Source organism: Coffea arabica, chromosome 2c (assembly GCF_036785885.1).
Source record: "Coffea arabica cultivar ET-39 chromosome 2c, Coffea Arabica ET-39 HiFi, whole genome shotgun sequence".
Taxonomy (NCBI): domain Eukaryota; kingdom Viridiplantae; phylum Streptophyta; class Magnoliopsida; order Gentianales; family Rubiaceae; genus Coffea; species Coffea arabica.
Genome location: NC_092312.1, coordinates 13,138,319 through 13,282,497, shown reverse-complemented (window position 1 = coordinate 13,282,497; position 144,179 = coordinate 13,138,319). Strand labels below are relative to the sequence as shown.

At 35.2% G+C, this 144,179-nt stretch overlaps 11 protein-coding genes and 2 pseudogenes across 13 annotated transcripts in view; 7 read left to right on the top strand and 6 right to left on the bottom strand.

Annotated features, from left to right (window-relative positions):
* Window positions 1–1,192, top strand: part of LOC140035052 (phospholipase A1-IIgamma-like) — a 1,895-nt gene extending 703 nt beyond the window's left edge. Inside the window, exons 1-2 of the mRNA XM_072074462.1 lie at window positions 1–63; window positions 304–1,192. The exon at window positions 1–63 is cut by the window's left edge and continues 703 nt beyond it. Coding sequence (XP_071930563.1) covers window positions 1–63; window positions 304–909 — 669 coding nt within the window. The 3' untranslated portion in view covers window positions 910–1,192. The remainder of the gene's footprint in view (window positions 64–303) is intronic.
* Window positions 1,193–14,473: 13,281 nt separating this feature from the next.
* On the top strand, window positions 14,474–16,372 carry LOC140035834 (adenylate-forming reductase 03009-like). The gene has a single exon (XM_072077220.1). It carries the CDS (start codon window positions 14,516–14,518, stop codon window positions 16,178–16,180), a length of 1,665 nt encoding a protein of 554 aa, XP_071933321.1. The 5' UTR covers window positions 14,474–14,515; the 3' UTR covers window positions 16,181–16,372.
* Window positions 16,373–28,766: 12,394 nt separating this feature from the next.
* LOC113731047 (uncharacterized) lies at window positions 28,767–32,304 on the top strand. Of its 3 annotated transcripts, none has more exons than XM_072074461.1 (4): window positions 28,769–29,003; window positions 30,731–30,803; window positions 31,157–31,474; window positions 31,589–32,304. In XM_072074461.1, exons 3-4 carry the CDS (start codon window positions 31,157–31,159, stop codon window positions 32,108–32,110), a joined length of 840 nt encoding a protein of 279 aa, XP_071930562.1. In that variant the 5' UTR covers window positions 28,769–29,003; window positions 30,731–30,803; the 3' UTR covers window positions 32,111–32,304. The 3 variants fall into 3 exon arrangements, with proteins under 3 accessions (XP_027111884.2, XP_071930562.1, XP_071930561.1); XM_072074460.1 differs by having other exon boundaries at window positions 30,712–30,803; XM_027256083.2 differs by lacking the exon at window positions 30,731–30,803 and having other exon boundaries at window positions 28,767–29,003.
* A 15,948-nt stretch (window positions 32,305–48,252) lies between these two features.
* Window positions 48,253–49,145, top strand: LOC140035503 (uncharacterized). The gene is made up of 2 exons (XM_072076761.1): window positions 48,253–48,308; window positions 48,551–49,145. Exons 1-2 carry the CDS (start codon window positions 48,253–48,255, stop codon window positions 49,143–49,145), a joined length of 651 nt encoding a protein of 216 aa, XP_071932862.1.
* A 2,472-nt stretch (window positions 49,146–51,617) lies between these two features.
* LOC113731046 (cytochrome P450 710A11-like) lies at window positions 51,618–53,138 on the top strand (annotated as a pseudogene).
* Window positions 53,139–63,609: 10,471 nt separating this feature from the next.
* Window positions 63,610–65,130, top strand: LOC113729136 (cytochrome P450 710A11-like; annotated as a pseudogene).
* A 3,899-nt stretch (window positions 65,131–69,029) lies between these two features.
* LOC113726135 (GDSL esterase/lipase At5g45910-like) lies at window positions 69,030–71,541 on the bottom strand. Its single transcript, XM_027249678.2, has 5 exons — window positions 71,238–71,541; window positions 70,808–71,029; window positions 70,565–70,713; window positions 70,131–70,404; window positions 69,030–69,421 (listed from the first exon to the last, which is right to left on the bottom strand). The coding sequence occupies exons 1-5, from the start codon at window positions 71,488–71,490 to the stop codon at window positions 69,189–69,191; spliced, it is 1,131 nt and encodes a 376-aa protein (XP_027105479.1). The 5' UTR covers window positions 71,491–71,541; the 3' UTR covers window positions 69,030–69,188.
* A 3,618-nt stretch (window positions 71,542–75,159) lies between these two features.
* Window positions 75,160–80,831, bottom strand: LOC113726134 (GDSL esterase/lipase At1g28580-like). The gene is made up of 5 exons (XM_027249677.2): window positions 80,489–80,831; window positions 80,028–80,252; window positions 76,748–76,896; window positions 76,240–76,516; window positions 75,160–75,655 (listed from the first exon to the last, which is right to left on the bottom strand). The coding sequence occupies exons 1-5, from the start codon at window positions 80,766–80,768 to the stop codon at window positions 75,393–75,395; spliced, it is 1,194 nt and encodes a 397-aa protein (XP_027105478.1). The 5' UTR covers window positions 80,769–80,831; the 3' UTR covers window positions 75,160–75,392.
* Window positions 80,832–85,282: 4,451 nt separating this feature from the next.
* Window positions 85,283–93,736, bottom strand: LOC113726133 (GDSL esterase/lipase At1g28580-like). The gene is made up of 5 exons (XM_027249676.2): window positions 93,340–93,736; window positions 92,895–93,122; window positions 86,929–87,077; window positions 86,516–86,792; window positions 85,283–85,882 (listed from the first exon to the last, which is right to left on the bottom strand). The coding sequence occupies exons 1-5, from the start codon at window positions 93,641–93,643 to the stop codon at window positions 85,629–85,631; spliced, it is 1,212 nt and encodes a 403-aa protein (XP_027105477.1). The 5' UTR covers window positions 93,644–93,736; the 3' UTR covers window positions 85,283–85,628.
* Window positions 93,737–105,458: 11,722 nt separating this feature from the next.
* Window positions 105,459–109,276, top strand: LOC113723927 (BTB/POZ domain-containing protein At3g05675-like). The gene is made up of 2 exons (XM_072076760.1): window positions 105,459–105,612; window positions 108,825–109,276. Exons 1-2 carry the CDS (start codon window positions 105,459–105,461, stop codon window positions 109,274–109,276), a joined length of 606 nt encoding a protein of 201 aa, XP_071932861.1.
* A 1,656-nt stretch (window positions 109,277–110,932) lies between these two features.
* On the bottom strand, window positions 110,933–117,023 carry LOC113726132 (GDSL esterase/lipase At1g28580-like). The gene is made up of 5 exons (XM_027249675.2): window positions 116,609–117,023; window positions 116,198–116,422; window positions 112,977–113,125; window positions 111,820–112,096; window positions 110,933–111,338 (listed from the first exon to the last, which is right to left on the bottom strand). The coding sequence occupies exons 1-5, from the start codon at window positions 116,880–116,882 to the stop codon at window positions 111,079–111,081; spliced, it is 1,185 nt and encodes a 394-aa protein (XP_027105476.1). The 5' UTR covers window positions 116,883–117,023; the 3' UTR covers window positions 110,933–111,078.
* Window positions 117,024–123,875: 6,852 nt separating this feature from the next.
* On the bottom strand, window positions 123,876–130,395 carry LOC113723926 (GDSL esterase/lipase At1g28570-like). The gene is made up of 5 exons (XM_072074459.1): window positions 130,051–130,395; window positions 129,702–129,926; window positions 125,146–125,294; window positions 124,666–124,942; window positions 123,876–124,476 (listed from the first exon to the last, which is right to left on the bottom strand). Exons 1-5 carry the CDS (start codon window positions 130,283–130,285, stop codon window positions 124,220–124,222), a joined length of 1,143 nt encoding a protein of 380 aa, XP_071930560.1. The 5' UTR covers window positions 130,286–130,395; the 3' UTR covers window positions 123,876–124,219.
* A 1,444-nt stretch (window positions 130,396–131,839) lies between these two features.
* On the bottom strand, window positions 131,840–133,916 carry LOC113726131 (GDSL esterase/lipase At1g28590). Its single transcript, XM_027249674.2, has 5 exons — window positions 133,607–133,916; window positions 133,274–133,501; window positions 132,770–132,918; window positions 132,374–132,659; window positions 131,840–132,209 (listed from the first exon to the last, which is right to left on the bottom strand). The coding sequence occupies exons 1-5, from the start codon at window positions 133,839–133,841 to the stop codon at window positions 131,950–131,952; spliced, it is 1,158 nt and encodes a 385-aa protein (XP_027105475.1). The 5' UTR covers window positions 133,842–133,916; the 3' UTR covers window positions 131,840–131,949.
* Window positions 133,917–144,179: the final 10,263 nt, after the last annotated feature.

Genomic DNA, 144,179 nt, shown 5'->3' with positions numbered 1-144,179 from the left:
TACTCCATCTACACAACAGATGATTCAAGATCACCTTTCAACAAGACCAGTGCTAGAGACCAGGTAAAAGATCACATTTTCCTTTTGGGGAAATATTATTTGCACTATTATTTTTGTTAATCACACTTCTGTTATTATTTTAATCATATAATTTTCATTTATTTGACTATATGATAAAACAGTTGATGGGAGGGCAAATAACATTTTCCTTTTCTAAATTAGGGCTGTTTTTGGCAACACTATTCAGTTTTTATTTTTGGGTACGAAGTTTAATTTTTTGCTCCTGTGGTATGTATGTTTAAGGTTCTGGACGAGGTCAGGAGGCTGGTGGAGGAATTCAAAGATGAGGAAATTAGTATAACTGTAACAGGTCACAGCTTGGGTGCCGCGGTGGCAACCCTTAATGCGGTGGACATAGTTGCTAATGGATTCAACAAATCTCTAGAGAATCCAGGCAAGGCTTGTCCTGTCACAGCCTTTGTGTACGCGAGCCCTCGAGTTGGGGGGCAGGGCTTCAAAAAGGTGTTCTCTCAGCAACAAAACCTTCGAGTCCTACGCATTCATAATTCCCTAGATGTTGTTCCAAATTATCCATTGCTAGGTTATGCCGATGTCGGCGAAGAGTTGCGAATTGATACAACTAAATCAAAGTACCTGAAAAATCCTGGAAATTTGTCATCTTGGCATAGCCTGGAATGCTACATGCATGGAGTCGCGGGAAAACAAGGGCTTCAAGAAGGATTCAAGCTGGTGGTGAATCGTGATGTTGCACTTCTTAACAAATATATGGATGTATTAAAGGATGAACATTGTGTACCGGTTTCTTGGTGGTGTATTCAGAATAAAGGCATGGTTCAACAGGCAGATGGATCATGGGAGCTGGAGGATCATGAAGATGATGATTTCTGATCCAAAAAGGAAAAAGAAAAAAGAAAAAAGAAAAACCATCTTCAGACTTATAGTGAGACTGTGAGAGGTCGGCAAGGACTAAATCCATGTGTTATATGTTGGCAAAATAAACCAAAAACTAGAAGTTTCTATTATTTATTTGCTAGTTTTATTGGAGTCAGGTTTTTTGTAATTGTGTTAATTAAAAATATGTGTTTTATTGGATAATTGTTGATGTAAGTGGTTGCTTACCGAACAAGTCTGATTAGTTATAAATAAAGCATCGGTTATGATATTTTCTTTAGAGAGTCTGGAAGAGTTAGTAAGCTTTTATTGTAGTGTGACTTTCTTCTACTGTTTTGAGATATAATAATAGTGTCTATTATTTATTTTCTTATCTTTCACATAAATATTTTGAATGATTATTTTATCCATTCAAATTTGTAGCCCTGCACATATTAATTATTATTAGAAGACTAAAATTTGGATTCTACATTATGCCTACGTTAACATTCCTCACTGATTCTTAGCTCCTTTTAAAAAAAAGATATTACTAAGAGCTTTGGTAGAGATGAAAAAATGATTTGCTTTCTTGCTTGATTTGTAGGAGGGCTGTCATTTTTCTCTTTTCGTGTGAGAGAAGTAACATGGTGGGGGTTCAAATAAAAAGCTTAAACAAGAAGTATATTTGGTGAATTCCTTAAATCAGCTGAGGAGATTCTGCCTTTGATTATTGGTATCTTAGCTATTGCTACTATAAGCAATTACATCATGTTTCAAGAATATATCTAGTTTGAGCTTATAGAAGTTATAATTAGTAGTTGAGCTCTGGTTGTTGCAACAATCATTCAATGCCATGTAGTAATAACTTAAGATCATCTTTATATGGTATCTTAGCTATTGCTACCATAAGCAATTAGAAGTTATAATTAGTAGTTGAGCTCTGGTTGTTGCAACAATCATTCAATACCTTGTAGTAATAACTTAAGTCTAAATATCATCTTTATAGTAAATTACACTATCATTTTCTTTAAAGAAGAGAACTATGCACATTCTAGCACAGAACAACCAATACTTTTTTTTTTGGCTGACAAGGGATTGTAGTAATAAGCACAGGAACGGAGGGTAAGACGCACTAGGCAACTCCCGTGCGGTGGGCAGATGTTCTAAAAGAGGTTTGAACCCGAATTGGTAGGAAGGTATAACATTAACTCTTCCATTTTGGCCAACTCAAGGGATAACAAATACTTTGTTTGATCAAAAGAAATAAATTACACATGGAAGATACATGTTAAAAAAAAAAGCCCTTATTCAATTACAAAACTAGATCGGTACAGATAGAAAAACATTACCATACTGCTCTCAAAGTGGAAACAATGCTTGCAAAATATTCTGTAGAAAGGAACTAATGTTCTTATTCGAAGGCCTTCATGATGTTTTTGCGCAACATAATAATTTGTTGATTCAATTTTTTTTAATAAATAGAAGACGTGAAGAATGCTCTGGTTCAGGGACAACATTAGTACAAGAAGAAAAAGAAAATGCGAAATAAAAGGAAACTTAAAATTAATTTCTAAAAACTTGTTTAACATATTATTATGACCTTGTCTTTGGAACAGTAAAGAAGACAGATGAAGGTTTTGTGAAGAAATTCAAACGGAAATATCTTCCGTGTAAGTAAATTCCATGTACAGCATGTAACTTGAAGCCAATCATCAGAAGCTTTTTATTTCCATTTATGAGAGGCTACTCTTATAAACTTAAAGGACAAAAAAAAAAAAAAAAGGAGTCAAAGTTGCAGGTATCTTTTTAAGTTTATTTTGGGCAAAATGGCCCAATAATCCTTAAACTATTACCAAGTTCAACTTTTAACTCTTCAATTATTAAATGGACACTTTTAACCCTCTAAGTAATTAAAACATATACTCAGAGCTCTTATGTCAACATGAATCGTTATGTTCGACAGAATAATAAAGGTGGATCTTGAAATTTTTGGTGCTATTTCTGTTAGACGTAACGACTTAAGTTGACAGAAAGGTTACGAGTATACGTTTTAAGTAGTTGGAGTCTAAAATTGCTTATTTAATAGTTGAAAAGTAAAAAAGTTAAAATTTGTAATAGTTTAAGGATCACTGAGATATTTTGCCCTTCTATTTTTTTTTTAACAAAGGGAACTGCTGAAGTATAGAGCACAAGAACTCTCCACAGAGACCTTTTCTTCTTGGCGTGGGTGGGATCGATTGGGCCTTAAGGTTTGCTGTGCTTAACCAATGTTCAGAGAAACACAGATCTAGTGGACTTGAGTTGTTGAGGTCCAGTAACTAATTAAGGCCCGAACAGTATTGTGCGGCGTCCCAGTTAGTGTTGGGTTTCGAATCCAACTTGTCTTTTGAAGTTTTCATGTCAATTCATCGGTTATCAAAACTACTTTAAATTAAAAAAAAAAAATTAATGTAATTGTGCAAGATTATTGACTATTACTATAGTAAATTAAAACACTTGTTACTTTAAATTTAAAAAATTAACGTAATTGTTCAACAATTAATTTGTATGAACAAATTATTGAGTAATGTAGGGGTGCTGATACTTACGGCTACCATCAATTGATCCTGCTTACATTTTTTTGAACTATCAGTGATAATGTTTATATCAATAGCCGGGTTCAAGTTAAGTGATGAACAAAAAAAAAAATTTTTTTTTTGGTAGGATCTTTGAATGTCAAATATTGGATACTGAAAACCTTGCATCTTTTTACATTTTTGGAAAATGTAAAAAACTCATCCACACAGAGTTAACGTTTTCTATAGTTAATGACTTTGTGTGACTTCAATAGCACCTAGACGGCTACACAAAATGCATGTTTAAAAGGCTAAGGCACGTTAGTTTCTGATTAACTCAAGGTCTCAAATTAGAACTTCCATAGCCCTAGCAGCATTAGAATCCTTTCACACGCATAGTTTGGTAGTGTTTGGCTGCAAGGTTAAAATGTAGGAAAGTGAACAAAAGTTCGCTATTCTTTCTTTGTGTGTATTCATTTAGCACTAAAGTTTAGAAAATTTCTCTGCACTTTCCTGTATTTTGTGTCCTGCAAATTTTGTTGTAGGATTGTGGAGGAAAATAAACAGTTCGTCAGATATACTTATCAAAATAACTGCGACTAACTTTCAATAACTTGCCAATTTCTCTCAAATCTTCTCTTGCTAAATAATAGTGACTATTTTTTTTTCCATGTAAAATCAAATGGCGCCTTCAAACCGTTTCAATCTCTTATAAATCTCACATATTGTCCAGAAAATATTTGCCAAACTTAATATTTTGTCCCATCATAAACTTTTAACACTTCCATATTGCATTCTGAAACATTGAATCAATTTTGGTGCGAAGACAGAGATGCGTGAATTGTTGAAACGCGTAGTGTTTGTTTGCAAGACTCGTACGTGATAATCGTTTGTTGTTTGTCTGTGTTTATACTTTACTGGTTAGTCACAGTCAAAAGGAAGTATGGATACAAGTACTTAGATTCGAGCAAGTTCTTGTTGGATTGATCGAAAGCGAAGAAACTGCCCGTGACTTGTGCCAAGTCAATGCAAAGGTGAGGCTGCATAGTTGTGCCACTATAGGGTCCCAATGCGACGATGCATCGCAGTTTAGTTGACAAAACGTTTCATCTGTAATTGATTGGTTGCGGTTTAAAATCAGTATTATCCTCTTAAAAAAAAGGATCCCAATTCTTCTTCATGCAAAATATTTCTTGTCACCTCAAAATTAAAAAAAGCCCACTTTAGAAATTTGATGGAACAAATGGAGCTTTTGAATTTACCTGCATTGTTTTGAACTTATTTTTGTGACTCGGAATAATAAAAAAACTTGTGATTAGGACTTGAAATTTTAGAAAGAATTATAGAGAATTCCGAAAAGGAGCAAAAACAAAAAAAAAACTCGTACTGGTCATGTTGTAGAATCAAGTTCAATGTACATAAGGGACTTAAATAGAGATACCTAACTATGAAAAGTTCTTATAATAGAGTTAAAGGGAACTTTCTTGGATTTAAGGCAGTCCTTGTATTATTTCAAAACTCTACTAATTCTGTTGAATCAATTGATATTAATACCGTGTCAGGTGATAATTCAAGTGCCCATTTCTGTGGCTTTGAAAATCTTTTCTTTCTGCAGCAGAAAAATTATTTATCCTCTCAGATTCGTTTGTTTATCAAATTAAAGAAGTATATATAACAGGACCAGCAAAGTTACACTCCTCAACATTCACTCTAGTTATTACTCCTACTACAATGCAGATGGAAAGATTAAACAAGATATCTTGTCTTCTCATTTCAACCGAAAAACGGGGAAAAAGAAAGGACGAAATAAGAGAGCTAGGGTGGCAGTATGCAAAAACAGCAATCTAACCAATAATACTTTTCTGCTGTTTTTCTTGTGGAAATACAAACATTCTACACTTTATATTTACTTTGATAATAATCATGCTAATTAGAGTTTTAGAATTCCTTAGATATCAGAATGTCACCAAGGTTGAATATATACCCTACGATGCTCAAATTGAGCTTCTGCCGTTACTGGTCTCCACTTGCTTGGCATGTAAATTTATTTGACCCAAAAATTCAGATCCAGTTTGGGCAGATTAACACTCAGCAATGACTACGTACGAAAGTAGTCGAAAAGGTAGAGCATTATTATTATTTTTTTTTTAATTTTTTCAGCAAGGGAAGGATGAAACTTAAATAGTAGGGAGGACATAGGAGATTTAAATTTAAAATCTCTAATTTCCGGAGTTTCAATTTTATCCACGAAATCAAAATCTGCTCGGCAAATAATGTATCGACAAATTAGAGTATTATTTGATGAATTTTAGCAGGCGTAAACTAGAATCGCATGTAAAATTAATTAGTTGGATCTGGTGGAGAGAAGACCAAGTAAGCATTTCTTTTAATGAATTCTTGATTACGTTACCCCTAGCGTGGAATTACTAATTACGACAAATCACTAGATTCAGAGCCTATGGAATGCCACCCCACAACTATCATCAGTTGCATGCACGATAGTAAAACTGCAAACCAATATTACTATGGAATTGACTTCTAAATGCCGAACTTGTCTCTACCTCTTTGATTTGTTGGCTGTAAATACAATTCACTTGTACCTGCTACGATTTCCCTATCAATATTTTGTCGAATGGATCGCATTCAGTATATTTTTTTTTTCTACAATTGGATATCTACAGATGCAGACAGTAGACATCATGCGCACCACAGAATTCACCTTCAGAGATTAATTACTACAGTCCAATTAACCAGAATCTGATTGGACTCGGTTACTGACCAGCTCTCACCGACCAGAGGAAAAATGACACACAACTATAGAAAGATTTCAGTCAAAAAAATATATTGAGTTTGCGCGATCCTGACCAATTCTCCCCAGGAAACAATTTTCTCCGTGAAACGGTAAAAGCTTTTGGTTATGGAGTCATATGAATTGTTTTACGTAGCCCAACTACTTCCAGCTCAAAAGTTGCTACAATATCACCTAAGTGTATATATAGAAACTAGGGGACGAATATGTTCAAATTAACTTACGTTCTTGTGCTATCTTTCTGAAAAGATCAACGTTGACAACAATCCAAATCCACAATTTGGAGTCATTTTAATTTCCTTAACTAACCACTCATCTTGGTCCTCTTGGCTAAGGAGTGATTACTGATTCTCCTCTCAAGTACTTTCTTTTTTACCCTTTAGTATGGTAATCTTTTACTTACTATAAACACATCATTAAAAGTTGTTCGTAATTCTCATCAACTAACTCTATCCACTATGTTCCCCATCCAATTATCGAAAAAATTTCATATGCATGAATGCCATAAGAAACTTCAAATCTTAATTTAATCCCATATTATGATATGATTTTGGAGTTTCTGCTACGAGTTACTTTCCCAAGTAAGTAGTATTATTAAGTCATGCAGAAGATAGAATTACAAAAAAGTCAATAACAAGACCAAATTCCCTTTGACAACTTTATAATTTGTTCTAACGAGCTTAGTGAGGTCGTGCCAAATTGGCATTGGCAAAACTAAAAATCGAGTCAGACTATATATATAATATATATATGATTAATTTTTTTTTATACTGACGGTGTATTGAATGAATAATAACTATACAAAATTTGAATTTAAACTCTAACTTTTGTATATGTGTCATGAATTCAACGGTGATAGTATATATAAAATTTACTTATATATATATAGTTGTTAGCATTAACTATTCAGGGCCATAGACTTCTTTAAGGGTGAAAAATGTACATGTTGAATTTGCACTAAAGTTTTACCGCGGTTGCTTTTCCGTTTCCAAACAAGTAATTAGCAAGTAATTTACACCTTAATTTTGTTCTAAAGTAGTAATTGAGTTGGTAATAAGCTTAAAGCTTGATAAGTAAGTGGTTAGGTCATAACCAAAGAAGGTTGTTCCCAGCACTTTCGAGGCCTTCGTTGTAATTGCTTACAAGGAATTGTAAATAATTGAAGATTTTGACAATTACTAAATTCTGTCACTTACTAACATAAATTGACCTAATTACATATTCATTAAATTGAGCGGTGATGCAAAACTAGTTCCATGTCATTCTACTCCGCTGAAAACGATGTCAATTAATGAGGAGTCCAGTTCATTACTTGTGCAAGTAAATCTTCTTTCTTTAATTTTAATTAATTATGTCTTTCAGTGTTAGAAAAATGTCAACCACGCAGTCCAGTCGTAGGAATCATGCTAGGATCGAGGTTAGATGTGTTATGGAAGAGATTAAAAAAAAATCACTGGTTAATTTTACAAAAAATATCATTTAGTCAACGAATTTTTAGATAACCAGATTGACAAGGTCAGAACATTTTGGGGTCATTTGTGCTGTTTATAACCCTTTTGATTGCCTCTTGTTTCTTTTCCTAGATATGATCGAGTAGCACATAGACTTGAGGAAATTTTGAAGCATAGTTTGGAGGAAAAAGTTCATGATTCAAGTTTATTGGCCTGTTTGCTAAGGATATAATTCTAATGTATTGTTGCTTAATCTCATTCCTCTTAACCAAAGGTTATCCTCATGATTTTCTTAAAAGAATCTTACACTTGATGCATGCAGAGATGCGATCCAGGTTGAATTTTTTAAAGTTGAGATGTCTAAAGTTCAATGGAGGAAGGGTCCCCAGACCAGGAAAACTTTTCTGCTAGCATATCGAAGACCTCGAGCAACTGCAATAAATTAAACTTTTCCCGGTGACCTGGTCTACTTAATTTCCTTTGTCAAACCCTGAATTGAAGGGGCTTCTGTAGGTAGTTGAGTCCTTTAAGAATTAAACAAACGCCAAACACAATTAGAATCGAATGAAAGCACCTTGTCAAGCAAGTTTAACTAGGGTTTCAAGGGTCTAGCCTAACTATGAAAGCAAGTTCAACTATTATTTCGAGGGTCAGGGTCTACCCTAGGAGATTCTTATGAGCAATGAACAATAAAGCAAATTATAGAGAAGATTTTTTTCCAGAAAGACCAGAAATTGTCACCAGCAAGGTCCTCTGGTGTTAATCGAGCGAGCTTATTGCACTCAATCACAACTTTATTGCCCTTTAGTTTTTTCTCATTTTATGGTTTGACCATTAATTAATAAGTTGTAAATTACTATGCAGATATTCAGATTAAGTCACTTAGTGCTCTTCTGCTGCCAAGTCAAGATTATAAGAGTTAAAACTCTCCAAACTTTTATCATTGACTCTTCTCATTGGATTATGGTAGCTAGGGTTAATTGGGATTTTCTATAATTCTAAGTTGTGATTTTATCATAAAATACAACACTATATATATATACGCACACACTAAATAGCAAATGTAGACACTAAAATATTATTACGTAAAAATTATATTCGAATCTGCATTAAAAATTTTACTTTGACACTTTATTGTATTCATTAGTATCTATAGTTTTGAGGTTAAAACACTCATTGTGTGGAACAATTGTCACTGATAATTGTAGAGGTCTTAAACCCGTCTTCACTACACAAGAATATTATGAACATATATACACTTTTGTCTTTTAGAAGGAAGCAATATCATCGTGTTTGATTGACTCTAAATTAAGACATCATGTACTCAATAGTTTTGATATGAATTTTCCAACTGTATTAGTGTTAGGTGGCTATCTCGCTCAACAATTAATTGCCTGCATTATGATGTTAAATAAATAATGTGTGTTGCATTATGCTGAAAGCGCAAAATAATTAATTATATATTGAGGCTGATTTAACTCCTCTATTTATATATACCAAGACTAATTCTTAAAAATTGTCAGGCTTTAACCTGCACCATGGCACTTTGATCATCTCAAAATCAGATTCTTTTGATAATGATGCACTACAGAAAAGGCACCACGTACATTAATGCACAGGTTCTTACACGAACAAAAAAGAAAGATTAATATGCAAGCACGTATTATCCATTCTATTTTGTTGTAGATTATATTTCTAATTTAATGAGAATGTATTTCAAACAGTTATTTCAAAAATTAAAAGGACATTTTTGCCGCAAATTATTAAGCTAATACCTGTTAATTATTAAAATTATCACTTCTAATGGTGGTTTTGAAATCTTTAGCATCTCAAAATGACAATTTATCCTAAAGACTTCCAATTAAATCCACAATCCTTTTCACTGAAAAGTATTTTTTGAAGACTTTTACTGACATGACAATATAATAAATCCAACCCAACTACCAGAACATGCAAAATTTACTTACGTACTTAGATTTGAAAAAAAAAAAATGCTCAAAAAGTTAGAGATTGGAAGATGCTTCAATCTGCGCTGGGCAACTTGGCAAGGATGGCATAATCATATCTATCAATGATAAAGCAACTAACACGAATCATTCCACTTAAAGACTTCTGGCATCTAATTACGCGTACAAAACTCATTCAGATTTGATTTCTTCCAACGGGTAAAATGATAAAGCGAAATTTCCTCATTGATGTATGAAGAAGATATATATATTCTAAACCCAAATTCAACCTTCTCTAATCGGAATTGGCAAAATGTTTCAACTTTATCATCTGAGAGACTAGAATTATGGGTCGATTACGACTGGAAAATATTTGACAAATCTAATTAAGAAATTCAAATTGCATTAATTTTTTTCCTTAAACCTGATTGATTATTTGTGTAATGAATGCGTCGTGATGAAATAAGGACAATGTCTCACATCTAACACTAGTTAAAAAAAAAAAAAAACACAATACGCTATTAATGTGGTATCAACTGCATTGTCAAACAAATATTGAATCGAAATCTTCAAGTCTCTACTCCCGTGAAGCCGGAAAAAGAAAGCTCAACTGATGAATACAACATGTCTATCATTCAACTTGAAATGTCTGAATTTGCATGTCAAGTTGCAAAAGTCTATTCTTTTCTTTTTTGATAAGATTGCAAAAATCTTACCAGAAACTAACATTTAATTAAGATTCAGGTTGATAAAGCGAGGTCTAATGACCTTCCCCCTCCACATCTGATAGATGCCCTATATTTTTCAAAGAAATGAAGATAATATTTAAAATTCCAAGTCAACCACATTGACCTTTCAAAATCTGTTTCTTGAGCTAAAATTTTGAGCATGCATTATTGTGGTGTGAAATGTAAAGTGATAGACGCCCTAGATCGATTCAAGGAAATGGAGATGTATGTTACACTGACCTTCCTAAACTTGTTTCTCATGCTAATTAAGAGAGGAAGTATTAGTTGTGATGTGATAGGTCGAGTGATAGATTGATGCCCTGGATTTTTCAAGGAAACGAAGGTAATTGTTATTTAAATTCTATGTCAATTACATTGACCTTCCGCGAATTGAAGTACTATTGGTGGTGTGAAATCTGAGGTGACAGATGGCCAAGATCATTCAAGGAAATGAGGATAATTGTTATTTAACTTGTAAGTCATCAATTAGATGGACCTTGCTACTATATATTGGTTCTTGAGGTAGGAATTGAAGTTTGAAGTGTAGGCTGCACCAATTAGTTATACAGGCCAGCTACGAGTCAAGGCTGAAGTCTGTGGTTATACTAAAAATATTATCACTAGACTAGATTCCCATGCCGTACATAGGTCAGCAATCTCCGTTGTTTTCCGTTTCCCCCCTTTTGGCCACTGCTCCTTATTGTGCAGTAGAAACTCATAATTCCACTGATAATTAGATGAAAAATTCCCGCTTGAGGTTGACATAATTATTCTGAATAATATTTCAAATAATCTCCTGTTCAAATAAAAAAAATCTTGTAGTTTCTGAAACTATGCTGGCTTCTCTTATTTTGTACCCTTATCTTTGCCTAAAAGTCTCCATATAATATTTTCTCAGGTTCATTCTTTTGGATTGAAATTTTTTTCTCAAGTTTTACATAGAAATGTGTTGAAAAAACTGCCAAATAATCAACATATATAGCACTTCTCGAAGAATGCTATTCAGAAAAGTGCCACAGTTTTTGTCAAAAATTAATGTAAGCCATTTGGCAATTGTGCATTCTGAGGTATGAACTGTCCATTTGGCTATGATGGCAGACTTTGTGGGGAGATCATGCATGCAACCCGTTACACTACCAAAAGAAAAAGAGATTCTCAACTCTGAGGAAAAGAATGAAGCAATTTCGTAAGAAGTCAGAGAAGCGTAAATCGTTGAAACGCGTTTTTTTTGTAAGACTCGCCGGTGAAAACCCTTTGTTGTGTCGTGTTTATGGTTTAGGTGTTTAGTCACATGAATGCAGATGGATAGATTCGCTCAAATTGTTTTGTTGTTGGATTGATCGAAGACTTGCCATGGACTTGCGGACAAATAGAGTTTGTCTTGTGCCAAGTCAATGCAAAGTAGTGCTTGACCTTGGCCTACTGGTGCCACTACCCCTACTGCTAAAATTATTGCATGGCTCCAATTCTTGTCTCTTTAATTTTAGGCAGCCAAAAAAAAAAAAAAAAAAAACTTCCCGTCAACTCAAAAATAATTGGCCATTTTCAGATATATATATATTTGACGGACAAAATAGGGAATTAAGCAAGAAATACCTAACAATGAAAACGACTTACTGGGTCTAAGGGGATTTTTTTTCTTTTTTCTTTTTGTTTTTAACTTTTTAGATTGATAAGTTTAGATTGCCCACTAAAATTATTCTAGGGCCAATCCACCTATTTTACTTCTGAATATATATTTTTTGGTTATTTGATTAATTTGTATTTGTTAATGTTGCACGTATCCGCTCACCCCAAGAAAAAAAAAATGTTGCATGTGTCTCACCACACGGTGGCAAGAAATCCCGGGTGCATTTAAAAGTTCATGGGTATTTTTCTGCAAAATGGAGAAATTGCTCTAGAGACATGATATACATATCATGTGCATGACTTATCTTAGAGAGTCACCGTAGCAAATTGACGAAATGACCAAAATGGCAAAAATTGAAAAATTAATTAATGGATAAATTGACACCAGCCATATAAAAAAAAAAAAATGAACAATGGGATTTTGTTATAGTTCGGTAACCGGTGATGAATGTTTCCCTCTTTTTTTCCTTGATTTTGAGTGCTTACAAAGATCTTATTGTTCTAGCTTTCTTTTAAACAGTGACGTTTAATGCAGTTCATATTGCCTTCTTTGGCGGTAGGCCATGAATTCCCCACCCGCTCCGGTTTCTGTTGTTGAATCATTAAAGAAATTACAATCGAATATCCGATAAAGATGCAGGTGCTCATTTCTCATGCCTTGAGTTTTTTTTTTTTCCTTTATTTTTTGTAAGGAAAGTATGTATACGTATTTGCTCTAGCAAATGGAAAGGAGAACATAAATGGCAGGTTTGGAAAATTTTTTGTTAGTGAATTTTTTGACTTGTTATGTGAATACAAATACATTTAGTACTCCGCATTTAAATATTTTTCTAAAGTGATTTCCCCATTTTTGGCTGTTTTAACCGTTGTTCGCTCAACATCCAAACCCGTCATTAATTAGTGTAACTTAATTAATGTATTGGCAGTAATTGTTCAAAATTTGGAACTTACAAAGTGCAACTATATGTTCTACAAACTGCACTGTATTGTCAAACTAGGGGAACAGACACCCTCAAAGTCTGTATTTCAACAAGCTTCTTTTTTACATGCTTTTTTTGTTAAAAAAAAAAAAATGCTACTTTGCACGTTTCAGAAAGCAAAATAATAGACATTAAAATGTACAAAATTTTTTTTTTACTTTTTCCGGTGATTGACCAATTTTAAACACTTTGTCAATTTTAATATTCCACGACGATCAATCCAAGTTTGGCCAGTAATTTGTTTTGGCGACTTGGAATTTTTCCTACTTTATGAAGTGAATATAAGTCCAAAGAAAAAAAAAAAAGGACAAATGTGAATAGAAGTCAAGAGATATTATTGAGTTGTTGTTTATTGCTGGCCCTTTTTGCCTTCCCAGTTTGCCACGAACTAAACTAAGTTGCATAAATTCTGCCTCAAAATAAATGATACCCAACCATTATTAATGACAAAAAGCTCATCGACTTGGAAATTTTCAATTCTCCCTTCCTAGCCTTCCAATAAATGATATAGTAGAAGATTCTTCATTTCTACAATTGAATCAGCCAAATCAACCAAACCATTTATTTTGAACTTTTTTCTCTGTATTTCTGGAAAGACTGTCAAAATGTGGTATCCAAATTCAGATTCAAAATACATTAAATGATCAATAGTTTTTTTTTTTTTTTTATGGCATAGTTTCTTCATTCTTACCGGTTGTACAATTGAGGTTTTTCAACTCATGGACTGGAGATTGACTTTGATCAGAAAAGAACAAGGCAAGGAATTTTGCTGAAATTCGTGAGGGATGGCATGGGATATTACAAGAAGAAAAGCTGTTGAATCTATAGGAAGTAACTGCACCAGAATAGAACCAAAAGGAATGAAAGTCAGGATTGATGTAATGTACCCAAAAATGAATTTTTATAGAATAGATAGCACATGTATCAAGTAGCTAGTAATATCTAAACTAACTATAAACAACTAAAATTTTAAGTAACCCCTATATTGTAACACAATTACATATCAATTCATGACTTAAAGTTAACATCAAGATTGCTATAAGTTCGAAAGAAATTGAGTGTCCAATGAAGTTGAAGACCCTTCAGATTTAATTTGCATAAATTGAGTACCATTAGAGATACATAATCAGGTATCAAATGCCACAAATTGCAGAACGTTGTTTTAACTTGAAAGAATGAAAAACTAGTATTACAATTGCTCCAACTTTTCTTCGATTACTTGAACCAAGATTATTGGATGTTAGTGAAAGAGAAATTGATTTTTAATTAAATGCAATAAATAACAAGTCAACTTTTCATTACAACGCAAACGCGTGTATCCTTGACTAAGTCATATTCATGTGTTACTTCTAAACATAATAAAAAATCCTTATATCCAAGAAAGTCAGCTCTGGAGCTCAAGAGGGCTATAAATAGGCAAACATCCCCCAGTCAGAGCACAAGCTTTAACGCAAATATCCTAGCTTAACAACTGCGTTAAACGCTTAAAAAAACTAGCATTGTTTTTAGGCAGCGAAAACTTCAACATGCAGAGTGAAAAGATTGGGAGGTTTTCAAGCTGCCGAGGCGTAGCTTTTGAGATCAAACCTCATGCAGATCCATTTGCTATCCCAACAAATTCTTCAAGCAAAAGAATTTGGTTTCCATGGGGAACCGATTCAAAGATTGTACCTGATGCTGGAGACCTTATACAGAGGTCTATGAGCAAAACCAGCAGCCATTTCTGTGACCTGGACCTTGATGACGATGAAGATAGAGATACTTTGGCTGATATTGAAGAAGGCCTTGAAGCTCATCATGACAATGAGAAATTCAAGCCCTCAATGTCACCAGCGCCTCTTCTTCCACCAGCCGCCAGTAAACGTGAAGAAAAGCCGAAGCCGGCAGCAAAACCAAACCCCAACAGGTTATCTGTTATACTGCTTGATCAAGGGTTGTTCACAGTTTACAAGCGGCTTTTTGTTGTTTGCTTGACACTCAACATCACCGGTTTGGTTCTTGCTGCCACCGGACACTTCCCATATGCCAGGAACAAGGCTGCATTATTCGCTATCGCAAACATATTTGCTTTGACTCTCTGTCGAAGTGAGGCCTTCTTGAGGATCGTATTCTGGCTCGTAGTGAAAGTTTTTGGCCATTCTTGGGTGCCTATTCGAATCAAAACTATGATTACTTCCCTCCTTCAATCCCTTGGAGGGATTCATAGCAGTTGTGGCATCTCCTCAATTGCATGGCTCATTTATGCTTTGGTTCTCACTCTCAAAGACAGAGAAAGCACTTCATCTGAGATAATTGGCGTGGCATCCACCATTCTTGCACTTATTTGCCTGTCTGCTTTGGCAGCATTTCCTCTCATTCGCCACCTCCATCACAACGTATTCGAGAGAACTCATCGTTTTGCAGGGTGGTCAGCTCTGGCTCTCCTTTGGGCCTTTGTGATCCTCACTATCTCTTATGACCCCAAGACTAAATCCTACAGGAGCGATATCGGCTCCGAACTGGTTAAACATCAGGAGTTCTGGTTTACAGTGGCCATTACCGTACTAATTATCATCCCATGGATAACAGTGAGACGTGTCCCAGTCAAAATCTCGTCCCCTTCAGGCCATGCATCCATTATCAAGTTCCAGGGTGGTATCAAAGCCGGAATACTTGGAAGAATTAGCCCATCTCCATTCTCAGAGTGGCATGCCTTCGGCATAATCTCTGATGGGAAGAATGAGCACATGATGTTGGCAGGTGCAGTTGGTGACTTCACAAAGTCCTTAGTCTCTGACCCGCCAAGCCACTTATGGGTGCGACAGGTGCACTTTGCAGGCCTTCCTTATCTGGTGAACATGTACGATAGGGTCTTGGTGGTGGCAACTGGCTCGGGCATCTGTGTGTTTTTGTCATTCCTTCTGCAGCCATGTAGAGCCAACGTTTGCTTTCTTTGGGTGACCAAAGGTGTTGAGCAAAATTTTGGCAAGGAAATTAAGACCTGGATGAGTGGACACCCGAGGGATAAGGTGATAGTTCATGATACAGCTCTCCTTGGACGTCCAAATGTTTCCCAAATGAGTGTTGATACTGCCAAGAAATGGGGTGCTGAAGTTGTCATCGTTACTAGCAATCCAGAGGGAAGTAGGGATGTCGTCAATGCATGCAAAGGTGCTGGAATTCCTGCCTTCGGCCCAATCTGGGATTCTTGAAATAATTGACTGTGCATACTGCAACCTTTATTTTAATAATTTTTTTTTCTACTTTGTATTTCTGGTACAGAAAACTAATGTCTGAATTTCAACTAGAGTTGAATTTGTTGATGTTCCTGGAAAGAGAATTTCAACCCTACCTGTACCTATGTTCCTGTCGATTGTGTCAATGCAAATCGGTCATTTAAGAGCTGTCTTATTCTTCTAGCTACTTGGTTCCACTTTAGACGGAGTATTAATTGTTAATTTCGACATTTCTGGACCAATTCCTGTTTGATCTTGCACGCATCCCACTTGAGTTCCTTCTATTTCAACTTTAATAAAAGACATTTAATTCTTGTGTTAATATGGTTGATATCACCATTCAAGCACGAGTAACAAAATAGGTTAACTGTACCAAGATATAATCATTCATACATTTGTCAAGAACTTCAAGTTATTTTCATTTTGTTTTATGAATTATCAGAATAACTAACTGTTAGACTCTGCATTAAACGGTATTCTAATTAAGATATAAATTTTATGCCGATGTTATCACTTCAAAAAAAAAATTGTGTTACACGTTTTACAACTTTTTTCTTCTTTTTTGTTGGTAACAACACGTTTTACAACTTATTCCAAGGCAACGGTGACTTTCAGAAAAGTGGCTTAAATGCTTTACTTTCTTTATTCTGTACAAAGGGAGAAAAGCTTTCTTCCCGGAATTTACCAATTGGCTCAAATTTTTTCTACTCATTTCTATGGAAAAATTTAAAATTCACATCCAAGTCCTTATTTAAATTGTAGAAAATGTATGGACCTACCTCCTAAATATACATATATTCAAGTCTTGCTTCCAAGTCTTGACTCTTGCGCAGAACTCTTTCCAATCAAAGATGATACATTGGCTTTGGCTATATCCTTTCCTGATGATCGGTTTATGTTTTACAGACGTTGTTATTAAAATTAATAAATAAATAATCTCATAACTATTACAAGACCTTTGGATGATTAGGTCAATTGACATGCAAAAAAGTCATATTCTTTTGGCAAACCTTGTCACGCAATTAGACTAAAAGGGAAAGCAATTATGACCAAACTTCACATATCTAAACAAACAGAAACGTCGTAAAAATTAATTTTCAATCGTCTCAAATGACTTAAATGAACTATGAAACGAATCAAATACATTAGAGTGCAACTAAAGAAGTAACCATCCTTTCAAATGGAGAAAATTCTCATCCTGAATCATTTCCTGATCATGCAACTTTATTCTTGCACATCCACTTGAACCATGCAAACAATCCAACAGCCTTTTCAATACACCCTGTGTTCTATCCCTGATCAGGAAAGCATATGTGGTTATAATTATTCTCTCTTTCATACTTGACCAAGACTCTATAGATGTGACATCAACGTCTGAAAACACAAAAGGTTATCGACTTTCCAGCTTTCACACGTTCATTTCTCTTCACTTTGCAATTCACTTTGCAAGCACCAGTGAGCTTGGCTAGATGCATTCAATGCATCGTACATTTACTTGAATGAGCTTGTCTTCAGATCCTAATCAAGCAATTTCATGCCTGCACTTCCACTTGAATGGGAACAAGACCATGTCAACAAGGCGACCATTTTTTTGATCAATTCCTGCATCCTCACCTAAACATTCATCATATGTTCCAATCCTCTCAAGTAAGTGCATTCCAGGAAGGCATCTTGGACGGGGGCAGAGCCTAGGGTTGTTGAAGGTGAGCAATTGCACATTTGCATCCCCTAAAACTTTGGAAAAATTTAAAGAATATGCTTGAAACTTTTGAAGAATTTTAATTTTTGTCTCATAATTGTTATGCTTAATTTTGAAAATTACGTTTTTCTGTTAATGTTAATTTTTGAAGTATTTTAATTTTTTCTCATAATTGTTATGCTTAATTTTGAAAATTACGTTTTTCTGCTAATGTTAACCCGTTATATTGTAAGAACTCCTCATTTTGCCTTACATTACCTCCCTGAACAACAATTTTTTTTAGATTTCTCTCCTATGCTACAATTGTCTTAGAGTTATTAAAACACAAAATTGAAGACTCCTTGAATAAGAAACTATAACTTTAAACATTATACAGCAAAAGCGAAACTCATTTAAAAAAAAAAAGAGACATAGTTTAAGTCAAATATATCTTTGCCTAAAAACGATGTATTTTATGTGTGCAATACTGACTTCATTGATTATAGATCCTGGTTGCACCACTATTTTTAGATATCTTGTATATTATGATTTTAAATTTAGACTTGGCCAGATTCTATAGTATGACATTGATGGCCATTATTTAAGCTACAAAATCGTTCTTTTTCTTTGTAGCACTAAATTTATTTTGCATTCGTGGACTTATACACCATTCTCACCTTGCACTCTAAATTTTAATTTTGAACACTTTTCACAGTAATAATTTGTATTCATCCCACTTAAGTCTAATAGATAATATCATTAAAGAATTGTGCCAATAATGATAATGCATCATTTTATTCTAACTATGATTATTTTGCTCTTTTTGACCACTTTCGCATATTATTATTGATTCACACGATCCTCTATTCCATTAATTTTGCTAAAGACATTATCAATCTGACTTACGTAGGACAAATCTGAAAGATTAAGGGTCCGTTTGTTTTGGGTGAAAATGTTTTCCAGGAAAATATGTTCCTAATTTCCCGTGTTTGGTTGCACAAAAGTTACTGAAAATATTTTCCTATGTAAAATATTTTCACTCATCTTATGGAAATCAACTTCCCTTCCAAACTTACTGAAGTTGTTTTCCGAAATGCATGCATCCCTCCTGTAGTATATTCCAAACTTACTGAAAACATTTTGTAGTATGTTCTTTTTTTTTTAGTGTAAATAGGAGAACTCGAACCCAAAACCTCTTCCTTACACTCCCTCCCCCGTACCACCCAACCCAACCCTCCCCCTAGTATATTCAAAATAAAAAAGAAACCTCATCATGCTCATCCTATGCTAGTAATTAATTATGTATAATAGGGACATTCTTTTCTAGAGAAACTTTCAGCAGTGAGAGTGCAAGATATATGTCACAATAAGCATTGTATGTGATTGATATTTGACACTAAATGGCCAGCAATTTGTTTGTTACTTAAGGAGATATTTTTTATTCATATATACATTTCTCCAAGATTTTTTAAAATTAAATAATGAGATAAATTTTCTTATTTTGCATGGGAAGAAGTATGTAGTTATAATGTATAGAGAATAAAAATAGAGATAAAAGTGAAAATATTTCAAAAGTTAAACAAACACCAAAAAAATGAAGTAAGAAAATATTTTCAATAACCTAACCAAACACCTGAAAATGATGAAAGGGAAATGATTTTCATGGAAAATTACTTCCACGGAAAATATTTTCCCAAGGAAAATATTTTACTTCCAACCAAACTGACCCTAAGGTGTAATGTGTCTAAAAATACATTTTTCCCTTTTGGTTGCTTTGAAGTAAATTTATGCAGTTAACGCAACCATGCCGTTTGATATTAGTAGATGAAGGGAGGCAGTCAACTTTTATTGAGACAACTGAACTAGATTTTCTTTATTTCTTTTTTTGAGGGCACAACTGAACTAGATTCATTCTTCTTTTCGGAAGAACTCAACTTTACCCATTATTACGTCTAAGGACTGAAAATACTCTTCTGGAATCTGGCCAAACAAAATATTGTAACTAAGTGCCCTTTTTTATTCCAAACAATAATTGAACTGTGATCCTAAGCTTCCACCATATCATGGCCACAGTTCCATATACGACGTGAAGTACGTTGTACTAATAATTAAAGATTGAGAAACCCATTGAAATACATGTGTGATATTTTTCTATTAAGTAGTCAAAAAATTCATAGCTATAATAATTTTTTTTTTCAATTTTTTCAAGCAAAAGAAAAGTGAGACATAAGAAGCAAGGAGGGGATAGTGGGATTTGAATCTAGTATTTCTAATTTACGGAATTTCAACTTATAATAAACTTGATATATTATAAGGGTATACAAATAGTTCGAGACTGGATCTATCAAGACTGCATTATTTGTACTTCAATTGAGACAGATCCAATCTTAGAAATTTAAACGTGTCAAAATCAAAATTTAATTGTGAGACGAATTCACTATTATGGCGCAACACAATGCAGACAGAAATCTTGAATTTCCCGACAATTTGCTTAGTGGTTGGTACATGCATGCAGCCTCCAGAGTAGCTGACATAGATTGAAAGGGTCATATTCAGATTTCATGTGCCGCAATGGGAAAGTGGGATTTATTTTCCATTGCTAGACCGTCGGTCATCATTAATTAGCTGCAGGACATAATTTACCAAAAATTTATAATACAAATATTCATAAATAGATCTAGGATTTTTTGTCACTCCTTAGTACTTGGCAGTTATTACGCATACTTTAAATAAAGAAAAAGAAAATAAAGAACTTTAACTCACTTCACTAACATTTATGACTCCCTTATTTTCTTTTAATCACTTTTCATATTTCTTACGAATAATCAAAACTGATATTAATGCAGCATATGTAATATCCGAATATTATAGTAAAATTGTCATTGTTTTTAATTTCATAACTTTTAGATAGATTTATATTATTTACATACAATTTTCATATGAATAGTTTAGCATACTCATATTTCTTAGCTTAATTTTTATAATAATTTTGAAAAAAAAAATTGTAATCCATATTGCATTATACTCATTCAATAATTTACTATCAGTGATTTGGTCAAGACTGCATCGTGTTTAGCCTCTAGAACATCGCCCAAGTTATTCTTGTCAACCAAATCTTTTTTTTTTTTTTTTATTCATAAAAACGTAACATCACAACCTTTTACGTCGCTTACAGGGCAATGCCCATGTTTTTCACACCAAATCCCTAGTTCCCTTTATTCTTCTAATGGAAGGTACTCCTAATCTGTTAAGCCTAATTTCCCCCCTGGCCAGCAACGGAATAATGTACCAACTGTCATAAATCCTAACCTCTTCTAGCGGGTGAAAAACCCCCTCATTGGACAAGATGTCAGCAACCTTGTTCGATTCCCTATAACAGTGCATGAAAATAGGACGTTCCCCCGCCAGGCTCAATATTTGCTCCACCTCTCTCTTAATGTGCCAGGGGCAATGTAGCCGCCCTTGTAATATCCCAATCAACAGTAATGAATCAGCTTGTATAGCCAGACGTTCAACTCCCTTCGCACGACATAACCGGATGCCAACCAAGGCAGCCAATGCCTCTGCTCGTAGACTCGTGCCCTCTCCAAGGAACGCCGAGAACGCAAACACCGCATGCCCATTCGAATCCCTGACCACCCCCCCTCCTCCACACACACCCGGATTCCCCTTAGAGCATCCATCGGTATTGAGTGTCAGCACCCCTTGGCCTCCCCCCTTCCATCGGACAACGCTGATATTGTAAACATAGGATGGGTAAGAGATCTTGCATACAATAACGTTGCAAATTAAAATGGTGCATGCAAGTTGCGCTATCAATTTTTCATTCAATGGTACATATCATAGCTTCTAGACTTCGGATATCACACAAGTTGACGAACCAATTATTACTAAATTCTTTTTTTTTTTTTCGAGTTAGTGTCGCGAGAAATTGGTAAAATGATAGTACGTACTTCACTATATAATGCACTTTGCATACATATTTGTACGGTTAACTTATGGATATAGATGGGTTAATATTTTTATGCTCTATTAGTGGGCGCGCGTTAATATAAAATATAAAATTTTATATTTTATAAAATACAGTTATGTAGTTAAGCTACATAAATGCAAGATAAACTGATAATTGTCATATGTACTTTTACGTGATAGGTTGGTTGTGATTAACGTATACTATCCATTTGTTTGTTCTTCGGTAGGGCAAATTGCAGACCTGGCCATCTATGTTTCAAGAAATAGGAGATTACACCATTAGGTTTTGTGTTTAACACATTTAGTATCTAATGCCAATTCAGGAATTGCATGTGACTTTTAGGAACTTTGTATCTCCATTCATATAAGTGCTAAAAATTAATGCATTAAGTGTTATATTTATTTAGACTATTTCATAATTGTTATGTCAGAATACGTTAAAAATAACTTAATTACTGTAGCACTTTTTGTGATGTGATGTATATGAGATAAAAAGATAGTTGGGAATATAAAAAAATGAATTGAAAAATATGTTTATGATGCAAGCGAAAATTTTTAAAAAAAAATTTACTATCCAATTGTGCTAGAATACGCTAAACATAACTTAATTTGTACACACCACTGTAAGTGAGAATTTGTCACTTAATTTGGTGAACTTTTGGACTAAAATAGAAATGCTTACTTAATTTCCTAATATTATTCCACACGCACAAGCAAACACACACTTTCACATGTATAGACATTTTTCAAATTGAAAAACAAAAATAGATATCAATACAAATAGAGGTTAAGTTTTTTTTTTTTTTAATTTAATCTGGTTGAAAATGTGTTTCCTGCATCCAAAGTTGACAATATAGAAAAGGTTACTCTGAACTGAAACACATCAACCAAATAGGTAACTCTGAACGTTTTTGTTAATGTTAACAACTAAAGTTAACCTATATTAATCATAACGGACCAAAAATTTGTCCTTTTTACACTGTCAAGAATCTATTGAGATAGGCCAAATACATGACGAATATTAACTATGTAAATAATGAAATGCAAAAGACTAAATTATAGTTGTTTCAAAATAAAGATGAAAATTCTATTTTGTCTCCTACTATAGCCAATAATTTCAGGAAGCTTCTTCGAACAAGTCCACTACATTGGGAATTCAAGGACTAGCCTTATGAAGATTGAGGCATGGTCCTTTGGATTGAATCCATCAAACAGAAAATTGGAAAAATGGAGTAGTTGAAGTTCTCATTCCAGTAGGCCAATATTCCATGGTAAAGGAATATCAACCAATTCAACACCAATTGAATAATGCAAAAATTAATAGAACATCTACATGATGAATTATTGAGTAAAGAGTCCCTACTCAAGGGCTACTTCCTACTGGACTACTTGTGAAAATGACTACTGCGGCATTCTTTGCCGCAATTAGGCACATTCCTGGACACGTTTTGGACGGCCATGCATGCAAAGCTGTATCATGGAAAATCATCCAGGCCTTAATTGTCCTTAACAACCTTCAGACATTGGCTGAAAATGCATGCTGCAAAGGTCAATAGAATAATAATTACGACCCAAAAGTTCTATGGACGTAGTTATAATTAATTACGGATTTCTTACTAAAGCTTTGTTTGATAATCCAATTCGGCATTTAAAATTAATGGATTCAGATCTTAATATATTTAGAAGTGTTTGATAATCAAAAATTGAACATCTGAATTAATTAAGTGGTACTAAATTTTCCAAGCAAAACTAGCTTCAAAAAATAAGTGTTAAACTATTCACTTATTACTTAACATGTACACACTCAAAAGTATCAGATTTAGTATTTAATAATCCAATAACTTAATGAATTTAAACTTCAAACTTCATATATCATATTTCAATTTTCAATTTTCAAATTTTAATTTTATCAAACGTATCCTAAGTTCTTTTATATTCTCTGCCTATTATGATAGACAATAATAAATTGATCAAACTATCAATAAGGAGGGCTTTAAAGGTTTTCTTCACTATTAGGTTCAAAGTTCAAATCCTATACTTGACGGTTAGGTGAACAGGGGTGGGAGGGTAAAAATAAATAAATAATAAACTCTCAGCATAACTTGCCCTAACAATAACTATGCTAGGCTTGTTTTTTATTGTTTAGTGTTAATAACAATGATGATGATGATGATCATATTATATAATAACAATTATTATTATTATTATTGCAGTGATGTAGATAAGACTAGTCTTGTATAGCTGATAGCTATTGTAGTTTCTGGCAGGGGACTGCTACCTTGACCGCCGCTCTAGTAAACGGAAATAGATCCCTCCTACCAACTTACTGCTACCTGGACCGCCGCTCTAGTAAACGGAAATAGATCCCTCCTACCAACTTTTCTTTAGCGCCATATGAGATCTGAAATTATATGACATTTCAATGGAATTTCAGTCCTTCAGAATTTGAATTTTGACGTGCATGGGGTATATATCTAACATTAAACTCATTCTAATTAAATTTTACATTTATAAACTTTTAAATACCTCACACGCGATTTATCGCAAGTATATGAATCGTGAGCGAGTATAGGATATTAAGGGTCGATCCCACAGGGAAGATTGCAATTACCGGCACTACTAAAACTTCTCTATTATTTAGACTATCAATGAATTATAAGAAATGAAACCTACTGAACTTAAGAAAATAACAATTGAAAGCTCCTTAGGTTGTGGTATCCCTAATTACTCATGCAAGTGCTATATTTGGATCATTGAGTACTACTATCTAAGCTAATTTTGGTGTAATTTCCTTAAACATGTGAAACCTACTTTCGTAGTGAATCAACTATACTTATAACTAATCCATACCTATTCTCATGGTTATAAAATTAGTTACAAGTTCATTTCTTCAATGAAATTACATGAAATAAATCACTTAAAACCACATAGGTGCACCTCTACTTTCGTGAGTGTACTCCCTATGTTTAGCACTTCTTGAACTAGTGTTAAATCTCAATTTTCATTGCAGAAACAACACCTTAGATAATCACAATTAATGGTACCAGATTAATCATGATTTAAATGGCCAAAGTGCTAAATAACTTGCCCAAATAATAGCAATTAAATAACCAAATAATAACACTAATAATCATAGAAAGTTCAACCAAACCCAAGGCATAAACTTTAAAGACACATATTGAACACAAAATCCAGAACTTGCATATTAACTATACTTAAGAATCTGATACAAAAGATAAAGAGTTGGAGGAAAGATAACCCATGTCACTTGAGATTCAACTCCTCCTTCTTCATCTACATCTTCATCCTAATCTAGCCAATATGCAAGAATGGATGAACTACACTTACTCTATACTAAACTAACCTAACACTCAGAAAATGCAAGAGCTACATTTCTGCACTTCAAGTTTTCTCTCGTATCTCTCTCTATTCTCCCTTCAATTTTGCAAGTTTTGGCTATATAAAGATGAAAGGTGATCAAGAAATGAGGCTTACACCTCCCTTTTATAGCTGGTAATGTTTCTCACATGTCTAACATTGCATGTGACTTAGTGGAGGTGAAATTAAGTTTCCGTGTAAAGAGCAGCCTTCTCTGACCACAATCCAGCCATAAATCCGGCCAAGTTCCGGCCGGATTGCTACAGTGATATTTTGGTGCACTTTTGTTCAATTTCCAGCTCTGCTCCGATTTTGCGTCAACTTCTACTGAATTTTTCTTGATGATAAAGCTGATTTAGCTCTTGACCAAAACATAAACTTGTAGCCCTCTGAGTTATCTTTCCAATGCATCAAGAATCACCTCATTTGGATCTGTGTATGCTGAGAAATGACCAAAATACTGTTCACTGCTCACTGCCCTGTTTCAGCTTCGACCAATAGAAATTAGCTACTGTAATTTGGTTTTTTGACCTAGAAAACCTTTAAATTGGATTCAAATGTCTTCATCAAAGTTGTAGATCTATCTCTTATCTTCAAATTGGTTTAAGAATCATCTCAATCCGATCATTTTAGCTCAAGTTATAGCCAAAATACGAAAATGTGTCAAAACTGTCAAAATGAACAAAATCCAAGTAAAAAGTGATAAAAATCTCATTTAATTACTTAAAAGCATTTTTCACCAATTATAGCCAAAATGATTCATTTTCTTCCAGTACTATAACCAAAGTAACTAAAAATAATAGAAAATGTCATACAATTAAAACGTAAATTAGTCACTTATCACATTTACTCCACAAAATTTTCAGCAAATTCTACATTTGGGTCTGCATGGACCGTATTGACGAAAATGAGTTTAGTCAGGACAACTAAAATCTTGATATTGACGCATTATGGTTTTTTAAGCTAGGATTCTTCTAAGTTCATGTAGAAGTTATTCAACCTTAACACGTAACACATCAAGGTTAAACTACGATATAACTTTTTCTTTATTCTATACAGTTATATCTTTGTAAGGTTGCAGTTTTAGGTACTTTGATTATTTGACTCTTTGAACACTAACAAAAGAACCTGATAAGGTATTTAATTTTAGTATTTCAGTCTTTTGCACTATAGCTTCAGCTAAGATAATACTTTATGGCAAAGATATGAAGGACGTGTCTTTTTTTTTTTTTTTGGTGATTCACAGGTTCTTTGCTCCTTTTTCAGTGGATTCTCTCTTCATTTTTCATATTGTATATTTTGATGCATGACACGTGTCTTCATTTATTAACAAGAATTAGGATTAGTTAAAGTTAAAATAATCATATCCCTTTTCTAATAAATGAAGTTACATGTTATGCATCCAAATGTACATTGTGAAAAATGAAGAAAGAATCCATTGGAAAGGAGCCAAATTCCATAGTGAATTCCCACTCAGTACCTAATTATAACAAGAATGAAGAAGGTACAATAAATAGGTGATGTGCTTTATAGTTTGGTTTGAAGATCATTGGAAAAAATTTTCCTATTATTTATCGTAACAATTTTTTGTAATGGAATGTACATGAGATAAAAAGTAATTAAAACAAAAGAGAGATAAAAAGTAGTTAAATAAATAACAGTGTTGTTGAAAAACACATTTAGAGAGTCATACAAAAAAAAAAAAAACTCCAAATAATATGCTTTCCAAACAGAGCGTTCTTTCAAAGAAAGAACTTCATAATCTCTATGTGTAAGTAACGATCTAGTTTAATTATCAACACCGAGTCGATTCATCCAATAATGCTATTGTAAAACAAGCAAGTAATAAATCCACTATCGTCCTAACATAACCAAGGACATTTTGTGCGATCTAGTAATGACCTCTTCATGCCCAAGTGAAGTCACGAAAAGAATTAAATAAATTGAGCTATTCCTAAAAGTAAGAAAATGAAAAACAAAGTTCACAGGTGATTTTTTCTTTTTTGTAAGCCGTATTACTTTTTCCTTTTCTTGTAAGTCAGTACATGCTGTGAATTGTCCATCATTTTAATCAAAATCAAGTTTGCTGGAGGGTGAGAAAACTGGCTCTAGCTGGTTGTATATATCATTGTTGGGGGCTGAGGAACCAGGCAGCATATGCTTCTGGCAGGTTTCAAATAATTCAGATGGTGAGCTGTACTGTTTGTGATAAGAAATCCATTGTAGCTGCATGAAGGGGATTGTAAAAACTTCTGCAAATATGGAGCTGGCGATTGAGTGGTTTTGATCTTATATGTTTTCAATAGAAAGGCTTAACGTTGTTTAGCTAGCTGATATACGTATTGATTCTTTTTACTCTCTGTGTAACCATTGCATTGCTTCAAAAAGTTCCATCTCTTCCTTAGAAAAGAAAGAAAAGATGGCAAGAATGGCAACTGATATTAATTTGATTTGATCTTCATACGATTATGAATGACACACGTATGGAAAGGGAATTTAAAATTGAAGAAATTTGGGAGTTAAGTTTTGCATGGAATATTGGCCAATTTATTTTTGTATAAGGCGATTTTATTCTTTTCTCTATTTTTTTGTGTAGTTGTTCTTTGATAAAATGATCTTTTTCATTTGGTAAAATTGTTCAAAATGTTTGCATATTTTAAAATGCCGACTTTACATCTCTTACAAAATCAAGTTAGTGAAATTTGATCCCAACTTAAATTTTCAACTATTTTTTAATCTGAATCTACGATGTGATCCATACATGGCCATTTTTTTAGATACAAAAAAGGTCACATTTGATTGTGATTTGACCTTGAATAAACAAAATGTTTGTGCACCCTTTATGGCTAAACGAATTTTACAGTGGACACAATAGGATTTCAAGCCAAATTTTGAGTTAGGCTATTCTTATTTAGCTAATAATTTTAATGGATCTGTTTTACGTGCATTCAATTTTTGATTTATGGATATATCTATCTATTTATTTTATTCTATAGAAGAAATTCTGGATTTTTTTTTTGTTTCTTTCCTAGTTTGGTGCTTTAAACTTGAAGGAAAAGAGAAAAGTTACAAAACAATTTTAGGATTCACCCCTATTTGTTGAACACTACTCCCGTGAATCTTTAAAATCTCAGTGATAAAAAAATTAAAAATTAAACCTATTTTTTAAGATATTTAGATAAGTTTGTGACACTGATTAAAACCATTATTAAAAATTTTTTAAAATAATTTTGTGATACTAATTAAAACTATTTTGCATTAATTATGTGTTTGGATAGGAGATTATTTGGGATAATTTTTTTAAAAAATACTGTAGCGCTTTTTTGATGTGATATATGTGAGATAAAAAAAATTAAAAAATATATTGATAATAGAAGTAAATCAGTATGTACAAATAATGTGCAATCCAAATACAAACATTGGTCTCTAATTAAAATCTTATAGTTTTAGGGTCTGTTTGTTTGGAAGGAAAAGGTTTTCCGGAAAATATTTTCCATATTTTCTTTGTTTGGTTGTCAATTATTTTGGGAAAATAATTTCCGATAGAAAATCAATTACACCCAGCGGATGAAAACAACTTCCTCATCTGTCTTTGTGAAGTTATTTTCCTTCCTGAAAAGCAGTCTTCTTTTTCGCAGCGACATCTCCTCATCTCCGGCAAATAAAAGCTTTCAGTCCAACCAAAAGCCTCCGGCGACATCTCATCAGCAAACAAATCCCTCCTTCTTCGCAGGCGGCATCTTCAACTCCGACAAAGACCCAATTTCGGAGGTAACAGATCATCTCTCTCTCTCTCTCTCTCTCTCTCTCTCTCTCTCTCTCTCTCTCTCTCTCTCTCTCTCTCTCTCATTTTTAAAAGCTGCCAATATCAACGGTCATGTGTGGATGCGTTTGTGTGAGTGCGAGTTTGTGTGGTCCATTTCTCTAGTCATCGGAACTAGACTTTGCCATTGCGGCCGGTAACCATCTCTCTCTCTCTCTCTCTCTTCAGTCAGCTTTTTGTTGGTGATTACTGGTGTAGATTCTTGAAGTTCCATTTGAATGAATTTTTAGATTCCCGTTCCTACAATAGCTTTTGTTTTAGTTTGTTCTTACCTGATTAGGGTTAAATCTGATTTGATTGATGCTAATGAATTAATTTGGCTGCTGAGTTTTGGGGGTTTTAGACCATTTGTAAAAGTTTTAGTGAATTCATTGAGTTTGTGAAGCCACGGGCTGATTCTTGCCGCAGCTGCTTGATTGAAAAGGGAATATAACCGTGGAAATACTTCTGTCTTAATATACTGAAATCTTTCCTCAAACGAAATGAAACACAAGCAGGGCATCTTCCCAAGTCAGTGACTCTTGAGTAAGGTCTGATATTCCAGTTAGTTGTAGCTTTTCTACCAATGTCCTTAGGACGGTTGGATCTGCAGAAGAGTCATTACTCCTGCTGTAAAGAGACAATAGATCTTCATACAGCTCAATATCGGGGGAGTCAATCCTTCCTTTTGCTCTTCTGAAACTTCTTTAAACACCTGCAGGGCACTTTTGTTTATGTGCTACTTTTTTCATGTATATCGGAAAGATATAATAACGTCGTTGATATAGCAAGGAATGAGCCCAGGAAGATGGTTGCTAATTGCCATGCACCTCTGAAGTTTCGTTGCATTATCTTTCTCTGCATTTTACCGTCTGTTAGTGATAGCACTAGTACCTCACTTGGCATTTCAGTGTTTAGTAATTAAGACTGGATTGTCTCTTTTGTAGTTTTAATTGTCTCTAGCTTCTTTCGTTTGATCCTCCGACATGAATTTTGATTTTGTAGATGTCATTTTTTTCGCTTTATTATCTGGTGCCACATTTGATAGATGCCCAAAATGTTCTAGGATATAATATGTTTCTAAATTAAAAGGTCAATCCCAAGATATCCCATGATTGATCAATCAGTTTCTTTTGAGGAGCATTTGAGACCCCTGCATCACTCTGCAATTGAGACCCCTGCATTACTCTAGCTTTTTCTGGTACAGCTCTTGTAATGTGCAATTTTAACCTGTGTCCTCTAGACAGAGCAGGTTCGAAATCCCCTCCACAATTTCCCTGTGTCCTCTAGTTTATCTTTTATGAGAAAAAGAAAAAAAAAATTCTGAAGTAAGATTTGAAAAATTGGAAGACGAAATAAATCTGGCTGTTGAGCAGAAAAAGAAAAAGTTAAGAGCAGAAATCCTTTATCAAAGTAGAGCTGACTTGAAGAGACATGATTACCACATCTGAAAATGATTAGTCACTTATTTAAAGAACGTGTACATCCCTCAATTTGCCTAACATCACTAATACCAGTACAAACTACAAAGCTTAACATCTTTTTGCTTTCTGGATGCTCTCGGCGTTCTGCCTGCATATATATGAATAAATCTGCCTGATCATTGAAAGATTGCAGAATTTTTACACCCCTGATTGTGATTATTTTCATTTTTCGCTTTGGATGAATGACTTGAAGCTCTTAGAAACTCTTACAGTGTTGACAAGAAGCTCTTAGAAACACAGGATCATCAAACCGCAGCAGACATAACAGTTTCAATTCAGTTTGAGGTTGGTGATTTTTGGCATATATGTTTTTCTAAGTTTTTGAGTAGTAAGGGTCATTTAGGTCTGCAAAGATTAGAACATGCATTTTGGCCAGCAATGTTGTCACTGTCAAATGGTGGTACAATTGTTTAACTACTCTTGAACATGAAGTAGAAAAATCTCTTGATCCGCAAAAACTTCTGCCTATATGATTAACCTTGCATCTCTTGATTGTCCATTGAGAATTAATTTATGCTCTCCAGGGTCATGATTTTCATTCTTGTTGCAATTGTTAATGTTTCTGCAAATAGTTGGCTGTAATTGTTATAAGTTTGTTTTATTGGTGATGACTATTGAAATTGATTAATTTTTTGAAGATGGGCAAGAAGGGAGAGAAACAGTTTAGGTGGTCAAGACCTATGGAGCGTTTGATGCTTGAGATTCTTGCCGATGAGGTGAAACTTGGGAATAGGCCTAACAATAGCTTTAAATCAAGTTCATTTACACGTGTGGTAGATGCCATGAAAGATAAGTTTGGGGTTACGTGCTCGGTAGACCATGTGGAAAATCATCTAAGAACAGTGCGATCATCTTGGTCCACCATAGTAAAAATTCGTGAAAAAAGTGGATTTGGCTGGGATGATACTTTGAAGATGATAACGACCAGTCCTAGTGTGTATCATGCCTATATCCAGGTAATTTAATGGAGTTAGGAATGTCAAATGAGGACTTCTTGTTCTTTTGAATTTTTGCACTAAACCTGGATTTGTTATATTGTTGATTGAAATTTCTGGTTTATGATTACGCAGAAAAATCCAGGTCATGACAAGTATATCCAGAATAAAATCGAGTTGTATGATGAAATGGCTGTTGTGGTTGGGAAAGATCTGGCCACCGGGTCTTTTGCAAAATCATTTGTCGATGTGAATTTGGAAACTCCATTTGTTCCTAAGACAAGTGTGGAGACAAGTGAAGAGACAAGTGTAGAACAAAAGGATGTGACTAGTGCAAGATCCTCAGAAGTGAGAGCAACATCATCGGGAACCAAACAACATCGTAAAAGAAATCGCAGCAATGAAGACATTGCAAAGATGTCTCAACAACTTGGAGAAGTGGCAGCTGCTTTGAACAAAATTAGTGCAAACAAGCTTGATGTCAACCAACTACATGAAGAGATTATGAATATAGAAGGCTATAGCGAAGAATTTCTGGACTTGGTATTCGAGCATTTGGTGCAAAATGAGAAGCTAGGAAAAGCATTTATGGCGAAGAGTCAAAGACTTCGTTTGATTTCTCTCGAGAGGTTCAAGAAAGATTGGGGCGTCGAATAAAGTACTTTGAAGTTGCAAATTCTACTTCGATGGCATGAGAGGAGTTTTGGTTGTCTTTAGCGAAGTTTTGTATATTCTGTAGCAAGCATGCTTATTCCATGGTACATGGGTTTAGTATGCAATCTGAAGTGCATGTAACTGAATTTTGTTTTCTTTAGGAAGGAGGACAATTTTTGCTTATGGCCTTTAACAGATATGGTGTGGCATTATGAGGTCCAATCTAAAATCTGCAATAGTCGCATGCATTGCTGTTTTGGGAGGGGGTTGCATCTTAACAGGCTCTGGCACAGGTTTTCATATCTCTTTGGCAATATGGATGAGGGCGAAAGTGCTATTCTGCTAGAACTCCTCTTTGTAGATTGACATTTGCACAAGGCTGCATGATGCTAAATTTTTGGCCTAGCACCAGCAGTCTCTGTCTCTGTACTGAGCTGCTGTACATATTAAGGTGGTTTATTGGTAATTGGCCTTGGACTTTGCTAATCGAAAGCTCCATTGGTCGGCAGCAAGAATTAACAAATTATGAATAAATCCAAGATTCCATTAATAATTCCATTTAAGAATTCATGGTATAATATGAATAGATATTTTATAGAAATGATAATTTGATTATAATGGATAGAAACTAAAATTAACTTGTAATGAAATAAATGTTTTGAGAGTAAAAAATATATTTGCAACATATCAACAAATATATCAGAAAATATTTTCAGTGACAAACCAAACACCGGAAAATTATGAAAAAAGGAATTTGGAAAATATTTTCACTTAATAACCAAACACTGTGATAGGGTATAATTTGTTAGTAATTTTATTATTAATTTCCCCTTCTATCCCGGACAAATATTGTGTTAATTGCTGGTATTTACTCATATTTGGTATCTGGACCCAATTCCAGGAGTGGAGCAGATAACTACAAAAAGAGGGACTTTTGGATGCAAATTTGGGAGACTTTGGCAGAGAGAACTTGAAGGCTTCGGCCTTTGACTTCGGTGGGGACCACGGAGGAAAGAGAAAAGGGCTTTGGTCCTTTGGTTCTTGAAGGAAAAGCAACGTACAAAGCCTAAGGAAACTAAGAAGGAATGGGGCAGCTTGTGGCCAATTGGTGGGGACCACTGGATAGCTTTTCTTTGGCTTTAAATAGGTAGCTAACGTACAGAAGACGGACGGCCAGCCTTTAGCTTTCTTGCTTTAGTTCAGTTTTTAGTTTTTTTCTCTTCCTTTTTCCTGGGACTGGCCTCTGACACACGCCAGGTGTTTGACAATATTCCCCAACGGGGAAAACATCCTTCATTCCTTACTTTTTAGTCAAAAACAATGCCTTCGCAATTTATTAATTCGTGTGGTGATTTAATTATGCGGCGTGGCTAAATCTTCCATCTAGTCAAGGGTCAATTCGACGGCGCAGTCCCGAAAATCTGTGAGATCTAATTAGTTTTCACGCGTTCCTTAATTTATTCATATTTGCACGTTGCCTGCTTGTATTTTCATGGGATTCTTTTATTAATTGGATGTCAAGGGCCCGATGTTCAATGTGATTTATTAATCTCGTGCCAATTTAGTCAATTAAATCCGTAATTGTTTGATTGATTAATATTAGTGGCAACTGGTGTGTTTACACATTAGGGGAACGTGCAATCTAATTTAAATAACCCTCGTAGCGTGTTATTGGTTAGGGTTAGGTTTTTCTAATATTAATGCAATTGGGAAATTAATTCCTATGGTCGTACCTAGGAGTATTTGCTGATTAGGGGTAATCAACGGTCGTACCTTGGTTATCAATAATTTAAGGAAAAATTGGTCATCAGACTATAACTAGCCTATTAATGAATTAAGTGAACCTCTCCTGCATCAATGATCAGGTAAATGGACTGTGCCTGAGTAGTTGCATCCTTGGCTAGAATTTATTTATTCCTGACTAAATTCCTGCTATATTTGTGCAAGTGATTTGTTCATTTTTCATTAAATTGTCTAATTATTTTCAGTTTCATTCCGGTAAAATCCCCCCCTTATCAATTGGACTTTAAAAAGAGACAAATATCTCCAGTCCCTGAGGAGACGACCCTACTTGCCACTGTCTACTATTCAGTAATTTTTGTCAACTAATTAATACTGGTATATCGGATTAAGCAAACTCTTCGGGAACAGGGTGAATCAAGTAACCCATTGCACACCTAGAGTCCCTGCTCCAGTACCTAGGATTAATTCTTGACTGCTTTTAGTGGTAGCTAGGTTCTATATTTATTACTATTATTGCACAGGCTGACGACCTGTCAATTTTTGGCGCCGTTGCCGGGGATTGGCGTTATTGTTTGTTTCTTTTTAAATTCATTTTGTGTCCTAATTTTCTGGTTTTCTTCTAGTGTATGCCTCGATCTTCTCGCACAGGTGATTTGGTTTTTGATCCTGAGGTAGAGAAGACCGCGCGTAGAACGAGAAAGGAGATCAGACAGCTCAGAGAGGAGCACTACAGTGCTGCATCTGAGAGTTCTGAACCAGGAGTTGACCCAACAGATTCGTTTGGCGACACTTCAAGTGACTCTGACCAGGAGGAAGGAACAATGGCTAATGCACAGACATTAAGGGAGTTGGCTGCTCCTGATTTAACTCAGCAACCTTTATGCATTACTTTCCCTGCTTTAAATGACAATATTCCATTTGAACTAAAATCTGGTCTGATCCAGCTTTTACCCTCTTTTCATGGTTTACCAGGTGAAGAGCCGTATAAGCATCTGCAGGAGTTTGATGTCGTGTGCAATAGTATGAAACCCCCGGAAATCACAGAGGAGCAGATAAAAATGAGGGCATTCCCCTTCTCCTTGAAAGATTCTGCGAAGGATTGGCTTTACTACCTGTCACCAGGTAGCATCACCACGTGAGGCCAATTGATGAAAAAATTTCTGGATAAATATTTTCCTGCGTCTAGGGCTGCAAGTCTAAGGAAGGAAATTTGTGGGATCAAGCAGCATCCAGGGGAGTCACTTTACGAATATTGGGAACGGTATAATAACTTGTTGCGCAGGTGCCCCCAACACCAAATAAGTGAGCAGTTGATCATACAATATTTTTATGAGGGGCTCATTTTTAGAGACAGGAGCATCATTGATGCTGCAAGTGGAGGGGCACTGGTGAACAAAACCCCTCAGGAAGCACGGGAACTGATAGAGGGGATGGCAGAGAATTCACAGCAATTCAGTACAAGAGAGTATGTCCCAATGCGTAGGGTGAATGAGGTAGAGACACCCTCCATACAGCAGCAGTTAAATGAGTTGACTGCGTTTGTTAGGCAACAGGCGGTGAGAAATGCATCACAAGCCAGGGTATGCGGGATTTGCACTGGTATAGGCCACTCTGCAGACATGTGCCCAATGATTCAGGAAGAAACTGCAGAACAGGTGAACATGGCTGACCACGCGCCCGCGCCAAGGAAGCAGTACGACCCTTATTCAAGCACCTACAACCCCGGATGGAGAGATCATCCCAACCTCAGTTATGGAGGGAATAGGCAACCCAACTTTGCACAAAACAGACAGTCTAACTTTGGGCCAAATAAGCCACCAGGGTACCAGCAGCAATACCAACCCCGACTGCCTCCGGCCCCAAGCGCTGGTCCATCTTTGGAGGAGATGATGAAACAAGTGATGACAGACATGGCGAAAAATCAGCAAAGGACGGAGGCAACCATTATGCAACATCAGCAAAAGACGGAGGCAACCATTATGCAATATCAGCAAAGGACAGACTCCGAAATACAGGATATAAGGAATCAGATAAGTCAAATGGCCACAACAATCAACCGTTTAGACTCCCAGAACCAAGGTAAATTGCCATTTCAGCCTGAATTAAACCCGAAGAATGTGAGTGCCATGACCCTGAGGAGTGGCAAGGAGGTTCAAGGGCCTGAGCTTGTGATCCCCAAGGACAAGGACGAGGAGAAGATCGAGAATGAGCTAGAGAAAGAGGACAGCAATGGTGCGGATCCAAAGGTACTTCCTGACCCAATAATTACAGTTAAGACTAACCCGCCTCCTTTTCCTAGCAGGTTGGAAAAATCAAAGAAGCAGGATAAGGAGAAGGAAATCTTGGAGGTTTTTCGCAAGGTTGAGATAAATATCCCCCTCTTAGACGCCATCAAACAAGTACCAAAATATGCCAAGTTCCTACGGGACTTGTGTGTCAACCGAAGGCGATTGAGGGAGGATGAACGGGTTATTGTTGGGGAGAATGTGTCAGCGGTCCTGCAGAGAAAGCTCCCACCGAAGTGCGGGGACCCAGGTATGTTTACTATTCCCTGTAGGATAGGTAATACTGTGATCAGAAGGGCCATGTTGGATCTGGGAGCATCAATTAATGTCATGCCTAAGTCTATCTATGCTTCTCTAAAATTAGGTCCATTAAAAGAAACTAGAATTATCATTCAATTAGCTGACCGAACTAATGCATATTCTGATGGGTTGGTTGAAGATGTATTGGTAAAAGTTAATGATTTGGTGTTTCCAGCTGATTTTTATGTACTGGATATGGATGATGATCACTCCCCTGATCCCTCACCTTTGTTATTGGGTAGACCTTTTATGAGCACTGCACAGACGAAAATTGATGTTAATAAGGGTACCTTGTCCATGGAGTTTGATGGGGAAATTGTGCATTTTAATATTTTTGATACTATGAAATACCCCTCGAACTCCAACTTTAGCTCAATTTTTTCTATGAGTGCTATTGACCCTGTAGTGCAGGAAGTCTTTGAAACTGATGGCAGGAATGAGTTGGAGGTGGCTTTAACCAAGCACCTCGAGTTGGAGACAACTCCTCAGGTGGAGTGGAGTGAGGATTTGAAATGCACAATAGGTGCATTACACTCATTGCAGACCACCACGAAAAGGTATGAAATCTTACCTATTTTTACTCCCGAGCCTCACCAGAGGGTATTGCCATCTGTGGTGCAGGCACCTGTACTGGAGTTGAGACCTCTACCAGAGCACCTGAAATATGCATATTTGGGTGATAATGAGACACTTCCGGTGATTATCTCGTCGGCACTGTCAAAAATCCAGGAAGAGAAATTGATCCGGGTCCTTCGGGAGCATAAAGAGGCGATAGGCTGGACAATTGCAGACATTAAGGGGATCAGCCCGGGCATCTGTATGCATCGGATTAGACTAGAAGACGATGCCAAACCTGTTAGGCAGGCTCAAAGAAGGCTCAATCCCCTCATGATGGAAGTTGTAAAGAAAGAGATTCTAAAATTGCTAGATGTGGGGATCATCTTTGCAATATCTGATAGTCCTTGGGTGAGTCCGGTCCAAGTAGTCCCGAAGAAGGCAGGAGTAACGGTAGAAGCCAACCAAACGGGTGAGCTCGTGCCAGTGCGCAAACCCACTGGATGGAGGCAATGTATAGATTACCGTAGGCTAAACGCCGTCACCAGAAAGGACCATTTCCCTCTCCCTTTCATTGACCAAATGGTTGAACGTTTAGCTTGTAGGGCTTATTATTGCTTTTTGGATGGATTTTCAGGATACTTTCAGATAGCGATTGCCCCGGAGGATCAAGAGAAGACAACCTTCACGTGCCCGTTCGGGACCTTTGCCTACAGACGAATGCCATTTGGGTTGTGCAATGCACCTGCGACTTTCCAAAGATGTATGGTAAGCATCTTTTCTGAGTATGTTGAAAAAATAATAGAAGTTTTCATGGATGATTTCAGTGTGTATGGTGATAGCTTTGATACGTGTCTAGATAACCTGAAATTGATCCTGATAAGGTGTATAGAGACTAATCTTGTGCTTAATTGGGAAAAATGTCATTTTATGGTTGAGCACGGGATAGTCCTGGGTCATATTGTATCGTCTAAGGGCATAGAAGTAGACAAGGCTAAAATAGACATTATTTATGCATTACCTTACCCCGCGAGTGTGCGGGAGGTGCGCTCTTTTCTTGGACATGCAGGTTTTTATCGAAGGTTCATCAAGAATTTTTCAAAAATTGGAACCCCGTTGTTCCAACTCCTACAAAAAGATGTAGCCTTCGAGTTTGATGACAAGTGTGAGAGAGCCTTTGACAAGCTGAAGGAATTGTTGACTTCACCCCCAATCATCCAACCCCCCGATTGGAATATGCCATTTGAGATCATGTGCGATGCCAGTGATCATGCTGTTGGGGCTGTACTGGGGCAAAGAGTAGGAAAGGCGGCTCATGTCATCTATTACGCATCCCGGGCCTTGAATGGAGCCCAGTTGAATTACTCCACCACTGAGAAGGAGCTTCTGGCGGTTATTTTTGCTTTAGAAAAATTCAGGTCATATTTGTTAGGTGCTAAAGTAATTGTATTTTCTGATCATGCAGCATTGAGGTACCTAATGACCAAGAAAGATGCAAAACCGAGGCTCATCAGGTGGATATTACTACTACAGGAATTTGACCTGGAAGTAAGGGATAAAAGAGGTTCAGAGAATTTAGTAGCTGACCATCTGAGTCGTATACCCGTTGGAGAGGATAATGAACCGTTGAGGGATGCATTCCCTGAAGAGCACTTATTTTCTTTAAATTCTCAGTTGCCTTGGTATGCTGACTTAGTCAATTATTTGGTAACTGGTAACTTTCCTGCAGGTTGGCAAAAATCGAAGAGGGATAAATTGAAGAGCGACGCCAAATATTTTATCTGGGATGACCCGTACCTATGGAAGAGGGGTGCAGATCAAGTGATGCGGAGATGTGTAAGTGAAGTGGAATTTCAATCAATTTTAGCTTTTTGTCATACTTTTGCCTGTGGAGGTCATTTTGGACCCAAGAGAACTGCTCATAAGCTTTTAGAAAGTGGATTCTATTGGCCTTCATTGTTTAAGGATGCCTATGTGTTTTGTAAGTCATGTGATCGCTGTCAAAGGGTAGGTAATATAGCCCGTAAAGATCATATGCCCAAAGTCCCGATGATTTTTGTAGAAATTTTTGATGTTTGGGGTATAGATTTCATGGGGCCTTTTCCTACTTCATTTGGTTTTTTATATATTTTGCTGGCAGTTGATTATGTGTCTAAATGGGTGGAGGCTAAGGCCATTCGAACTAATGACTCGAAAGTAGTTGCAGATTTTATCAGATCTAATATTTTTGTGCGATTTGGAATGCCAAGAGCTATTGTCAGTGATAGGGGAATGCACTTCTGCAACAAAACCGTAGCTGCCTTATTTCGCAAGTATGGTGTACTCCACAGAGTCTCGACGTCGTATCACCCCCAGACCAATGGTCAAGCGGAGGTGTCGAATCGGGAGATAAAGTCCATCTTGGAGAAAATGGTGCGCCCCGATAGAAAAGATTGGAGTCAACGGTTGGAAGATGCACTATGGGCCTATCGGACGGCATACAAGACACCTATAGGGATGTCTCCCTATAGGTTGGTATTTGGTAAGCCGTGTCATCTTCCAGTAGAGTTCGAGCATAAAGCATTTTGGGCGGTTAAGCAATGCAATATGGATATTGAGGAGGGCGGAATCCAAAGGAAGTTACAATTACAGGAGTTGGAGGAGATCCGCAATGAAGCTTATGAGAATGCGGTAATTTATAAGGAGAAAAATAAAATTTTTCATGACCAACAGATCTCAAGGAAGACATTCGAGTGTGGGCAAAAGGTTCTGCTGTACCACTCCAAATTGCAGTTATTTCCAGGTAAACTTCGTTCTCGTTGGATTGGCCCTTTTGTTGTGACTAATGTCTTCCATTATGGTGCAGTCGAGATCCAAAGTTTGAAAGCTGAGAAGAAATTTGTAGTGAATGGTCATCGTCTCAAACCGTATTATGAAGGGGTTCCAACTGAACGGGTGGAGGTGATGCACTTGGAGGATCCTACTTGCTTAGTTTAAGCAAATTTTTGGACAGTGTCTAGCCAAAGACATTAAAGAAAGGCGCTCATTGGGAGGCAACCCAATTGTTTCTTTTAATTGTTTGATTGGTTTCGTGTCATTGTTTAAATCTGTTTTTCTTGAATTTGACTGATTTTGGGTGTTAATTTTCGTTCTTGCTGATTTGTAGGCAACCTGCCTTCATGACGTGCCCGCGTGGTGATGTGCGGGATGCTCACGATCAGGAATTCTGAAACTTCTGGGAGCTCTCTTGGCCTTATGACGTGCCCGCGTCACGTTCGCGGGAAAAGTAAGGATTCAAATAAAGAGAAAGAAATAAAATGAAAAATGTAGGAAAATTGTTATTATTTCATTTATTCGAATAATAAAAAAAAATTTAATTAAAAAAATTAAAAAAAAATAATAATAAATACAATAAAATAAAATAAAAAAAAAACAAGAAGAAGAAGAATCTTTCCCCTAAAACCGTAGCAATTTCTTTTCCAAAAAAAAAAAAAAAAAATCCTTTTCTTTTTCTTTCTTTCTTTCTTTCTTCTTTCTTTCTTTCTTTCCTTTCTTTCTTTCTTCTCCTCTGTTTTGCTCTGTCCGCCGCCCGTACTCACTTGCCGCCCGCATCGAGCTTGCCGACCCCACCACCAGATCTGCTCACGTCGCGCGAGACCCCATCGCCGCACGCCGGACAGCGGATCCCCTTCGCACGCCGCCGCCCAAACTGCCGCTGCTCGCGCGCCACCACCCACGGCCATCAGCCACAGATCTTCCCACGCCGCCGCTGCTGAAGCACCAGGCCGCCGCCCATCGTTGCTGGAGTCGCACGCCGCCACTCAACCGTGTGCCCTGCGCCGCCGCCCGCTGGGCCATCTTCTGCCGCGCCAGCCGGCACGGCCCACATCAGAAGCGCGACGTCCGCTGCCGTCCAACGCCAGCTCTCTCTCTGCGCCGCGGGAGTTCTGTTTCAGCTCATCCAAGGCCAGCCAACGACGCCGTCCTCCACAGCTTCGTTGTCCTGCGCATGCCTCCGATTCCTCTCGGGCCATTACTGACACCTTCCGTTTTTGTTGTCATCTACGGTGGAGGTAATTTGTAACGTGCCCGCTCTAATTAACTCATTGGTACTGGCGTGGTTGTTCAATAGTTACTATTTTGACGGCTGGAGTTGGTTTCCCCAATTGTTGATTTTCCACCAGTGGTACTGGTCGGACTATTCTTGCTGGGGATTGTTATTTCTTTTGGGGTAGGTGACATTGTGCAGTTAAAGCTGTGTGAAAGCTGTGTTTTTACACTGCTATGAGATTTTGAGAGTGTTACACTGCTATGGTTATTTGTTCGATTTGGAGGAATATTTGAACCTAACATTGCTTGTGGATATTAGTTGACCGGTTGGAGGTATCACTGAGGTTCTTGGGATTTTTGCTTGAGTTTGTTCTGATATTGTCTATTCATTCGGGATCCTGTGCCGTTTGTTTTCCTGTTGGGGGTCGGTCTTGCCTTCTTGCGTAAATTACTTGTAGACATTGGTATATTTGGTTATTTACTTGGGGAATTGCTGGAACTCTTTTGGTTGTTATTGATTGGGTTGCTACTGGGAGTTTTTGCTTTGTTTTTGCTGCGTTGTTGCTGACAGTTTGGAGAGATGGTGAGACCCAAATCATCCTCTAGGTCTAGGACCCCTCGTTCTCAGCCCCCTCCACAGGCATCTATTCCTGTGAATGCACCTACCAATCTACCCTACTCTTCTAATGTCCGAACCCGTTTGGGTAGGGGTAGGGGTGCTCAGGTAGATACCCCATCTCACTTTGGAGGGCACTTGACCTTCACTAGACCTGCGGATCAGCAGAGGTATGCCAAGGTCTGTGAGCGGCGTATCATACCTTGTAAGACTGGTGACAAATTAGCTATGATGGGCCTAGGCATACGAGAGGAGGTCGAGCAGATGTTTACTGCCATCGGGTGGCGCCCATATCTCGGTATCTTCTGCCCTGCATTTGTCGAGCTAACTCGAGAGTTCTATGCTACCTTCGAGTTCGAGTTGCCCTCGAGGTTCACCCTCGCGACACCTAATGTCATTCGCTTCCGTCTGATGGGTCGGGAATTTAATTTTTCGATTACAGAATTTAATTTGGCATTCGGGTTCATTACTCGTGAGTATGCTGAGACAAGGGAGTATAATGAGAGTGCCTGTGACTACGTAGAGCCATTCCTCTCCCGCTACCACGATGTATGGGAGGAAATGTCCGTCGATGGGGAGCGCTACGATCCTTCCCGGTCTAGGAGTTCCTTTCTTAAGGACCCTAGTGCCCGCTATGTTCAGCGATTCTTAGCCTACAGCTACTCAGGGCGCAAGGACAGCTCCGGTATACTCTCTCGCCCCGAGTTTTTCTTCCTCTGGAGCATGAAGAACAGCATCAAAGTCAATTTGGGGTGTTGGTTAGCGGCGCAGTTCAAGACGGTTCTGACCAAGAAGAACAAACCTCTGATCCTTGGGTCCTTTATCACTCACTTGGCGACCGAGCTAGGGGTTCTTGATTTGGAGGACCATGACCTACATTTGGCATTTGAGATGGAGCTCTTGGATGTGGATTGCTTAGAGAGGATGGGAGTCATCGAGCACTTGCCCGATGGTTCCTACCAGTTTACCCCTCCGGGACCACCTCGAGCTCCGGGTGCACGCCCTACGCCCCGACCAGGACCCTCTTCCTTTCATGAGCCGGCCGAGGACACTGCTGGGCCGTCATCTTCTGCACCACCTCCACGCCGTGGGACTTCTGAATGGCAGCAACTCCGGGAGCAGGTTCAGGATTTGCAGGCCCGAATGACCAACGTCGACGCCAATGTCGCAGGCATAGCACAGAATTTGGCGCAATTTCTGATGCATACAGGCTTTGCACCTCCGTTTCCACCTCGCCCTCCGTTTTGACCCAGTTTCAGGGAAGTTTGGTCCATTTCCCTCTCACTTTTGTTTTTATTTGTCCCATTGAGGACAATGTGTCCTATAGGTGTGGGGGGGATGGGTCTACAGTGGTGCTAGTGTGTTTTCCGTTTTTAGTAGTTTTTAGTTCTTAGTTTTTAGTAGTTTTAGTAGTTTTTAGTTTTTACTTCTAGTTGTTTATTTTTCTTTCTTTGTGACTACTAATTCTAGTTTTAATTCTTAGTTTTCATCCCATGTGGCTATATATATAAAAAAAAAAAAAAAACAAGGAGAGAAACATTTTGGTTTGTTAACTCTAGTTCTACTTTTGCCAAGTTCTTTTTACATATAATGTATCGGGTTAGTGTGGTTGGATTTGAGATGTCTCCTTGGTGAATATAGGACTGCTTGGTTCTTTTAATTTCCGTGTTAACTTTTCTAGGCATTGGGAATGACTGTTGGCATTTTAATGTGAACTGGTCCAATATTGACTCCAGTTCTCCATGTTTGGCGATAATGAGGCGAGCTGCCCCTATGTTTAGTTGCTAGTGCTGTTGTTTTGCGTTGCTGCTTTGGTTAGCTGTGAATAAGCTTGACTGTACTCCTCTATTGGCTACTACCGAATAACTGGGAATCTGCACCTAAAAGTGTCGATTCTCGCGTCAAAAGGTGGTACTTAATATGAGTACGTGGTTGCAGAGCGGTAGGAGCTGAGTAACCGGGCTCCTTCATCTAAAAATGTTGGAGTTCGCGTCAAAAGGCTCCGGCGGCTAGAGACTAAGTCCTCGTGTGTCGAATATTATTATGTGATTTATTAAAAAAAAAAAAAAAAAAAAAGGGGAAAAAAAAAGAGAGAATACATAATAGGGAAGCTTGCTGGTTTATGGACTCAATATGGGGACTTGTGTGAATATTTGGACCATTAGCTGATAAATGTTGTGTGTCATTCCTTTTCCTTAGACTAGTTAATTTGGAAATTGAAGGAGTTTGCGGTAGAGGCTAACTAGGGGGATGTTTCTCGGATTTTAACCACTAGTGCCCGATATATGATTTTCTCTTGAATCTCTTGGCAATGTGGTAGATTAGAGTGATGACCGATATATGATTTTTGGGGTCTGTCCACTTTTCCCATGCTTGAGGGCAAGCATGATTTAGGTGTGGGGGGAATTGATAGGGTATAATTTGTTAGTAATTTTATTATTAATTTGCCCTTCTATCCCGGACAAATATTGTGTTAATTGCTGGTATTTACTCATATTTGGTATCTGGACCCAATTCCAGGAGTGGAGCAGATAACTACAAAAAGAGGGACTTTTGGATGCAAATTTGGGAGACTTTGGCAGAGAGAACTTGAAGGCTTCGGCCTTTGACTTCGGTGGGGACCACGGAGGAAAGAGAAAAGGGCTTTGGTCCTTTGGTTCTTGAAGGAAAAGCAACGTACAAAGCCTAAAGAAACTAAGAAGGAATGGGGCAGCTTGTGGCCAATTGGTGGGGACCACTGGATAGCTTTTCTTTGGCTTTAAATAGGTAACTAACGTACAGAAGACGGACGGCCAGCCTTTAGCTTTCTTGCTTTAGTTCAGTTTTTAGTTTTTTTCTCTTCCTTTTTCCTGGGACTGGCCTCTGACACACGCCAGGTGTTTGACAATATTCCCCAACGGGGAAAACATCCTTCATTCCTTACTTTTTAGTCAAAAACAATGCCTTCGCAATTTATTAATTCGTGTGGTGATTTAATTATGTGGCGTGGCTAAATCTTCCATCTAGTCAAGGGTCAACTCGACGGCGCAGTCCCGAAAATCTGTGAGATCTAATTAGTTTTCACGCGTTCCTTAATTTATTCATATTTGCACGTTGCCTGCTTGTATTTTCATGGGATTCTTTTATTAATTGGATGTCAAGGGCCCGATGTTCAATGTGATTTATTAATCTCGTGCCAATTTAGTCAATTAAATCCGTAATTGTTTGATTGATTAATATTAGTGGCAACTGGTGTGTTTACACATTAGGGGAACGTGCAATCTAATTTAAATAACCCTCGTAGCGTGTTATTGGTTAGGGCTAGGTTTTTCTAATATTAATGCAATTGGGAAATTAATTCCTATGGTCGTACCTAGGAGTATTTGCTGATTAGGGGTAATCAACGGTCGTACCTTGGTTATCAATAATTTAAGGAAAAATTGGTCATCAGACTATAACTAGCCTATTAATGAATTAAGTGAACCTCTCCTGCATCAATGATCAGGTAAATGGACTGTGCCTGAGTAGTTGCATCCTTGGCTAGAATTTATTTATTCCTGACTAAATTCCTGCTATATTTGTGCTAGTGATTTGTTCATTTTTCATTAAATTGTCTAATTATTTTCAGTTTCATTCCGGTAAAATCCCCCCCCTTATCAATTGGACTTTAAAAAGAGACAAATATCTCCAGTCCCTGAGGAGACGACCCTACTTGCCACTGTCTACTATTCAGTAATTTTTGTCAACTAATTAATACTGGTATATCGGATTAAGCAAACTCTTCGGGAACAGGGTGAATCAAGTAACCCATTGCACACCTAGAGTCCCTGCTCCAGTACCTAGGATTAATTCTTGACTGCTTTTAGTGGTAGTTAGGTTCTATATTTATTACTATTATTGCACAGGCTGACGACCTGTCACACTGGAAAATTATGGGAAAGGAAGTGATTTTCCAGGAAAATGACTTCGATGGAAAATATTTTCCCTAGGAAAATATTTTCAGTCCAACCAAACGGACCCTTAGTCAGAAATTACATTGCGCGAAAATTTTGAACTTGGGCTAAACTTGGGCTAAGCCCATTTTAAGCCCAAAACTCAATGAATTTAAAGGGCCAAACTTATGCCAGAATCATTAAGCGCAAGTGGGCCAGCCCCAGGCGAGAGAAAGATTTTGTGACCTTAGACTTAGCCCTCAGTCAAACCCAGTCAAATTGGCCCAATAGTCAGCTTCTATAATGTCATTAACTTGTAAAAATGAATCATAATACCAAAATAAGTGGCAACAACACACAAGTAATATATTTTGTAGCAAAGCGTTTGGTAATATGTCATTCTGACTTTTGGTATGCCTCCTAGTTCTTTGATTTATTTATTTATCTTTTGGTCACAGACTCACAGTTCCCATTTCATTTAGAGCTTCTGCACCTTGTGAACATGTGGGTATTAATTGATAGAAAATTCTATATTAAGTTGATATATAATTTAAACCACAGAAATAAATTAAAAAAAAATAATCCACCTCGATTCCTATATTTGTATCTATTTTTTAAGAATGTCGTGATTTTCAATCATTTTTTGTAGATCAACTCTTAATTGACTGCTTATTGAAAGCATCCTATCATTGAGAAATAACAAGTACAAAACTCTAATTATCATGTATTTCCAAGTACACTGTTTTGAGAATAGCTTGATAAGCGACAATTATGTCACGGCATACGTTCAAACAGGAAATAAATAAGTTGCGAATTGTGTCTCTGCAATTGAAACTTCATATCTCTGCCCATTCGGGCAGCCAAGAACAGGATCAAGCGTCGCTTAGTAACTCCCAATTGGGCCAACATCGGATTGACGTAACTAAGCTCATACAATCTAATACTAGTAGTATTTCTTGATAAATTTATGAATTAATATTTTATATACTAACAATGTATGTGTTATTATCGTTGGATGCATGACAACAAATATATGTTTTACATGTCTCTGTGTTTAAAAGTACTAAAAGGTTGAGGTGTGTGTTTGAGAATGATTCAATTAATACTAGGCGCCAGATAAACGGAAGTGATGGGGGATCTGTCCGAACTTGGGCTTTGATTTCATGATTTCCACAAATCGTTCAAGCTCTTTTCAGTCTTCTCGATTTATTTGGCTTTGAAGAAATTGTAATAGAGCAGCTCATGCAGTGGTTCAATGTGCTAGAACAGGTTTGGATAGTCGAAGTTGGTGGAGTATGCATCTGTTTCTGCTGCCAATGTTATGGCGGATGAAAGTTTGAGTTAAATTCAATTTTCTATTTTATCAAAACAAGAAAGAAAGCAAAGAGAGTAGGAAAAATTATTCAAAACGCTCCTTACATTTTGTTAGATAATTTTTTTTTGTTCTCTACTTTTAAAGTAATAACATTAAATTAAATCGATAATATTAGGTTCCAACCGATATTTACGATCACATTTTAGCTCCAATTCATCACATGAATTAGCTATCGATCATTTTTTAAAGCGTAAAAATGTTAGATCTCATTTTTAATTAAACAAATCTATATTAATTTTTGTTCCTAAAAAAGTAGGATCTATCCTAAATTATATTTTTTTTCTCCTAAAAAAGTGAGATCTGCCCAATTCATATTTATTTTTACCATTAAAAAAGTGAAATCTGAATTTTTTTTATACATAAAAAATAATTGTAAGTGGGTCACATGGTAATTTCAAGTTAAAAAGTGGTTGGAAACTTTGTTAGGACCAAATTTTGCTAACTTGAATTGGTAAAAAACAAAAATTTAACATTTTAAAAACCAAGGATGAAAAAATCATATGACGAATTGTGAGAGATGAAATAAATGATTTTTTCCCGAGAATTATATACATGTGTGTGTGTATTTGGATAGAAAATTATTTGAAATATTTATTATAATATTTTTTATAATGTGATGTTGTGAGATAAAAAAATGATTGAAAATATAAAAAGGTTAATTAAAAAATGTGGTCGTAATGCGAGCAAATTTTTTTTGCAAATAATGTAACATCAAAACAAACTTATCCAGTTGGTAATTGCATGAGAATTCTATTCCCCAATCACATGTTTGGTTGGCCAAAACAGGAATCTAGTAAGTAGTAACTTAGCTATCGATCGTCTTTAACTATCCCAAGAGTTCTAAAGGCAAAGTACCTTGCTAAAACTGAGTTTCTCTCAGCTAAGATTGGGTCAAATTCTTCCTACTTATGAAGAAGCATCTTGGAGGGAAGGAAGCTGATTAATAAAGGAATTTTATGGGGAGTGGAAAATGGTGATGCGATTCACATTTGGGACGATCCATGGATACCAGTTCCAACATCATTCAGCGTAGCTCAGCATTCAAAGCATTTATGGCCAGAGGCAAGAGTAAGAGATCTCATTGATTATGAATCTGGAAGGTGGAAAATGCACCTCCTTAATGCCTTGTTTCTGAAACATTAAGTGGAGTTGATTAAGAAAATTCCTCTGTCAGCATGTTGGCCGCATGATGAGATAGTATGGCATTATTCAAGGAATGGAATATTTGATGTTAAATCAGCATATCATTTGGCAAGAAACTCTAAAAATCTGGAAAAAGGTGAAGAGGGATCATCATCGAGTAGTAAGGAAAAGAACTTTTGGAATGGATTATGGCACCTAAACATTCCTCCAAAAGTCAGGGTGTTCATATGGAGGGCATGCTCAGGTATTTTACCCACTGGACATAATTTAAATGCTAGAATAAGATGTGGAAGTGGAAACTAATAAACACATATTTTTTGAGTGTGAGTTTGCCCAAGAAGTGTGGAAAGGACTTGACAAACGGAAGTTGTTGGAGAACTCTTTTGCCCCTAATTTCAAGGAATGGTTTGGATGGGTTATGAATTCACAAGGAAAGCAAGGAGTAGGGTTAGCAGCAGTAATTACTTGGCTAATTTGGAGATGCAGGAATGAGAGGATTTTTGAAGGAAAAGTAAGGGATGCGCTCAGGGTTGGTGAATATGCAATAGATTTCTTGCAGGAATATTGGAATTTACACTGCAAAGCTGAGTTACCAGAGACCGATAGTCTGACCAAGTGGGTAGCTCCAGAAGAAGGTATTTTAAAAATAAATGTTGATGGAGCCTTCTCTAACACTGGGGCTGGAATTGGAGTTGTGGTGAGAGACCATCAGGGACAAGTGGAAGCATTAATGGCTGAAAGAGTTTCTGAGGCCCTTAATGCAGAGCATGTGGAATGCTTGGCTTTTCTTAAAGCTTTACAGTTTGCCAAAGATTTTGATATTTCTCACCTCATTCTAGAAGGGGATGCCTTGGGCATTATCCAGAGAATCAATAGTACGAGTCTTGAGTTATCGGTGTTAGGTAACTTGATCAGAGGCATTAGAGATGTGCTGAAGGATTTTTGTTCACATGTAAGAAGGAAGAATAATGTTTCTACTCATTTATTGTCTCATTTGTCTCTGTCACTTGAGGGAAGTCACATTTGGTTTGTTAACTTCCCAAAAGAGATTATGTATGCTGCAAATGCAGATGTACTTTAATGAAGTTCAGTTTCATTATCCAAAAAAAAAACCTATCCCAATCTCAGAAGTCAGAATATCGAGATAACCACGAGCGTGTTGATATTTTAAAGACACTATTTTGAGATTCTTAATATTTAGGATCAGTTTGCAGCCTCCCACGTGCAATGTTGGCTGGCTAGAAAGTTGGACAACTTAAACCCTTATACAACAAGAGATCTTGTGTTCAAATCTTAAAATTACGAGCAAATTATCCAGATAGCCATTCAACTTTTCGAATAGTATAGTTTTGACCATCCAACTTTTAAAGATACGTATTTATCCACTAATCTATCAAAATGATATCACATTATTGATTAGTTCATCAAGTAAGAGTATTTGTAATTATGTATAGTGCTTCTGAAGTCAATTATGTTTTCTTTAACTCGTCAACTGTTGGAAGTCACAAATATTTATTTTTTTTCTTTTTCTTGAAGATCACAAGTATTTGATTTCAGTGTTTAGTTCTAAGGCATTGCATCTTCCTATGCAATTTATCAATACAATGCTTTCTGGGACTTCTTGTGTTTGGATTGCATTTTTCATGATTTTTCATAGAAAAATTACTGTAGCGATTTTATGTATGTGAGAAAAAAAGGTAACAGGAAAATGTGATCACGGAAAACAACGTAATTTTCCGACGAAAAACTGCAATCCAAACATATATTCTTATTAGTTTCCAATAGTTCTTTCTGTTATCAGTTTCGTCTCTGAAGCACCAGGGCAACTTTAAATTAAGTCATGGTTGAGAAGTCTACACTCCGACATCAAAAACAGGGAAATGAAGCCTCTCAAGTTTCAGTTCTTTCTAGTTATGCAAACGAATGGAATTCGGTGTAAATTTATATAACTTTGGTGTAAACGTGATTTATAATTGAATTGATATAAAATTTACGATTACGCCAAAAATATATTAATTTATACCAAAATTATGCCGGATTACACAACTGATCCGCGAAATTGGAAAGAACTTCAACTCGAGAGGCCCAAACCCCAAAAACAGTCTGTCATGGGCACCATACCCCCTTTCAATTATTCACGCAAAGCTGTGATCTGAAGGCTTCAGAGGGCAACTTTAAATTAAGCCATGGTTGAGTAGTCTGCATTCTAACATCAAAGACAGTCTGTCATGAGCACCATGCTCCCTTTTAATTCTTCGCCGTCAACAGTGATCTGTGACCTGCCAAAGACTTCGGAACAATTTTTTCTCTGACAAGACCATAAATCCAGAAGAGTTATTTATTTATATATTTATTTTTTGATTAAATTAATGGACCCATAGTTGTGGGAGCAGTAGAAGAAGCGTGAATTAGATAGGGAAAATTTTGAAAGCATATATGTATGTATATACATACACAACCGATGAAAACTCGAAGGCAATAAATCAAATCAAGACATATTAACAGAAGTATAAACATATTAATGTTAAGTCGGATTCTCTAATTTTTGTTCAAATTCTTCAACAGAAATGCAAATGCCCATGGCCTATTCTTTCAGAGCTAGAAGGGATTTTTCAAATGGTTAGTGTGATTGATAATGTCTCGCATACTTTTCGTGAAACTAGTAAGATTGCCGATGCTTTATCTAATGAAGGGTGTGTCATTGGATATTCTTTGATTTACACACAAGAGTCGAAACTTCCAAAGGTATCTGGAGGGGAAATTCAAGTCAATAGATTAGGATTCCCATCTCTAAGGAAATGTAAGCGTTAATTTTATTTTATTTGGAACATTATTGTAACATCTTCATATACTTTCAGAGGTTAGGTTTATGTCTCCATCTATTTTAGTAGTTAATAAAATTCGGAGTTGATATCTCTTTCCCGTGTACGGGGTTTGCCATTAAAAAAAAAAAATCAAATCAAGATGTCCAAATGCATCCACATTCTACAACCCAACCTATGATTTTCCACTTGCAAGGCGAGTGAAGTTTACATGCCTTACATTAGGACCCAAAGAAATTATAAAGGTGCAATTCTGTTCTACAAATGGTATAACTCTACTGTTTTACAGCAAGAAAAAAATAATTAAGATCTGTATCCTCACTTTACATTGTATTGTAATCACACAAAGTACATCAAATTTTCTAATGGAAACATGCTATATTCTTCCGATCCATGGCTATTATTGTCTCCCAGGTCAACTAAACTTGGTGCTCAACAAAATAAAAAATAGCAATAATAATAAGTTTGTGCTTAACGTGAACCACAATCGCTTGTGCCCCAGAATTTAGAGATTCTAGATTCAGATTTCCTTTCAAATTCTTCTTCTGTTGCTTAGAACCTACCCTTTCCCAGTTTGATTTCTTTTCTTTTTTTTTTTTAAAAAAAAAAACCATAATCACTTCAATTGTTTATATACCTCCGTTCATACCATACTCTATTATGCTCGCTGTCAGCCTTTCTTCTCCCGCTCGTGAAAATTTCCAAACAGATCTTCCAAAACAAAGATGATAATGGAATCCATATTGGCCCTCCAATCAAACTACAGTCCCTACATCATTGCGGTTGCAGTTCTCCTTCTCATTAAAGAACAATTCTCTTACCTAAAAAGGAAATGCTTCCTACCAGGTCCAGCCCTGGTCCTTCCTTTCATAGGCAATGCAATTCCATTACTAAAAAACCCCCACAAAATTATGGGAGAAACAATCCACCTTAGCTCAATCCACCCCTCTGGGAATGTCTACAAACTACTTCTTTGGCAAATTCATCCTTTACATTTATTCAACCGAGCTGTCTCACAAAGTTTTCGCCAATGCCCGCCCTGATACTTTCCACATCGTTGTTCATCCTTTTGGCCAAAAATTGTTGGCCGAAACTAGCCTAGTCTATCAATTCGGCCAGGAACGCAAAGACCTTCGTCGCCGTGTAGTCCCTAACTTTACTCCTAAGGGTTTAGCCACCTATAGTTCCATTCAGCAACGTATAATTCTCAAGCACTTGAAATCATGGCTTCTTCTCATCAAATCAGACCAAAAACCAATTCCTCTTCGCTTACTTTGTCGTGAAATGAACTTAGAAACCTCTCAGACAGTGTTTGTCGGGCCTTATTTAAGCGATGAGGCACAGAAAATATTTGACATCGGGTACAGTTTTTTCAATCGGGGCGAGATGACACTTCCTATAGACTTACCTGGATTTGACTTCAGAAAAAGCTAGATTATCCGTTAAGAAACTTGTGGAAATCCTTGCATTTTGTGCTGTTGAGAGCGAGAAGAAAATGTAGAATTGAGAAGAGCCAACTTGTTTGATTGATTTTTGGATGCAGGATAATTTGAGGGAGAAGGCTGAGGCTGAAGAAAAATGAGTTGCTGATATTGATAAGAAATTCGATTCTACCAAAGAAGAACTTGGAGGCCATTTATTTGACTTCCTTTTCGCAGCTCAAGATGCATCAACTTCCTCACACTTGTGGGCTGTAAGTGTAACCTTTCTAGATTCACATCCTCGTGTTTCACAAAGAGTTCGATCCGAGGTGGAAAAATATTGGAACCCTTTATCCAATGAGCTGATCACGGTGGAGCAGATTAGGGAAGTGAAGTACACCGAGGCTGTGGTGAAGGAGGTGCTGAGAATAAGACCTCCAGCGACACTGGTGCCACACACAGTGGCTGAGGATTTTGCATTGACAGAAGATTATGTGATTCCCAAGGGCACAGTTGTCTTTCCATCAGTTTTTGATTCTTGTTTTCAAGGTTTCCCTTGATCCAGATCGTTTCATGGAGGAAAGGCAAGAAGACAAGGTTTACAAGAAGAATTTTTTGACTTTTGGATCTGGGGCGCACCAATGTATTGGGCAGAAATATGCAATTAACCATTTGAAGCTCTTTGTTGCAATTTTCACTACATTGATCGACTTCAAGAGGGCACGACAGGCTGTTTGTGATGATATTATTTATGTTTCAATCCTCGTTCCAAAGGACGACTGCAAAGTTTTTCTTTCTCAACGATGCAAGAGATTACCCTCTGTAGCATGAGATAAAGGAAAACATAACTCAATAGTAGGCATGGCCATGGTTCCATTTGGAACCCGGAACTGGACCGGAATCGGATCGTTTGGAACCAGACCAGAACCAGAACCAAAATCATGGAACTAGAATCGTGGTAGAACCTCGAATAAAGGTTCCGGTTCTGGTTCTCTAAAAAATAGAACCAGAACCAGAATCGCCGGTTCCAGAACCATTAAAAATAATTAATATAAGTAGTGAGATGATTCAAAGAAAATTAGTTGTGTTTAATAGGTTTTGTGTTTAAGAAAGTTGAAATTTTATGGACTTTCTATATATTTTATTAATTATTTAATTCTTTCTATTCATCTAATATCTATCATTATAATTTGTAAGTATTAAATTATTACTTACAATTTTTTTTTTGCTTATTTGCTATCAAATGACAAGTTTTGATGGCAGTAGCTCATCTTCAAAAGCAAGCAAGCAAAAAAATATTTTTTGCAATATTTCTTCAAATGGAATCTTCAACATTGATGATTGTCCAACTCAAGAAAGTCAACACATGACAACCATTTGATAGTGTAATGTATTTTTTAATTTGACAATGTAATGTACTTTTCATAAAATTTATATTATCTATTTATTACTTCTTACTTTGTAGAATAATAATAAAATTAAAATATGATGTTTATTTTGTATTTATTTTTTTACATTTTATTTGAAAATTTAAATATATAGTTATATTCGTATTAAAATTGGTAAGGATAAGGAATTAAATAAAATTGTATACAACTATATAGAACCGGAAACCAGAACCAGAACCATAAGGAACCAAAATCAGAACTATACGGTTCTGGTTCTACCTCTTTGAAGAACCATAACCGATGATTCTGAAACCAGAACCAGAACCATCTTATATGGTGCGGTCCTGGTTCTACCTCTTTGAAAAACTAGAACCGTAGCAGTTTTGGAACCAAAACGGTTGGTTTTGGAACCGTAGCCATGCCTACTCAGTAGCATGAGGGTTATTGAATGAAATGATATTTTCTATATAAAAGAATGCAGTAATATCCAATAGAAAAAGTTAACTAACTGTCAGAATTAATCAAATTACTCTATCATTTAGACAATTAAAAGTTGAAAGAGATTAGCAATGCAGTAAGAAGTGTGAATGTGTACATCCAAATAATAAGTTAGGTGTCCATTAGAAGTATTACCAAGTGCTCTGGGCATCTATTAAAAATTTTTTTAAAAATAAAAAAACCAAGCATCTGTAAATTTTGAAACTAACTTTGTACATTTTTTTTAAACTAACTTTTACATTTAAATTCCAAGCCCAACTGCCTAATTTATTTGATTAATAGTAGTTGGGCTTCATCTTGACCTATCAATATTAGGTTGAAAGTGTATATACAAAGCCCTAAGAGCATTTGGTTTGTAATTTTATAGAATTTTTGTACAAAAAATGATAGGGTGCATATTGGTTAATGAAATAGCTAATACTTGCTTGTGGTTTTGACCAAATATTGCATTATTAGATTGATTCTACTCATATTTGGCAATTGGTATTGATTATAGGAATATGGCAAAAAAAAGAGTAAAAAGTAATTTAATGAAGATATTTCCAGCAAAAGACTCTTAACCTATTCCACATAGGCGTGACAAACAAGGTTCCTATTCCAATTTAACTTCTAATTCTATCTTGACAAAAAAGGTGGAGACGTTAGTCCTTATTAATTAGTATCGGTGACTAGTTAGGAAATAGATATTCTTTTCCTATTAGGAATTGGACTCTATTTTCCTTTTTATATAGATTAGTGGGTAGCAATGAAGACGTAGAGGAGGAACGTCTTTGTTTTTGGGAGATTAGATATTAGTCACGGCATCAAAAAAACAACGAGCCGCTTGTCTCTTTTCCTGGGTTATTTTCAATGAAGAGCAATTAATTTTCTTAATCTAGTCAAGAGATAACAAAGGATTTGGTTTAACTACAGTTATGAGATCGCATTGTTTTCATCTGTTTCTTTTATTCTTTATTTGTTAATATTCGTATGTTTTATAATTTAATTTCTCATGGTTATTTCGTTGTTTGAATATCAAAAACCTGATATTTAATTCAACCTAACAATCTATTGCCAATTAAGACAGTTAAATATATAATTGTTTAATTATCTAAAATTAGTGGTAACTAATGTGATTAATTTCATGTGAGAGAATCATATAATCTAATTTATATAAACCATGGTAGCATGTTTATTGATTAGAATAGGGTTTTTTTAGTTTTTAATGCAATCAAGAAATTAAATTTTATGGGCATATCTAAGATTATTTCTTGGTTAAAAAATAGTGAGCTGACGTGCCTTAACTATTGATACGGTACAAAAAAAGAAAAGATGATTGTAATTTGGATACAGAGCCCTAAAAGATTTGGATTGTAATTTTTAGAATTTTTGTAAAAAAAAAATCATTGTAACATTTTCTGGAGATCTATATCTATATTTATTTATATGTATTAGAGGGCAAGTTTTTGATGAGAAGCCTCTACAGGCATTAGAAATCTAAATCCCTTTTTACTATAATTTTGGATTTATTTTAATTAAGTAATCCCTTCTATATCTATATGTATGAGAGGACAAGTTTTTTACGAGGAGCCTCTATAGGTGTTAGAAATCTAAATCCCTTTTTACTATAATTTTAGATTTATTTTAGTTGAGTAATCCATTTTTCTTATCCTTTCCCACTTTCCAATTTACATGGCTCACTAACTCACAAAATCAAAATTTTAACTACGAATGACCCACTAACCCACAAAATCAAAACTCCAAAATTTAAACTAACGGATGATAACCACCCGTACAAAATCACATCTGTAAATCCCAAATCACGTCTAACAGTTAATGACATAACTCAAATAATTTAAGAAACTCATCATTACAAAAATCATATATCCAAAATTTAGAGGCCCGTTTGAATTACAATTTCCACAATTCTACATATTTTACTCTTACAATCAATCATAAAACTGACAATCTGTTATGGCCTGGAATCAGTCCAAATTGTCATGCACAATTGACTGGGATGACTCAGCAAAGGAGTAGCACCAGAAATGTGATAGCATGGAGAGTCACGAGGATAGCAACTGATATAACAGAATGAAGAGTAGTTATTTGGCGGGAAAAGTAGTTAGTACTAGCAGGCTGTGTCTTGAGCTCAAAGCTAAGAATTGTATAAGTAATTCATCTGCATTGAAGGTAGGACGTGTAATACGTTGTTCCAGATTTCTTTCCTAATCAATTCAAACCTTTCTTTTCCCTCTCTTTTCCCTCTCCTTAATTCAGATCTCATTCTCAATTCTTCCTCTCTCTTTCCCTTCCCTATCTCAGATATCTTCAATTCAATTAGTTCGAATTATTACAGTGGTATCAGAGCTTGCGATCCTTGGATTGCAAGCTTCGAACTGCTGAAGATTATGGCAGAAGGCACTAGAATGAAGAGCTTCGAAGAGCAACTCAGGAAACAAGAGGCCAGGATCCAAGCAGTCATTGATTCCTTGGTTGCTGACAAACAGGCTATGGAAGAACGGTTGGAAGGTAATCAAAGAGAGATGCGAGCTCTAATGGAAACCAATAGCACAGAGCTGAAAAGCTTCATGAGTACTCAACTCAGTTCCATTTTGAGAAGTCTGCAAGGTGATAGAGGCATTTTGGGGAATCCTACAAGCTCAGCAGAGAAAACTCCTAATAATCGAAGTGTTGGAGCACAAGGTGTTCGACAAGGTGAATTTGGTCATTCATCCAGAGGAGATGGTCAGCATTGGCCAATGGGGGTTCCCAGGTTAGATTTTCCCAGATTTGATGGCCATAGTCCCAAGGAATGGATCAGGAAGTGTGAAAAGTTCTTCCAACTGTTTCGCACTCCTGAAGAACAGCAGATTGACTTGGTGGAACTGCACTTAGAAGGCAAGGCAGATCTCTGGTATCATAATTTCAAAAAGGATCGCGGAATAGTTCATTGGAAGGATTTCAGTTTGGAAGTATGTAGGAGGTTCAGCACTGTAGGGGAAGCAGATGCGGTGGAGGAGTTCAGCAAACTCAGCCAATCATCCACTGTATTGGCTTATCAGGAAAAATTTGAAGAATTGAGGTCCATTGTAATGATTCAGGTGCCAGAACTGACTGAATCTTACTACATTTCTAGTTTCTTAAGTGGATTGAGGGGGGAAATTAAGTCTGCTGTGAAGATGCATAGGCCAGACACTCTACAAGCTGCCTTTGAGATGGCCAGATGGCAGGAGCATCATTTGGAGCTTGTTCACAAGTTCAGCAGGACCACACTCAAGAGTACATTGCACTCAGGCTCCTATGGACTTACCAAGGGAACGCAGGGAGTCCAGGATCCAGGAGCAAGGCAGTCTAGTACTTTGCCTACAGACTACAGCAAGAAGTCCAATTCACAGCAAGTTTTCAGGAAAATTTCTCCTACTGAATTCCAATATAGGAAGGAGCACAACCTATGCTTTAGGTGTGGGGACAGATTTACTCCCGGACACACTTGTAAGAGCAAGGGGGTCCACATGATGTTAATAGAAGATGAGGAAAAAGGTGAGGCAGAACAAACAACAGAAGAAGAGGAAGTTATTGAATACATGGGAAACCAGCAGGAGCAGGATGTGATATTGACCCTGCATGCAATGACAGGGGAATTATCCTCAAGTGTCATCAAAATGCAGGGGCAGTTTAAGAACAGTCAGCTGACAATCCTATTGGATGGAGGAAGTACCAATTGTTTTATCAAGAGATCAGTGGCTCAGTTGTACCCAGAAACTGTGCAGAATCATAGGCCTTTTAAGGTCAAGATTGCTGATGGCAAAGAGCTGCACTGCGACCAATGGATTCCAGGAATGCAGTGGGACATGCAGGGCCACACATTTACACAGGATGTATTTGTCATAGACCTGGAACCTTATGATATGATCCTTGGGGTGGATTGGATGAAATCCTACAGCCCCATTACCTTTGATTTCAAGAGACTAAACCTGTCTTTTGAGAAGGGAGGAGAGCACGTGGTGTTAAAAGGAGATTCCAACAATACAAACGTTAGAATGCAGCAAGGTTCAACAGCTCACAAATTGTCAGACATAAGATCAGGAAGGCTCTGCAGCAATCTTGTATGGTGAAGGTTCACAACTCACAGGTAATTTCTGAACCAGATTCTCTTACTCAGTTGTTGGCCAAATATGATGATATCTTTGCTGAACCTAAAACTCTTCCCCCAAACAGATGCCATGATCACCAAATCCCCCTTAAATCAGATGCCAAACCTTTCAAAATTCCCCCATATAGGAACCCCCATGTACAGAAAAATGAAATTGACAATCAAGTGAAGGACATGCTAACCTCTGGTCTTATACAAATTAGCCACAGCCCCTTTGCATCACCTGCTCTCTTAGTTAAAAAGAAAGATGGGAGCTGGAGGCTTTGTATTGATTATAGACAACTGAACAATCTTACCATCAAAGATAAATTTCCAATCCCTATTATAGATGACTTACTGGATGAGTTACATGGAGCCAGGGTCTTCTCTAAAATTGATCTGCGATCAGGCTATCACCAAATCAGAATGAGACCTGAGGACATCCATAAAACTGCTTTTAGAACTCATTCTGGACTTTATGAATTTCTTGTAATGCCATTTGGCCTGACAAATGCCCCCGCCACCTTTCAAGCACTAATGAACTCAGTTTTTGAACCTTACATCAGAAAATTTGTCCTTGTGTTCTTTGATGACATTCTGATCTATAGTCCAGATTATAAAACCCACTTACACCACTTATCCTTAGTATTAGGGACCTTGAGAAAGCACTCCTTATTTGCAAAGATGTCTAAATGTTCTTTTGGTCAAAACCAAGTGGAGTATCTGGGACATGTTATCACTAGTGAAGGTGTGAATACTGACCCATCCAAGGTGGAGGCTATGCTGTCCTGGCCAACTCCTACTTGTTTAAAGGCCCTCAGAGGATTTTTGGGCCTAACTGGGTATTACAGGAGGTTTGTTAAGGGGTATGGAGAAATTGCTAAGCCCCTCACTGAGTTACTGAAGAAGGATCAATTTGCTTGGAGTGCTGTTGCAGAATCTGCATTTCAACGGTTGAAGCTGGTCATGAGTAAATCTCCAGTATTAGCATTACCTGACTTCTCAAAACCATTCCAATTGGAAACTGATGCTAGTCAGTTAGCTATTGGGGCTGTGCTGATGCAACAAGGGAGACCTATAGCTTACTACAGCCAAGTGTTGGGCCAGAAGAATCAGACCAGATCCACCTATGAAAAAGAACTTCTATCACTCATCACAGCAGTTCAAAAATGGAAACACTACTTGATGGGGAACCACTTTATCATAAAGACTGACCATGAAAGCCTCAAATACTTGCTGGATCAGAAAATAAACACTCCCCTTCAACAGAAGTGGCTGGTTAAACTTATGGGGATGGATTATGAGATCCAGTACAAGAGGGGTAAGGACAATATGGTTGCTGATGCATTATCAAGAAGGGGAGAGCAGGAGGAGCCAGCAGAAACATTTGTACATGCCATCACTGCCATCAAGCCTCAATGGCTGTCAATGGTAGCTGAGAGCTACAATGGTGATGACATGGCAAAGGAGGTTCTACTGAGGCTGGCCATGGGAGCTGAAGCACTACCTGACTACTCGTATAACCAAGGGATTTTGAGATTTAAAGGAAGGATTTGGGTAGGAGCAGAGGCTGGACTAAGGCAAAAATTGATTTCCTGTTTTCATGATTCTTGTCTTGGAGGTCACTCTGGGAATCATGGTACTTATCAGAGGATCAAAAGCTACCTATACTGGCCTGGAATGAAAAAAGAGGTCGAACAGTATGTACAGAATTGTGATGTCTGCAAGAGAAGTAAAAATGAGAATTGCGCTTATCCAGGACTGTTGCAGCCATTGGCCATTCCTGAGCAAGCGTGGCAACAAATTTCCATGGATTTCATAGAAGGTTTGCCTAAATCTTTTGGTTGTAATGTCATCTATGTGGTGGTAGATAGATTTACTAAATATGCTCATTTCATCCCTATGACTTCTCATTACACTGCTAAAAGTGTAGCAGAGACATTCTTTGATCAGATCTTCAGGTTACATGGCCTACCAACGCACATTGTCTCTGATAGGGATAAAGCCTTTACTAGCTTGTTCTGGCAGGAACTCTTCAAGATGCTTGGCACAGAGCTAAACCTCACTTCTGCATACCACCCTCAGTCTGATGGACAGACTGAGAGGGTTAATAGATGTGTAGAAAGCTACCTGAGGAGTGTGTGTATGTATCAACCAGGGAAGTGGAGGAAATGGCTTCCTGCAGCAGAATGGTGGTATAACACTAACCACCATAGCAGTCTACAAATGTCCCCTTTCCAGGCCTTATATGGTTACAAACCTATACAACTGAACCTGAGGCCCGATAAGACAATAGTAGCTGCTGTGGAGGATTGGGCACAGGAAAGAGTAGGCTGGAATTCCTTGCTCAAAGAGAACTTGTTTAAAGCTCAGAACAGAATGAAGCAAATGGCTGATAAAGGGAGGAGTGACAGGGAGTTTATAGTGGGGGAGTGGGCTTATTTGAAGCTCCAACCTTACAGACAAACCTCAGTAGCCGTAAGGAGGAATTTGAAACTGACTGCTAAGTACTACGGGCCCTATCAGGTGGAACAAAAGGTGGGGACTGTAGCATACAAGCTGAAGCTACCTGCAGGATCGACCGTACACCCTGTTTTTCATGTTTCATTGCTCAAAAAGTCACCAAAGGAGGCCCCAGTCAGCACTACTTTGCCTACCTTGAACACAGATAGTGAGTTTGAGGTCACCCCCTCAGCAGTGCTGGATAAAAGGACAATCTATAGGAAGGGTCAGGAAGTTGAGCAAGTGTTGGTGCAGTGGGAAAACATGGAACCTGAGGAAGCCACTTGGGAGGATTGGACGTTCATTCATGCTCAATTTCCTTCTTTCCAAATTAATCAATCCTAGAGACTAGGATTGTTTTTAGGGGGAGGTATTGTTATGGCCTGGAATCAGTCCAAATTGTCATGCACAATTGACTGGGATGACTCAGCAAAGGAGTAGCACCAGAAATGTGATAGCATGAAGAGTCACGAGGATAGCAACTGATATAACAGAATGAAGAGTAGTTATTTGGCGGGAAAAGTAGTTAGTACTAGCAGGCTGTGTCTTGAGCTCAAAGCTAAGAATTGTATAAGTAATTCATCTGCATTGAAGGCAGGACGTGTAATACGTTGTTCCAGATTTCTTTCCTAATCAATTCAAACCTTTCTTTTCCCTCTCTTTTCCCTCTCCTTAATTCAGATCTCATTCTCAATTCTTCCTCTCTCTTTCCCTTCCCTATCTCAGATATCTTCAATTCAATTAGTTCGAATTATTACACAATCACTAATTGATTTTCATTTGTCATCCATACATACCCAATATAGTGCGAAAAAAAAAACTACGTATCATTCTCTCACCATGGATGAATTCCACTCACAAGCATTTCAATAATAACTCAATTCCAAACTTGTAAAATTACAAAGGAGAAAATAACTAATTACAAAGCAAAACCTGTACCGTAGTGATCGCACTGAAATACTTCAAAAAGGTTCAGCACGACACTATCACTTCCACCTACCTAATTTGATCCACCTACCTAATTTGATTGGTATCCTAGCAAATATTTTGGTCTTCAATGCCAAACTACTTATGCCGAACGCAAGGAAATGTTCTTTCCTTTTGCATGAAAGATGTACATAATTAATATTAAATGAAATGTGGTTATACAATATTTTTCGTTCAAGCATGAACATCAATATATTCTTAGCGTTAGGCAACGGTTCAATTTTCTTTCATATTTTTTTTCATATTCGGGCTCTTAAATTTCAGATTTCAAGGTTCAACCTATGTTTTCAGAATCGGACCGGATAGTGACTCGGCCGAGGTCAGGGGTCAGGGGTCAATGGGTTCGACCGGGGGTCGATAGGGGTCGAACCGGATGACGTCATAAATAAAAATTATTTAAAAATTAAAATATTATATATATAATATCTAATAATATATTGATATTAATAAAGGTATATTCATATATATTTGATGTTTCAAATATATTTAACAAGAAAATACAAAGAAATTAGAACAATCAAGTAGCAATTTATATTATTTAATAAATATTAACAAGTTTAGAATTAAAATTATGAATTTAATTGAAAAATAACATCAAATTTTAGGACAATATTTATAAAGTATAAAATATTTGAGGTATATCAATAAGTTTTAACAATTTAGGGGGTCAAAACATAATATTAAAAAGTTTGAATTTTTTTTAAAAAAATTACTGTTGAACCGGAAAAATAGATTTTTTTCCGGTCAAACCCGATTTTTGACCGGCTTTGACCGAGTTTTAAATTTCTGGTTTTTTAATATGACTCGGACCGGCTACCTGGCCGGTTCCCAATTCGACCGGCCGGTCCAGTCCGAGTTTTAAAACAGAGGGTTCAACATGATCCAACTGTAAATGACTTCAATGTCCTCATAGCTAAAGCAAGGCTGTGTACTGACTGTACTCTACATCTTAACATTGAAAAGCGTGCCATGACCTCCATCCGCCCTTTTAACTCTTCATGGTCAACTCTGACATGTCACTTTCCAAATGCATAATGCTTGAGGATACATTTCTCACTTATAAGTTATAACACTCTGTAATTCAAGAAGATTTAGCCAGATGAAGAAAACGTTTAAAAGCTAAAAGAACTATATGATTAGCTGAAGAAAATTCCAAGGCAATTAAATGAAGACATTCACATGCATGTACAGATCAACCGATAATTTTCCATTTAAGGCCCAATGAATTTTACCAGCCTATACAGCATTGGGACACAGAGAAAATAGATATGTGATTGTGACATACTAGGGTAGGACGCCGACGTCATTGCTTTACTCCAAAAGGCGATATCACCGGTGACGTTTAGTTTCAACATGTATACTTGTTTTTATGGTGTATTTATTCACTTTAAGTTCCAAAGTCATAATGTGCTTCAAATAATCTAATGGCAACATGTAATGAGTTTCATATAGATGGCTTTTAATGTCACTTAGGTCAACTATAAATTCATGCTTGTAGACACTAGGGACTATCTAGGGGCCAAATTTTTCTTGCTGCTGATTTTAGTAGTTACTTGTGTATTGTTTCTGTTGTCTCGATTGTTCTTGTGTACAGCTATTGCTCTGTGTGCGAGTTATTTTGCTCTTATCTTGAATTCTTGATCAATAAAATTGCTAGTTATACTTAAAAAAATAAAAAATCCATGCTCAGAAAGCACAATCACTTTGAATTGTTTATATAGCCCCCTTCTTCATTGCCTATTGCGCTCTCAATCAATCTTTTTTCTCCTTCTCGTGAAAACCTTCAAAAACACACCAGCCACAAACCCGGATTTCAATGGGATCCATATTTTCCCTTCTGTCAGACTACACTCCATATATCGCAGCCCTTGTAGTTCTCCTTCTCATTCATGAACAAATCTCTTACATAAAGAAGAAAAGCTTCTACCAGGTCCAGCCCTGGTCCTTCCTTTCATAGGCGATGCAATTCCCTTAGTCAAAAACCCCACAAAATTCTGGGATAAACAATCCGCTTTAGCTCAATCCACCCCTCTAGGAATCTCCACAAACTAGTTCTTTGGTAAATTCATCCTTTACATTTATTCAACCGAACTTTCCCACAAAGTTTTTGCCACTGTCCGCCATGATGCCTTCCAACTCGTTGTCCATCCTTTTGGCAAAAAATGTTTGCCAAAACTAACTTAGTCTATCAATTCGGCCAGGCACACAGAGAACTTGGCCGCCGTGTAGCCCCTAACTTTACTCCTAAGGGTTGAGCCACCTATAGTTCCATTCAGCAACGCATAATTGTCAAGCACTTGAATCATGGCTTCTTCTGACAACATCAGGCCAAAAACCCATCCCTCTTCGCTTCCTTTGTCGCGAAATGAACCTAGAAACCTCTCAGACGGTGTTTGTAGGGCCTTATATAAGCGATGAGGCGCGTAAAACATTTAACATTGGGTACGACTTGTTCAACGAGGTTTCGATGTAACTTCCTATAGACTTACCAGGATTTGGCTTCAGAAAAGCTAGATTATCTGTTAAGAAACTAGTGGAAATTCTTGCATTTTGTGCAGGCGAGAGCGAGAAAAAAATGAAGAATGGGGAAGATCCAACTTGTTTGATTGATTTTTGGATGCAGGAAAATAAAAGGCAAAAAGCTGAGGCTGCAGAAAAGGAGTTGCTGATATTGATAAGAAATTCGATTATACCAAAGAAGAACTTGGAGGTCATTTATTCGACTTCCTTTTTGCAGCTCAAGATGCATCAACATCCTCACTCTTGTGGGCTGTAACTTTTCTCGACTCACATCCACATGTTTTTAGAAAGAGTCCGATCAGAGGTGCGTAAATATTGGAGCCCTTTATCCGATGAGCTGATCATGGCGGAGCAGCTAAAAGAAATTAAGTATACGGAGGCTGTGGTGAAAGAGGTCCTGAGAATAAGGGCTCCAGCGACACTGCTGCCACACAATATGGCACAGGATTTTGCATTGACAGAAAATTATGAGATTCCCAAGGGGACAATTGTCTTTCCATCAGTTTTTGATTCTTGTTTTCAAGAATTCCCTACTGCTGACAAGTTTGATCCAGATCGTTTCATGGAGGAAAGACAAGAGGACAAGATTTACAAGAAGAATTTTCTGAACTTTGGAGCTGGTGCGCACCAGTGTATTGGACAGAGGTATGCTGTTAACCATTTGAAGCTCTTTGTTGCAATTTTTGCTACATTGATCGACTTCAAGAGGGCACGAGAAGATGGTTGTGATGATGTTGCTTATGTTCCTACCATCATTCCTAAGGACGAATGCAAAGTTTTTCTTTCTCAACGGTGCATGAGATTTTGCATGATATAAATATTCCTGGTTATTTTTGCCACTTTTAGCCCAGGATGCATGTGATCAACAAACACCTTGGATGATGACATACAAATTTTCTGTTTGAGTTTTATGCCATTTCCTTCTTTCTTTCAAGGAAAAGAAATATGTTAGGAGATCGAAGTCTAATTAACGATTCCCAAGAAAAAAGGTGGTATGGGTCGTTACCTATGATTTATTTGTTTGCTATATAATCATGTGTATATATCTATTTATATGTATATACATATACATATATATATATATATATATGTATATGTATATACGCATATACACACATATGTATACATATATATGTGTGTGTATGTCTATATATATACATGGTTTTGTACGTACATACATACACATATATGTATGTATATGTGCATGTATATAGATTTAGTATTCTTCTTCAGTGGACGTACGTTTCCATATTTGTCAACAAAACATTCTCTATTTCATGAGTATAACAACCAAACCTCATGGTTAATCCTCAACCTACAGTCCAATTTGTGTTTTAAAAAACCAGCAAATAACAGTAATAGTAGCTCCTAAAGAACACCAATTTGATTCTCTCATTTGTACATCATGAGGCACTCCTATGGTATTAAATTTTTTACACTTTTTGGATTATCTTTTACTCTTATAGTGAATAGTAAATTAGTCTAACCTTAATCAAAACACTTGTTTCTTGTTGTTGATCTAATGGTTAAGGTTGAAACGTCAAAATTCAGAGGTCCTAAATTGAAATTCTTCTTCTCATTTCATAAATCCCACACTTTTCTTGTTGAAAAAAATAAAAAGAAAAGGAAAAACACTAATTCCTTTTTGTGTGATTAGAAATTTGAAGTCATGTTAGTAAATATCCATATATGTAGCTAAGTATATAAAAAGCTACTCATCTATACTTATTTAATTTCATAAAATTCATTAATAAATTGATTTACAAAGTGTAAAACCAATTTCGATGAAAACATCGTTTATTAATAACTACTATTTTTTATTCGCACAAAAGTAGATACATATAAAGTCTAAGAGGCATGTGGTGTTACTTTTTGTTGTTATCATTTGGATTACCTGTTTTTACCCTTGCTACAAAAGGCAAAATAGGACCACCTAATATCTAAAAAAAAATGAATGAAAAAGGACTTGTTAATCAGTAACTACCATAACATGCTTTGATTCTATCAATTGTATCCTAACCAACTGCTAATGCTTCACATTAGTTTTAAGTTGTATATCTAATCAGTCAACAAAATTTCTGCAGTAACCTAATTCCCCTGCCACATGCAAAAACTTAAAAAAGAAGGCATCCTGTCCTAACTTCAAATAACTTAATCCTCTTCCTTTTTGCTTTTATCTTCTTTGTAATTTCTTTTTCTCGACCCAATGCTCTAAATTTGTACACAAATTGTGTGTGCTTATATAACTAGTACTGACAATTGTCGTCATGGGAATCAGTTTAAAGTCTATGGTGGATCGAGTTATATTGGATATCTCAAAGTTTTTGTAGTCCAAGATGAACAATCTTTTCAATCGAGATTGACCTTCCAAGCTCTATGGAAACACATATACTCACCCAAATTCTAGCTCGTTAGTTTATGTTTTGTTACTTTGTTCAGCCTTGGACAATTTGGATTTTTTTTTTTTTTTTTTTTTTGGTGACCAAGCTCTCCAGAGAACCTCTTGACTGGTAATAAATCAGCAAATTTAGCAAATGGACCAAAGGTTTTCGCCGTGTTTTTTGTGTTAAACTATTCACAACGACATACACAATGTGCAAGTTTAAAGATTTTACTTGGCTTACTTATGGCCTATTTTCATCCCCTAAATATTCTTTTCTTAAATGTTCAGGTTCGGTTTATGAATAAAATCACAAACATCCAATAAAATCTGGAAATTGCATTTTAATATTTATAACAAAACAAACCCCATGATGTATTATTTATAACAAAACAAACCGCATTTAGCAGCGGGAGGGGGGGGGGAATTCAATTTTTTTAAACTTTAAAATAACCAATAAAAATTTCAAATTTTAGTATTGTCCTACTTTTGCCCCTCAGAATTTTAATAGAATTCTCTTTAAACTCACAATTACTCCCCAAAAGTGTTGAAATTTTTTACAATTGTATTCACTATTTCCACAATGGTGAATCTTGAACTAAAATATATTACACGATGCTATTTTTTTTCTCTTTGTATTAAATGTAATTTGCCTTATTCTAAGAGCAAATGTTATTTATTTAATACATAACTTTTCTTACATGTCCTTTTTATATAAATTACAAGCCAACCAAACATTCATTCGACAATTCAATTATGTATGAATTATTTGCCTACTATATATGTTAATTAGAACAAACATCTTATGTTCTTAAGCAAAATTTAATATCATTGGATGACCTGAAAAATAATGAATCTCAAACCATAGCCTTGGTTTACTATAACAAATATTTAATTATTCTAGAAATTTGCAAACCAACACCTTATAAACCTAGATTAATACTATCACACCCCTCTGAATAAAGATCTTGGCTCTATCACTGATCACGAAATAAAAATTGTTAAATATTCGTGAGGTCTAAGTAAGCTTATTTTTCACCGAAGAAAAAAAAAAGAACTGAAAAAGCTCTAACTGATTAAGCTTAACGTCAAAACAATATAGATACGTCTGGTTTAGAGAGAGAGAGAGAGAGAGAGAGAGAGATATATATATATATATATATATATATATATGTAATTGGGAGTTTATATTAATTTGTTATCGTAGGCCTTTAGAGCACACTGAGGGGCAAGGTGAATTAGATTAATTAAACTTTTGTGTAACAACATCCAAATGTAGTCAGTTCAATAATTTAGCCTTGATCGATTGAACGATCATTCCATCAGAGAGAGGAGTATGCTGTATACATGATGAAATCAATCAATATGTATCATGCTTTATGCTGTATTATCGATCCCAACAAGCAAAGCATATTTTTACAGCAATATAAATTAATAGCTCTAACGAATGTAAATTGCACAAAGCAAGTAGCCACAAAGTAAACGACAACTATACGTGCACCCAATTTAATGTCTATGTCCATTCTATGACCTCCTCCTACTTTCGAGCTGGATTTACTAAACATTTCTACAAGAGTGGAACAAAAGATCCGTTTAGAACCAAGACAATTCAACTCCTTTTAGACTATACCAAACCCTTCAGTTTTGAATTTTAATCCTTGGCATTATTTTTAGTAATGAGTTAGGTGAAAGTTAATATATATAATACGAGCAGCAGATATGTCCCATCCCATCTAGGAAATTTAAAAGTATAAATTTTTAGAGTAGCGATTAATAGAAGAGATGCACCACTTAGAACAGAAGATTTTACATATGGATGGCGTGGTGGTTGTACATTGTGATTGAACGAAACTGATAGTGGGCCTTTTGTGGTAGCATATGCAAACTAAACCCAGTCACTTCAATTCAATGAAATTAGGCTAAAAATTTGCTATAAACTAAGCCTTATATTGTAGCTTCTTTATTACACACACACATATACATGTATATATATATATATATATATATATATATATAAAGCCTTATGTTTCTCAAGGATGAACTCTATATACAGATTCCCGGGTAAAAATTCTTAAAATTTGTATAATTTGTGAAGCATCACCTTTGAAACAAAGTTTTGCAACTTTCTAGTCACTGATAAATAAGACAAAAATTATGTCTACGTAAATAACAATACAAATTTGCAATAAAATAAAAAAATTCATAAGATGTAAAGTGCTAAAGCATCAGAAATAAAGATGTAGTATAAAATAAGTACGTAATACCCAAAAAAAAAAAAAGAAACATTCAAAGGTGTGATAAACTCTGCTAATTTGATTTTAGTTGTGTACAAAATATGAAGGCTTAAAATCCAAATTCACATTATTATGCACTCATTGAATAAAATTATGATCATGTCCAACTTTTACATTTGAAACATACAACCAAATCATCATTCCTAATATAATTAAGTGAAAAAAAAAAAAGAGACAAGAAGCAGGTTTGAGAGGAAATATTTAGATTTTCTTAATGGGAGGACAAGAGAGACTAGGAGAAGAAAAGGGCCCATTGATCAAGCCCATAGCGACATAACGATATGCTGCTTCCGTTAGATGGATACCATCCCAATTTGCATGAGCAGAAGGACTTGTACAAGTTGTGGATCCAGTATGACCACATCTTGCCGAATTGTTAAAATTGTACGGCCCACCTCCTCCACAACAAGCCACTAACCTATCCTTAGAAAATCCTGCAGAAGCATATCATTAACTAACAAAACTTCATGAATGATAGTATTCTGTTTTCTGTCAGGAGAAGTACTCTCCATCCGTAAATATAATATAGAGCTACTTTTTTTTTTTTTTACACATATTAAGAAGGGTTAGTTAATGTTTCGCACAAGAGAAGGGACGGGTTGGATAGTACGGAAAAAGAGAATACAAGTGTGATGTTTGGAATTAAAATCATCCATTTACATTTAAAAAAAAAATTTTTATGGGTATTTGCAGACATTGTTACATTGAAATTCAAAATAAGGGAGATAGATATAATATTTAAAATTGAAAGGGAGCCAAGTGAAATGGGAGGTTTTATTCCAAAACAAAATCATTTATTGGTCATATTAGGGCTTATTTTGTTTATGTAACTAGTCTTCTTTTTTCCTCTTTTTTTTTCAGTGAATAGTAAAGTAATAAATCCAAAAAGGAAAAAGGAAATTGGATGAATTTTTTATGGCATTTTGTTTGCATGGCAAGCTTTTCATTACTGTGTTTCTTAAAAACTCTAAACATTTTTAATCTCATTTTTATCTTACAATTACATTTATAAGCAAATGCAACTATAAATATTTCATAAAAACATACTTACAATCAACAGATCTATAAACGGAATAATGTCAAAAAAGCTCGAGTATTTTTTTTTTTCACTCACTTCTTTATAAGTTCAGAAGTAAAACTCACCATAATGCTTGGGTGAATGCACAAATCTCTTAGCTGCACCATAGTAATCGGCATAGATGATTTTGGCTTGAGGGTACTTCTGCCTTAGTTTCTCCAAGCCAAGTCTAAGTTGAGCATTGTGATACTTGGCAAAAGCATTGTACACTTTCAAACACCCATGTTCGTCATATGCTGCTTTATTAGGGGTTTCAAACAGTGTCAAATACACTGCTGAACATCCAATTGGGAAATTTCCTGGTACCACCAATTCTACTGCACCTTCATCTATCAATGCCTAGGAGGAAATATAGACAAAAAGAAAAGAAGATAAAAAAGGATAAAGATACCCTTTTAAGTCTCAGAACAAAAAAAGGAAAAAAGATTAATTGGATTTAATGGTGATAAAATGAAAATCGAGACAGGAAATTTTAAGTACTACTAATATCTAAGCTTACACTTATGGTTGCAGCAATGGCTTCAACTACCACAGGGACCGTGGCTTTGACTTGTTTAATGGTTCCACCAATAAAAAATGGGTAATTATAGTCGTTTCCACCAATTTCACCCACTAGAAAGAGAGACTTCTTGAAAAAGTTTTTGCACTCTGTTGAACGAAAACAAAAGTTGGGCTGGAGAATTAGCAAAATGTACAAAAGTAAGTAGTAACTAGGAATTGATGAAAAAGGTTTACAGTTTACCTTGAGGAGTGGAGCAAAGGGTGGATTTCACCTTCTTGAACCAGCCAAGCTGAACACTCAACGAATCATTTGTCCATAAAATGGGTCCAAGCTTCTGGTGGTAGAAGAATTCAGGATCTAATGCTGTAGCCCCAGCAACAGCAAAATTCACCCCATGTTGGAAATTCCCATCTCTTGCAACCGCTAAGTACGGTTTTAGGTATGGTAATCCATATGCATCGGCTGTCATTTAGTTGATTATCAGCACAAAACTTAGATATTAGTATTTCGTTGATCAAGCATGTTACCATATTCGAAAACAGAAAAAGCTGGACACCCATTTGACAAATCCTTTCGAGTAAACTGACTCCTAGGGTACTGAATCTTGGCCTCAATGGCATTAAAATTACGCCAAAAAAAAAAAAAAAAGAGATGGAGAAGTAATCCTTACCAAAAAAGTCGACTACTAGGCGGCCATCCGAGCAACGACCAGTTGCATGGTGAAAGAATGTTTCCCCATAAGGAAGTCTTTCAATGACTGGAAATGCAAGTGCACCCGTTCGAAGAAAGTTTCCGGTATCAGCAAGGGAGTCACCAAAGCTAAAGATTGAGTCATACCCTAAAGAATTTGCTGATACGGCCTTCAAAAGAACAACAACCACTAAGACAACGATTTTCATTGTTCGGATGGACGATGAGACCATTGGGACAGACCTTGAGATACAGCAAAAGGCCCCAGTCGAGTCGAATTGAAGGAAAAATGATTCTCGTGAAGGCATTAAATAGAACGTGTTGAACCGTACGTTATGAGCTGTTGATTTGGTTGTGTGATGTCAAATAAATGGCCGATCTCTTTATTTTGCTCATTTATTTCTTGCTGCTTTGCTTAATGACGCCGTCACATCTACAGTATTTCATTTAGGCAATTAGGATTTCGAAACAGGCTGAGGCAGACAAGGGGTGATGTTTTAGTGCTTGACGCCTGGATAAAAAATACGTTTAAGTTCGTGGCTGGTAACTCTTTTCTTAAATCTTCAAAACATGAATCCGAAGGACGAAAATGATAGTAGTAAAAGTGTGATAGGTTGCATTTTTAGAAGTGAAACACGATCATTTTGTAATTCATTTTATAAGTATTTGTCTAAAATTTTATTATTCTTTACCGTACATTTTTAGAAAAAAAATGCTAGTGTTCATCTAAAACATTCAAAATATCCTTTATTTTTTTTTAAAAAAAAAGTTTACCTTCTCTTTACCGAATACCAGCTAATCACCAGGCAGTCTCTACCACCTGTTACTAGTCTTTACCACCAACTACTAGTACAAAGCACCTTCTCTTCACCCCGACGTCCGCCCAGATGGGATCCTCTATCTATTATATATGTTTATTTTTTCTGTCCAATGTAAAATTACGTAGTTTCATTTATTAATATTACTGATGTGGTACATAATATTGAATGCTTATTTAGGAGGTATTTGGTGAATGGGTTTCAAATTCAATAATATCATAATTGTACTCATAGTCTTCTACTTTGAGATTTCATGCCGCACGATTCAGATGAGATTAGATAAGCATTTGAGCACCAGATCCTTGAATTTGTCAGAGTTATAGTTACGTGCAGTCATGTTGATTCAGAAAGTAGGTCATCCATGCTAAAATTGAATTTGAAATCCATTTACCAAATATCCTTTAAATATGTATTCAATATTATGTGCCACGTCATCATTATTAATAAGTGAAACTACGCAATTTTGTATTGAACAGGAAAAATAGACAAATATAAAGGACAGAGGATCCGTCTGACGCCCACCAATCACTGAGAGTCTCTACCACCTATTACCAGTACTCACCTCCGCCACTGATGCCTTGTGTTATGTACTTTCTTTTTTGGCATTTTTAAAAAAATATGCGAGTGTTTTAGACTTTTAGTGTGTCACCGTGGATGATGTTTTAAACAAATTTTGTTTTTCTAAATCATGCCACAAAGAGGTCAGTTGAATAGAGCCCCTTTTTTTAATATTTCAGCTCTGAGAGTTTTTTTTTTCTCTCAATGAATATTTCTTTAACCTGTCCATTTTCCCTCATCTTTTGGAGAATATTAGACTGTTAAACTAGTTGTTTGTTTATTTTGAGGACCAGGCAATTTCTTAATTTTTTTTATTTTCAAGTCATAATTTAATTAATTCCCATCTCGGCCATCGTCTTACTACTGCATACAGCGAAGACATCTCACAGTAATTCAGAGAATGGCGTATTTAATGGCCAAAAGAAGTTTAGTTCTCCATCATTTTTCATAATGATCAATTTGGTACCTCATGTTTTTCCCAAAATTAAATCTTTTCATCATCTCTTCTATTGTAATTAGTTTATGGTATTTGACAACATTCGCCACATGTAACGTGACATGCTCAAATTTCCGCTAGAAAAATTAGTCCAAGTTAGAAATATAAGAGACAAATCTAGTTTTTTCTTTGTTTGTCCTTTTCTTTTTTGGCAAAATTTTGTACAGTGGTAGAAATTTTGAACTAGAGATGAATGTGTAAGTTTTAGTCAAGTATCAGGGGACCAAATTGTTTAATACTAAAGCGCCTGGGGCGGGGGGGGGGGGGGGGGGGGGGGAACAAAAATGATAATTATCTAAATCTTTTAAACTCAATTTTTTTTAAAACAAAATTCACTAGTTAAAGTTGTTAACCACAACTCAATTATATTGACCTGTTCTAATCTGCCCTTTAATAAGTAAATTTGGGTATGCAATAAGTTTTGAATGAATCTAAATAGGTGACCCAATTAAACCCATTTAATTGGTGAATAGTAGGTTGACTCGACTCAGTCATTTATATCCATTTAAAAATAATTATACATGTAAACTTAATTTTTAGTTGGGGTTAAGTAGATAAATTGAAATTTTCTATCACTTTAATAACAATACAATTTCGTTATTTCTTGTTAAATAACATGTGAACAATAAAAAAAAATACGTAAAATTTTATGTAAATCATGAATGGATAATTGGCTATACTCTCACCCATTTATTAAATGTGCATAAATGAGTTGATCCATTTTGACTTATTTATCAAATGAATAAAAATGAATTAACTTAATTATATCTATTATTCAATTATAATTCACCTAGACTCGTCCAATTATCAATTTTGACACCTCTAGTCACTGGGGCCTTTTACAATTCATTCGCATGATGAGCATTGACAAATTTCTTACTCGTACACGTGATTTTGGACGTATCAAACCCATGTCATGATTTTCGATTCTCATAAATCTAAAAACCTAAAATGCGATATGGTTGTCATCATTTTCCAATACGAAACTCTATGTTGACTTGCTCTGCCTGAACGGGTACATGTTTAATGAAATTCCTACTCTTCTAGTTGACATTTATTAATATTCAATCTTCTAAGGCCATCCACAAAGTGATTTGTGGCATTAAATGACGGATTTCCGTTTTGCGTGAAGATTGATTTAAATCAACTCATAGAGTTGACATAAATTTGAGATGCAATAGCATTATTGGTCATGCTGGGTTGGTGGGCTGTGCACCAATTTCATTAACCAATACCAGAAAATGTTCAAAAAGAGAGGCCATTAAAGACATTGGCAAATTGTTATTCTGAACCTGAGTAGACAAAAAAAAATCCTTATATTCAAAAAAAAAAAAAAGAGGAATTCCTAGAAATATTTCTTAAGCATAAATATTAGCTTCCCAATGTGTTTGAGTGAATGCCTATTACAATAATTTTGTCAGAAAAAAAAAACTCCAAATTTGAGCAATCAACCTAAGGAATGGATTAACCACTGAGGTCATGCGAGTGACCAGAGAGGATTTTTAGAATTTTTTTCATTCAAAATTCAAATCTTGTGCCTGACAATTAAGAGTTGGAAAAAAAAAAACGTAGGAATTTGAAACTGATTTCCAGTTCGCATCATTATATGTGTTCCATTGAAGACAACAAGTCACACAACAGAAGAGAGTCCAGAGACATGCTAAAGGCCCGAAGGACTCAAGCGCAACCCGAAAGAGCCCAAAAGACTAGGTAGATTTATTCGGTCGTTGCTTTATTTATGATCGTTTCAATTTTTGTGTTGATGGTAGTATATATTTGGAAGTTGCTAGTATTGTTTTGGAAGAAAAAAAAAGAAAAAGAAAAAAAATTAGTAACGTAACAGATGAATGTGTTGATTTTTCACCACTATAGATTGTATTAAATATTCTACCTCATTGGACGTCCATGAAGTTACAATAGGCAAACAAGTTTTGGCTGCCTGCTAATACTTTTATGTCACTTCCAAATAAAAGATATAATAGTAGGATTCAATTAACTAAATCAACTCAAAGTAACATACACACAATACATTCAAAAAAAAATTTCGTAAAATAATTTATACACACAATACATTCTTTGTATTTATACACTTTTCTAATTTATCTATAATTTTTCATAAAATCAACATCTAAACGAGTGTCACTAGACCTATGACAGTAATACAAGTTAGGATTTTGAGCACTTTAGTACATTTTTTGGTGCGAAATTTAGCATATTTTTGTTACAGATAAGATGAGAAAAGAAGGGACTGCCTCACGGGAAGCTAGTATTCAAGCCGGGGACCTAAAAAATTGGTGGATGCAGGACTGCAAACTGTATTAATAGGAGGAGTTGAAAATGGTCCTTCAAGCAGCCCTCGGGCTATCCACCTGTAAGCAGCTTCTGTCAAGTGCAAACCATCCCAAGAAACATACAAAGACGGGTCATCACAACTAGCTGCCGGTTGGTAGCCACAAGGCACGGTGGAATTGTAGTTGTATGGGCCTCCAGCTCCACAGCAAGCCTTGAGAACTTCTCCTTTAAATCCTGTGCGATGACAATTTTCATCAGTTGATAATGTGCGAAAGTGAGATTATATCCGAAGGGACAAAATTTAAAGCATGGATCAACCCAATGATAGAGCCAAGTTTAAACAAATAGAAGCTGAAGCCTTTGAGTTTTGGAAGACTTCCCAAGGCTTACAAAGTTAAATTTGTTGAAAGAACTGCAGTTTGATCCTCTCTATTCCTGTCCTTCCCGTTAGAATGGTTATATATAACTACCACAACCGTAAATAATCAAAATGACCGAAATTATAGGTCTAAAAAATGTAGTCCTGAGTTCAAATCTCGCTCCGTACGAATTTTTTCTCCCATTATTAGTGTATTTATTTGTAGTGTTACAAAGTTATAATTCCCCGTACGTGTGGGCTGGTTTATTGAGTATAATACCTATAATCAATAAAACCTATAATGTCACCTACTATGGTTTCAAAAGAAATGTGACGCTTAGTACCAACCTTAACCCAATGATTGGCAAGTTCATAATCGTTTTTTGCAAGTATACACATGCATGTGTAATGTGTAATGTGTAATGTGTAATGTGAATGAAGTTGAAAATTAGAGAAATACCATATTTGTTTGGGAAGCGATATAACCGCATCGCAGCGTTGTAGTAATCAGCATAGATAATGGTGGCGTGAGGGTTAAGTTCTCTAATGCGATTAATTTCTGATTGAAGAACTTGATTATGGTACTTTGCAAAATTGTTTAACCACTTAATGCAACCAGTATCGGTGTCGTAGTCTTGCTTCTTGGAACTTTGATAATAAGTCAGGTAGGATGCCGAGCATCCGATTGGAAAATTCCCTGGAACTACCAAAGTCACTGCTCCAAGCTCAATCAACTCCTGAATCATTAAACAAGTGTTTGTTATTGATGATGTTCGCAAGAAAAATATAAAGGAGTTTCTAATACAACATTATTCTCATCGAGATTCTAATGCAGCAAATGCATGCTAATTACTCATGCACGCAAGGAAAAAGGTTATAGAGATTCCGATCGATTTCGTATTCTTGTTTAAGATTAATTAGCCACATGCCCAGACCACTGTACTCAATGAGTTAAGTGCAGATCTTACTTGGATAGCTGAACTGATAGTTTGCACGACGAGAGGAACAAATGACTGAACCTCTTCTATGTTTCTTCCTTGAAGAAGTGGATAATTATAATCATTCCCACCAATCTCTCCCATTAGAACTAGCGAGCTTTGGAGAAAATCCTTGCAATCTGCTCATAAAAGCACATGATTGGACTGATACATGTTAAAATGAGAAGTTCTTCAAAAAAAAAAGAGGTCAAAATACTTAAGAAGCAGAATTTGGGCTCGAACTTCTAATTATTATTATTTAAAAATGGCAATTTTAGAGCCATCAAATCCAATGTCAACATCTGCATGGATACTCTTTTTATTCATATTCTTCTTCAATTCAATTGTCCTTTCTACAACATGAACAATCCATGCTTTAGATGATGTGATTTAGAATTTGATGGTTGGAATTAAATTCGTGGGCACAAATTTTTAATAAATGACAGAAGTTATCGCTGTTTTTACATGTCGTTATTTTAATGTCTACATTATTAATTTAGTATCTCCGTTTTTGTGTTAGAGTCTACTTTTTGCACGGTGTTGTTGTCACTGATAATAGCAGAAACCCTGAATCCTTTTGACAACATGAAGTTTTGTCTATATTTATTGCAACAAGTTCTAAATCACATGATGTAGTTGCCAGTGCTGAATCCCCAATTTTGAGGATGACGACATGAAATTTTAGGACCATAGAACGAATCAAATGTTTTTTAGACCGCTTTGCGAGCTGCAAAAAGGTGAGCATGATCTGATTAATGAGACTTGGTAGGCCTGAAACGTCTCTGAATGCACTAGCCTTTCATTGTTTCTTCTAGTAAAATTCCATTTTTAAGGAGCAGGAGATTCGTATTAGTACCAAATAAGTATTACAAAATCGGGATAAGAGATAATTACTTACCAAACCGATTACTTAATTAATCGAGTATCAATAGTGAATAACTTGTGCAGTGAAGATTTTTCAAAGTCGCTATCCTAACCTAATGCTTTGAGATTATGCCTTTTGCATTCATCTTATTAAATGGCATATAAAATTTTGATGCTCACAAGTATTATAAAAAATGAGTCAATAAGGTGGGAAATATTTCCCTTAATGTAGCGCATTACGACGGCTCACCTGTCCTCAAACATAAAAAAGATTTATTATTAATTGCTGACCTGTTCCGCAGTGGCGCGTTGGTCCACCCGAGTCCCTACTTTCACCTACCGCGGCAGACAACCACCATAGGTTTGTTTATGACCAATGTTTTAAAAATCGGACCGTTAATTGAATCGGTGAAATGAAAGGGTCGAGATTCAATCGATCGGATCGGTTCAACCCCGGTTCAATGAATTTTTAAAAAATTAATTTATATAAATATATATGTACAAAATAAGACATGTAATGGACTAATTTAATACTTTATATAGAAAAGTTTACTATTTTTTAATAACTTGAATTTTTAAAAATAAATTTTTTAAATTATAAGTTAAAACAAATAAATTTCATCTCAATTTCAATTATATCTAAATCCAACCCAAAAATATCACAATATTTTGAAATTATACAAAATTCACGTCTATGAGAATTTAGATATTGTGAACTTAAATTTTAATTTATGTTTTGGGATTTAGAGATTGCAATTTAAAAAAGGAAGTTTGGAGTTCGAAGGAAGTCAATAAAATCGAAAATAGAAATATAAACTTGATAAAAAACAAAAAATGAGATAAAAGTGAGTGGTTGTGACATTAAATAATTTGGGTTAAAAAAATAATTCTTTTTTAACTTTTTTCAATTTAATGGACAAAAACAAAATTAAAAGATGGAAGAAAACATCAATAAATTAAAAATAAAGAGGTTTGATTAAAAAGGAAATGACAAAAGAAAAGAGAATAGAGAGAGAGAGAGAGAGAGAAAGTTGAAAATTAAAAAGAAAGAGCCATGAGAGAATGAGATTTTGTAAGAAAAATGGGAAAAAAAATATGAGTGTTTGCTTTATATAAATAAGTTATCAAAAAAAACTAATAAGATATGATGGTGCAACGGTTAATACATTGGTCTTCTATTATAAAGGTATTGAGTTTGAATCTTGATAGCTGCATTTTGCAAAACTTAAAAAAATAAAAATAAAAATAAAAAAGGGAAAGTTGAAAACCGGAAACCACCGGTTCAATCCGGTTCGCAGTTCGACCAGTTTTTGATTGGTTTTCTGGCAAAGTCAACTATGTCATTGAATCGGATAGGTGTCATGGCCGGTTCGCGGTTCAGCTGATCGAACCGGCCGATCTGGTCCGGTTTTCAAAACATTGTTTATGACCACAAAATTTTGGGTGGATCTTTCGAATGTTTTATTTAGGGAAAATCGTTCAAGGTGCTATTCATATTTTACTAAATAAATTTTTTTGTTCTTTATTTTTAAAATATTAATTTTAAATTTTTTAAAAATTTAAATTAGCATAATTTAGTCTCAAACTTAAATTCTCGATCACTTTTTAGACTAAAATTTCCATGTGGCCCACATAAAGTTTTTTTTTAATGTACAAAAAGGCCAGATCCACTTTTTAGTAGAAAAAATGAATATAAATTAGACCAAATCTCTTTTTTTTAGGGTAAAAATGAATATGGATCAGATTATTTGTTTAACTATAAATAGGATCTAATATTTTTGCTTCTAAAAAATGATCATATACGGATCATGTGATGGATTTAAGATAAAACGTGGTTGAGATTTAGATTGAAACCAAATTTTATCAATTTGATTTTATCAAAATTACCATTTTAAACATGAAGGGTAAGAAAACTCATTTGGTGAAATGTGATGGGCATTTAAAATGATTTTTCCTTTTGTTTAAGAAGACAGTTCATTGCAATGTTTAACAGCATACTAAATTATAGATGAACAAATTACCTCATTACTCACTAAACTTTTGGAATGATGTAGTTTTGATCACTCAACTTTTATAAGTATGAAATTACCCACTCAACTTCCAAATATATATATATATTTTAGACCATTCCGTCTGTTTTCACCAATCTCTTTTTTTGGACCAAAGAATCTATTTCTCAATCTTGAATCACTATGTCTTATTTAGAAGATAAACAGGAGATAAATTATGGGACATGAATTACCAAATGAGAGGGTGGACGAATCACGTGGCAAATGTAAAAGAATCTAGTTAATGTGATGTCTTAGACCATTTAAGAATTTCTTTCCTACATTACCGCTACAATAATAATGATGATAGCAGTAATAACAAAATGGAATACAAGATGCGAAACCACGCTTCTACTTGCCTGATTTCTTGCAAAAAGACTGCAACATATCTTTGAACCATCCCAACTCAGTTGCCAAAGACGCATTGGTCGCAGGATTATCAATTCCTCTTTCCCGGAAAAATGAGCCATCGAGTGCTGTAGCTCCTACTACTGCAAAATTCACGCCTTCGAGAAAATCTAAACTTCCACTTGTATCTTTTCTGGCAAGATACGGAGGTAATAAAGGAAGCCCAAGACTCTCAGCTACCAAGCAAAATTTTCAATCCATTAGAAACTAATGGATCATCAGACAAAGCAATGGCTATCTATCTGATTAAACTGTTGCTTCATAATCATAACTGAAAAAACTGCTTAAAAAAAGTAGAAGTGCAAATGTGACCGTGAGAATCAAACTTTTTTTTTTCAGGTAAGAAGTGAACACTTATTCTAACACCATCAGATAAATTAGTCCGTGTAATGCCTGTTGAATTTTTGCATACCAATGAAATCGACGACGAGACGGCCATCGGAACAACGACCGGTAGGATGGTGAAAGTAGGTTTCTCCGTAAGGTGGCAGGAAAAAGTGAGGAGCATCGGACGATGAGGAGGGGCTGTCTAGGTGGAATAAGTTGCCTGTATCAGCGAGGGAGTCACCAAAACTGATTATGGATTTGTAGCATATTCCGGCTGATGCACTTACTGTAATTGATGAATTTAAGAAAGTAAGTATGATTATTGTGAATGCGGTTGTTAATGGTGCGAGAGAAGTTGAAGCCATATTTTGCTACTGTAAAGGTTAAAGAAGTTGGAAGATCTTGGAATTGGTACTTTCCTTCAAGCAAGGAAGACGCGCGATTTTAAAAGGTTTCTTGGACCCTCATCCAAATTTTATAAATAAATGTTCAGAGGACGTCACTAATCATATCTTCACATTATCCGCCTAATATATATATATATATATATATATATATTGTAATGTTATGCATAATTTTAATTACATACAATTTTATATTATTAGATGACGTGATAATTTTTGCAAATACCCAATCACAAGCTGTAGATGCTTTTAAAATTTTTTTTCTTGTAAAACTGAATAAATTGAGGTTCTTATAACAAATGTTTGCTTATAACCATTAGAGGAGGGTTATTTTGTATTGTCATTACAATAATTATTAGGCAGTGGAATATTATAATTTGTCAGATAAACAAAACTTCTTTGAGTAGGTCAAGTTTATGGGTGCACTATGATTCAATATATTACTATGCTTAGTTGTCAAACAATATAATCAAATTTTGTTCTTTAAGCATCAAATACGCACCATGCCATGCGAATTGCAAGAGGACGTCAAGTCACCACCAACCATGACATATGTACTTTTTTTTTTGCTGTCTAAGGGGTGTCCATTAGGCACCTGTTAAAATATATTTCAGATGTTATAATTTTAAAAATATAAGATTAATCAGAGAAAATAAATAAATACAAAGAAAAGTAGATAAGATTAAATAGAGAAAATATATAAATACAAGAGAGGTTAATAATTGTAGTACAGTATATGCGTAGTAGATCAGATGAATTTTAGGTATGTTAATGAATGCCCAATGGGTACCCATTAGATAAACCACTCTTTCGGGTTTTGTTGGGCACCAATTAACATATATAAAATTCACCTAACCTATCATGTATATACGCATACTAACAATTATTATTTTCTCCTGAATTTATATACTTTTCTATTTAATTTTACCTATCCTCTATTGTATTTATTTATTTTTTAAACTAATCTTACATTTCTAAAATATGACACCTGAAATATATTTTGACGAGTACTCAGTGAGTACCTGTTGGACGGACTTTTTTTTTTTTTTATGTGCGGCAAGAGATATTATAGGCTCTGCTGATGAAGTGCTATTGGAAGTAAAAGATTATCCCTTCAACTTGTATTGATTGTATAGAAATAAAAAAAAAAAACATTAACCCTTAAAAAAAAAAGATTATCCCTTTAACTAGTATAGGTTGTATGGCAAGTTTTTGGTTACTGCTATGTAGCATATTGTGCTACTGAGGAGGGGGAGGAAAAAGTCACAAATAGTGACCGGTGAAAGACAATGGTTCAATCTTTGACCTTCTACCTCCATTAAAACTTAAAGATGTCTTCTTGATCATTAACAGCCCGATGGGCTGTTGGCACCTCAATTTATCCTTTCAATTTGTAGAATCTGCTCCATACCGATTGGTGACAACCATAAGCATTGAAAGTGCATTTACCGTTTGTACAGTGCCAAATTAAAAGTAATCCATCACAGTTTCGAATAGTGATGAAGCCAGGAATATATAAAAGGGGACGACTGATGGATGTTGATACAAATACTTTTTAAGTCTTAAAAGGAGTAAACATCGAATTTTTTCATAGAGCAAAAGTAAAAGAAGAGAGCCAATATATAGTCTTAAATCAAAATTTTAGGGGAGGCAAGAAAGGATTTCTTACAAAAAAAAAAATTGAAATTTTCCATAAGAATTAAAATAAATTTTTATTATTCAGGGGAGCGGGGCCGTTGGCCCCTGTTGCCTCGACTATTGAGATTTACTACAACCTGACAGCAATTCAAGCATCCCTTAGAAAAAAGGCCATTGTCCCCCGGCAAAAGAAATATATTTTTTTTTTTGAGGAATTCCCTGGCAATTGGTACATCAACAAAACTTTTTTGAGCAGCTAAAGTTTATAGGTGCAATACGATCATGCGTTGTTGTCAAACGGTCAAATGTCTTTTATGCTCACCAGAAGGCCACGCATTGAATTGACTCTCCTTAGCAAAATCACTCTTAAGTGGGGTGTTCACACTTCGCAATTGAGATCACACTCTTTGTAAAATCACACTTAAAATAACCGCCGTCCAACAATGTTTTAAAAACCGGACCGTTCATTGAACCGGTGAAATGAAAGGGTCGAGATTCAACCGGTCGGACCGGTTCAATCTCGATTCAATGAATTTTTAAAAAAATTATTTATATATATATATGTACAAAATAAGACATGTAATGGATTAATTTAATACTTTATATGATGAAAGATTTACTATTTTTTAATAACTTGGATTTTTTAAAAATAAATTTTTTAATTTATAAGTTAAAACAAATAAATTTCATATCAATTTCAATTATATCTAAATCCAACCCAAAAATATCACAATATTTTGAAATTATACAAAATTCACGTCTATGAGAATTTAGATTTTGTGAACTTAAATTTTAATTTACGTTTTAGAGATTGCAATTTAAAAAAGGAAGTTTGGAGTTCGAAGGAAGTCAAGAAAATCGAAAATAGAAATGTAAACTTGATAAGAAACAAAAAATGAGATAAAAGTAAGTGGTTGTAGCATTAAATAATTTGGGTTAAAAAAATAATTTTTTTTGAACTTTTTTCAATTTAATGGACAAAAACAAAATTAAAAGATGGAAGAAAACATCAATAAATTAAAAATAAAGAGATTTGATTAAAAAGGGAGTGACAAAAAAAAAGAGGATAGAGAGAGAGAGAGAGAGAGTTGAAAATTAAAAAGAAAGAGCCATGAGAGGATGAGATTTTGTAAGAAAAATGAAAAAAAAGAAATATGAGTGTTTGCTTTATATAAATAAGTTATAAAAAAAAACTAATAGGATGTGATGGTGCAACGGTTAATACATTGGTCTTCTATTACAAAGGTCTTGAGTTCAAATCTTGATAGCTACATTTTGCAAAAAAAAAAAAAAAAAAAAGGAGGAAGGTTGAAAACCGGTTCAATAGCGGTTCGACCGCGATTTTTACGGTTCGACCGATTCTTGACCGGTTTTTTAACAAAGTCAACTATGACATTGAATCGGACCGGTGCCATGACCGGTTCGCGGTTCAACCGGTCGAACCGGCCGGTCCGATTTTCAAAACATTGCCGTCCAATTGAGATCAAGAATAGGACATTGGTAAAATGGAATTCTAGAAAATTGATTACATCTCAATCATAAAATTTGGTAAAACAGTTTGGGGATGAATGTTGAAATTCGATTCCGAATTCTCAAATATCTACTGAATTATCGAATTTCATATTTTACTTAAATATTTTATATATTTCATTGCCTATTTGTATATCATATTACATATTAACTTATTAGTCAATAGTGTTATAAGTTATAATTTATGCTTATAAACAAATACTTGACCTTAAAAGCATATTAATTAACATATTAATAACTTTGTGTGTTATTAATAACATATTAAATATACTTAACTAATCTATATTTAAAAAAATCAATTTAAAATTTGGATATTTTACTGAAATACCGATCTAATTGCCAAATAAAATTTTGGACAGTAATCGGATGTTGACCCTATTGCAAAAAAATCAAAAATTTTTTTTTACTAAATTACCAATTATCAGTCGATGAACACTCCTACTCTTAAGTTGAAGGAAATTTGTTAGTTACTTAAATATCGTTAATAATTATCACTAATTGCTTAAAAGCAGTTGAACCGGGGGGTACTAGGGCGGCTATCTAAGGAGTTTAGAGATTGTCTTTTGTAGCAGTGGAAATTTTTTTAATTTTCAATTACACCCTTATCAAAATCAGAATTCGTCCTTTCTGAAACTTAAGAAAAGCTATCAAGTTTTCCCTGCTGCTCGTGTAAAATTCCTGCATCAGTCTTTTTAATACGTTTGACGCCAACATCCTTTTTAACGTAATATGCATAAATTTCTCTCAGATTCATTAGACCATGTATCAAAGCCAGAGAAGTTCATGCGTATAATGAACACTATAAATCTTTTTGCGGAACTAGTGTTTTTGACGGAGGTTGGTACTTAGGTGTAATCTCGATTAGATTAATCTTGTTTCAAAATGAAGTCAGTTAACTTGTGGTATTAAGCTATTATTTAATTAGAAAATTACACAGTAAAAGCAATCCTGTGAAATAGAATCAAATCGAGAGCGGTGACAGAATGATGTTCTGTCGAAGTGTTATGTGGCCATAGAAAAAATACAATTTAGTCTTTAATTTATCGGGTGTGAACCAAATTGACCCTCCATGTTTCTGCTAAAAGAAATATGGTCATTAAAAATTTTCCTTTTAGTCAAATTCATCTCTAATGCTTTGCCTAGACAAGTATTTTTTTCCATGATCTTATCTAAAAAATTACAAAAATTCATAAAAATATAATAGTACATAAAAATTTGGAAAGATTATTAAAAATCTGTAGAGTGAAAATAAAAAATCAGTAACTATGAAAATTTATAAAAACGTAATACAAGTATAAAGTATTCAATTTTGAGCAAATGAGCATGTGCTCAACTTACTATCTTTTATACTTTAGATAGCTATAAACATAATGTTGAAAAGTTGGTTGTAAAGTTTATACATGGATCACTATTCCCTTTTTTTTTCACTATCCCATCCCTCCCCACACTCTTTCTACTCGCAAATGTCAGATTTAAGATTTGAATCTGAATCTGACAATGCAGAGAACCTTAAAACCCTTCCCTTACCAGCCATTGAACCGACCCCAATGGTTCACTATCTATTTATTAAACATATATCGCAAATACAGAAAATTTAAGAATAGAAGTTGCAAGTAATTTTGAGCCATCCCTAATAATTTTTTCCTTTAGAACTCAAGCCGAAGACCTGAAATTCGTGGATGCAGGAGGACAGAATCTATTAATACGAAGGCCAGAATATGGTCCTTGAAGCAACCGTCGGGCTATGAATCTGTAAGCAGCTTCTGTTAAGTGCAAACCATCCCAAGCAACATATAAAGACGGGTCATCACAACTAGTTGCTGGTGGGTAGCCACATGGCGCAGAGGCATTATAGTTGTATGGGCCTCCAGCTCCACAGCAGGCCTTTAGAGCCCCAGCTTTGAATCCTGTCCAACAACATTTGATCAGTTAATTGCCTTGTTCTTGATTATTTTAGATTTTGCAAAATTAGATTATCGAAAGTGATTATAGAAAACAATTAGAATCAGTAAAAAGTTTCTTTTTTTTTTTTTGCCTAACTTTTTTGTTATTAAAAAATATATAATCTAAACAGAAAAGCGAATGCGAACATCACAAAAACTGATTATCCAAAATTGGAATCTGTAATCAATTGAAAACAAGCCCTACATGTGAGCTAATTATCGATTATTTTTGCAAAGGGATGATTTTTGAAAAAAAAAAATGTTCAACAAAATTTAGAGCGGATTGTAAACGAAGGTCGAAACTAAAAAGTTACTAAAATCTTTCTTTAAATTTTGTTAAAAGAATTGCTGTTCGATCCTCTATAGTTTTGTCCATCCCGCTAGAATAAATTAATTGTGTGCATACGTTACTTCTCAATTGTAATTAATCAAACTCACAGGATATTAAAGCTGTTGTTAAGCTCAAATATCATTTCGAAAGAAATCTGGTGGGTTTTAGCTTCTTTTCCCATCATCATTATGTACAAAGTGAAATAGTGATAATAACAAAGTCAAGGAAGAATGCAAATGAACTTGAAAAATCACAGAAATACGTACCATATTTTTGTGGAGAGCGGTATAAGGTCATTGCAGCGTTGTAGTAATCAGCATAGACAATCAGGGCATGAGGATTGAGTTCTCTAATGCGATTAATTTCTGTCAGCAGAAGTTTATTGTGGTACTTTGCAAACTCGTTTAACCACTTAATGCAACCGGTTTCCATGTCGTAATCATGCTTGTTGGAACTCTGAAAATAAGTTAGGTAAGATGACGAACATCCGATTGGTAAGTTCCCTGGAACCACCAAAGTCTCAGCTCCAAGGTCAATCAACTCCTGAATTATTGCAAAACAAGGTGTGTTGATTATTCATGTTCTCATAAAAAGCATTAAAGAAAAGAAATTCTAATTAATCTTCTTCGTTAAGATAAAGTCACATCGATGTACTAAAAGAAATTAGCGCAAATCTTACTTGGATGGCTGAACTGATAGTCTGCACAACTAGAGGAACAAATGATTCAACCTCTTTAATCTTTAGTCCTTGAAAAAGTGCATGATTATAATCATTCCCACCAATCTCTCCCATTAGAACAAGTGAGCTCTCAAGTAATTCCTTGCAATCTGTTCATGAAGCAGTGGATGATTAGATTTAGGAATGGCAACGGATGCAAGTGCCCGCGGACACCCACCCCACGGGAGTCTATTGGGGTGGGGCGGGGCGGGGCGGGGCGTGGGGTGGGGCGAATTTTTCCCCCGTTTAGAAACAGAGCGGGGGTATACTTTCCGCCCCACCCCCCGCCCAGCCACCCATTTGGGAAATATATATATATATATATATATGTACATAATTATATATATAATGATATTATCAATTATACTACTAATTATACATGTCTATTAATAAAAATTATTAATTATTTATACTAAATTTATTAATACATTTATATTAAATTTCTAATTACACCTAATACAATAACATTTTTTTCTAAAAAATACAATAATAATTTAGTGATTGTATTTGTATCAAAAGTAAAAACTTGATTATTTTAGTTATATTTGTTTTATCATATTAGATTGTATTCAAATAACTTTTGTTTTAATTATTTTTATGAGTTTCAATTATGAAGTTACAATGAATAATAATTTGGTGATATGTTGATATTTTAATAATTGATTATTTGCTCAAATTTAATTATAATAAATTTTTTAAAACTCCACGGATGCCTCCGCGGGGAAAACGGGGCAAGCGGGGTACGGGGGCGGGGAAATTAATAGGCAACAGGGCGGGGGCCCCGTTGCCACCCCTAATTAGATTAGGATCATAAATGTTAGAAACTTGTGAGAAGCATATTCCACGGTCGAACTCCTTATACTCATATGAAAAATTGAAATCTTGGAGCCATCAAATGGTAATATCAACACTTGTAATGATATTCTACTTTATGAATATTCTCCTTGACTCAATTGTCCTTTCTCAAATCTGGACTGGAGCTTCAATTGACAGCAAGAAGCTTTGCCATCATCTACTTTATAGGACCATTGGAATGAATCCGATGACTTTGAGGCCCCATTCCGATCGAGGGTCCAGAAAATGAGCATGGGCTGGTTGAAATAAGTTTTGCATGTCAAAACTCAAAAAAGTCCTCGTCTACCTCAAAAGTGTTACTAAGATTTGTGCCAAACACGAGGAAACTAACCGTACTTTTTCTATCTTTTAACTTGTTCCGTCAGAAGTCATTAGTCAAGTTTAATTCAAATTAATTATTTTGACGAATTGTTTTTACGTAAATGATAAGAAGTCTTTGATATAATTGATGGTGAAGCTGATAATAAAGCCTTAATTTTCTAATCACACTCAAGCTGACTAATGACTAAATGAAAGAGAAACCCTAATTTCAATACCAAACAAAAAAGAAAATTGGACTCAAGTGCTAGCCTGCCTGCCTGCCGCCTATGACCCATTTACTGATAGCGAGTGACCTCTTTGTAAAAAGTCCTTTCTGTCAATAAATTGAACTGTTACCAAAACCAAAAAAGAAAAATTTTCCGTGTAAATCAACTTAGTATTCGAAACATTTTTGCCCCTATCATGTCTCATTTAGCAACCATGAATATTCAATTCTCAAGGAGCAGGCGGTCCAAATTCATATAATATCTTATTCTTTAAAAGTCAAGTTGAGTTAAGCTTAATTATAGTGCAGTGCAAGTCTGAGGATGAAATAGGCATTACGGATAAATCAAAGCAATGATCAAATACTGACCCAATTAGTTAGAACTTAGTCAAGTGTCCTTGTTATAAATAGTACTCCGTGATAACTTGCGTGGGTGGAAATTTTACAAAGTTGCTATCGTAACCTACTACTTTTTTTTTTTGATAATATCGTAACCTACTACTTTGACATTAAGTCTTTTCCATTCGTCTTATCAAATGGCATAAAATTTTAAATAAATCTTATATATATTAACAATATATATATTATTACAGTTAGTTGGCCGTATGACTCATTTATAAATTTTGAATTTTAAATTTAAATTTAAACTATATATGTGTCATGTATTTATATACTATCAGTAAGTAGAAGGGTAATTCTAAAACTTTCCATGATCAGAAATATTTTAAGAGCAAAGTTTTGGCATTTCTAAACAGTGAATCGCTGATGTGGCAAATATTTCTTTTAAAGTATGGTGGACAGCTTGCGTATTCTGGTCTGAGTCTGACATGTTGGAGTGATTATGAGTCTTTACATTCACCTACCACTAACGGACAACCACCATGGTTGCGTTGGTTTGTGACAATAATTAGCTCCTTTGATTAAGAGCACAAGCAACTATAAATTGATTGAACAACAATATAAAAATTCAGCCAATTTGATTTCTTCATAGATAGAAGGGATAATTTCACAAACTTCTCCTGATGTTTTAAATAATTGTAAAAAATTCTCCTCAAGTTATAAAAATTACATATATCTCCCTTACTTTTATTATTTATGTAACAATGCAGGTCCATTAAACTAGATTTTCTCTCAAAATCCTAAATTATCCTTTCCTACAAAACTAAAAAAGAAAAATATAGTATACTCAATTACTTCTTTCCACACTGTGCATAAATCCACTATCCTAATATCTAACAATAACTCAAGTATAAACTTCAATTCCAAATTCAAGTAGATGTCAAAAAGATCCCAAATTATATATATAGCATCAATACTTACCATGCAAAATAAAAAATACATACACACATACCTACACCTACCTCTCCCCATTGTCAACTAATTTTATATTCCAAAATTAAATTTCAACGCTCCAACATCTTTCCAATACAAACTAATCTAACCTAGGACCACTATTGTAATGCTCTCATATCTTTAAAATATTAACATTTAAGAAATATAGAATAAATTCTACATCTACAACAAAATCATAACCAACAATTACTAATCGAACGACAGAAATTCTTATGCAAGTTATTGACATTTTACAAAAAATTTTTCTTGATAACAGAATTCCATACCTTTCATCCTTCTTCCTATTTCAATCATTAATTTCATTATTTTTTCTCTATCACCATGAGTCTGTTCATTTCATTCAAGTTTGACGCATAATATGCACCCTTTGTTGATATTACAATTTCAATTTGCTAATATCCATAAAACTAAAGACAACAAAAAGAGGGTATAACAATATAACATCTAGGGAAGAGAGGAGTGAAAATAGACACGAGGTAGAAATAGGATTTTTTTTGAGTTTTATAAATCTATTACCTTAAATTGTGAATTGTCTACCAAGTGGAGAGTATTATAGGTACTATACTATGTTAAAGAAGGTAAGTGTAGTTACTTAAATCTGAGAGGAGTCGAGTGAAATTGTCAAATACCTCAAAGGAGGTTTCTAAAATTATCCCTAGATAGAATGGTCAGAAACCAACAACATCCTAGCAATTAGGATTCTAATTTAGGGTTATCCAAGTTCAATAATTTTAATTAACAAGAAGGTCCGGATTTAATGGCTAAATTTAAGGTATCAGGAATTAGATGTTTTGGGTTCTAATTTATCTAATTCCTATTCTCTTTCTCCACTTCTTAAATCCTACCTCTTCCCGATTGAAATTTTTTTAAAAAAATTCAGTAACTTCATTTATCAGGGAAAATTGTTTAAAACGTCATTCATATTTTGTTAGATGAATTTTTTCAACCTTCACTTTTAAAAGGGTTAATCACAATTAATTCCCTTAAAATACATCCTATTTCTCACTTTATCCTCTAACCTTTTATTTGTCTCACTTTATACCTTATTGGACAAAATTATCCCTTTATCATTCTAATTTTTTCTCTCTTTTGTTATTTTTGTTTCTCTTTTATCCTTTCTCAATTTTCTTTGTCTTTTTCTTCTTTGTTTATTTCTTCCTTTTTCCTGGAAGAAACATCATCTAAGTGATTGAAGCTAAAAATAAGAAATTCCAAAGATTTATATTTTTCCTCAAATGATCATAAAATATTCAAACCCTTTCCCCAAAATACCATATTCAACCCTTCAGTTCTTTTTCTTTCCCCTTCCTGTCCTATTTCTCAGTTCATTGTCAAGAAATCATCATAAAATGAATTTGTAATCTGATTAGCAATCATTAGTTGTAATTTGTAATACATGACATCGTATATAGATTGAAATTAGCTTTTGATACTTTTGAAAGCTGCATCCAGAAATCCAATTACAAACTTTAGATAAAATGTTCTGTTGAGATGAATTTTTCTGTTTAGAAGGATGGAAGAGAGAAGAAAGAATAAAGAGGAAAAGAAATAAAGGAGGGGAAAAATAGAAAAAGATAAATGATAAATGAAAAGTCAAACTAATGAAAGGATAATTTTGTCATGTAGATGGTTAAGTGACAAAATTTAAAGCTTAAGGGGTGAAGCGAGAAATGGGATATGCCTTAAAGGGATTAATTGTAATTGACCCTTTTAAAATGATAATTTTACGTGTTTTACAAAATTAAATAGGTAAAATTTGATCCCAACCTAAATTTTCGATCATTGTTTACCTTGAATCAATCACGTGATCCACACATGTTCATCTTTTTTTGGGACAAAAAGTTAAATCCCATTTATAATTAAATAAATGATTCTATTCATATTTATTTTGCCATTAGAAAAGCAAGATCTGATCCGAACTATATTATTTTTTTCCTAAAAAGGTAAAATCTGATCCAATCTATATTTATTTTTACCATTGAAATGGTGGTATCAACATTTTTGACATAAAAAATAACTGTATGTTGATCACATGGTAATTTCAAACTAAAAAGTATTCAAAAATTTAGGTTGATACCAAATTTTGCTAATTTAGATTTGCAAGGGATGTTAAGTTAACATTTTAACAAGTGAAAGATGAAAAAATTAATTTGATAAAATGTAAGAGATGTTTTGAATGTTTTTCCCCAATTATTATAACTTGTAAGTATATATGGATTGTACTAGGAATGCTCCAGAATAACTTGTAACCATCAGTAGAATAATACCAAGCATTCTACTATCCACTTATCTTCGAAACACCATTCGGTACAAACGAGTGGTGTACAAGTTCTCCAGAATTTTTGGATTTCTATACTGTAAGATTTTTTCCATTACAATCTTTTTAGACGGATTGTTTTTTGTCTGTAATGAAACGGATGACAATATATACGTCTTGACTTTTTAAAAAACACAATTAGCAACAGAATAAACTGAATCTGCCTCGAGAAAGAACCTTTTTTTTTTTTTTTTTTGGGGAATGAGTACTAGATAGAGTTGAACGTCATTTCTAGTTCAAAATAGTGAAAATTTCGTTCTACGGAAGTTAACTAATTAGCAGGATAGAAACTCTATCAACTAAAAAAGTCTTGATTCTTGAATGTAAAAAAATACATAAAGAAATAAAATTGTAAAAAAATAAAATAAATATAAAAAAAATACACATATAATAGGAAAAAGAGAGCAACTAAAGTACATAAAGAATAAAACAGAAAGAGCAGGTGCAGTTTCAACCTTGGGTTAATTTTACTTTCCACCCTTTAACTATGTCTGAATTTTTATTTTAGTCCTTAAGTTTTTTTTTTGAAGGATTTTAGTCCTTAAGTTTTAAAAAAAAAGATACTTTAAATTCTAAAATATAAAATTTATTTCAGTTTAATCTGTAAAGTATAAAATGTGTCCCTCATTAGCCCCAAATATATAAAGTTTGCTCCACTTTAATCCCTAAAATATACAATTAGTATCATCTAAGTATAAAAACTACCTCACTTACGTTAATCATTTTACTTAAGTTGGAGAAATTTTATATTTTAAGAACCAAAGTGTCCCATTCAAAAGTTTATCAGATCAAAATAGAAATTCGAGAATAATTTAAGGACACAAAGTGGAATTAACCCTTCAACTTTCAGTGCACATGAGCATGATCACTACTTACCAGATGACTCTTTGCAAAAAGAAGCCAACATCTCTTTGAACCACCCCAATTGAGTTCCCAAAGACACATTCGTGAAAGGATTATGAATTCCTCTTTCCCTGAAAACTGAATCGTCTATCGCTGTAGCTCCTATTACTGCAAAATTCGAGCCTTTAATAAAATCTGACCTTCCCCTTATGTCTTTTCCGGCAAAATATGGCCGTATCAGTGGAAACCCGAGACTCTCAGCTACAGTAAGAAATTTTCAATACATTAATACCTATACAAAACAAAGAAATGGCTAACCAGCCAATAGAACAGCAATTTAGCAGTCATATTTGATAATTTTTCTAAGAGAAGTAGGAATCGAACGCTTGCCTTGGCACGAAAAGAATAAATTAATGTGTGCATGCACATGCGTATGTATATATGTGTGTGTGTGCGGTGATTCAGTCTTTTGACCTACCAATGAAGTCGATGACAAGACGACCATCGGAGCAACGACCAGTAGGGTGGTGAAAGAAGGTTTCACCATAAGGTGGTAGGAAAAAGTGTGGAGGAGTATTGGAGGAGGAGGAGGAGGAGGAGGAGGAGGAGAGGCGGTCCAGGCGGAGTAAGTTGCCAGTGTCAGCAAGGGAATCACCAAAACTGATGATGGAATTGTAGCATGTTCCAGCTGATGATGCTCTTGCTGTAATTGATGGATTTAGGCAGGTAAGTATGATTGTTGTGAACACAGATGTTAGTAATGGGATAGAAGATGAGGCCATAATCTAGTGCCAAATGGCAATAATGGTAAAGGTTTAAGAACTTAAAAAGAATCTGCAACAAAGTTTGCTAGATGCTGAATGCTTCTTATTTCAGAAAGTGATGCACTTTTTATGCTGATTCATGAAGCACTCCACTCCACTAACTTGTTGCAACAGTGAGAGAACGTCACCACCAAGCAAGAGATTGTTGACACGGGACTGAAGACTAGTATTCTTCGGAGTATGACAATAACTATACGACAATAACTATACGATTTGACATCTAATTGTCTTTTTTTTTTGGGGTTAAATTTCACTTGAAACCCATCAACTATAAACACACATCTATTTTTAGTCCTTAAACTTCAATGTTGGGTACTTTGTCTGCTAAAATATAAAATCAATCTCGCTTTAGTCCTTCAATTTCAATTTTTGACGCTTTACTCCCAAAATTCATCCCACTTTAGTATTTAAATTTTGAGTACCATACTTGCCTACTAAATTTCATAGGATGTATTTGAAAATTTCGTAGGATGTATTTTATACTTTAGGGGATAACATATCTAAAGTTAAAGTTTAAGGATTAAAATAGGATGAATTTCATATTTTAAGGTACAGTATCCCAAATGAAAGTCTAGGAATTAATGTGAGAGTGTTTCCATAGTTTAAGAACGTAATGTGAAATTTAGCCCTTTTCTCTTGGGGAAAAAGATCCTCCAACCTAGAGGTGGCAATATGGATAAATGGTTCATAATTGGTTTTGACTTAATGGATGGTGGATGAAATTTATCCAATCCATTTGGATCCATTTAATAAATGGATCTAAATGGATTAAATAAAAATCAATTATCCATTTATAATCCATTTAAATATTTTTGTTACTTTTTTTTTGTATTACCATTTCTTGTAAATTCAGGCCACAAAATACCACGGATGTAAATTCAAGCAAAATGAACCTTCATTTCACTAAAAAACTATCTGAAATTATTATTATTATTATTATTATTATATATGTATATATATATTACATATTACAGAGTAGCCATATATTACAAACTAGCCCAAACAATAGAAGTCCTGCATAGACCGTATGCAGGGTATCTACAAAAATACCAACACTAGCTTTTATTCGTAGTCACGCAACACTTGCAATGTCTACTACTAAAGCCACGGATGACTTTTGAGCTCAACATTTAGTAATCAGGTGCATGGGTGTACCAAGCAGGGAGGCTGAACCGCAAATTCTGTGGTGCCAGGCTTGCACTCTAATCCTCCACAAGGAATCGTTGGGAAAAAGTAATGGGTTTGCTTCATAGCCAACCGAATCTCACCCTCTTCAAAGCCAATCGAAATCCCAAGTACTGTGGAGTCTAGAAGAAGAAACAAAGGAATGATTAATTAGTTCAGCAGTAAACCCCAACATTCAGTTTCAGTTTTGGTTACTATTCACGGGGACGGCTTTTTCACACCCCAACTACAATTTTAGGATGGCTCCTTTTTTTAGCCATTTCCTTTCCATCTCTTTTATTTGGTTTTTAAGTAAATGGATATATATGGTTTTTGTGGATAATCCATATAAATCCATTTAATTTAATGATTTTACTTTGATCAACCATTTAAAACCAATACTATAAATGGATAATCCATTATCCATTTAATTATGGATTATATGGATAGATAAATGGATCTTAATCCAAATTGTCGTTTCTACTCCAACCTTTCTATACGCACAAGTCATGGATATGCCGTACGTGTGTTTACATAAACGTCTATTTTGTGTTTTTAGATGCATGCATGCGTCAATAATGAATAAATTCCAAAATTTCAAGCTTTAAAGTTTTGCTATAGAGAAACAAAAGATTATCCCTATAAAAATTAAAAAGAGTTATGGAAAATTGATTAGTTTCAATTTAACCTCTAAAAATTGTTACTATCTCAAATAAGCCCCCATAAATCATTTGCCACAATTTATCCCTTTGACTTTTAAAAAATGTTAAAAAACGTATTTAAAAAAAAAAGGCTTTTAAAGTACGTTGTAATCCAACCTCTGTTGATAATACTATAATCTAACATTCGTATTAGGACTCTTTATGGTGTTTTTTTTTTTTTTTTTTTTCCAATCATACGAAGACTTAAAGTTGTGCTACGGAAAGATGAAGCATACATGTGCAAAAAGAAAAGGAAGAAAGAAAATAAAAAGATTCTATTCTCTTGAAGAAATATTATCTAACTCCCCAATCCAATTGGTGATAACTAGAAGCATTGAAAAATGTTCAAGGGCTTAATTGAGATCATTGTTAACTTTGATGGGCTAAATTGATTTTTTTGATAGTTTTAGAAAAATTATTATTATTATTATTTTGTATAAGGACCAGACATCATATATATAGGTAACGTGGAAAATAGTGGATTGTAAAAGGGTGAGATTTATTAGATGGCACTAATTAGCTGACTTGCACTATTATATTTTGGATTATTACGATTAAATTTGTACAATATGGTATGCATAATTCAATTAGTGTTTTGGCATATTGAACAGGTAAAGAATGAGATAATAATAAGCTAGATATATTTACATATAATATCAAACTAGAAATGAGCATGTTCATTACAAGTAGAGGTGTCAAAATGGGTGATTTGGACAGGTTTGGGTTGGGTAAAATGGGTAATGGGTATAAGTGAGTTAACTCATTTATACTCATTTAATTAGATGGGTATAAATGGGTAAGTCAAAAAATGAATTGGGTAACCCAATTACCCATTTATAACCCATTTATTTTAACTTTTTGTAAACTCATTTAAATTCATTTTTGCAAACTAAGTTATCAATTTATACCACTCTTTGTACCCATCATTAGTTTTAAATATTTATTTATAATGTTCAATAAACTTAATTACCAATTTTTTTCATTTATACTCTATGTCACAAAATTACCTATTATTTAATAATTGAATAATAAGAATATAAAAATTTGAACTAAGCACTATAAAAATTAATATAAAAACTTAATCCAAAAATTTTGAACCCCTAACATTTTTTTCATATATAAATTTAAATTTTCATTTTAGAAAAATAAGAAAATAGGCTAAAATTTATCATAAATTAGTAATGCTGAAAAATGAGCAAGTTAACAAACTGAGAGAAAATAAAATAATAAGATAAAACCAACAAATAATAATAATAATAATAATGAAACAAAAGTAGTTAACATCATGACAAAATAAAAAATTTGAAAAAAAAAATGGGTGGGGGAAAAGAAGAGACTTGGGGGGAAGAGAATTTTAAATGGGTTAATTGGGTTTGATGGGTTACCCAATAATACCCATTTAATAAATGGATATTATTGGGTAACCTATTTATACCCATATACAAAAATTTAAGATACCCATACCCATCTATTCATGGACGGGTATGGATAAATTTAATTAAATGGGTTGATTTGCCACCTCTAATTACAAGTATATTGGACACCAATTATGACCTTAGATTATTTATTTGTGCACAGGACTGCAAAAATTTGGCTTCGCCTCAAGCCAAATTATGGCCAATTATGAGTATGTGCATTGCAAGTGTACTGGACAGCAATTATGGCCTTGGATTATTTACGCTCTCTACTTATCCGTTTTCTCCGTTTTCTCTTTTCTCTCAACCTTTTCTCTACCATTTTTCCTCCATACGATAAAAAATCTTGATCTCAAATCAAGGTCTCCCTTCCACTTCCTCTGTTTTTGTTTTTTGTTTAATAAAATCTCTCCTACAATATTTTAAAGGGAGTTTTGTCTCTCCTAATATTTATTAGTAAAAATTTTCCGCTCTCTGAGACTATTCTAATGGGAGTTTTGTTTAGTTTTTTGTTATTTGTTCTTAGATTTAATTTTTTTTTTCAGATCTATATGTTAAATCTAAAATTTCTTATGTTTTCTTGTCAGATTTCATCACTAGTTTTGAGTTTGAACCAATTGGATAGCAGATTTGAGGAAATAGACATGCAGAGATATTTATGAAACAACTCGTGCATTTAGTCAAATCTGATGGTTTGTAATTCACAATATAATCTTTAATGATTTTTCATATCAGATATATCTGTGACATGTTTTATGTATTTTCTGCTATTAGTGTCGATGGTTTTGTCCAGCAAATCATGCTGGATGATTTTCAGCTATTTTATTAATAATAATTACTTTTTTATCAAAAAAGGACTGTAAGAATTTGTAGACCCTCTTGTCTGATATAATGACATTTTTTTGTAGAAAATTTTTAAGTTGAATCTTTAAATACCTAAGAAAAGAAATCTCACATGAGATTGATGTGAACAAAATAAATAAATGCTCCATTTATTTTTTCCCTTTTTGGCACTTGTTATTTGCTATGCAAATTGAAGTTTAGAAAAAGTATTGGAGTGGCAATTTATTTAAGAAGAGCAATAGGATGACAGACACTGTGAATTTCACCCTCAAAGACGTCAATGAAGACGGTTTCTTCAATTTTACAAATTTAGTTTCTTAATTATGCTTAATTATTAAGCGAGCCCTAAAGCTTTTTTCTTCTCCATCTGATTCTTCCTCTTGTCCCTTTTTGGTGCCCATATCACAATATCCCTATTCTCTATTCTCCTTTCTCCTAATGTAATCCACCCTGCTGTGGAAACGAATCTTTAGTTATTATTATACGACAAAATTTCATAGTAAATAATCAATTGAATCAACTTACAAGAAACCAACCCAAATTTAAAGAAATCTTTCACTCTTTCACGAACCCAGCCCAGCTCTGTCAACTCCAAATCCAGTCAAAGATTCGTTTTCTTATCTCCAATTTAAATAAATCTTTCATGTAATTCCTTTTAAATACTTCAAGCACTCCACTTCTTAGGTTAAGACTTTTATGGCTTACTCATGGAAATTTTGCCCTTCATAGTTTCCATGAAAATACTCATTCATAATCATAACACATGCATACATATATTTTCTAGTTTACATGTATATATACACTATTCACCGATGGACACAAGTTAACATTTTAGAGAGGTTAAAATAAAGTGATATAGATAATTATTGCATCATAAAACTATGACCATTGCTTGTGGAGTTGAGGGGTTCATTTTATTTTATTTTTTTTTCTCTCTCACCCTTCTCAACACCCTTCCCACCATTAACTTTCAAGTCCATGATTCAAACTCTAAACCTGATAGTGGGGTGAACTCTAAGAACCACTTGATCAACCTAATAGTTGGTTCATTTTAGTTTTAATTATGCAATCTACTAAAAAGTTTTGGAAAATGGCCAATTTAATCCCTAAATTTTTTTTCGTTGATTTAGTCCCTATATATTATTTGTAGCAAATTTGATCTTTAAACTTATATTTTGGTTCCAATCAAGGAACTTAGTGATGGCATCACAGCATAATTTCCATCAAGCTCCTAATCGAGCAACCCAGAAGGGGTATTTTAAAAAAAAATCCTCTCTCTAGTAGGGGCTCTCTCTCTCTTGAAAAGAGAGCTTTTCTTTCCTTGGTGGGAGAACGGGAAGTTTCAAAAAGTTTCAAAAGTTTCAAAATTTCAGACAATCTTTAAGATACCAGACAACCAAGATCCAAGACAACTTTGCACGATCCCACTATGAAGGACGAATTAAAGACAACAAACAAAGCTCTTAACTGAGGTGTGCGGTGTCTTAAAGGCATCTCATGGCTGGTACCTGTTCTTACCTTGCTTTAAATGTCATTTGCATTAGTGTTAGGAACTTTTTCACGTAGTATAGTTGCCTACCAGAACTGCATTTTGAGAAAAAGTATATTTTCTGCCTTCCTTGTAGTTTTTTTGGTGTTTTCTGTTTCTTCCGTAATATTGTGTGGTGTACCAGTGCTACCTCTCTGTAAGTCCCATGGCTGAGGAACTAGCAGATATATTACAAAGTTTTGAGCTTTCGAGTAAGGAGCTCCAGATTACTGATGTGGGGAGGGATGAGCTTGCTATTGGCATCAGGGAGTGCCAATGCAGCTTGATAGGGAAGGTTGTGGGCGAAAAGATTGCTAATTATACAGGTGTCAAGAACTTTGTCACCACAGCCTGGAGTTACCCTAGAGGTTTGAAAATAGCAGAGTTAGGGCCGAATACTTTCCAGTTCATACTCCCTGGAGAAAATGACAGAGAAAGAGTTATGAACGGAGGGCCTTGGATTCTGGATAATCAGATGTTAGTGTTGAACAGATGGTATGAAGGTATAGAGGAGGATGAAACAGCCTTTAAACTGGCTCCAATATGGGTGCAAGTTTGGAATCTCCCAGTGCATTGGATGTCCAAAGAGGCAAGGAGGAAAATAGGAGCTGTATTTCACCAAGTGAGAGATGTGTTAATCCCACAAATAGGCGGGAAGGAGGGAAGACATCTCAAACTTTCTGTACTGATGGACATTACACAACCTCTTCTGAGAGGAACAACAGTTAAGGTGGCAGGGAGTGCAAAATGGGCTTGCTTTAAGTATGAAAGGTGCCCAGACTTTTGTTATAGCTGTGGCAGAATAGGTCACAGTGAAAGAACATGTGATAAACCTTTGCGGGTAGGAGAGGGGAAAAAGGATAATCAGTTTGGTACATGGATGCGGGCTGGAAGCGTAAGTAGGAAATCTTCACCCCTGAAAAACAGAACAAGTGATAACTATAATCCCCAACGACACCACTGGAATCTGCAAAATGGAGAATGGGTGGAGAAAGGGAAACAGGAAGCTCCGGTCAAAAGGAAAGACAACATTGGAGTAGAAGAAGTGGAAACTGGAACCCTGAGGGGAAGAGAGAAAGAACGGAATGTGGAACAGAGGAAAAGTCAGCCTACCCTCACGTGCAGGGAGATCACTGAAACACAGCTCTACACAGACAAGAATTTAGGAATGCGGAAGGGATATGATGTAGAGATTGTGGAAACTACACTAAGGGGGGAGGTTGTAGCATAAATGAAGGAGAGGATGGTCCCCTAGAGGAGACTAGGGAAGCAATGAACACGGATGAAGGAAGGCAAGTGGATAAACAAATGGAGGGGGCAGATCAGAACATGGAACATATTCACGATGATGAAGGACTGATAGAAGCGGAAATCATGCAGGTTGATACTGTAAGTGAGAAAAGGAAGAAAGTGGCAGTTTTGAAACAAAACAGAAGAATTGTGAACCCCTTAAGGTCACCAAGGAGTAGAAGACAACCCCTGAGGGATATTAGCAATAAACTTGAGGATAAGAAAAACAAAGGAAAAAGGAGTATCAATGAAATGGAAGTGGAGGTGGAGATTGCTGGGGATGAATTTCAGGTTTGGAAAAAAAGCAAGCATGATAGTGGGTTAGAGTTTGGAAGGAAAGAAGCTGAGGGGGAGGGGTCCAACCCAATTTGGACCCCAGAGAACAAATGAAGGTGCTGGTGTGGAATTGTCAAGGAGTGGGGAGCCCCTTGACAATTCCCCATCTGAGGGAGGTGAATAACCTCTCCTCTCCAAACATGATATTCCTGTGTGAGACCAAAAACAAGGAAAAATACCTGGAAAAAGTAAAAAACATTTTAAGATTTGATGAGATTGCAGTAGCTGATGCCATGGACAAAACAGGTGGTATAGCTCTGCTATGGAAAGAGGAAGTGACAATAAAAGAGATTTTGATTTCTGCCTTTACTATCGAGGCACATGTGGAGGACCAAGAAGCTAATCTAGATTGGTGGTTCATTGGTATATATGCGAGTTGTGACAATCAGGTGAGAGGACAGCAATGGAAAGTGATTCAGAAAAGGAAAAGATTGTGGGGGGAAAGGTGGATAATAGCAGGGGACTTTAATGATATAGTATCTAATGATGAAAAGTCGGGAGGAAACTGGAGGGAGGATAGAAGCTTTAAGGATTTTAAAGAGTTCATCAATGGAAATCAGATGATGGATATAGGTTTCGAGGGACTCCCGTGGACATGGTGTAATAATTGGGAATCTGAAGGTGAAATTAAACAAAGACTGGACAGGGGGCTATGCAGTTACTCATGGTACCAGATTTTCGACCAAGTCAAGTGTAGACATCTGGATACTTATGCTTCTGACCACAGCATGATCATGATCGACACAAGACCAGGGTCAGATAGGAGGAAGAAGAGATTCTTTTTTGAAAAGAGATGGTTAAGAAGAGAGGACATAGGAGAGGTGATCAAGACTGCTTGGGAGTTAGACACGGAAGGATCAAGGATGTTTCAAGTGTCAAAAAAGATCAAGAATTGCAGAATTGCTCTACTAAAATGGAAAAATACTTTCCAAGCAAATTCAAGAGGGAAGATAGATAGGATCAAAAGACAAATGAGTGAGCTAAAGGAAATAGACATAAGCAATAGGAAAGGTAGAATGAACATTCTGAAGGGGAATCTCAAGGAAGCTTACAAGGAAGAAGAATTGTATTGGGCACAGAAATCAAGGCTACAATGGCTCAGGGAGGGAGATAAAAACACAAAATTCTTCCATGCAACTGTGAAAGGAAGGAGGAGGAGAAATCGAATGAATAAGTTGCAAAGAGAAGATGGATCATGGACTGAGAGTGAGGAGGAGCTAAGTTCGGAGATTGCTGAATACTACAGAAAACTCCTTACTAGCAGTGGAGATGGGGACTTATCTGAGATACTAGAAGGTATATCAAACAATATCACCGTGGAAATGAATGAAAACCTCATAAAACTTGTGGAGGAAGTGGAGATTAAATCTGCTTTATTCTCCATGAGCCCTGATAAGGCCCCTGGGGCTGATGGGATGTCGCCAATTTTCTTCCAAAAATTCTGGAACATCGTTAAGAATGATGTGGTCAAGGCAGTCCAATCTTTTTTTCATAGTGGCCACCTTCTTAAAAATGTCAATCACACAGTGATCACCCTTATTCCTAAGGTTCTAAATCCTACTTCTCTGAAACTCTATAGGCCCATAAGTCTTTGTAACACTATGTACAAAATCATTGCTAAGATCTTAGCGAATAGGCTTAAAAATGTCTTGCACTGTTGCATTTGCAAAAATCAATCCGCATTCATCCCTGGTAGGCAAATTTTGGATAACATCATGCTTTCTCATGAATATTTGCACTACATCAAAAACAAAAGGCAAGGTAAGGATGGGTTCATGGCCGTGAAGCTGGACATGTCCAAGGCATACGACAGAGTTGAATGGAGCTTCTTGGATGTGATGATGGCAAAAATGGGATTCCACTACAAATGGAGAAAATGGATCATGGAATGCTTAAGAACAGTAACATACTCTTTCTCTATAAATGGAGAAGTAAAAGAATATGTCACTCCAGGAAGAGGCATTAGACAAGGGGATCCCCTATCCCCCTATCTATTCCTCCTTTGTTCAGAAGGTTTCTCAAATCTCCTCAGACGAGCAGCAGAGAGTAAGAAGATGTCAGGGATGAGAATTTGTAGGCGGGGACCAAGCATTACGCACTTATTCTTTGCAGATGATTCACTAATCTTCTGCAAAGCAAATCAGCAACAAGCAACAGAACTTATGAGGGTGCTGAAAGTGTATGCCACTGGATCTGGTCAACTGATAAATCTCGACAAGTCCTCCATCCTGTTCAGCAAAAATGTGAGTGCAGGAAAGAAGCAAGAGATCTGCCAGATCATGGGGAACATGCAACAGGTCAGTCAAGACAAGTACCTGGGCCTGCCAATGGTGGTCACAAGAACAAAGGAACAGATATTTGGCTTCATACGAACTAACATACAGCAAAGGCTCCTCAAGTGGAAGAACAGACTTCTTAGTGCAGCTGGAAAGGAGATAATGCTCAAGTCGGTGTCCATGGCTATGCCCACATATACCATGTCGTGTTTCAAAGTTCCAAAAAGATTGTGCAAAGATATCAGCTCCATTATGTCTAACTACTGGTGGGGTGAAGTAAATGGTAAGAATAAGGTTCACTGGTGCTCTTGGAAGAAACTCACTCAAGTCAAGGAAAAGGGCGGATTGGGTTTCAAGGAGCTGGAAGCTTTCAATACTGCTTTGCTAGGCAAACAGGTGTGGAGGATACTTACACAACCAAATCTCCTAGTCAGCCAAGTACTAAAGGCCAAATACTTCCCCATGAGCTCCATATTCAAGTGCAAAGTTCCAAACAATGCATCATGGATGTGGAAGGGACTGATGGAAACAAGGGAATTAGTGGAACAAGGAGTTAGAAGGAGAATAGGCAATGGAAGGAGTACACAAATCTGGAATGACAAATGGATCCCAGACGCAGCCAATGGGAGGGTGACAACCAAGAGACAATTGAACAGCAGCCTTTACAAGGTGGAAGATCTGATAACTCAGAAAAGATGGAATAGGAACTTGGTATTCCAGATTTTTAATAAAGTGGATGCAGAACGAATCCTGGGCATTCCAATTAGTTTATTAGGAAGAGAGGACAGTTACTTCTGGATGCATGGTGCTGATGGCAAGTACTCTGTCTCTTCTGGGTACAAGGCATTGATATCCAGTAGAGCAAGGCCACAAAAAGAAAGTCAGGAGGAGGTGTCCACGAGCTGGGAACAACAAAATAATAAGATGTGGAGAGTAATGTGGAGGCTCAAAATTAAACACAAGCTAAAGATATTCCTGTGGAAATGCCTGAATAATGCATTGCCAGTGAGAGAGATCATCTATGGAAGAACCAAAGTAGGTGATCCCATTTGCAGAAGGTGTGGGGAAGGAAGGGAGACAGTAGAGCATACGCTACTGAATTGCAGAGAAGCTAAACAAATTTGGCAGTTTGCACCTATACATTGGGAAGGCATGCAAGAATATCATGGATGTTTCAAAAGATGGTGGACATCAATCATTGAGGCAAGGCATAGAACATCAGGATCACAACATCTGGCCCTCACTGCCAACATTCTGTGGCAGATATGGAAGGACAGAAATGATTTGGAATTCAAGGGGGAATATCATCAGCCGTGGAGGACAATTAAGAAGGCTCAGGAGGAATGGCTAGAATTTGAAGAAGCAACGAACAAGGAAACTAGGATGAGCACAGGAGGAACATCACTTGACAACCATGAGGACCAGCAATTAGAGCCGGAAGGAGGAACAGTGATCATGAGAGTTGCGGCAACAAGATACACAGACAAACCTGTCTTAGGCATTGGACTCACTTTAGCTGAGGGAAACCAAGAGCCAAAGATAGGATGGGCATTAAAAGAAAGAAGCTCAGGGGTGCAGCTAGTGGATGAAGCAGTAGCACTAAAACTGGCTATGTGCAAAGCAACCATCTTGCAACAAAGGAAGGTACAATTCCAGGTACTGAACAAGCAACTCCTCAATCACATACGAACTCAAAAGGCACGTGATATTAGAGTAGCTACTCTGGTGGAGGATATTGTACAAATGAAAGGGCTGTTCCATATGTGCTCCTTTTGTCTAGTTAATAGTGGTAACAATCATCTAAGTTCTAAGATTAGTCTATATGCCTTAGGCATCACAATTGATGAGGAACTTTTGTTTCCTCAGTGTTAAACACACTGTGTGTAAAGTTATCTCGAGCCTTTGCTCGCACTTGTACATGTTTTGGAAGTAATATAATCAAGTATCGTTTCGGAAAAAAAAAAAAAAGAAGGGGTATTTTAAGGATTTTGATGTTGGGGCTGTGACCAAAAAGAGTAAATCGATGAAAAAATTCAATTCTAAACCTAGAGTTCTTTCAAGAAAGAGAGATCTACTCAATTTTCCCAAATACGCGTACAAAAAGCACTGCAATTAAATGAATCCGAGAAGGAATTGGGACAAAGCATGCTCAAGCTTAGCTAGCAATCGAGTTTCTAACACTGTCGTATGCTCCAATGGATGTTCAATGTCCTTCCCAAGATGGATTTGATGAAAGATTTTGTTGGTAACTGTGTAGATATATCAGATAATATACTGGTTGTTCTTGAAGGTTGCGTCTATGGTGGAAAGCTGAGTCAGCTTTGTACCGTAGGCAGAACAAATGGAATCAGGACAGCACATGAGCATGGGCCAGGCAAAGGACAGCGACCGTGAAATAGCTACCGAAACCGGGCAGAAGGAGTTGTAAAGATGGGACCCACTTTAGTATATGAACTGTATTATTGTAAATAAACATGCACCCGCACAAGTTGTGGGCATGTTTTATGAATCCCAAAACAAACTATGGTTACCTGATGATGATTAACATCAGGTAAGCATTTATAGTTTAAGATTGGAGTACACATGGCTTAATTAGATGATTTATTAGAAACATAATTAGCACAGTGCTTCAAGAAATTAGAATCGTGACATAATTGACCCAGTAGATTTTAATTTAAATTTAGAAATTAGATAAATAATCTTATATGTAACATGGTGACTTTTAAATTAATATCGAATTTGTAGATGGTAATCATAAACTTAATTAACATAGCACTTCAAGAAACTAGAATTGAGATTGTAGATAAAATAATCATAAATTTTAGAAGAAAATACTCTTCTCTTTGAATAATAAAAAATTTAGAGTGGCAAGTATTAATCTCTTTTTCTTGGTAATCTTATTAATATTGAAAAATATATATATATATATATATAGAGAGAGAGAGAGAGAGAGAGAGAGAGACCTAGAATGTGTCTTATGCACTAATATAATATTAAGTACCAATCATTCATTGACTTTTCTTTCTCTTTACTTACAATTGATCATTAATTCATTTTGCATACTCTCAAAACATTAAGTTTAAAAAAATTACTCATGGTTTGGGGATTGCATCACATATTTCATGAATTTTCACAACAAAATGATCTACACAAATTATGGCATGCATCTAGGTAGTTAGTGTATACATTATCAATTTATTTTAGATTAATCTTTTTGTATACCATCCATCCAATATTTGGATTTTCCGATTTCAATTTCGTTTTATAATATATATTAATATTTATTTATTTATTTATAGATATAATAATATTTTTTATTTCAATTTCATTTTATAATATGTATATTTATGTATATTTATATATATAATAATATATTTATAATATATGCAATATAAAATTTATATTATATAACAACACATCTAACAAAAAAGAAAAAAAAGGTTTCCGAATTCGGTGAATTAAAAATTTACCAAATTCCGAATCGAATTTGGAATCGAAATCGAAATCGGAATTGGTGAATTCGAAATTGAAATCGATCGGTAATTCCTATGCCAAAATTCCAAAAAATTTCGAATTCAAACTTCTGAATTACCAAATTCGAATTCGATGCACACCCCTACCAAGAAACTAGAATTGAGATTATAGATAAAAAAATTCATAAACATAAATCACATAATACAAAAGTTTCAAAGATTGAACGTTTGAACTATTGAAATAACTAGATAGTTACCAACTTAAGTTCTAACTCTGCAACTAGTTGTACTGGACATGACAAACTATAAATCACAAAATTGACTAGTAAAATAGTGTCAAAATTTGAGAATTTTTAAATATTAACATTATCTAATGATAAGGATAACCAATTATAGTAAAATCAAAATTTACTCTTAAAAGTAAGTACTGAATTAAAAGATTTTGTTGTGATAAGGATTATCTAATGAGAGCAAATCCATTGAAACAAACAAACAATGACATCTATATAAATGTCAATTACAATCTCGTATTCAAATTAATATACATATCCAAACAATGCACTTGACGATAAAATAAAGAGGTGAGATCCAACACATTATTTAAAACACCAACATTGTTTAGAGTAGTTACAGTAGTTATATTGGCAAAATGTGATTAAGTAGTCAGAGTAAAAATTAGTTTTTCTTTAAGGATAAAATAGAAAGTTTGAAAAATGACATAAAAATGTTTACACTAACTGCGATCTCTCTAACTTTATATGTTGAATAGATAGTAGCTTTTTAATTAGAATCAAAATTATAGATGATTTATTAGAAACATAATTAACACAATACTTCAAGTAACTATAATCGTGACATAATTAACCTAGAAGATTTTAATTTAAATTTAGAAATTAGATAAGTAATCTTATATGTAACATGGTGACTTTTAAATTAATATCGAATTTGTAGATGAGTAATCATAAACTTAATTAACATAGTACTTCAAGAAACTAGAATTGAGCTTGTAGATAAAATAATCATAAATTTTAGAAGAAAATACTCTTCTCTTTGAATAATAAAAAATTTAGAGTAGCAAGTATTAATCTCTTTTCCTTGGTAATCTTATTAATATTGAAAATATATATATATATATATAAAGATTAGAATGGAGAGAGAGAGACACAGAGAGAGAGAGAGAGACCTAGAATGTGTCTTTTGCGCTAATATAATATTAAGTATCAATCATTCATTGACTTTTCTTTTTCTTTACTTACAATTGATCATTAATTCATTTTGCATACTCTCAAAACATTAAACTCGTGGTTTGGGATTGCATCGTATATTTCATGAATTTTCACAAAAAAAATGATCTACACAAATTATGGCATGCATCTAGGTATTTAGTGTATACACTATCAATTTAATTTAGATTAATATTTTTTTATACCATCCATCCAATATTTGGGAGCATCACTAAGTGTTGTTAATACACATTTTTCATCTATTAAATTCCTTTTGTGTCTTACTATTAAGAGTATTTAATATTTCCTCACATATATAAAAGTTACGGTTTCTTGAGTAGTTTTGTTAATTAATTATTTACCAATTACTCACCCTCCTTTCTGTGCCTTTCTTTTGTTTTTAAGCACTTCATTTGTAAATTTTCAGTTAATGTTAGTAATTACCAAATAAGTAAATACCGTACAAAAATCACCATATCATAAAAATTCTTTTACAAATTAAATTTCAAATTGAAAAACCAATTTTCATGAAAAAATACATTTTTAAATGACCATAAAATTAATTATTTCTACATACATAGGGAAACTTAATGCAACAGTGGTAGAATTTAAGTGATTCTTTGACTTTGTTCTTTTATTTATTTATTTATTTATTGCTTAAGTTTATCAATTATTGATCCATTTTTCACTCTCTTCTAATATTAAGTTTTAAAAAATTAGCATCTACACCAACCAATTTATATCAATGTTGCTGTCCACTGCTTCAGGTAATATAAACTTTGCCGGTTACCTTTGGGACCCAAACAAATAGACAAAGATGCCTATGCTGAGTTGTCATCTTAGCAATAGTTCTGCCTACGGTGCATAGTTGATCCGACTTTCCACCATAGAAGCAACCGTTGTTGAAAATAAAAAGTTTGATTCTGCTTTCTGGGGTCTGAAAGTAAAGCTGATAGAAGTCACGGCAAAAGTATTGAAAGTAGTCGGATATGGAAACGTGATTCTTCTTGCACAATGCCGAGTATATTTGCTAAAGACACGGCTTCCATACACACGGAAGATAAAGCCCCTTTTAGATTCCATGGCCGACAAGGAGACCGAGTTCCCATTCAAGTTGGATGAACATCTTTGCCAGAGCATTGAGAGAGCCATGGTCTCATTGATTTTGGCATTGCCATCAAGTGATCAAGCCGACATCCTTGTGAACTGGATGAGCTCTGTGCAGTTAAGGTATCCTAATCTGAGCGAGGCTTTTGAGGTCTGGTGTTGTCGAACCAAGTCAGCAAAGAGAAGATTGGTGGAGGGCTTAAACAATGTTGGTAACACCGCTGTCTGCCTCTAACTCATCTAAGCGTATTTTTTGTTGCATGATTAAATTTTGACGGAGGTGGAAAAGAAGCCTCCACTTTATGTATTTTTTGGTTGATGTATGGTTTCAGAGATGGTTTTTTTTTTTTGGGGGGGGGGGGGGCTTCATTTCTTACTTTTTGGAAAAATTCTAGTGGTAAGTTTTGATACAACAAATTCGTTTTAGTGATAAGTATTCTCAAAAAGACATATCTGTTGGTTAATTTGATATAATTTTTGTTATAATCCCAGCATCGAAGTCTCTAAAATGCTCGATTATGAGCCTGATGAAAATTATACGGTGGCATTGCCACTGAGTTCCTTGATTGGAACAGAAATATAAGTTTAAAGATTAAATTGGCTACAAATAATATATAGGGACTAAATCGATGAAAAAAAAGTTTAGAAACTAAATTGGCCATTTTTCCAAAAGTTTTTTGGTATCATTTCTTAACATTTAGTGTAGTAATCTTCAAGCCCAAGTAAAAGTTCCGATAAACACAAATGCAATGACAATTAAAATTCGTTACAGAATCCGTCAAAATATAAAACCTTGTGTTATGCCTTGGTGTGTAATTGACTAAAAAACACCTAAAATCCTCATTTATATAGCTAAATTCATTCACATGCTCAAACAAAGATTTACCAGTTGTGGTACGGAATCTCGTATTGCTGTTGTTATTTTGAATACATAATGTACGTATTTCTTCTATTTTTATCACTTAAAAGTTTACTTGCAATATTAGAATAATATTATAATGCGCATAATTAATGAGCATTAAAGAATCTTAAAATTATAATTTGTAGACTGAATCTTTTTATTCGTTTTGGAAGATGACCTTTAATTCTTGACCTAAAACTTTCATCTATCCTGTACGACGGGTGGAAGGGAGGGTAAGACGCAACCGGATTGGACTTGGGTCATCGTACTCATTTCAACATGAAGGTACTCGACACATCTTGATGTCAAAGTCAAACGAGTACAGCAGTCCTGTGAGTTAACATTGAAGAGGAAATTGGCATATGGGCTCCAAAATTTAATGAGTGTAAGGCGGCTCATTACTATTGATGGCGTGCAACGGTGATGGAGGATCATATGCAGTTGTCTAGCAATTAAGGGCAGAAGTTATTAGTTGCCTCCCGATTAAATTGATGCTCTCCAGAAAGGGGAAAAAGAAAAGAACTCATGACATTTTAGGGGCTGGTGAAAAAAATGCTAATTAGCAAGTGGAAAAAATTTATAGGCATGTTTGGATAGCTAAGTTTTTTTAAATAATATTTCGCTTATATTATAAACACATTTTTAGCTCATGTTTTTATATTTTTAACCACATTTTTAATTTACATGCATTATATCACAAAAAAAAAAATGCTACGGCAATTATTTCAAATAATACAACATTTATTTGGACAGAATCCTCGTACTCAACTCTACCTGCTCATACCTCTGTGAGCCTAGTAAAATACCCGGACCTTAAATAATCTTCAATTCCAGCAAAAATCAATGATTGGTCAAACCAGAATAGCATCCTTAAACTTACCAGCAAATTAATGCAGTTCCCGATTTAATAATTTCACCTGGCATTAAAATTTTATAGTCCTTGCACGCTGAAAAATGTATATATGATGGACACACCAACACAAAAAAAAATAGATTCAAACAAGAAAAGTGCTATTTCACGGCTTGTATGGTGACGTGTATACATAAATCTACTTGACTTGCAACCAAGCAAATGATCGATAGAACACTTGCCCTAAAAAATTAAGTGATGGAATTGACGTCTCACAAAATCTAATCTAATCTTGAAGCAAAAGCCCTGAACTTGTGGATGCAAGAGCACAGATTGTATTCATCGGAGGAGTAGAAAATGGTCCTTGAAGTAGGCCCCCGGCTATCAGTTGGTAGGCAGCTTCCGTCAAGTGCAAACCATCCCAGCAAACGTACAAAGACGGGTCGTCACAGCTAGTTGCTGGTGGGTAGCCACATTCCACGGAGGAATTATAATTGTAGGGGCCTCCGCCACCGCAGCAAGCCTTTAGAGCTCCTCCTCTAAAGCCTGTTAAGTAACAACTTAACGTTTGAGATATCAATAATATATGTTCCAATTTTGGGATTATAAAAGCAAGAGAGCAAATTTATATTGTGAGCTTTCTTTATGATAATTTTTTTTTGGGGGGAAAAAAAGGAAATGGTTTATCAGAATTAGCGGAACTGACATTTTATACTATTTTACGGTCCAGATTAGATTGAAAAGAAAACCAGAAAAAGAGTAAAAAAAAAAAGTAAAATTGCACCTTTGATTCTTTATATTATTGGCAAACTCCATTGACTACATTTAGTTACCCTACATTATCACTAAATTTTGCAGTAATTAATCCAAATTGTAGGGCCAAGGCGGCTTAATTTTGTCGTCCTTCGTTCTTCATCATTATATAATATGATAGGAGACCAGCATCGGGTAGGAAGGAAAAAAAAAAAAAAAGAGTCCAACGCAAAAGTAAAATGTAAATCAAGTTGAAAAAAAAAAAGAGAAATACCATATTTGTTTGGGGAACGATATAATCTCATTGCAGCATTGTAGTAATCGGCATAGATAATGGTGGCATGAGGATGAAGTTTTCTGATGCGATTAAGTTCTTTCTGCAGCAATCTGTTATGGTACTTTGAAAAATCATTTAACCAGTTTATGCAACCAGTAGCCTTGTCATAGTCTTGCTGGTTGGAACCTTGAAAATAGGTCAGATAGACAGCTGAGCAGCCGATTGGAAAGTTCCCGGGAACAATCAATGTCACAGCTCCAAGCTTAATCACTTCCTGCATTATTACCATGGAATTGTACATTTACCAACTTCTGCAACAAGAATATAGGAGCTACTACTCCCAAGCTATGTTTTCAGAACCGGACCAGGTATCGACTCGCTCAAGCTCAAGGATCAGGGGTCAATGGGTTCAACCGAGTTCGATAGGGGTTAAACCGGATGACGTCATAAATAATATTTATTTAAAAATTAAAATATTATATGTAAAATATCTAATAACATGTTTATATTAATAAAGGTATAATCATATATATTTGATGTTTTAAATATATTTAACAAGAAAATACAAAGAAATTAGAACAATCAAGTAACAATTTATATTATTTAATGGGCATTAACAAGTTTAGCATTAAAATTATGGACTTAATTGAAAAATAATACCAAACTTTAAGAAAATATTGATAAAGTATGAAATATTTGAGGTATATTAATAATTTTTAACAATTTGGGGTCAAAACATAATATTGAAAAAGTTTGAGTTTTTTTTTTTTGGAAAAACTATTTAAACCGAAAAATCCAGTTTTTTCCGATCAAATCCGGTTTTTGACCGAATTTGACCGGATTTTTACTTACCCGATTTTGAAGCATGACTCGGATCGAACATTTGACCTATTCTCGATTTGACCGACCGGTCCGGTCTGAGTCTGAAAACACAGCTCCCAAGTCCCAACAATGGATGGATGAATTTAAGAAAATTGTCACTGTAGTAATTATTTTTGTTTTTTTTTTGAATACATGTGATGTAATCTTCAAGAATTACAGTCTAATTAGTTATTGTGATTCTGCCGGGTTTTAGCCAAAAAAAAAAAAAAAAAAAAAGAAGAAGAAAGGGACTACTGGACTAGTTGTTAAAACAATTTCAGGTTGTTATTTACCTCGATAGCTGAACTGATCTCGCTAACAACAGCAGGAACAAATGATTTGATCTGATCTATTTTTATTCCTTGAACAAGTGCATGGTTGTAATCATTTCCTCCAATCTCTCCCATAAGAACAAGCGAGGTTCGAAGAAATTCCCTGCAATCTGTTCATGATGTACACATTTGAATTAGAATCCTATATGTTGTTGCTACTATCTTTTTCTTTCTTTCTTTCTTTTGGGATAATAATCATACAGGTTGAATTACCAAAGATGCATAATTCACATAAAGTTGGTTTTCTCATCATTTTCTGGATAATGCAATTTCAGATTAATCAAATCTAAGATCAACACGTCTACATATAATTGTCTACATGTTCAAAAACTTTCTTGGCTTGATTGTCCTTTCTCGATGTCATGAAGGAAAGCTTTGTCTAATTACGTGAAGACAGCATTTGAAAATTTGCAAAAAAAAAAAAAAATCAATTTCTTTAGGCCAACCAATGACTCATCACTATGTGATCCTATTGTGGCCTGCAGATACTGACTACCGGTCGCTTTTGAAATTAATCATCTGATTAAATACTAAAGTGATCACTAATCAGGTCTAAATCTTCAAAAAGGTCATCATCCCGTGAGAAATCAGCTTGAATACTTTTTTTTTTTTTTCTCGATATTGTGCCCCGCCTACAAAGCTGGTACAAGTGTCAATGCAATTTGGAGGTATTTAGGTATGCAATTTGTCATATAATAGGCTACCTACTAATTTTTCATATCCAAAACTTATGATATACTGAGGATGAATGGATCAAGTTTTCTTCTTTTAACTTTTTTTTTTATATAAGCAAAAGGTACCTTTTATTTATAATCCTTTCTATCCTACCGTGTAATCCAACTCTCCCCTGAGTGAACCAAGATTAGAACACGAAATACCAATACTCAAAATTTTTTGAACATCTATTTTCATTTCTCCCCTCTTTTCTTCTTCATTCCTTGCAAAAGAAAGATGGTTATCAATTGAAAAGTATAACCAATTCAGTGTATTGAATTCAAATTAGCAAAGATTTCGAAGAGACATGCATGTTAAGAACCAATGGGATATAGAAACATGATGTGCCCTCTTTGCTCTTGAAAGAGACGGGCATTTACATGCTTCATCGCGTCTACTATTCCTAAACCTTCACTAAATATTCCATTTTTAGGGATTGAAAACTCCAAAAATTAAATAAAATACTCTTTTGTTTGCTCGTTTTAATAACATAACTTAAATGATAAAGAAGTAAAATGATAAGGACGTTTACCAAATGAAAAGTTGGTGGATGATCTTATCCAAACGTTGGGGGCAGGCCAACTGTGGTTGATAACCAAAGTGCTTGGCCGATTTTGACATTTTTGGCAAAATAATTAGTTAAGAACTTTGTGTGTTGGACAATTGGCACAGTCGCCATCATCACCTACCTCCTTTTGGCGTTGTCTTCCTAAACGTCTTACTATTGAAATGGATAAAATTTTCCTTAATCAGAAACGTTTTTATCTTTTAGTTTTACTTTTTCCTTTCCCAAAATCAGAAAAAGACAGGTAGACACCAACCGACGCCCGCAACAGAGCATCGGTTAAAAGTAGTTTGGGAAGAATGGATCAATAAAATAGCAAAATTCATGTTATGAAGGTCTAGCGGATTGGCGGTACGTTCCATTTTGAGACGGTCCACAGCACTCTCACCTACTACTACATGCCAACCCCATCATTTTCTTTGCAAAATAAGGCCTCGTCTGATGTATTTTTTTGAAAATTTATCTAAAATTTTATTGTAGTGTATCATAGAAGTTTGTAAAAAAAATTTTTCGATACTGCAAGTTTTTAAAACTAATTAATGTTTTAGGAGAATAATGAACAAATCAATAAATAAGTTATAAACAAGATAAGAAATTATCCTAAAATTTGTTTGGATTGTCAATTATTTCTCAAAAAAAATTTACGTTTTTTATGAACACATTTTTTTATCATTTTTTTATTTGACACATATCAGATCGTTACAGTATATTTTTTTACGAAAATTTCAAAAAATAGCAATCCAAACGCTTGTAAAATAGAAGAACCACAAATCAAAAGGGTTTTTGCTCTTTCTATTTTTTATTTAAATTGCCGACTACTTTTCGCTTTCCGGCGAGTTAGGTTTTTTTTTTTTGGAGGGTTATCCACATTCAACAACTTCATTCCTCTGACTCACCTGGTCACACTTGGACCAAAACCATTAAACTCTTACCAACCACAGCTAACCAGAATCTCAACTTCTACAGTTGGCTTAACTTTGTAAAGATCATCCCTTAGAATTGACTCCTGTATACCAAGTAAATTCTTGATCTAATTAATGACAAAACCAAACAAGTTGAATTATTAAACTATCAAACACACAAGAGTTTTTGATCTAAAAATTCTGCCCAACTAATTTACCTAGCATGTGAATGGGTCCATCTGTGACATTTTGTTATCAAACCTGCGTGCCAGTACACATATATTGTCGGACCCCAAAAGGGTTGAGTGAGGTAAAGGAAAATATACAATGCTTGTAAGGATTGAGCATTGCCCTATTCAGTCGGGATTCCTACTCAATTGTTGTCTAAATAATGATACTTAATTTAACGTTATAATATTGAAGTTAATTATTTACAAGTCCCATTACCGTGCTAGAATTGGGTAAGAAAAGTGTATCTTGGACTATATTTTCGTTTGGTGTTATTTGCCCATGGTTAGAGTCATTAACAACTTATAGGTTTGAGGAATAGCTTTTTAGATACACAAAAATCTAGGCATGTATTACTATTTTTAATCATATAAAGAAAAACATTGGAGTAAAAAAATAAGACAACTGTAAAAAATTTGGAGGCAAATATGGTTAATCATATCAATGCAAAGCTAAGGTGTCACATCCAAGCTGGCATTGAACAATTGCAAGAACTCAGAAGAGATTATTGACCCCCACTCAAACTAGTACAGAAGATTTGACTTATGATGAGATGGACGAATTGTAAAAATGTGTAAATATAACCACGTAAGGTTATAAATCAGCTCTAAATTTTCCACCAATAAATTTAAAATTAAATTATACTATGAAGATCAAAGGAATAGACAAGAAGGGAATGGAGCAAGACAAATTCCAAATGAACATGCAAATTAAACGAGTAAAAGGACGAGATTCATTTCAACTACCCAGTAAATAAAGAAGAAAGCACTTACCTGAAGAGTTGCTGCAGAAAGACGGCATCACATCTTTGAACCACCTTAACTGAGTTCCCAATGACACATTCGTCAGAGGATTACGTACTCCTCTTTCCCTGAAAAATGAACTGTCAAGTGCTGTAGCTCCTGCTACTGCAAAATTTACGCCTTGACGAAAATCCCTTCCCCTTGCATCTTCTCCGGCAAGATATGGTGGTATTAACGGAAGCCCAAAGCTCTCAGCTGCAATGCCAAAAGATATACATTTATAACAGATTAACATGAAGCCCTACATATGGATTTAAGGAATATTAAGGTTTGAGATGATCTCAGAATCGAATACTCGTTCTAAAACAAGAGAGAAAAATCTTCATATATCGCGACATGGAGCAACAAGAGTGCGTGATGCACTTATGTGTTACTGCTTACCAAAGAAATCAATGACAAGACGTCCATTCGAGAAGCGACCAGTAGGTCGGTGAAAGAAGCTTTCGCCGTATGGTGGTAGGGAAAAGTGGGGAGGATGATTGGAGGGGCAGAGGCGGAGTAAGTTGCCAGTATCAGCGATGGAATCACCAAAGCTGATGATGGATTTGTAGCATATTCCAGCTGATGCTCTTGTTGAAGTACATAATTTCAATAAAGTAAGTATGAATATTGCTAATGCAGGTGTTAGTAATTGGATAGAAGATGAGGCGGCCATATTTTACTAGTAACTATGGTGAAGGATCGAAGGTTAAAGAAGTTAAAGATTCTGCAATATGCTTTGCTTGTAATCAAGCCAAAGGCATAAAATGAGTTTTAGATGCTCCCTTGCTTTTCTTAATTGGCTTTAACGAGAAGCCTTTTATGTGGATTTGTTGGACCATCCACCAAGTTTTAAAAAAGGATAATAGGAATGTTACATATTATTACCCTTATTAGTCACTAGTTTGCTTATATCTATTGTTATTTTACCCCTTTATCTTTACATTTTATATATTTTCACTCTTGATGAGATGACTAGGTGCTTTGAGGAACGTTTAAAATTCTAAACAATACAAATTAAGTATTAAGAGAGTTTTATTACGTATGCAACATCGAAAGTTCCACTACCAGAATCCTTTTTACAAATTGTAATAGGATGTCACTATTCACCACCAACCAAGACTTGGTTTGAGACACGGTTGAACTTATAGAACTTACCATAACGGGTAAAGTAATGGAGTATCCGACAGGAGAAGAATAGGATCGTTCCATTTTGATTATGAAAGAGTAAAACTTCTGATTGCTCCTTCAAAAGTTGTTAGGAAGAAGTTTCTATTAAGTTTCCACCATTCTTTTTCTAGTGTTATTTCTTAAAAGTTTATCTTTTACATATTTGTCATCAGAAACAAATTTTGAAAGATTAAAGTAACGCTATATAGGTTATCCGGCAAGAAAGAGAGGGAGAGAGTATAGGATTTTTGGGGAACAAATAGTGGATGGCTATAGTTGGAGAAAATGATTGTTGCTAGGTGGAGGACCATGCAAGATACGCACATCATGTGGCTAGAGGATGGAAAAGAGGTTGAGATATGTGAAGTCCATGCATAAGTAGCATGCTTTAATTAATTCCCGGAAGGAAGTTGTCAAGCAGATGGTATTAGTTCTGAGACCATGCAGCCATTAAGAAAGGGAGTTGAGTGAGGACTTGAAATTGTTCCCTAATTCATTGATACTATAGTATGATTTGTTGAAAGTAGGATGTACTACTTCTTGAATAGTTGAAGTGTTTAGGTGAACTAATAACCACCTTATTGAGTAGAGCACATGTCGTTGGCAAACTAGAGAAAGTTAATGCACTGGTAATAATGGTCACAGGAATTATGTCAATTTAAAAGAAAAGAAAGAAAAAAACTCTGATACTTCAATGGCCGGCGATGAGGGTGGGAATTGTTACCTTGAATTAATAATAAAGAGCATGAGATCAATCTCTCAATCAATCGCTTTAAATTGAAACAAAGCTTGCTAGGGAGAAAAGCATTTTAGGGTTCACCAAACAAATGGGACATAGTCACCGTATGAGCAGAAGATGTCTAGAAAATGTGTAGAGAGAGAGTAAAACGAATTAAAAGATGGTTTCCGACATTATATATGTGGTGTTAAATGCTAGAATTTAGGCCATTTTTTCATTGGAGTAGGTAAAATTTAGGGTCAGACAAAAGACTCAGTAGCATAACAATGTGGTGCAATTCTGCTGGACCGTTCACCAATGTTGTAATTTAGATAAATACTAAACAAACACCAATGGTGCAAATACGATCATCACCAAAACGAAGAATTATATCACGACCCAAGTTAGAGGAATTCAGCACATGGGACAACAATGAATGGTGGACAACATTCATTGTTGTCCCATTCATATTTATTACCCTTCATAAGAGACATTCATTGTTGTCCCATTCATATGTATTAATTACCCTTCATAAGAGTGCTAGACTTAACAAAAGTTAAATATGGATGTCAATTTAAATATAATTTTCATTATAAATTTTAAGCACAATTTAGTTTCAAAAACATATTTAACATAGAAATAAATGAATTTTTAAGATAGACGTATTTATTAGTTTCAAACTCTATTATTACAACAATTCTTGTGCTAATGGAGTTTGATCTCTCTAATTCTGGGTCCTGACTTCGCCACTGATCCATTCCCTTTCAGGATAGAATTATGTATTAGTAGTAAGCTAGGAAGCGGATACACACACACATATATATATATATATATATATATATATGGAAATTTGATGGGGATTAGATGGTATCTTATACGTCATTTATTTAAATTAGATTGCTTTTGAAGATAGCACTCTACCACCTGTCCGCAAGAAAAGTTCAGCAGGCAATGTGGCCAAGCTTGGAGCAATCAGACAATGACTGGGCAAAACAAACTTCCTCAAATGCATCAAATGGAGCGTGGCAGTTGACGGCTGGAAGAAGTTTAATTTGGGCAGTAATTAAAGTCCACGTTCGATTGTGCTTATGAAGCTACATGGATCACATCCTTAATAATTTGGGCAGTATATAAAGGATTTTTTCTTGTTTTAAGGATTGGTTTCAGAAATGAAGCAATATACCAGTGGACGGTACCCCTCATCCAATACAAGAAAAGATCAAAACCAATCAAACCAAAATAATAAAACTGTAAAATCTCTACCATATGCAACCAGCTATCCTAGATTGCTCAACGTTGTATGGTTGGTTACACTTGCCCAGCAGAAAGTGGCAGAAAAGAAGGACAAGCTATCTCATCAATGCTACGCGTAGACGCAAGTACATTACATCAATTTAAACTAACCATTTTATAGTTTCGGAAATTTTCAGCCAGGTCCTGCATTGGCAGGTTCGAAGGACTACATAATAAGCATTTCTACAAACAGGCAAAGTTGAAATAAAATTTCTCCAACGAAAGAAGAGTTCACGTTAAAGTCTTCCATTCTTTTCCCGTTGATCATAATATCCGACGATCTTGGCATTCATTTATGTGTCTTCAAATTTTGTTTGTGCTCGTACATGAGATTGATGGAAATCGTTTAAAACGTCTATCACATTTTGCTAAATAAATTTTTTTTATCATTCATTTTTAAAATGCGAACTTGGCATTCCTTACAAATTCAAATTAGTAAAAATTTGGTTCCAACCAAAGTTTTTTTTTTTATCTTTAGCTTAAAATTGTCACGTTGCTCACATGCAATCATTTTTTATGTACAAAAAAATATGATCGAAAACCTAAATTGGAACTAAATTTTATCGATTTGATTTAATTTATAAGGAGTGTAAAATTAATATTTTAAAAATGAAGCACAAAAATTTTCATTGATTGAAATGTGGGATGCGTCTTGAATGATTTTTCCTAAGACTGAATATATAAGTGGTTGAAAGATAGCTATGCAAGAGTAAATTTGACTGGATTTGCCACTTTGGGCTGGACACTGAAGTCGAACGTTTCAAAATGGCACTTATAATTGGTTATTGGGATGGATCACACAATCTAAGAAAAGCTGAAGAAGGCCTGCTGCGAAAAGCCACTCAAGTATAGGAACATATGCGTGAGGCCTGTTTCAAATCTACAGCAAGTCCATGAAATGTCACGCATATTCCTGGGGAAATCCATGGCCAAGCTACCTTTTGATCAAGGTGTATCTTGCCACATTGGGCTGCAATTCTTGGATCAGAAGTTCATGATGGTTAAAACTATCATTAACAATGGTGATGACATCATCATGGATCATTTCTTGGGTAAACTGCTGCATTCTGTCATATGATTTTGCAGATTACTGTAATACTCTCTTAACGTTTTAATGTATTGAAATAACTCTCATAGAAAATGAGAAGTAACTTCAGTTATGCAGATTGACTCAACTAAGCTCCAAAAAGGTGTGTATTGAAATTATAATATCCATTTAAACCTTTTCTATTATTCGCATATATTCGAGTAATTTTTTCTATCGTTTTATGTGAAGTAATCAGCACCACGTTATCTTTAGTATTCAAGAAAAATAGCATTTCAACCAATGATAATGTCGAAGCCATTTTCTATCAAATTTTGACCTTATATGAAATTACAAGAAAGTTATGTAATATTTTAAAAAGATTAGGAGATCATGCTGTAACAAAAGATTATGTTATTTATTCTTGGTTGGGAAAGAACACATTGCACATGTTTATAATCTCACTCACTCTCTCTTTTTGCCTTTTTCCTTTCATAGGCTTTCATCTAACTTAATTCGAGTTGTGTTCCACTAGAACGGATGAATGAACGATATGAGGCTACCTCATTTGGGCTTTGTAGGATCGTTCCCATGTGACAAGCGCAGCCTCGAAGTCCAGGATTTTCAATCTCTTACCTACCACTTTTGGGCCTCTTTTAGGTATCGTCGCTTATTTCCTTTCGTTTTCAGACAACAGACACCACTTAGTAGGATTACTGCATGCACTGTTGTTGACTAATTATTCCAAATAAAGTTAGTTTTTTTTTTAACCCCTTAAACCACAAAATGCATATGTTCATTAGAAACTTAGTTAATTAGCTATAGAAGCAGTTTTTTTTTTACACAACTTATATTCTTTATTGGGAAAAAAGGAAACCAGGATTACAAAATTTTCCGACACGCACTATCTCAATCTCTCCCCCCTCTTACTATCCTCCTAACAGATGACATGCCTAGCCTGTCCAGTCGGGACTTATAAAATAAAGTTAGTTGTTCACTTTATTTGTCTTGCAAATTTCTTTAGCTGTCAATTATTTGACCAATTATTACCGGTCACTTATTTGTATCTTCCCCTTTGTTTGTCTTCCTCTTCTGAACCTCAAGCCTCTAGGACATGAGGTGGTTGCGCAGGTAGACGATGCGAGAAACTTAATCGTTCAGGGCTTGACAACCTTTCACTTTAGCTCGAGATTTGAGTTTTAAAATGAAAGTTTATTGACTTTGACCTCAAGTTTAACTCTGATAAAAGTGAATCAACCTCATCACGTTCAAGCCAAGACTCGACTCAATGAGCCCCTTATTTCCAACAACGACGTGAACTAGATAGTTTCTTGTATCGGCCTTGCCTTATGGACGATAGTTATAAAATTCGGTCCGATCTTACGATCGAACCGATCAATCTAATTAATTAATCATAAGTTCGAATTGGATTGCTAATTAAATCAGTTAAGCAATAAACTCGTTAATTAGTCAATGACTCTATAGTTGTATCGGTGAACCAAAAAAAATACCGATTGAAAACCAATTTAAAATTTTTATTATTTTTATAAGTTAAAATGTATTGTTATATTATATAATATAATTATTATTCAACCTATGATTGAACCGTGCAACCCACAATTGAACCGATGACTTAGTAATCCGGTCATCTCTCTGAATTGAACTCCAGGCTGGGTATAACAACTATGGTATGAACAACTACTTTCGCTGGAGGACTCTAGGAAAGTGACGGGTCAACATTGGCAAAACAAATGTTCAACTTTCGCATGCATTGTCGCTGGGTGGTCGCATACAGCGCTCCCCAGTACTCGTTCTTTATCATCCTTGATAGCTGTATAACTATCTAGAAGCTCCAGGAGGCAACAGATTCAGATGTACGATCTAGGGTGAAAGAAACCCTTGTGGCGGACATTGTGGGTAGTGTTTAACAAACGTCCACGTTTATCAGCTTCGAAAAAAAATACACATTTGTCGGATTCCGAAAGTAGGTGTTTTGAGTCCATGAAGTACATGTGGATTCACTGTGGTAAGGGTGTGCTCGGGGGGATTGGGGAGTTGGACTTCCGTCCCACATCGCTTGTGTGTGGGTTCTTCAACCTAAACTTAAATTTTATGGGGGTCTCGTTCTGTCACCAATTCATTGGATATGAATTCTCTGTAGATCCGGCTTAGGTTTAATGGGGGTTAATTTTTGAGTGTTTCTAATCTAATTGTGTGTGTTTGTTCCCTTTCAAAAAAAAGGCATGTATGGATTCTAAATAGATAATTGGCCTTAATTTCATTTGGGCTAATTGTATCTCGCATCTCTCAACTTGCATCACTTTTCACTTTATACCTTAAACTTTAATTTTGGATATTTTGAGTCCTAAATTCTCAAGCTTGTTCAATTTAAATTCAATCAATGATTACATTAGCAAAATTAATGAAATGTACTGTTTTGTTTTAACCGCGATCTCTTAATTTTTTGACTATTTTTTGTACACTATGATTGATTGTAAAGTTTCAATTACTAATATTGTTATCAAAATTCATGAACTAAAAGATAGTGCAAATTAATGATAATGTATTATTTTATTTTTATTATGAATTTGTGATGTCTTAGCACCTTTTGACTACTTTCGTTACATTGTCATTGATTTATTGCAACCTTTGTGCCATTAATTTTGTTAAAATTATCGTTGATTGGATATAAATAGCACAAATTTAAGAATTTAGTGTGCAAAGGGCTCAAAATTAAAAGTTTAGAAAGCAAAACGTTCAAAATTAAAGTTTAGAGTGTAAACTGAAAAAGTGATATCGAGGGTGCAAAGTGGAGTTAGTCCATTTTCATTTTGAGGTGAAGGAGTAAGGATACATGATAAAACGTGCATTTCAGTTTTGTTGAAAAAATGGGTTTGTTTGAATAGAGTGTTATTTGAAATAATTAATGTAGCACTTTTTGTGATGTGATGTATATGAAATAAAAAAGTGATTGAAAATATAAAAAAAAATGAGTCGGAAAATGTGTTTATGATGCAAACAAAATATTATTTGAAAAAGGTATCCAAACAATTTACCTTGTATACAATTTGCAGGGTGAGCGTTAATTGTTGATACCTTATAATAGCCTCGACCTTTATCTTTCTTTTCAAGACAAACTTCGTTATGAGTGCAGACAACAGAAATCCTAAAGACGAATCCTTCCTTGTATGATCAAAGTAAGAAAATTAAAATGAAATGCGTGTATAGCTCCTCGCCTCCAACTGAATACACAAAATGGAAAACGACTATGGAAGCAATCTTTTGCTTTCAAGTGCTCAAATGGAAGAGATCTAAAATAAATTATAGATAACACGATCTTTTGCTTTCAAGTGCTCAAATTAAAGTGTTTTGCTATGAAGTGGGAGGCCTTCTCTTATTAGCCTTCAAGTCGTCATTTCAATTTCACCCTAAATACCGAAGAGCAATTCGGTATATCAACCAGGAAAGGAAGGGGATCATACCCCACGTGTACCATAATAAAGGGCCCTTGTTCATTACAAACAATTACGACAAAGACAAATTTCAATGTGACAAATAATATTGTGTGCAATCACTTATCTAAAATTCCCAGCATGATCATTTCATACGTACAAGCATTCCGAACAAATCATATAAATCATCAAGGGACGCAATTATGCAGCTTCCCTTTAAATCTGTACCTACCTTTCATATTTATATAAAAATCTTCTCCATCAATGAATGCCTAAGCAATTTTTCTAAAAATTCTGACCCTTGAGTTATTGTAAAGCCATTATCAGCACCACTGTATCAAACAGAGAGCATCCAGCTAGGCATCGGTGAAGTGTCTAGTACTGGCAGCTTCAGAAATGCAGGAAGCATCAAGGTGAGGAAGAGTGTATGGCCCTTTCAACAAAGCCGAAGTAATCCATCTGTTTTCAGCCTCTGTGAAATGGGGGCCATCCCAGTTGATATACACGGAAGGATCGGGGCAAACAGTTGTCGGTGGATCACCACACTGCACCTCTTTGTTGTAATTATAGGGGCCCCCATCTCCGCAACAAGCAGCAGTGGTTCTCCTAAACCCTGAAGAAACATATGGAATCCAAGGCCATAACTTTAATCTGTTTCGTGGAATCCAAGGCAAAACCATTACTTTAATCTGTTTTGTGGAATCCAAGACCGGTGGAGGTTCTTTTATCTACCCGAATATTCTAACCATATCGTATTAATCAAGAAAAAACATAAAAAAAATATACAATGATTGAGACTTACCATATTCTTCTGGGTTGCGGTAGAGCTGAAGGATAGCATTGTAGTAATCAGCATAAATGATGGCAGCAGTTGGATGGCGTTTTCTAGCCATATTCAACTTTGTTTGAAGTAGCTCGTCGTGGTACTCAGCAAACTCATTTAACCAATTTATGCATCCAGTTGAAAGATCATAATTCCCCGTATTCGGACTCCCAAAATATGTGAGACTCACCGCTAAGCACCCATCTGGTACAAGTCCTGGAACCATCACTGTGCCAACTCCAAGTTCAACCAATTCCTGTACAAATGGGGTAACCTAGTCAAAATTGTGCTAGTGAGAACAAATGTGAACTGCTTTAGACCATATATGATTCGCCAAACTTTCTACTACTATTTATCTCAATGATTTTTGCACAGATTCTTTCCACTGTTTTTTTTTCAGCTTCAACTCTCCTAATAATTACTTCCACTTTTTCTCCCTTTGATTTGTCATAGTCTTACATTGACAGCTAAGACCGCGGCATCAGTAATTAGATGTGCAAGCAGCTTTCTCTCCTCCAGACTTGCTCCTTGAAATAAAGCATAGCGATAATCATTTCCTCCAAATGGTCCTAAAAGGACCAGTGATCTCTTCAGCTGCTCTCCACAATCTGCAAATGATTGAACATGAATTTACAGCGGATTGAGCATTAATTCTTGGGCAAATTACATTTTACCCCCTGTGGTTTAGCATTTTTTAGATAACCCCCATATGGTTTCAAAAGCTATACATAACCCCCTCATAATTTGGATTAAAGTATCAAAGTGACGGCAATAGTCACTCGTAACGGAACTTCTAAAAATGTCGAAATTACCCTTATAAATACATGACACATTAACCACCTATGATTTTTATATTTTACTATATAACCCCCTTATGGTTTAATACTTTACCATATAACCCCCTTATGGTTTTTAAAATATACACATAACCCCCCGATTAATAAATAATTTTCAACTTTACATAAGGATATTTTTGACATTTTAGGTAATTCCGTTACGAATGGTCATTCCAGTCACTTTGACACTTTAATTCAAATCATAAGGGGGTTATATATAGCTTTTGAAACCATATGATGGTTATGTAAAAAACGTTAAATCACATGGGGGTAAAGTGGAATTTGCCCTTAATTCTTCTATTTTTTTCAGTATCAACATAAACATTTTTTATTAGGGCATTCGAACATAATTTGATTCCAAAGACAATTTAAAAGTACATAGAAACGCATCGATGTAAGAAAATGATGGCCAGTAAATTTTGAAATGTATATTTCAGCAAAGGGAAAATGACTCCAGAAGTCCTTCATATTTAATCAATTATCTATTTGATCCACCAACTTGTTAAAGTATCTGTTACTTCCCCCAACATATGTATTCGATTCTAAATGTTTTATCCAAACCAAATCCAAGTATGGTAAGTGTCAGTTGGCCCGAGATTCGATTTCTTATAGAAGAAAGCAATCAAATTTTTAAGCTGAGCCACACATTGGATACTTTTATAGGCAGTGATAGAGCTAGAACCCTGTGATGAGGTAGTGCAGCGGTTAATTTCAGCATAAATCATACTCTTAAATTTATATAAAAAAAATATATTATGTACTTTGATTTAAAAAGCCAAATCCCTTTTTCCCATTACAATGTCATTAATATTTAATTTGAAATAGGTCCAAAAATTTTGTTAAAGGTAATCAATAGAAAATCTTTTTTGGGGGGGGGGGGTAAATATTGAATAAGGGGGGAATATATAAAACTTCAAAGGCTAATCTTTATAGAGAAAGATTTTTTTTTAATTTTTATAGAGAAAGATTTTTTTTTTTATTTAACAGGGACATAACAACAAAAAGAGAGAATTTTCTGAAATTCAGGAGGTATAAATATGGTGCAAACTTAAAAGAATTACTAGTCATTTGCCCTCAGACAAGTAAGGGAAAACTAAAGTCAATGAAGCATCAGTTGGTTTGATTTGGCTTCATTTCGTCAAATAAATCTTAACAGGCATGGAAGAGGCATGTTCGTTATTCAGATAATCAAAAGCAAAGAAAGCAAACCCATCCATGGTTGAATTTTCTAAAACCGTGTCTGTCAATCAGGAGGCCAAATTCTTTTAGCTAGGAATTCGACGAATTCGAGTGCTTTACTGTAGAAACTAGAATTTTGTCCGCACCTTAGCATGATTTCTTTTCTTATTTATTGTGAATTTATATAAATATGAATAATTTAAATATGAAAATTAACAACAATCCTATATGTTCATTCATATTCACTTTAAAAAATTAATGTATTCTAAATGTTCAATTATTTACTAATTTTTAAAAATTTGTTCACATACTTTTACTATAATATGATAGCATATATCAAATAATGTATTCCATATCAAAAACTTGGTAGATATTCTTTTTTTATGAATATTCTTTTAGATAATTTAAATTTTTATAATGACCATAAATCTAGAACTATATATTCACATTTAATTAAGTAGAAAAGATCCAGCAATTCAGTTTTTTTATCAATAAATATTTAGTTTCCAACAATACTGATAAATCTGTCGGTATAACAGTTAATTCTCTTTTTTGTACTAAGTTAATTCAAAATTAAGGGAAAAGATGATGAACAAGTTGAATACTAATCAATGATATGGTGATGAAATGAAGTAATTTATGAAATATGTAAGATTTTAATAACAGTGATTTGAAAAAAGTTTTACTATAATTTTATATAATAAATTCATAGAAAGCATTAAGATAAGATTAGTTATTTTAAATATCATTAAGATAAGATTAGTTATTTTAAAATTTAAAATAATTTTTAAATATATAATATAATATTCAATATGTGTAAAATCCAAATGACTCATAATTCATTAATTATCTTCAATTAAGCAGGAGTAAGAAACAATTCTAATTAAAATAATTATTGTCACACACACACGCACATGCACATATCCTTGTTCCAGGTGCCAGTCCGGCCCCACACGTAAATTGTTGGGTGTGGACTTGGAATGATGATAAATAGTCTTCTGAACCTTCCTCTAAAGCTGCTCGTATTTGTTGACTTCAAGAAATCCCACTTAATTAAAAAGAGAATGCGCAAATGCGGCATTACTCCATTGACTAATATGTGATTAGGTTCTGCTTAGTTGTAAAATAATAGGATTGTACTACATTAATGGGCCAAACCAAGAAGGGAGACCAACGTATCGTCGATTAAATAATTAATGGGCCATTTGCAAAGATTTCTGGAAGTTTGACCAGTTACTGGCACTCCAAATTCGGTACTGACATTCTAATCCTCTAAGTCGCAAGACGCAAAAAAGACAAAAAAAATAAAAAAAAAAAAGGTGCTAATGTCACTTGACAGCTCAGATAAAATCAATTCGGTGCCTTTTATTTCTTTTTTTACTATCATAAGGACTAATTCCACTTTGCACCTCTAAATTTACACCACTTTTTTACTTTGTGTCATAAACTTCAATTTAGATAATTTGCACCTTAAATGCTCAATTTTAGACACTTCTTATCCTAAATTCTCAAGTTTGTCTATTTAAATTCAATCAATAATAACATTAACAAAATTAACAGAATAGTGGATCCTCCAAATCAATAATAATGTACTGAATGTGGTCAAAAGAAGTCAAGAGATCGCAACAAGAACAAAATAATGTAATATCATTAATTTGCATTGTCCTTTATCTTGTTAATATTGTTAACAATATTAGTGATCAGGATCATATACAAATTAATGATAATGCGCTAAATATGGTCAAAAGGAGTCAAGGAATTAATGATAATCGCATCTAGAACAAAACGCTATACTGTCATTAATTGCTTCTTTCTTTATTTCATTAATTTTGTTATTTAAATGGGACAAATTTAAGAGTTTAAGATGCAAAGTATCAAAACTTGAGAGTTTACAGTAGAAAGTGTCCAAAATTAAAATTTAAGATGCAAAGTGAAAAAAATAATACAAATTCAGAGGTACAAAATAGAGTTAGCCATCCTTCCGAATAATAGTTCCGCTAAAAGATTTTAAAGAAGTTATTCCACTGCCCCCTACGGCTCCCTCTCGAGTTTTCAAGTGAGAACTGAATCTATACCCTTCAGCAAGCCAGAAACAATATGCACTTGCAATATATACGTATATATGTGTATTTTTCCCCCTAAGTTTTTACCTAATTAAAGCAGAAGCAAAATGCATTTCTAAAAATATAGTCCTCTTTAGATGCCAAATAAATTCATTTTTGGTATGTAGTGATCCATTTGATGTGCATCCGTGGTCTCGGTCTCACCAACCAAGGTTCATTCATGCAGAGGATAATGTCGTGATAATCAATGCAAACGTCTGCACCCTTATCTGTATTAACGTCTTGTCAAGTCCGCATGCTGATCAGGAACACGCAAAGTCTACGTGGTGAAATTCTCAATTCTGGACATCCGCTAAAATTCTTAATTTATTTCATTCTTCTTTTAATTTTCTGATTTTAAGTCACTTGCATCTCACCAACCAAGGTTACTGATATTTTCGTTCCAATGTGGAGCAAAAATAACATACACATTACTACTGGAAATTTCGACTACAATGAATACGTGTAGTGGGAGGGCTACTTCTTTCATCTCCTCGGACCATATGATTAAGCCACATGAGTCCATTTACTCAACAAGCAAAACCCCAATAAAAAATAAATAAATAAAATTGTGCTTTATTTTCAGATAATTCAATAACCCATAATCATGTGCATGAACACGCAAAACTGAGCATCAATTGGGTATCGAAAGCGACTGTCAAGTAGAAAAAAGGCTTTTCTCATTGGTCAAAGACGGAAACTCTTAGAACCAAGGAAGATGACTATCCCAGCTCAACCTACCCCTATCAAAAGAATTTTGTGAGCGCATTTTACTGAAAAAGTTCACGTAATCCAACAAAAAAAAAATTAAAAAGAGAAAAAAAAAAAACAAAAATAGAGGAGGAGAAATCCTATTTGCTTTTTGTTGGGGAGGGGGCTTGTAGGAAAGCGAACTTACCTTTTTCGGGGCCACAAATAGATGGCAACATGTGTTTGAACCAATCCAGCTGAACTCGCAGGGTATCATTAGTGACAGGATCAATTATTCCAATCTTATCGTAGAAATCAGTGTCCAGAGCTCTTGCTCCTGCCACTGCAAAATTCACTCCAGCACGAATATCCATTGTCATCTCTTTCGAAACTTCAGTATAAGGTGGTGGAATCGGAAGTCCAAATTGCTGAGCTGCAACATTCCAAAACGGCGTGTGAAAATGTGCCATGGCCAGTAGTCATTCGACTAACCAAAATATATATATATATATATATATATATAGAACTTAAATATATAATAACAGTGCATGATTAACCTAAGAAATCAACGATGAGACGGCCATCGCAGCATCGGCCAGTTGGATGGTGGAAGTAAGTTTCTCCGTTGGGAAGGCGGCCCTGGTGTATAATTCTTGGGGCTGAGAGGGCAAGCAAGTTTCCATTGTCCGTGAGGGAATCACCAAAGGCAAAAATGGATGTATAGCACCCTTCGGCTGATTGAGCAATGATTAATAAGATAGGAACAAGACACAGAAATGGATGATTGATCATTGTGAGAACAGAAAATAGTAGTAAATACAGAAACCTTTGGATTTAGCTTTCCACCCTTTCTTTTTTTTGGGAAGGAGTCGGGATCGTTTGAGCAGTGCAATGCAGGTGCGTATATATATATATATATATTGCGGGTTGGGTCATGCGTGAGGACCTATTGCTTATCCAATATTAGGTAAGAGGACTATGCCGCCCTTAAGCAGTCAAAAGAAAACCATGCATTGGTTCTTCTACCTTTGTAATACCTCACTCTTTCCCCTAAGTTGCACGTGGAAGGGGCTGCTTGTTTGGTCGTCGGAAACACAAGAATTCCAATTAGTGTCTTAAAACTCAGCTCGGATGTCCAGTCTACTTTCGGTGCAAGCATGCCTCAAAACTCCAAGTCTTGTTTTGCTTTCCAAAGGAAAATTTTTTACATTAAGGGTCTGTTTGATTGGGTGTAAGATATTTTCCCTGGAAAATGTTTTCCAAAAAATTTTTTTTAAAGAAAATAAATGCTTTCCTATTAGTTTTCCTGTGTTTGGTTGACTAGTTTGGCCTCCTAGAAATTTAAGTCCATTAGATCTCGAATATCCAACCCACAGCAGCATCCTGCGTCCTCACATACGTTTTGCTAAGTCATGCCTGCCATCCATTTTCTTTTTCCCCTTGTCACCATAGCTGCAATAAACTCCTCCCAGTACCACCATCACCACCACTTCCTCCTTGCCAGTCCCAGCACCATCCCTACCGCATCCCCACGGCAAAAGAAAATTATCATTAATGGGGAAGTCTTATGAAACAACAAGAAGTTTTTCAAAAATACCAATTGCTGGCAAATGGTATTACAGAAATTAAGATTCATCAGATTAGTTCATCAATAAAGGAGTATCTTTTTTTTTTTTTTTTTTTCCAAAACGATAGGAAATTTGTGTGATAGAATCCAGCAATTGACTTGCTGGAATCTAAACAATTTGGAGAAAGGAAATTTGTAAGTAATACAGGCATCTTACAACTGAAAAAAAAAAAAATACACGCACACACAATTGATGTGTTAATTTAATAAAGTGTACATTTGCTATTACTTTTATGATCTTTTGCATTTATTTTTGCACAACGTATGATCACTTGATCGTGTATAGCCCTTAGCGGGCAAAGTTATTTAAACTCACTACTAGTTTACTTAAAAAGAAGGGGGAAAATTCACTTGTTGGATTTGATTTTATTGGAATTAAACATTTGAATTTGTGTCTTTACTTGAGGAATAGCGATACATTTCCTTGCTATGATCCATGTTAAACATTTGAATTTTAATCTATATTGTCGTGCGCAATAATGCGTGTCAAATTTTCCTAGCTATGATCCATGTTGGACACGTTGTCTCTTAACACCCATTTGCAACTAATTGATGTAACTCGACATTGATGAGATTTGGAAACTGAATTGCGGACTTGATTGAAGTTTCTGCAGGTGAACGACGGCTAAGATCCTCGAACTCGATAGAGAAAGGAGAAAATCCTCCAAGTTTGTGCTGTTGGGTTTGAAAAAGCTAGTTTATAATGAACCTGGCTTCCATTTTAAAATCAATTGACCTGAATATAATATTATTGACATGAATATCAATGTAGATTATTCCACCAGAAGGAGGAAGGCATTGGGAAACAACAAAATGCTTCTCCACAGGCCTACTTTTGATGGGAAAGACCCCCACCAGAAGGAATCTTAGCACAAATTAACTTAATGGGAGGAGCTGAATACGACCCTTCAAATAGACCCTTGACGATTAATCTATTGGCTGCCTCTGTCAGATGCAAACCGTCCCAGCAGACATACGCGGAAGGGTCAGCACAGCCAGTTGTCGGCGGGTCTCCACAACCCACAGATGAATCAAAATTATATGGGCCACCAGCTCCGCAGCAGGCTGACAGAGTTCCTCCTGTAAATCCTGCAATAAACATTTTATTGACCAACTCTTGACAAGCGACGGAATGTTTTTCTACGAAAATTCCAAAACCTCCAATCCAAACGGGAAAACTTTAGAGTGGAAAATTGAGTAGTGATAAAGTCGGATAATATAAATTGCACCAAGTAAAGAGATAGAGTAAGTACCGAATTCTTTTGGCCAGCGATAGAATCGAATTGCAGAATTGTAGTAATCAGCATAGATAATTGTTACATGAGGATGAAGCTCCCTAATGCGATTAAGTTCAATTTGGAGCACCTCATTATGGTGCTTTGCAAAGTCGTTTAACCAATTAATGCAGCCAGGAGCCTCGTCGTAGTCGTAGTCGTAATCCCTATTGGAGTTCTGGAAGTATGTTAGATAGGCGGCCAAGCATCCCAATGGTAGGTTGCCGGGAACTATGAAATTCGCCGCCCCAAGTCGAATCATGTCCTGCCGCCGGAAGCCCAAAAGAATTGATATTCAGATAGCTGAAGTGACGAAGATATATAGCAACTGATGGCAGAGTTTGATGAGAGGAAATTGCAGTTGGAATTTCTTACCGTTATGGCTGAACTGATGGCGCCAACAACTGCGGGCACGAATGTTTTGACCTCCTCGATGCTTCTTCCTTGAAGAAGAGCATGGTTGTAATCGTTGCCTCCAATTTCTCCCATCACAGTTAGCGAGCTCTGAAGATATTGCATGCAATCTGTTGATCATATGATCAGCATAAGATTTCAATACTTTGATATGTACATGCAAGCCGCTAGAAAATATTATGGGAAAACAATTTTGATGAATTTTTTTGAAGTAACCTATCTAGCATGCACGTTACCTAATACTAGGAAAATAGAAATGTGACGTGCGCTGTTATTTTGAAAGTTACTCACTAATTTTTCTTTCGCAAGCCTATTGTTATACTACTCCTTATTCCAAGACACTTAATTACATGCGCACGTGTGTGTGTGTGTGAGATTTACATGTATTTAACTAATTATATGCATGGTCTACGACACGGTTACACATATTTACTGCATCAACAATTTGAAGCAAAGGTTACTGACTAGCTTTTGTGCCACATAAAGATGGCAACAAGTCTCTGAACCAATCCAGCTGTACTCGCAAAGTGAAGTTGGTGACACTTTCAGAAATTCCCCTCTCGTCAAAAAATGAAGGGTCCAGAGCTTTAGCTCCTGCTACTGCAAAATTGACGCCAGCATAAAAATCCCTGCTGCTCTTTGCATTCCGAATACTCACATATGGCGGAGGAATTGGAAGTCCAAAATTCTGAGCTGCAAGGTTGCAGAAAAACCAGGTAAGAAACCATGAGATTTCAACAGAGCTTAGTGATGCATGGATTTTTTTTTTCTCCTAAAAAAAAAAGAAGTATGATCAACCTATCATATCCACGATGAGACGACCATCACAACATCTGCCAGTAGGTTGGCCAAAGTAGGTTTCTCCATTGGGTGGGCGACCCTGGTGTATGGTCTTTGGGGATGAGAAGCCGAGTAGATTTCCATTATCCGAAAGTGAATCGCCAAAAGAAAACATGGATGTATAGCATTCGGAAGCAGACTGAGAAACAATCATCAATATAAAAAGAATGATGCACAAATATGGTTTAGTCATGGTGGAAGCAAAAGAATGAAAGGAAGAAGTGAAATGCTAGAAGATGAGAACTACAACGCTTTAATTTTGTTTTTCTGATTTATATAGAAACTAGTGGTTGAAATTCTCTTTGATTTCCTTGGGTGCTTTTATTTCACACTGACCCGTTCAGTAACATAATTGCGGTGGAGCCAAACATATTTTTCTCGTGCCAGCGAAAGTCTGCCTAGATCAGTCACGTTCCTAATTTCGATTGTAATGAATGAAAGGCGTACAAAACTCCAGCTCGACTACTTAGACCGTCTACAATTCTTGCGGTGCGAGGAAAACGTTGCTTGTCTGTAGGTTAATAAAGTACTCCCTACGTCCCACTTTTATACTTTTGTTTTTCTTTTTCGTCTGTCCCAAATTATAGTCCATTTTCCCATTAAGAAATGTAGTAATCTTCTAAATTGTCTAAAATACCCTTATTAAATATCTTATTATTAATACATTGTTATTAAATACCAATCCACTACATTGAATACATTGAGCTTTTCCAATTCTAACCCATTAGTTGTAACTGATATTAATTGGTACTCTTCGTGATTAGCATAAGGATATTTTAGGAAATTATTAATCTAAATTTATGTTTCCAATCAAATTAATTACACTTTCTTAATCTGTGTGAAAAAAAAATTCAGACTAACAAAACGGGACGGAGGGAGTACATTGTTCATAATTAAAGATGATGACCACCACATGCCATGGCCATCGTGCCAAGTGCCAACTGTAATTATAGATTTACGAGCTTTTGGTCATGCTGTGACCTGCATGCATGTAGGATGTGTACGGTACTACTATGATTGAATTTTGAATTTTGTGTGTAATAATTTTTATGAGTTGGAGTTGTTGAGTTAAATTTATAATTTTTTGTTACATTATTGCATGATTAAAAGTGTTAATTGACTTGTTTAAAGACAAAGTGATAGTTTGTATTGTCCGCATATTAAATCAAGGTTCAAAATTAGAAATTTTCATATTATTATTTGGCAGTGTTTTAGTCAAATTAGAGTTTTAGTAATTCTATTGGAGTTAAATTATGATAGCTTTATTGTTTAGAAATTAATATCTTATTAGAAAACTGCTTATGGTTGTAAGACTTGTGTATCAAGTCATTTATAGGGAGGCATATTATTGTGTTTAGTTGAGAAGAGTGAAAAATTGAGTTCTTATGATGTGATTAATAAATTATTATTGGTATTATTCCTCTTCTTTCATACATATTTTTATGTATATAAATTGCGTTCCCATATATATATTGATTTTATGAAATATATATCTTATATATTTTGTCTGTCATTAACACAAAATCCTAAATCTGCTTATCCAAATTGTTGGACACATGGACAGAAAGAAGGTAATCGATTAAAAGTGACCTAAATCACTGCACAAGGTACAACAGAAAGGTGCAATTGAAAACGTGAAAAGACCGAAAAACTTACTGAACCAACCAAATTTGCCAAAACAGAAAGAGGCCCAGGACAAAAGTTACCGTCATTCCTGCCAAAATAGCGTGGAACAGTCCCGCTTTTATATAGTTAAGGACAAGGGTTTACAGCCTTACGGCTTACATTTTGTTTCTTGGGCAACATCCAAGGATCCATCTCACCCAATCCGCAAACCGAGCCCCCACTTCCCACGTCCCAGGCCCCACACTCACCCACCCACGCCAACCACCAAAAAGTTTTCATTTTTCTTTTCCTTTTTCTCAAACTAATTAAATTTAGATCACGTATGATAACTTAGTTCAGCATTTAAATTTAATGAATTCAAATCTTAATATATTCAAACATTTTGATAATAAAAAATTGAACATTCAAAATTAATTAAGTGGGATTGATTTTTTAAAATAAAATTTACTCTCAAAATTAAGTGATAAATTATTTACTTATCACTGAATGTGATATGCACTCAAATGTATTAGATCTAATATTTAATAATTTAATAACTTAATGGATTCAAATTTTAAATTTTAGACTTGGGTTTCAAATTTCAATTTTATCAAACGACATCCTTAATATGTGATTTTGGCGAACATCTGGGTATTGCAGAATAACTCATGAGCTCACAACATTTAAACCCAAATCTTAGATTTTGAGAGAAAAGAGGGAAAGATGACCCGAGAAGGAAGGCAGCAATTGGTTCACAACTCTAGGTGCTGGTGATGACAAAAAGGGAGGGGCAAAGAGCAAACATGGTGCAGAGGGTACGGCAGAGGTAGGAGGTGCTGATAACGATGGTGGCGAGAAGCGGGCTGTGGTGGTGGATGGTAGGAAGTGCATCTACCGGAATTGATCGCGGATTGGAGTTGAAGAGAGCATCACGGATGGAATGATTTGCTGAGTCTGAGCTTTGTGAGAGAAGGAGCACGTTGGATTAAAGAGAAAAAATGCACCTTTTATTGATGTGGCAGATCTTACACCTGTCGCTTTAGGAGTGGCCCTACAATTGTATTGTCGACACCAAAGTCCGTTTAAGGCACAATAATTGCGCGCACCAAAATTCATGAATGAAAAGGCAAAAAATCTCTAATGGGTAATGATTATGTCTTTCACATGCAGTAGAGGATTTTTATTGGTTTCGTTCTGGTTGGTTGATATAACCCTCAGAAGCGTACCTCTAATTCTAATATGAAAAGGTCCTTTGAAAGTAATACGCGGATAGCAGCCAGAAAAAAGAAAATGCTACTTTGATTTTTGTCAATGCGAGTTTAACGTAATAAGGACCGTGTTAGGTAATTACTCCATTTTGAATCCGAGAAGCTTCTTGTGCTGTCAGCGGTTTCTTGTGGGGATTCGTCGCCATTCAATTATTTAGTACAGCTGATACTTTAGCTCTCACACGACAACTACCCGGCAAAAAAAAAAAAAAAGGGATAATTTCACTAGCCTCCTTTGAGGTTTTCAAAATATTTGCTACCTACCCTAAAACTAATTAGACAGTAACAAATCCATCCCATTTCAAAAACACAAACAATGTAAAATGCGTATCAGGAGAGAGAAAAAAACTTCATTCCATAGCTACCCTCGTTAGTGGGTAATGAATGGTACCTAGGCATATAACAAGAATAAAAACTCAAGAGGTGTATTAATTTGAAACTCTCATCAAAGGCTAGGTTGCTATTACATTTAGGAAACTAGCAACCAGCGGCTCTTTCTGAACAGCGTCTAATGTCTCTTTGCAACCATACTCTTGCGGGAAACTCTATATAAGTAGCAACACATGAAAATGCATCTTGTTGGATGTTTGATGAGTTTTACATATGTTGTTGCCAGAATTATGTTACCTTAAAAGAGAGGCATACTTTGGCATCTTACCGTCTGAAAGCAACGTGCGTGCCTTCAATTTCATGTCTGAATCGAGACTAGGTCACGTACATCAATCACAACAACTAAATAGCTCAAAAGAGGCACCTCAATTTGGCGCCCTTGCAAATGGTCATTATTTCAGTTAAACATGCTTAGAGTAATGATTTAATTAATTCAATTAACACAATCACAAAATATCACATAAGTTTTGGGGATAATTAAGTCATTTCACCATCTAATTTGTAATAATCAGGACCCATCAATCAAACAGGGGAGGTGGTTGATATTTTGAAAATCTCAGGGGTGGCCAGTGAGACAGAAATCTCAGGAGAAGTTTTTGAAATTATCCCAATAAAGATTATAATATCTTTATTAACTAATTTAATAGGTCTTAACTTAACTACATGATGTGAGATTATTATTGTGTTTAACTTCAAGTATGACGTGGACAAACATTTTAAAAACCATTCAATGGAGAGCATTTGTTTTAAAATCAATTCAGTGAAGAGAATTTGTCATTCTCCCTTTAAAATCAATAAATCATTGAATGAAGGGAAGTACGCTAGGAAACCATATGCGTTGATTCATTGGTCTTAAAACTTGATTTCCATGCACTTCCGTGTGAGAAATTTGGTAAAGATTCAGCTATTTACCTATTACGGTGGCTGTATAAATGATTGAAGTGATTTACTACCAACTTTTCCATTTGGCTGCCAGCCTAATCGCCATCAGTGATTATTGCGGTCCCGTAAAACGAAGAAATTGCAAATCGTCTTTCCTAGAGCAATCACTTTCGTCCCACGTGGCTTGTGCGTGGATTCTTCAATCTAAACTTAACTTCTATGGAGGCGTCGTCGTATCATCAATTGATGGATGTGAGTTCTTTGTGAGTCCCGCTTAAATTTAATGGGCATTAACTTTGGGCATTTGGCATTCAGGCCCTCATTTTGGCATTCACTAGACAACTACCTAACAACTAAAAAAATAAAAAAGTCCCTTTTCTCACATTCTGAGAAGTAAATTTTTTAATCATTCACTTTTGGAATATTAAATTTACATTTCTCACAAATTCAAGTTAATAAAATTTAATCTCAATTTAGATTTTTGATCACTTTTTAGTGTAAAATAATTACATGACCTACATGTAATCATTTTTTTTATATATAAAAAGATTAAATTCCACTTTTTTAGTGATAAAAATGAACATTGATCGGGTCAGATCCCACCTTTTAAGAAATATAAATGTGATTCGGATCAAATCCTATTTTTTTTAGGGACAAAAATAATATAAATTGGATTATTTATTTAACTACAAATGGGATCTAACTTTTGTTTTCAAAAAAATGAATATGTGTGGATCACGTGATGGATTCAAAGTAAAAAGTAGTTAAAAACTTATATTAGAACCAAATTTTATTGATTTAATTTTATAAAAAATATAAAATTATTATTTAAAAAGTGAATGATGAAAAAATTCATTTGACAGAACTCATAAACCAATTTGCCATGAGGTGGCGGTGAGTGGAGAGACATCTATATCTATATGTATTCAGGAAGGGATTTTTAGCAGAAACCCTCTCAATGGCTTCTAAACTTCTCATTCTTTTTTCTAGATTTTTGTATTTATTTTAATACATAAAATGTAGTGGATAATAACCACCTTATCACCAATCAAATTTAAAGTTAAAATATTCCCACTATCTCTTAATTCACCCTACAACCACTCTTATATTTCCTCCCACGTTTCCCACTATCATCATACCATGTTTTAGTATATGTACATTTCCGCGATTAACTACCTAGGAGCGATCATACACTTCTGACAAAAGAAAGCAATCTGGTTCTTCTTCTTCATTCACTTCTGATCTTTTTGGATCCAAGGAGTCCTCTGCTTCATCCTCTTCATGGATATTTGAGTCCATCTTGGCGCCGTCTCCAAATGTATCTGCCTATATTCAACAATAAATTCCGTGTCTATTAATTTATTTATTTTTGGGTTGGAGAGTTCTTGAATTTTATTCTAATATTCTTCGATTGTTTGGTACTGTTGATTTCACTTCATGCAAAACCATTGCCACATCAAAGTTTATCTTTTTTTCCTTTCTTTGGGTGCTTGGAAGGGGGTTTAGTGGTTTAGTGCAATTGCATGTCGCACATGTATCGACGAATATTCGGTGAGAATAACTTAGCGGCATACGAATGGGGGTTTTCTTGAAGAAGAAGGTCTTGGAGAGGTGATCTTAGTTCGAGAACTATTTACTGGGTAAGATTAATTGTATAAGCGTGTTGTCTGATGCTTATTGTTAATAAAATAACTATTTATCACATGGACTTTTGGAGTTATGGTGCCAACCTCCTTTTTTTGGATTTCTTTATTTGTTAATGTTTTAGTATGACTGTTTTTGGGCTTATTGGAATTAGAAGTTTCTGTTTTACATCATAAATATTGTTTGTGTATGTTAGAATTTTGCAATCTTTTAGCCATTGGAAAATACTATTAACTTAAGCCCTCTTTGACCGATGAAAACTGATGCAGCTTTGATACCAGAACTCCGGTGCTCTTCTTAGTACGCATCATACTTTTTTTCTTGAACCTTTGGCAGACGTCAGGAAGCCGGCGGTGACTACCTTTCAGTAAGTGACCCCGCTCATTTAGGTATTGATTAGTATTATTGTGTTTTTTTAACTTTGCCCCACTTATCTGCTATTCCAAATTCAAGTTGTCCTATTATTTAATATATTAAAATTTTCCACTCAAAATTTGTGGGGAACCCATCTAACTGCATAAAAGAAATAATCCTGACTCATATTTCGGGGCTCTACCTGACTCAAAGCGGTGACTTTTTAAAAAAATCTGGTTTCTCTTGGTATTTGAAAAATTCTGAATTCTAACCGAACTTAAACCAAAAGAATAAATTAAAAATTATAGAGGCTGCCAAATTAAAAGATAATATTGAATTGGATATTAAAAGATGGTTTAAACATAGTAGGGACTACGAATCAAAATCTTTGAAAAACAATTCTGTATCCAAAAATTGATATAAACTAATACATTTCTTTTTATTTAATATTAAAAATTGATTTTAAATATACAAGTGATAGCAGAGGGAATGAAGCAGTTAGCGACATGTGAAAAAATCGAAAAGGACAAAAGCAATTAGAGGGATAATTTCGCACAAAATTCGTGGGTTAAAGTGCAATTTGAGATATAGATGGGAGGCATTTTAGTACATTTATTGGTTTGTTTTCAATAAGTGATGGTTGGTTTTGCGGGGTTTGGGGGGTCTACATGTACCAAAATATATTTATATAGGAATTACTTCATTAACTATGGGTGCTAATAACAATTCTATTGGTGCGTAATTTTCATTTGATTACAACACAATTGTATTAAATTCTATTGATGCTACTTCTATATTAACTATTGTATTTTTTTGTTAACAAATCTCATACAATGTATCACTTACTACACATAAAATAAATACAAAAATTATTTATTTTTGATTTAATATATATATTTTTTCTAGATCAAAGAAATGAAAATATTGCCTTTCTTCAAGTTCGATAGCCATCCACATCACCAATACTTTTGCGTGATCATGGTAAATATGCAGTTTTTTATATCGTCAAGGATCGTGTATTTTCATTTGTAGTACGCACTCCACAAAATTCAACATAGTTAATTAAATCATCAATTTTGGCTTTCGTACTAAAAGTGGATTGGTGTGAAGAGTGTTCGCACCTTCAAGAAAGATTATTAAATCGAATGCTTAGTATTTGTAAGTATTTCATTTTAACAACATTCAATTACATTCATTTGTAGAAATATATCATTCCCTTTTTTAATATAAATTTTAATTTTTTTTCAGGATCCATCTTCCGAAAAAAGACAGTTCTTGAATGATATACATATTCTATTATATTTCAAACTATTGTTAAACAGATATTACATTTAAATTTTGTTGGTTCAATTTTTTCACCTTTATTTGTTCACCATTTTATTTTTTTCAATAATGTCAGCACCGTGCGTAGCACGGGTATTCACACTAGTTTTAAATAGTACCATTAAAAATCTCCTGGCAGGCTTAGAGCAAAGTAATTAAGCAACTTCCATGTAACTGGAGAGCAACTTCCATGTAACTGGAGTGCAACTTGGTTTTGGGCCTTTTGGTTCATTTCATCGGACTCGAGGAGAGTTTGAGAACCATTAACACTCAACTTCAGGCTTGACATTAAGGATCTTCAATCAAATACTTGCAGAACCTTTTTTTTTTTTTTTTGGGCAAAGCTACTTGCATGTCTTACTGATCAGATATATGTATAATCATTAAACATGAATGAAATAATACGTGCTATTTTATCGAGTAACGTTACCATCTATCCCTTTTCAAACTGGTAATTAAAACCCTACCTACCCGGAATAAAATTTGGATAGCATTACTATCAGGGGCGGAGGGAAGGGGGGGGGGGGGGCCAGGGGGGACAACCGCCCCCCCTCCAATTGCTAAAAAAAAAATTTTCTAAGTAAAAAAAATTTTATTATATTGTTTTGCCCCCCCAAATATTGATAAAAAATTTCACTTTGCCCCCCCTCCAATTGTTATAAAAAAATTTTCTAAATAAAAAAATTTTTATTATATTGTTTTGCCCCCCCAAAATATTGATAAAAAATTTCACTTTGCCCCCTCTCAAGGACCCAAACAATAATGTATAAAAGTTATTTGGACTTGGTCCAAATAACAGAGACTCGCCCCCTCTAATTGCAATTTCTAGCTCCGCCACTGATTAATATTATTTCAAATAATATTTCACTTGCATCATAAACATATTTCCCAATTCACTTTTTTTATATTCCCATCCACCTTTTTATCTCACATACACGGAATCACAAAAAGTGCTACAGTAATTATTCTAAATAATATTTCAAATAATATCCTATCCAAACAAACCGATTAGTATACTAGGTAATATTTCACTGTCTGCTTAGAGTATGAACAAGAAGCAAGGATGGTAAACAAGTATGCAGTTTGACAGAAGCCATTATTATCTTCTTTACTGTATTGCATTGTTTCTGATGCAGAGAAAGGAAAGGAGCAGGTTAATTACATTCCTGGGTTCCCTGAAATGCGCATTTCTGATCTTCCAACGCCATTCTTCTCTGCTAGAGGCCAAGAAGTGTTGGACGATTGCTTGGAGGGCGTATCACTGGTTTCTAAAGCACAGTTCCTTTTATTCACTTCCACCTATGAGCTTGAAGCTTCAGTGATTGATGCACTAGGAAAAGAATTTGCCTTCCCTATCTATTCCTATCCATGCGCCGTCCCCGTCCCCGTCCCCGTCCCACCCAGTCTCCCACTCGCAGAAGGGCCTTGCACCGCTCCTTACATCAACTCTGCTTGCAGTTTAATCACGGAGGAATCTGGATATGCTTCACCCACGGCTACTACAACATAAACTACTTAATAGTGTATCAAGAGGTTTCCGGAAATTTGGTAGATTTTTTTCTTCTTATTTTTAGCTGGTGAAATTAGTAATTCTAGTGAATAGCATCCAATCTAGAACTTGGGACTATTATTTCTTGCATTAAAATTGACAACTTCAAATCCTAATTTCAATTGTCGAAAGCGAACTCAATCTTTTAAGTTTATTATTAATAGGTTATGTATTATATTATATTTATTTATATTAATAAATTTAATGAGGACGGGAAGAAGAGAGAGAGAGAGAGAGCGCCCCCAGGGGCGGGGGGATGCGGGCAGACATGGAGCAAGAGTGTCGTCTGTCGGCCCATTTAAGGCGAGGGAAGTAAAAAATGCCTCGTCCCCGTCTGGTCTCCCACGCGCACGCGCACGCGCGGATACCGACCTCATTCATATGCGTACTAGAATACGAGGTTGTAATACGTGGAGACGGATTAAGGATGAGCACATGCAAAGAGCCTTGCGTGGTCATCGTGCCAACTATAATTATAGACTTATTTACACGTTACTTGTGGTGACAACTAAGATGCACGGATCATTGTCTACATTAACTGTCGCGCCAGAATTCATGAATGAATGGGAAAAATCTTTAACCAACTACTCTTAGCTTAGTTCTCCATTAAGGACAGATCAAAGCTCTTCTTTAATTGGCTACAAAGGTATAAAGCTTTTTTTTTTGAGTGTAAGTTAAGAGTTCAAATTCATTTTCTGCATTCTAAAAAATTCATTAAATAGAGACAAATATCCCTTATCAAAAAACTTCCAACAAACGTAAAATAAGACAATCTAGTCTATAGACTCAAAGAGAGAGAGAGAGAGAGAGAGAGAAAACAAAAAGAAAGTTTAGGGACTCAAATCCAAATAGAAGAGATCATATTGTGGAGTATCTCCATATCTCAATTTCTATTAGAGCTGTGTTCTTGTTAGTAGCTTCCTTGTTAGGGGTTTTTAAGGAAGGTCGTACGAGGTCAAAAAATCAGTGGAAACTGGAGAAGAGAACTGACGTCTGACTGCTTTCCTGGGCACTAGAAGTAAGGTTTCTCTTCTTTATCAGCTCTTCTGAAAACCGTATCAGTCCCTCTCGCACGTCATGTTGAGGGTTTAGACCTAAGCGCTTAGTGTATATATGGGGAAACTCAGCTTTTCTCAAGCGATGTATGTTGGATGATGACTAAAAAAATTGTTGTCCTCAATATCTTAGTCCTTGTCAAATTGATGATTGTTCATGGAATATGTTTGAGAGGACACATTTGGTTTAGAAAAGAAAAGAAAAGAAAAAAAAAGATCTCAAGCAATCCCGTTAATCAATTCAAATCTTCTAGTTTACCTATTGAACTTTCTTATGTCAATTTAGCATTGAAAATTTTTATCTCTTTGAATTATACGAGTTAACAAATTCAAAGTTATACCTAAATTGTAGAAGTAGACACCAAAAGGCGTTAAAATTACATTAATCGGTTTGAATTGGATAAACCAATTTGTGTGGCCTGTGATCCAAAATGGCCCATAAACCCAACAATTTACTTCAT

Bases quoted from the DNA above. Each gene is read 5' to 3' on its own strand.
- LOC113731047 (XM_027256083.2), top strand. From the start codon at position 28,800: ATGAAAACAACTTCCTCATCTGTCTTTGTGAAGTTATTTTCCTTCCTG. The intron at 29,004-31,156 runs GTAACAGATCAT...AATTTTTTGAAG, and splicing joins ACAAAGACCCAATTTCGGAG to ATGGGCAAGAAGGGAGAGAA. The intron at 31,475-31,588 runs GTAATTTAATGG...ATGATTACGCAG, and splicing joins TGTATCATGCCTATATCCAG to AAAAATCCAGGTCATGACAA.
- LOC113726131 (XM_027249674.2), bottom strand. From the start codon at position 133,841: ATGACTAAACCATATTTGTGCATCATTCTTTTTATATTGATGATTGTT. The intron at 133,502-133,606 runs GTTGATCATACT...GCAACCTTGCAG, and splicing joins TCTCATCGTGGATATGATAG to CTCAGAATTTTGGACTTCCA. The intron at 132,919-133,273 runs GTCAGTAACCTT...TATGATCAACAG, and splicing joins TTTATGTGGCACAAAAGCTA to ATTGCATGCAATATCTTCAG.
- LOC113726132 (XM_027249675.2), bottom strand. From the start codon at position 116,882: ATGGCCGCCTCATCTTCTATCCAATTACTAACACCTGCATTAGCAATA. The intron at 116,423-116,608 runs GTAAGCAGTAAC...TTGGCATTGCAG, and splicing joins TCTTGTCATTGATTTCTTTG to CTGAGAGCTTTGGGCTTCCG. The intron at 113,126-116,197 runs GTAAGTGCTTTC...CATCATGAACAG, and splicing joins TTTCTGCAGCAACTCTTCAG to ATTGCAGGGAATTTCTTCGA.
- LOC113723927 (XM_072076760.1), top strand. From the start codon at position 105,459: ATGGATTTGATGAAAGATTTTGTTGGTAACTGTGTAGATATATCAGAT. The intron at 105,613-108,824 runs GCAAAGGACAGC...TTTCCACCATAG, and splicing joins AGCACATGAGCATGGGCCAG to AAGCAACCGTTGTTGAAAAT.
- LOC113726133 (XM_027249676.2), bottom strand. From the start codon at position 93,643: ATGGCCTCATCTTCTATCCCATTACTAACATCTGTGTTCACAACAATC. The intron at 86,793-86,928 runs GTAAGATTTGCG...GCAATAATTCAG, and splicing joins CTATCAGTTCAGCCATCCAA to GAGTTGATTGACCTTGGAGC. The intron at 85,883-86,515 runs GTACGTATTTCT...GTTGTTGGACAG, and splicing joins CCGCTCTCCACAAAAATATG to GATTCAAAGCTGGGGCTCTA.
- LOC113723926 (XM_072074459.1), bottom strand. From the start codon at position 130,285: ATGATCAATCATCCATTTCTGTGTCTTGTTCCTATCTTATTAATCATT. The intron at 129,927-130,050 runs GTTAATCATGCA...GGAATGTTGCAG, and splicing joins TCTCATCGTTGATTTCTTAG to CTCAGCAATTTGGACTTCCG. The intron at 124,477-124,665 runs GTAAGTCTCAAT...ATGTTTCTTCAG, and splicing joins CCGCAACCCAGAAGAATATG to GGTTTAGGAGAACCACTGCT.
- LOC140035834 (XM_072077220.1), top strand. From the start codon at position 14,516: ATGCAGAGTGAAAAGATTGGGAGGTTTTCAAGCTGCCGAGGCGTAGCT.
- LOC140035503 (XM_072076761.1), top strand. From the start codon at position 48,253: ATGGCACCTAAACATTCCTCCAAAAGTCAGGGTGTTCATATGGAGGGC. The intron at 48,309-48,550 runs GTATTTTACCCA...TTGGAGATGCAG, and splicing joins CATATGGAGGGCATGCTCAG to GAATGAGAGGATTTTTGAAG.
- LOC113726135 (XM_027249678.2), bottom strand. From the start codon at position 71,490: ATGGTCTCATCGTCCATCCGAACAATGAAAATCGTTGTCTTAGTGGTT. The intron at 71,030-71,237 runs GTAAGGATTACT...ACTAAATGACAG, and splicing joins CCTAGTAGTCGACTTTTTTG to CCGATGCATATGGATTACCA. The intron at 69,422-70,130 runs GTGAGTTTTACT...ATGCTTCTGCAG, and splicing joins GCATTCACCCAAGCATTATG to GATTTTCTAAGGATAGGTTA.
- LOC113726134 (XM_027249677.2), bottom strand. From the start codon at position 80,768: ATGGCTTCAACTTCTCTCGCACCATTAACAACCGCATTCACAATAATC. The intron at 76,897-80,027 runs GCAAGTAGAAGC...TTTTATGAGCAG, and splicing joins GTCTTTTTGCAAGAAATCAG to ATTGCAAGGATTTTCTCCAA. The intron at 75,656-76,239 runs GTATTTCTCTAA...GTCATCGCACAG, and splicing joins TCGCTTCCCAAACAAATATG to GATTTAAAGGAGAAGTTCTC.